At 50.2% G+C, this 144,179-nt stretch overlaps 5 protein-coding genes and 1 non-coding gene across 11 annotated transcripts in view; all 6 read right to left on the bottom strand.

Annotated features, from left to right (window-relative positions):
- wnt7a (Wnt family member 7A) overlaps positions 1-928 on the bottom strand; it is a 26,073-nt gene extending 25,145 nt beyond the window's left edge. Inside the window, exon 1 of the mRNA XM_031901296.1 lies at positions 1-928. This exon is cut by the window's left edge and continues 316 nt beyond it. The gene's annotated coding sequence lies outside the window, so the exon portion shown is untranslated.
- A 329-nt stretch (positions 929-1,257) lies between these two features.
- LOC116410519 (collagen alpha-1(III) chain-like) lies at positions 1,258-43,834 on the bottom strand. The gene is made up of 3 exons (XM_031901365.1): positions 43,758-43,834; positions 2,229-3,528; positions 1,258-2,115 (listed from the first exon to the last, which is right to left on the bottom strand). Exons 1-3 carry the CDS (start codon positions 43,832-43,834, stop codon positions 1,258-1,260), a joined length of 2,235 nt encoding a protein of 744 aa, XP_031757225.1.
- Positions 43,835-59,842: 16,008 nt separating this feature from the next.
- Positions 59,843-59,932, bottom strand: mirlet7e-1 (microRNA let-7e-1). The gene has a single exon (NR_049651.1). It is a non-coding gene; the product is annotated as a microRNA let-7e-1 (primary transcript).
- Positions 59,933-71,503: 11,571 nt separating this feature from the next.
- ptpdc1 (protein tyrosine phosphatase domain containing 1) lies at positions 71,504-107,015 on the bottom strand. Of its 2 annotated transcripts, none has more exons than XM_031901294.1 (10): positions 106,931-107,015; positions 85,810-85,905; positions 80,540-80,711; positions 79,367-79,447; positions 78,609-78,727; positions 78,120-78,257; positions 75,476-76,665; positions 73,393-73,572; positions 72,464-72,574; positions 71,504-72,361 (listed from the first exon to the last, which is right to left on the bottom strand). In XM_031901294.1, the coding sequence occupies exons 2-10, from the start codon at positions 85,892-85,894 to the stop codon at positions 72,275-72,277; spliced, it is 2,163 nt and encodes a 720-aa protein (XP_031757154.1). In that variant the 5' UTR covers positions 85,895-85,905; positions 106,931-107,015; the 3' UTR covers positions 71,504-72,274. The 2 variants fall into 2 exon arrangements, with proteins under 2 accessions (XP_031757154.1, XP_031757155.1); XM_031901295.1 differs by lacking the exon at positions 106,931-107,015 and adding an exon at positions 105,138-105,225.
- On the bottom strand, positions 90,080-110,642 carry bod1 (biorientation of chromosomes in cell division 1). 5 transcript variants are annotated; one of them, XM_031900018.1, is made up of 5 exons: positions 110,554-110,642; positions 106,931-107,113; positions 95,499-95,578; positions 93,606-93,678; positions 90,080-91,519 (listed from the first exon to the last, which is right to left on the bottom strand). In XM_031900018.1, the coding sequence occupies exon 5, from the start codon at positions 91,467-91,469 to the stop codon at positions 90,960-90,962; it is 510 nt and encodes a 169-aa protein (XP_031755878.1). In that variant the 5' UTR covers positions 91,470-91,519; positions 93,606-93,678; positions 95,499-95,578; positions 106,931-107,113; positions 110,554-110,642; the 3' UTR covers positions 90,080-90,959.
- Positions 110,643-114,993: 4,351 nt separating this feature from the next.
- On the bottom strand, positions 114,994-134,835 carry hdac11 (histone deacetylase 11). Its single transcript, XM_031901293.1, has 10 exons — positions 134,754-134,835; positions 132,723-132,871; positions 127,453-127,553; positions 122,543-122,659; positions 121,637-121,679; positions 121,422-121,498; positions 120,772-120,834; positions 120,528-120,624; positions 117,368-117,546; positions 114,994-117,012 (listed from the first exon to the last, which is right to left on the bottom strand). Coding segments are annotated over exons 1-10 (999 nt in total). The 5' UTR covers positions 134,756-134,835; the 3' UTR covers positions 114,994-116,841.
- Between the last annotated feature and the right edge of the window lie 9,344 nt (positions 134,836-144,179).

The raw sequence follows: 144,179 nt of genomic DNA, 5'->3' as shown, positions 1-144,179 counted from the left end.
CTCAGCTGCCCCCCTGCAGGGCAGTCAATCTACACTCAGTGGGTACAGGGAATGGCACTAATGGTACTAATACTGCCGGGTTCAGTTTGCCCTATTTGGTGCCCATTTGCCCTATTTGCCCCGTTCCAGTGCGGAGCGACCTGCCCCAGACACAACATGAGAGATCCGATCGTTTGTCCTGGAGCTCAGTCCGCTGGGGGCTGTAACCTTCATCCTAATCCCGCTGCCCTCCTGTACCCTGTGCCTCTGGGGCAATTAATCCAGCCCTGTGTCTCTGGGGCAATTAATGCAGCCCTGTGTCTCTGGGGCAGTTAATCCAGCCCTGTGTCTCTGGGGCAATTAATGCAGCCCTGTGTCTCTGGGGCAATTAATCCAGCCCTGTGTCTCTGGGGCAATTAATGCAGCCCTGTGTCTCTGGGGCAGTTAATCCAGCCCTGTGTCTCTGGGGCAATTAATGCAGCCCTGTGTCTCTGGGGCAGTTAATCCAGCCCTGTGTCTCTGGGGCAATTAATACAGCCCTGTGCCCCGGATAATGAATCAGTTCTGCTCCTCAAGGATCGCGTCGATCATGTGGTTCATGTAAGTCGCACGATTTATACATAGTTTTTTCAATACTCGTCGGTGCCTCAGGGATCCCGTATATCCATTGGCTCATCTGATCCCCTTTACCTGTGCCCCCGTTATCCGGCTGGTCCGGAGCCTCAGTGAGATGCCCACCTGTGCCCCCCGGGGTCCCTGTGCCCCAGTACCAACCCGGCTGGCAGTTTCGGGTCCGGTTCTTCCGAGTGGCCCAGAAAGGTTTCCCTGTTCCTCAGACCGCACCTGTGGGGCCCCTGGGGGGGTCACTGTCCCTGAGCGATCGGAAGTGTTGTGTTTGGAGACTTTGCCTCAATTGTTCTTTATGATGGGCAGGAGGGAGTGTGGGGCAGGATTTCTCTCTCATTTATTGCCCCTCCCTCTGTGCATCCCTGCTCCCCCCCCCCCCCCCCCCCCCCCCCATTATTTCCAACTGTACCCAGAGCAGGGGGAGAGGGGGCAGACAGGGTCCTGCTAGATACCCCTCCTGGGGAGCAGATGCTGCAGGCAGGAGCCACAGCCAGGGGGGCCCCATTCTCCCACCCACCTTACCACTATTTAGATGTTATCAGAATTTATTAATGGGAGGCGAGACTGGGAGACAGCAGCCAGAGAAACGGCCCATTGTTGTCTCACTTGCCTCTCCCACTCGCATTGATTTATTCCTGGAGCAAAGTGGGGTCATCTGAGCACCCAGCCCATGCCCAGCACCTCCCCAGGGGTTCCCTGCGCTGCCCAGCGCCTCCCCGGGGGCTCCCCAGCTCCTCCCCGGGGTCTCCCCGCGCTGCCCAGCGCCTCCCCGGGGGCTCCCCGCGCTGCCCAGCGCCTCCCCGGGGGTTCCCCGCGCTGCCCAGCGCCTCCCCGGGGGCTCCCCGCGCTGCCCAGCGCCTCCCCGGGGGGTCCCCGCGCTGCCCAGCTCCTCCTCTGGGGCTCCCCGCGCTGCCCAGCTCCTCCTCTGGGGCTCCCCGCGCTGCCCAGCTCCTCCCCGGGGGCTCCCCGCGCTGCCCAGCTCCTCCCCGGGGGCTCCCCGCGCTGCCCAGCTCCTCCCCGGGGGCTCCCCGCGCTGCCCAGCTCCTCCCCGGGGGCTCCCCGCGCTGCCCAGCGCCTCCCCGGGGGCTCCCCGCAATGCCCAGCGCCTCCCCGGGGGCTCCCCGCGCTGCCCAGCTCCTCCTCTGGGGCTCCCCGCGCTGCCCAGCTCCTCCCCGGGGGCTCCCCGCGCTGCCCAGCTCCTCCTCTGGGGCTCCCCGCGCTGCCCAGCTCCTCCCCGGGGGCTCCCCCCGCTGCCCAGCTCCTCCTCTGGGGCTCCCCGCGCTGCCCAGCTCCTCCCCGGGGGCTCCCCGCGCTGCCCAGCTCCTCCCCGGGGGCTCCCCCGCTTGCCCAGCTCCTCCCCGGGGGCTCCCCGCGCTGCCCAGCTCCTCCCCGGGGGCTCCCCGCGCTGCCCAGCTCCTCCCCGGGGGCTCCCCCCGCTGCCCAGCTCCTTCCCGGGGGCTCCCCACGCTGCCCAGCTCCTTCCCGGGGGCTCCCCCCGCTGCCCAGCTCCTTCCCGGGGGCCCCCCGCGCTTCCCAGCTCCTTCCCGGGGGCTCCCCCCCGCTGCCCAGCTCCTCCCCGGGGGCTCCCCGCGCTGCCCAGCTCCTCCTCTGGGGCTCCCCGCGCTGCCCAGCTCCTCCCCGGGGCTCCCCGCGCTGCCCAGCTCCTCCCCGGGGCTCCCCGCGCTGCCCAGCTCCTCCCCGGGGGCTCCCCCCGCTGCCCAGCTCCTCCCCGGGGGCTCCCCGCGCTGCCCAGCTCCTCCCCGGGGGCTCCCCCCGCTGCCCAGCTCCTTCCCGGGGGCTCCCCACGCTGCCCAGCTCCTTCCCGGGGGCTCCCCCCGCTGCCCAGCTCCTTCCCGGGGGTCCCCCGCGCTTCCCAGCTCCTTCCCGGGGGCTCCCCCCGCTGCCCAGCTTCTCCCCGGGGGCGCCCCCCGCTGCCCAGCTTCTCCCCGGGGGCTCCCCGCGCTGCCCAGTTTCTCCCCGGGGTCTCCCCGCGCTGCCCAGTTTCTCCCCGGGGTCTCCCCGCGCTGCCCAGTTTCTCCCCGGGGGCTCCCCCCGCTGCCCAGCTCCTCCCCGGGGGCTCCCCCCTGCTGCCCAGCTCCTCCCCGGGGGCTCCCCGCGCTGCCCAGCTCCTCCCCGGGGGCTCCCCGCGCTGCCCAGCTCCTCCCCGGGGGCTCCCCCCTGCTGCCCAGCTCCTCCCCGGGGGCTCCCCGCGCTGCCCAGCTCCTCCCCGGGGGCTCCCCGCGCTGCCCAGCTCCTCCCCGGGGGTTCCCCCCGCTGCCCAGCTCCTCCCCGGGGGCTCCCCGCGCTGCCCAGCTCCTTCCCGGGGGCTCCCCGCGCTGCCCAGCTCCTCCCCGGGGGCTCCCCCCGCTGCCCAGCTCCTCCCCGGGGGCTCCCCGCGCTGCCCAGCTCCTCCCCGGGGGTTCCCCCCGCTGCCCAGCTCCTCCCCGGGGGCTCCCCGCGCTGCCCAGCTCCTTCCCGGGGGCTCCCCACGCTGCCCAGCTCCTCCCCGGGGGCTCCCCGCGCTGCCCAGCTCCTCCCCGGGGGCTCCCCGTGCTGCCCAGCTCCTCCCCGGGGGTTCCCCCCGCTGCCCAGCTCCTTCCCGGGGGCTCCCCGCGCTGCCCAGCTCCTTCCCGGGGGTTCCCCCCGCTGCCCAGCTCCTCCCCGGGGGCTCCCCGCGCTTCCCAGCTCCTTCCCGGGGGCTCCCCGCGCTGCCCAGTTTCTCCCCGGGGGCTCCCCCCGCTGCCCAGTTTCTCCCCGGGGTTTCCCCGCGCTGCCCAGTTTCTCCCCGGGGGCTCCCCCCGCTGCCCAGTTTCTCCCCGGGGGCTCCCCCCGCTGCCCAGTTTCTCCCCGGGGGTTCCCCGCGCTGCCCAGTTTCTCCCCGGGGGTTCCCCGCGCTGCCCAGTTTCTCCCCGGGAGAAGTATCTGATACAGGGGAACCTGTATCAGCTTTTGATCTTGGGGTTACTAGGGTCCCACTGAGCATCACATGGAGAGAGGGAGCCCCATCAGTGTACAACAGACAGGGGTGCCATGCTGGGTGCCATGCTGGGTGCCACTGTGGGGAATGGGTAGAAAGTTCCTTGTTGTTTATGACCTGTTACTTCTTTCTGAATTAGGATCCCAAGTTATTCAAAGTTAAACTCAATGGCAGTAAAAGAGTTAATGCTTCTGTTAAATCCATGGAATTCCCCTGTCAGTTCCAAAGCCTCCACTGCCCCACCCACCCACCCACCTGCCCACCTACCCACCCACCTACCTGCCCACCCAAATATACACCAGTAGGGTCCCTAACATTATTGTCCCTAATTAATGCCACTTTAATACAATTAAAGGAATCATCTGCCTGAATATAAGCTGGGAGTGACCTGGCTACTAAAGTGTTAAAAGAAGAAATACTGCTTTGCTATAGCGCCCTCTGCTGGCCAGTGGCAGAGCCGCAGTGCAAGGGCCACAGTCTGGGGATATACAAGAAATTACATTTTACCAGAATTATATACACATAACTATAAACCCAGTGAGAATGAGGAATGAATGGATATTGGGGAGTTGTATCAGGAGTCAGAACCAGCAGTGCAGGGAAGGGAAAGGGACAGACACAGTGACAGTTACACATAACTATAAACCCAGTGAGAATGAGGGATGAATGGATATTGGGGAGTTGTATCAGGAGTCAGAACCAGCAGTGCAGGGAAGGGAAAGGGACAGACACAGTGACAGTTACACATAACTATAAACCCAGTGAGAATGAGGAATGAATGGGTATTGGGGAGTTGTATCAGGAGTCAGAACCAGCAGTGCAGGGAAGGGAAAGGGACAGACACAGTGACAGTTACACATAACTATAAACCCAGTGAGAATGAGGGATGAATGGATATTGGGGAGTTGTATCAGGAGTCAGAACCAGCAGTGCAGGGAAGGGAAAGGGACAGACACAGTGACAGTTACACATAACTATAAACCCAGTGAGAATGAGGAATGAATGGATATTGGGGAGTTGTATCAGGAGTCAGAACCAGCAGTGCAGGGAAGGGAAAGGGACAGACACAGTGACAGTTACACATAACTATAAACCCAGTGAGAATGAGGGATGAATGGATATTGGGGAGTTGTATCAGGAGTCAGAACCAGCAGTGCAGGGAAGGGAAAGGGACAGACACAGTGACAGTTACACATAACTATAAACCCAGTGAGAATGAGGGATGAATGGATATTGGGGAGTTGTATCAGGAGTCAGAACCAGCAGTGCAGGGAAGGGAAAGGGACAGACACAGTGACAGTTACACATAACTATAAACCCAGTGAGAATGAGGGATGAATGGATATTGGGGAGTTGTATCAGGAGTCAGAACCAGCAGTGCAGGGAAGGGACAGACACAGTGACAGTTACACATAACTATAAACCCAGTGAGAATGAGGAATGAATGGGTATTGGGGAGTTGTATCAGGAGTCAGAACCAGCAGTGCAGGGAAGGGAAAGGGACAGACACAGTGACAGTTACACATAACTATAAACCCAGTGAGAATGAGGGATGAATGGATATTGGGGAGTTGTATCAGGAGTCAGAACCAGCAGTGCAGGGAAGGGAAAGGGACAGGCACAGTGACAGTTACACATAACTATAAACCCAGTGAGAATGAGGAATGAATGGGTATTGGGGAGTTGTATCAGGAGTCAGAACCAGCAGTGCAGGGAAGGGAAAGGGACAGACACAGTGACAGTTACACATAACTATAAACCCAGTGAGAATGAGGGATGAATGGATATTGGGGAGTTGTATCAGGAGTCAGAACCAGCAGTGCAGGGAAGGGAAAGGGACAGACACAGTGACAGTTACACATAACTATAAACCCAGTGAGAATGAGGAATGAATGGGTATTGGGGAGTTGTATCAGGAGTCAGAACCAGCAGTGCAGGGAAGGGAAAGGGACAGACACAGTGACAGTTACACATAACTATAAACCCAGTGAGAATGAGGAATGAATGGGTATTGGGGAGTTGTATCAGGAGTCAGAACCAGCAGTGCAGGGAATGAGAAATACATTCAGTTGCTTAGAATGACATTTTCTTTCATTAGATGAAGTTCCCCTTTAACCTGTGTTTCACATAACCTGACTTTCAATGGCATTTAACCAGCCAATGAACACTGTTTGTGATTGGACGGTTGGCTGTGGTCGCACTTGGATAAATGTGGGTGGGGTGGGGGGGGTGGGTCACACAGAATCTGACTCCTTCAGGAGTCCAAAGGCGAGAGATACCAGTGGGCCAGTACCTCTTTGAAATGTATTGGCACCAATGGGTCTTTCCCACATCAGGCCCCAGAAGAGAGAGAGATGAGATGTTCCCCCCCGGCCCAGTGATGAGCTTTCATTGGCCCAGTGATGAGCAGTTTCCATTTTGACTGGGGATCCACTGCCCAGAGTTCTTCTTACATGTAAAGCTCCCATAGTTGCCAGTTTGGCCAATTTAGGGCAGATATTATGCCAAGGGCTGGTAGTTAGGCCTGGTCACTGTCACTCTCTTTCCTACCAGTTATCCAGCTGAATTAGTAGATTTTGGGCCGTATGACCATTCAACCAGATTGGCCAATATCATTGCTCAGTTTATTCAGTCAATGGATCAAACTAACTAGTCTGACTGGAAATACGGAGTAGAAGTGGCTCATATCAATCTCCCATTTGTTATTGGTGCAGACGTCCGATTCCTTATAGGCCCTAGGGGCAATCCCTGGGATAAAAGCCACACCCCCAGATTCCCAAACCTGATCCACATCTGACCAATCGGGAAACTGTTGTTTTGGCCCCATGCCCAAGCCAATAGCCAATGGCCGGCAGTGTTGGCCCGGGAATGGCCAGCTCCCCAGTGCTCCCTAATTCTATGGGGTTCATCCATACAGGAGCCCCACAATATGTGTTACGGGGGGTTACGGCGCCCCCTTGGGAGCAGGAATCACAAATCCCAGGGAGTCGGTTGGGGTGGAATCGCCTCCCTCCAGTCATTCAATACAAATCAATATACTTAGTTACTATTTGACTTTGTGTCTCCATTTAACCCCTGGGAGTCCGTCCCTCTCTCACACCCCCACTCCCGGGCCCAGACCCACAGAACCAATCAGCTCATTACATAATGAGAACAGGTATGTAATTGGTTGCTGCCCGGGGGGCCGTACTCTGGTTACAGGGGAAATGCGCCAATAGATCTGAGACCTGAGCAACATTCCAACTGTTTATTATTTATTTGCTCAAAGGGATTGTTCCCCTTTAACTTAACGTTTAGTAGGATGTAGAGAGTGACATTCTGAGACAGTTTGCAATTGGTCTTCATTTTTTATTATTTGTATTTTTTTACTTATTTCATTTCCACCTTGGAGTTTCAGCAGCTATTTAGTTGCTAGGGTCTAAATTACCTTAGCAACCAGGCAGGGGGTTGAATGAGAGACAGGTATATGAATAGGGGAGGGGCTGAATAGAAAGATAAGGAATAAAAAGTAACAATAACAATAAAACTGGAGCCTCACAGAGCAATAGGGTTTGGCTGCCGGGGTCAGTGACCCCCATTTGAAAGCTGCAAAGAGTCAGAAGAAGGAAAATAATTCACCTTAGCTCATAGAAGAGGGTTGGTATTAGTGATACATGGGTCAGAAACCGGGCAGATGGGTCAGAAACTGGGCTAGTGGGTCAGAAACTGGGCTAGTGGGTCAGAAACTGGGGAAATGGGTCAGGACCTGGGAAAAGGGTCAGAAACTGGGCAGATGGGTCAGAAACTGGGCAAATGGGTCAGGAACTGGGAAAAGGGTCAGAAACTGGGCAGATGGGTCAGAAACTGGGCAGATGGGTCAGGAACTGGGAAAAGGGTCAGAAACTGGGCAGATGGGTCAGAAACTGGGCAGATGGGTCAGGAACTGGGAAAAGGGTCAGAAACTGGGCAGATGGGTCAGAAACTGGGCAAATGGGTCAGGAACTGGGAAAAGGGTCAGAAACTGGGCAGATGGGTCAGAAACTGGGCAGATGGGTCAGGAACTGGGAAAAGGGTCAGAAACTGGGCAGATGGGTCAGAAACTGGGCAAATGGGTCAGAAACTGGGCAAATGGGTCAGGAACTGGGAAAAGGGTCAGAAACTGGGCAAATGGGTCAGAAACTGGGCAAATGTCTCATAAACTGGGCAGATGGGTCAGAAACTGGGCAGATAGGTCAGGAACTGGGCAGATAGGTCAGGAACTGGGCTGATAGGTCAGGAACTGGGCTAATGGGTCAGAAACTGGGCAGATGGGTCAGAAACTGGGCAGATGGGTCAGAAACTGGGAAAAAGGTTCAGAATTTGGGCAGATGGGTCAGGAACTGGGCAAATGGGTCAGAAACTGGGAAAAAGGTTCAGAATTAGGGCAGATGGGTCAGGAACTGGGAAAAAGGGTCAGAAACTGGGCAAATGTCACATAAACTGGGCAGATGGGTCAAAAACTGGGCAAATGTCTCAGAAAGCAGACAAATGGATCAGGACCTGGGAAAAAGGGTCAGAAACTGGGCAAATGTCTCATAAACTGGGCAGATGGGTAAGAAACTGGGCTAATTGGTCAGAAACTGGGAAAATGGGTCAGGAACTGGGCAGATGGGTCAGGAACTGGACAAATGGGTCAGGAACTGGGAAAATGGGTCAGGAACTGGACAAATGGGTCAGAAACTGGGCAGATGGGTCAGGAACTGGGCAGATGGGTCAGAAACTGGGCAGATGGGTCAGGAACTGGGCAGATGGGTCAGAAACTGGGCAGATGGGTCAGGAACTGGGAAAATGGGTCAGGAACTGGGCAGATGGGTCAGAAACTGGGCAGATGGGTCAGGAACTGGGAAAATGGGTCAGGAACTGGGCAGATGGGTCAGAAACTGGGCAGATGGGTCAGGAACTGGGAAAATGGGTCAGGAACTGGGCAGATGGGTCAGGAACTGGGAAAATGGGTCAGAAACTGGGCAGATGGGTCAGGAACTGGGAAAATGGGTCAGAAACTGGGCAGATGGGTCAGGAACTGGGAAAATGGGTCAGAAACTGGGCAGATGGGTCAGAAACTGGGAAAATGGGTCAGGAACTGGGCAGATGGGTCAGAAACTGGGCAGATGGGTCAGGAACTGGGAAAATGGGTCAGGAACTGGGCAGATGGGTCAGAAACTGGGCAGATGGGTCAGAAACTGGGAAAATGGGTCAGGAACTGGGCAGATGGGTCAGAAACTGGGCAGATGGGTCAGGAACTGGGCAGATGGGTCAGGAACTGGACAAATGGGTCAGGAACTGGGAAAATGGGTCAGGAACTGGGCAGATGGGTCAGAAACTGGGCAGATGGGTCAGAAACTGGGAAAAAGGGTCAGAAACTGGGCAAATGTCACATAAACTGGGCAGATGGGTCAGGAACTGGGCAGATGGGTCAGAAACTGGGCAGATGGGTCAGGAACTAGGAAAATGGGTCAAGAACTGGGCAGATGGGTCAGAAACTGGGCAGATGGGTCAGAAACTGGGAAAAAGGGTCAGAAACTGGGCAAATGTCACATAAACTGGGCAGATGGGTCAGGAACTGGGCAGATGGGTCAGAAACTGGGCAGATGGGTCAGGAACTGGGAAAATGGGTCAAGAACTGGGCAGATGGGTCAGAAACTGGGAAAATGGGGCAGGAACTGGGCAAATGGGTCAGGAACTGGGCTAATGGGTCAAAAACTGGGCAGATGGGTCAGAAACTGGGCAGATGGGTCAGAAACTGGGAAAAAGGGTCAGAAACTGGGCAAATGTCACATAAACTGGGCAGATGGGTCAGGAACTGGGATAATGGGTCAGAAACTGGGCAAATGTCTCAGAAAGCAGACAAATGGATCAGGACCTGGGAAAAAGGGTCAGAAATTGGGCAAATGTCTCATAAACTGGGCAGATGGGTAAGAAACTGGGCAGATGGGTAAGAAACTGGGCTAACTGGTCAGAAACTGGGCAAATGGGTCAGAAACTGGGCAGATGGGTCAGAAACTGGGCAAATGGGTCAGGAACTGGGCAGATGGGTCAGAAACTGGGAAAATGGGTCAGGAACTGGGCAAATGGGTCAGGAACTGGGCAGATGGGTCAGGAACTGGACAAATGGGTCAGAAACTGGGCAGATGGGTCAGGAACTGGGAAAATGGGTCAGGAACTGGGAAAATGGGTCAGGAACTGGGAAAATGGGTCAGAAACTGGACAAATGGGTCAGGAACTGGACAAATGGGTCAGAAACTGGACAAATGGGTCAGGAACTGGACAAATGGGTCAGGAACTGGACAAATAGGTCAGGAACTGGACAAATGGGTCAGGAACTGGGAAAATGGGTCAGAAACTGGACAAATAGGTCAGGAACTGGACAAATAGGTCAGGAACTGGACAAATGGTCAGGAACTGGACAAATGGGTCAGGAACTGGACAAATAGGTCAGGAACTGGACAAATGGGTCAGGAACTGGGAAAATGGGTCAGAAACTGGACAAATGGGTCAGGAACTGGACAAATAGGTCAGGAACTGGACAAATGGGTCAGGAACTGGGAAAATGGGTCAGAAACTGGACAAATGGGTCAGGAACTGGACAAATGGGTCAGGAACTGGACAAATGGGTCAGGAACTGGACAAATGGGTCAGGAACTGGACAAATAGGTCAGGAACTGGACAAATAGGTCAGGAACTGGACAAATGGGTCAGGAACTGGACAAATGGGTCAGGAACTGGACAAATGGGTCAGGAACTGGGCTAATGGGTCAAAAACTGTGCAGATGGGTCAGAAACTGGGCAGATGGGTCAGAAACTGGGAGAAAGGGTCAGAAACTGGGCAAATGTCACATAAACTGGGCAGATGGGTCAGGAACTGGGCAAATGTCTCAGAAAGCAGACAAATGGATCAGGACCTGGGAAAAAGGGTCAGAAATTGGGCAAATGTCTCATAAACTGGGCAGATGGGTAAGAAACTGGGCAGATGGGTAAGAAACTGGGCTAACTGGTCAGAAACTGGGCAAATGGGTCAGAAACTGGGCAGATGGGTCAGAAACTGGGCAAATGGGTCAGGAACTGGGCAGATGGGTCAGAAACTGGGAAAATGGGTCAGGAACTGGGCAAATGGGTCAGAAACTGGGCAGATGGGTCAGGAACTGGGCAAATGGGTCAGGAACTGGGCAAATGGGTCAGGAACAGGGCAGATGGGTCAGGAACTGGACAAATGGGTCAGAAACTGGGCAGATGGGTCAGGAACTGGGAAAATGGGTCAGGAACTGGGCAAATGGGTCAGAAACTGGGCAGATGGGTCAGGAACTGGGCAAATGGGTCAGGAACTGGGCAAATGGGTCAGGAACAGGGCAGATGGGTCAGGAACTGGACAAATGGGTCAGAAACTGGGCAGATGGGTCAGAAACTGGGCAGATGGGTCAGGAACTGGGCAAATGGGTCAGGAACTGGGAAAATGGGTCAGGAACTGGGAAAATGGGTCAGAAACTGGACAAATGGGTCAGGAACTGGACAAATGGGTCAGGAACTGGACAAATGGGTCAAGAACTGGACAAATAGGTCAGGAACTGGACAAATGGGTCAGGAACTGGACAAATGGGTCAGGAACTGGACAAATGGGTCAGGAACTGGACAAATGGGTCAAGAACTGGACAAATGGGTCAGGAACTGGACAAATGGGTCAGGAACTGGACAAATGGGTCAGGAACTGGACAAATGGGTCAAGAACTGGACAAATGGGTCAGGAACTGGACAAATGGGTCAGGAACTGGACAAATGGGTCAGGAACTGGACAAATGGGTCAAGAACTGGACAAATGGGTCAGGAACTGGACAAATGGGTCAGGAACTGGACAAATGGGTCAGGAACTGGACAAATGGGTCAGGAACTGGACAAATGGGTCAGGAACTGGGCAGATGGGTCAGAAACTGGGCAGATGGGTCAGGAACTGGGAAAATGGGTCAAGAACTGGGCAGATGGGTCAGAAACTGGGAAAATGGGGCAGGAACTGGGCAAATGGGTCAGGAACTGGGCTAATGGGTCAAAAACTGGGCAGATGGGTCAGAAACTGGGCAGATGGGTCAGAAACTGGGAAAAAGGGTCAGAAACTGGGCAAATGTCACATAAACTGGGCAGATGGGTCAGGAACTGGGATAATGGGTCAGAAACTGGGCAAATGTCTCAGAAAGCAGACAAATGGATCAGGACCTGGGAAAAAGGGTCAGAAATTGGGCAAATGTCTCATAAACTGGGCAGATGGGTAAGAAACTGGGCAGATGGGTAAGAAACTGGGCTAACTGGTCAGAAACTGGGCAAATGGGTCAGAAACTGGGCAGATGGGTCAGAAACTGGGCAAATGGGTCAGGAACTGGGCAGATGGGTCAGAAACTGGGAAAATGGGTCAGGAACTGGGCAAATGGGTCAGGAACTGGGCAGATGGGTCAGGAACTGGACAAATGGGTCAGAAACTGGGCAGATGGGTCAGGAACTGGGAAAATGGGTCAGGAACTGGGAAAATGGGTCAGGAACTGGGAAAATGGGTCAGAAACTGGACAAATGGGTCAGGAACTGGACAAATGGGTCAGGAACTGGACAAATGGGTCAGGAACTGGACAAATGGGTCAGGAACTGGACAAATAGGTCAGGAACTGGACAAATGGGTCAGGAACTGGGAAAATGGGTCAGAAACTGGACAAATAGGTCAGGAACTGGACAAATAGGTCAGGAACTGGACAAATGGTCAGGAACTGGACAAATGGGTCAGGAACTGGACAAATAGGTCAGGAACTGGACAAATGGGTCAGGAACTGGGAAAATGGGTCAGAAACTGGACAAATGGGTCAGGAACTGGACAAATAGGTCAGGAACTGGACAAATGGGTCAGGAACTGGGAAAATGGGTCAGAAACTGGACAAATGGGTCAGGAACTGGACAAATGGGTCAGGAACTGGACAAATGGGTCAGGAACTGGACAAATGGGTCAGGAACTGGACAAATGGGTCAGGAACTGGACAAATAGGTCAGGAACTGGACAAATAGGTCAGGAACTGGACAAATGGGTCAGGAACTGGACAAATGGGTCAGGAACTGGACAAATGGGTCAGGAACTGGGCTAATGGGTCAAAAACTGTGCAGATGGGTCAGAAACTGGGCAGATGGGTCAGAAACTGGGAGAAAGGGTCAGAAACTGGGCAAATGTCACATAAACTGGGCAGATGGGTCAGGAACTGGGCAAATGTCTCAGAAAGCAGACAAATGGATCAGGACCTGGGAAAAAGGGTCAGAAATTGGGCAAATGTCTCATAAACTGGGCAGATGGGTAAGAAACTGGGCAGATGGGTAAGAAACTGGGCTAACTGGTCAGAAACTGGGCAAATGGGTCAGAAACTGGGCAGATGGGTCAGAAACTGGGCAAATGGGTCAGGAACTGGGCAGATGGGTCAGAAACTGGGAAAATGGGTCAGGAACTGGGCAAATGGGTCAGAAACTGGGCAGATGGGTCAGGAACTGGGCAAATGGGTCAGGAACTGGGCAAATGGGTCAGGAACAGGGCAGATGGGTCAGGAACTGGACAAATGGGTCAGAAACTGGGCAGATGGGTCAGGAACTGGGAAAATGGGTCAGGAACTGGGCAAATGGGTCAGAAACTGGGCAGATGGGTCAGGAACTGGGCAAATGGGTCAGGAACTGGGCAAATGGGTCAGGAACAGGGCAGATGGGTCAGGAACTGGACAAATGGGTCAGAAACTGGGCAGATGGGTCAGAAACTGGGCAGATGGGTCAGGAACTGGGCAAATGGGTCAGGAACTGGGAAAATGGGTCAGGAACTGGGAAAATGGGTCAGAAACTGGACAAATGGGTCAGGAACTGGACAAATGGGTCAGGAACTGGACAAATGGGTCAAGAACTGGACAAATAGGTCAGGAACTGGACAAATGGGTCAGGAACTGGACAAATGGGTCAGGAACTGGACAAATGGGTCAGGAACTGGACAAATGGGTCAAGAACTGGACAAATGGGTCAGGAACTGGACAAATGGGTCAGGAACTGGACAAATGGGTCAGGAACTGGACAAATGGGTCAGGAACTGGACAAATGGGTCAGGAACTGGACAAATGGGTCAAGAACTGGACAAATGGGTCAGGAACTGGACAAATGGGTCAGGAACTGGACAAATGGGTCAGGAACTGGACAAATGGGTCAAGAACTGGACAAATGGGTCAGGAACTGGACAAATGGGTCAGGAACTGGACAAATGGGTCAGGAACTGGACAAATGGGTCAAGAACTGGACAAATGGGTCAGGAACTGGACAAATGGGTCAGGAACTGGACAAATGGGTCAGGAACTGGACAAATGGGTCAGGAACTGGACAAATGGGTCAGGAACAGGGCAGATGGGTCAGGAACTGGACAAATGGGTCAGAAACTGGACAAATGGGTCAGGAACTGGACAAATGGGTCAGGAACTGGACAAATGGGTCAGGGGCCGAACATCCTACAAAGACCTTTCCCAGTGTAACTCCCCCAGCGATGGGCGGGACAGGGGCAGAAATAAAGAATCCCAGTTGGGTTCGGGTTGGGGGAGATGAGAGATTTGAGGGAAGAGACGACCTGGGGTTGGAGGGAGGTCTCATTGGAGTCACAGAGAGAGGGACCCTGTGAATGAGGGAGAGCGCTTACTCTGTGTGAGAGAGACTGGGCCTGTATAGTATGGCTGGGGGGGGGTAGGGACCCCTAGAGACCCCCATAGCAACAGGTATATGTGTAGGATTCCTGGTCCCATCAATCAACTCTAGCCTAGCAACCGCCTAGCAACCGCGTGTTTGTTAGAATTTAGAAGAATTGTGACAAAATAAACAATAAAGAAGAAAATCAGTTGTACATTGGCCACAATGGCTTGTATTTGCCACAGATACTCTGGGGGGGTCACAGACACTCTGGGGGGGGCACAGACACTCTGGGGGGGTCACAGACACTCTGGGGGGGTCACAGATACTCTGGGGGGGTCACAGACACTCTGGGGGGGGCACAGACACTCTGGGGGGGTCACAGACACTCTGGGGGGTCACAGATACTCTGGGGGGGTCACAGACACTCTGGGGGGGGGCACAGACACTCTGGGGGGTCACAGACACTCTGGGGGGGTCAGACACTCTGGGGGGGTCACAGACACTCTGGGGGGGCCAGACACTCTGGGGGGTCACAGACACTCTGGGGGGGGTCACAGACACTCTGGGGGGGGCACAGACACTCTGGGGGGGTCACAGACACTCTGGGGGGGTCACAGACACTCTGGGGGGGTCAGACACTCTGGGGGGGTCACAGACACTCTGGGGGGGCCAGACACTCTGGGGGGGTCACAGACAATCTGGGGGGCACAGACACTCTGGGGGGTCACAGACACTCTGGGGGGGTCACAGACACTCTGGGGGGTCAGACACTCTGGGGGGGTCACAGACACTCTGGGGGGGTCACAGACACTCTGGGGGGGTCACAGACACTCTGGGGGGGGGTCACAGACACTCTGGGGGGTCACAGACACTCTGGGGGGGTCAGACACTCTGGGGGGGTCACAGACACTCTGGGGGGGCCAGACACTCTGGGGGGGTCACAGACACTCTGGGGGTGGTCACAGACACTCTGGGGGGGCACAGACACTCTGGGGGGTCACAGACACTCTGGGGGGTCACAGACCCCAGGTTTTATCTCTGAAGGAAGGGTCGGGGCTGTTAAGCAGCTTGTGGGGCAGAGGGCAAGTCCAGGTAAGGGAAGCAGCAATATTACCCCACCCAGGGTCAGTGGGAGTCTCTGGAGATTCTGGCATCACAGCTTCTTATATAAATATATATACCGGGGGGGGGGGGGGCTGCTTTATAAATACACCCTGATAATGGGAGCAAGGCCGGCGGGATGCCCCCTGCCTATCTGCCTGCAGGGACATTTGGGAGCTGTCAGGGGAGGAAGGATAGAGTTTCCTGCCATAATTAATTGCCCTTCAGGAGAACTCCTGGCCCCCCCCCCCCCGGCCTCAGGCTTAGTACATACCAAAAGGCTCATTTACTGGCGCCCCAACTGGAGGTAAGTCCCCAAGGCTGAAGGCAACTAAGGGAAGGGGGGACTCATATTATTATTGGGGGGCATATTAGGCAATGTGCCCCCCCTTATACCCTTGTGGCTCAGCTTGGGGACTTCATTGCAGGACACAGGGGGCCACTGGGAGATCAATGGGGCATTGGAGAAGGGGGGTAACTGTCGGGGTTAGGCCTGGTATAAGGAATGGGGGCACATTACTGTTTGGCACCAAGTGGGTTTAGGACTTGGCCCAGTTTAGCTCTTTGCTGGCACCAACAGGTTCCCTCGGGCTTCTCTCAACTCCGACCAACAAACCCTCAGAAGACATTCGGGTCAGGTTCTCTCTCTTGTACCTTCTGTCAATTCAACGTTTCCATTTGTTTCTGTAAGGTCCAAAAGGTACCAGAGACAATAAACCTTCATACTGACTCCGATGGGAACGGAAGGAACTGGATCACAAGGAGATGGGGAGAGAAACCCAAAAGGCTAACACTCTACTGAGAGGAAGCAGCTTGAGGTTCTATTTGATCTTATATGTGACTTATATATCAGATCCCACCAAATGGACCAGTACAGTAGAACTTACTGAATGAGTTTCAAGCTCAAACCCCCATTCTGCAACTTTGGTCTGAGAGTCCAAACTGGATCAGATGGATCCGGATGTGAATCCTTCAGGGAAATGTTCTGTCCCGAGGTTTGTGGAGCAGAAGGTGGGACCGGGGGGACTTTCTTGCCTGGTTCCTTTGGGTCAGAAAAGAAAATAAGCCCCTGCGTTGAGGCCACTGGGAGCGACACCCAAGGGGTTGGAGGGCACTGCCTGCTGGGATACAGTAGGATTCCAGGAGCCCCCCCCACCCCAGGGCACTAGGGCAATTCTACCCCAATGGTGGGGCAGCTGGGACACCCCCGGCTTAATCCCATGAGTCCCGAGGAGGCGCGAGGGGAACGGGAATCTGAGCGTGAAACGCCGTTCTGGGAACGATTCCGGAGAATTCTTACATTAAAGCCCAAATGTGTTGGAATTCCAGAAATGTGTCGTGGGGGGAGCAGTGGGGGGAGCAGTGGGGGGAGCAGAGCCGCAAACAGGGGAACGGCCAGACCTTCATATCATTATTGTTATATCCGTGCCCCCCACTCACTGCTGCCCCCCCAGTAACATAGAGACCCACTTCCATCCAATGGCATCACTAGAAATGACTGGGCCCTACAGCAAATTCATTATTGGGTTTCCAGAACTTGATTTGTTTTACCAATATAAATTCATATTGTTCATTAAAGCAATGTGGGGTCTCTGTAACCATAGCAACAGCCTCTTCAGCCCCATGTATCAGTGATGGCTTCCCATAGGGTAACCCTTATATTCCAACAATCTGCCCCCTCCCTATATAGAGATAAAGGGAATGGGCTCAGTTATGGGGAAAGGCTGGCCCAGTTGGGATTGGTTACACTGGGGAAGGGGCAGTTAAGGGGGGGTCACTATATATAAATATATAAGGGGGGGCAGTAATGAAATAGAGAAAGTACAGAGAAGAGCGACTAAGCTGATAAAGGGAATGGGCTCAGTTATGGGGAAAGGCTGGCCCAGTTGGGATTGGTTACACTGGGGGGGGGGGCAGTTAAGGGGGGGGTCACTATATATAAATATATAAGGGGGGGGGCAGTAATGAAATAGAGAAAGTACAGGGAAGAGCGACTAAGCTGATAAAGGGAATGGGCTCAGTTATGGGGAAAGGCTGGCCCAGTTGGGATTGGTTACACTGGGGGGGGGGCAGTTAAGGGGGGGGGGGGTCACTATATATAAATATATAAGGGGGGGCAGTAATGAAATAGAGAAAGTACAGGGAAGAGCGACTAAGCTGATAAAGGGAATGGGCTCAGTTATGGGGAAAGGCTGGCCCAGTTGGGATTGGTTACACTGGGGAAGGGGCAGTTAACGGGGAGTAGGATCACTATATAGACCCTCCCAGCAGACAGTAGGGAGCCAATCAGATTAGAGGAAAGGAGGTTCCATGTTAATGAGGGAAAGGGATGCTGGGAGTTGAGGCCGTTGCTAAATGTACAGCCCCCGGGGGATGGGCCCCAAGCTGCTTTGGGCACAATTTGCCCCGTTATTGTTAGAGTTGAAATCTCCATACAAATTCCCGTGGGGGTGTTGGTTCCGGAGCAGCACAAACCCAACAAAGCGTCGCTTCCCCTAGAAACAACAGCAGAACAGCAACGTCTTTTTGGGGATTAAAACCTAAGAATTGGGATTATCCCCCCCCCCATCCAACCGCCGTATAGAGAAACCGCCCAGAACCATTTCCAATTCATGAAATCATTTATATTTTAATTTTTTTTTTAATTTCTTTCTTTAAAAAGTTTCTTTCTTATTGTTTATGCTTTTTAACTAACAAAATCATTTCTGAATTAAGGCAGGTTACATGGCTACTGATAAAACTGACCCTAGTGATACGGCCATTAGTTTGGGGCAGGGGCTGATGGGAATGTAATAGGGACCTTAGAATGTAAGCTCACTGGGGCAGGGACTGATGGGAATGTAATAGGGACCTTAGAATGTAAGCTCACTGGGGCAGGGGCTGATGGGAATGTGATAGGGACCTTAGATTGTAAGCTCACTGGGGCAGGGGCTGATGGGAATGGGATAGGGACCTTAGATTGTAAGCTCACTGGGGCAGGGACTGATGGGAATGGGATAGGGACCTTAGATTGTAAGCTCACTGGGGCAGGGGCTGATGGGAATGTAATAGGGACCTTAGATTGTAAGCTCACTGGGGCAGGGGCTGATGGGAATGGGATAGGGGCCTTAGATTGTAAGCTCACTGGGGCAGGGACTGATGGGAATGTGACAGGGGCCTTAGAGTGTAAGCTCACTGGGGCAGGGACTGATGGGAATGTGATAGGGGCCTTAGAGTGTAAGCTCACTGGGGCAGGGACTGATGGGAATGGGATAGGGACCTTAGATTGTAAGCTCACTGGGGCAGGGACTGATGGGAATGGGATAGGGACCTTAGATTGTAAGCTCACTGGGGCAGGGGCTGATGGGAATGTAATAGGGACCTTAGATTGTAAGCTCACCGGGGCAGGGGCTGATGGGAATGTAATAGGGACCTTAGATTGTAAGCTCACTGGGGCAGGGGCTGATGGGAATGGGATAGGGGCCTTAGATTGTAAGCTCACTGGGGCAGGGACTGATGGGAATGTGATAGGGGCCTTAGAGTGTAAGCTCACTGGGGCAGGGACTGATGGGAATGTGATAGGGGCCTTAGAGTGTAAGCTCACTGGGGCAGGGACTGATGGGAATGGGATAGGGACCTTAGATTGTAAGCTCACTGGGGCAGGGACTGATGGGAATGGGATAGGGACCTTAGATTGTAAGCTCACTGGGGCAGGGACTGATGGGAATGGGATAGGGACCTTAGATTGTAAGCTCACTGGGGCAGGGGCTGATGGGAATGTGATAGGGACCTTAGATTGTAAGCTCACTGGGGCAGGGACTGATGGGAATGGGATAGGGGCCTTAGAGTGTAAGCTCACTGGGGCAGGGACTGATGGGAATGTGATAGGGACCTTAGATTGTAAGCTCACTGGGGCAGGGGCTGATGGGAATGGGATAGGGGCCTTAGATTGTAAGCTCACTGGGGCAGGGACTGATGGGAATGTGATAGGGACCTTAGATTGTAAGCTCACTGGGGCAGGGACTGATGGGAATGGGATAGGGACCTTAGATTGTAAGCTCACTGGGGCAGGGGCTGATGGGAAATATTGTATGATATCGCTGCAGCGCTGGGGTATAGGTAAGCGCTATATATTACCATAGAGAGCTATAGACTACACTGGTTTCTATGCGGCCATGTATAATAAATAGAGAGACATAACTGCCCATGTAGCACATGACTGTCTGGCCTTATAGTGCCAAGGTGCCAGCGCCAGTCCGGAACCGCTCAGCTTTGGATACTGGGCTCTGGGCCATGGCACAATACAAGCCCCATTCCTGCCCTGTGGCCCCTGCGCTGTCACTCGCTGAGGATCACTCACAGTTTACATTGTTACCTTGGAAGGGCAGTTATCAGCCTGAATCCGCCCTGCAAGGTTTTTCCTCAGGATAATGCTCCTTCCAATGATTCATCCCAGCGCCCCTCCCTTCCTTATTCCCCCTCACTTGCCCCCCGGCTCTGCCTCTAGGTCACCCAGCGCTCCCCATGTGACTTCCTCCTGGGACAGATGGATCTCTCTGTCAGGCGCCTTATTATGGCCGGGGGGCCGGGGAGTCACCAACATGGGGGAGAGGGGGCCCCCCAGCCTGCAAGGGCCCCAAGTTCTTCAGAAAAGAGCATTGTTATTGTTATTAGTAATTACCCAGAATTCCATTCCTGATACCAATGGCTTTCATGTGAAATAATAATAATACTGGAGCTGGAAGGGTTAAATTTAGTGTTTTTATCACAGACCAACTGAACAGCTGTCTCCCCCCCCCCCCCCCCCGATGTCTAATATCATAATATCACAGGCACAATAATCTCCCCATGTAAGAGAACAGCTGGCTGCCATAGTATTGGGAAGCTGCATTCTCATTGGTCAGCTCTTCTGCATGTGTAATGAAGTTTATGATCTTGGACCTTAGAGAATAAGGGGGGGCAGTGGGGCATTTCTATCGAGGGTTAATACCCCAATATCAGCAATTTGCAACTGGCCACTGTAACTCTCACTTTATTCTCTTTTTTAATGAGGTAAACTTCCCCTTTAAAGCTGTTTGAGCCTTTGAACGACTGGGTGTTAAAGCGCTATCATTACCACATCCTGTTCTGCTATCGGCCCATTAATTGCTGTCCCATCCTGAGCATTCGTGAATGTGCCGAGGGCTGCAAAGCTTGCGGAAACGCCACGCACAGATGCAGATGAAATCCTTGAGAATCCTGGCACGAATACTGTCGGCCGAACAGGGGAAAAATGTGGGGCGAGTGACTGAGGGCTGACGTACGGCTGAAAATGAACCCCCACCCCCTTCCCTTTGTGTCATGGAACAGAAAGTGTTATTTATAAATAGATCCCAAGATTCGTTCCGTCCAGAACCAGGGATTCCTTTTGGGATGAGAAAAGGCCGTTCCTGCTGGATAAAGTAATCATGTGATTTAATGAGAAAGTCTATAAGATCCTTATTGAGCGTTTGTGAGTGCACTGGGCTTTAACCCCAATCATTATCAGTAATTCATTTAGTGCCAGTGAGGCATGAGCAGCTACTGAATATGTCTGCCATACTAACCCAGCGTGTGGCCCTATAACCTGGATACCAGCAGGATAAATACAGTGCCAATTCCATGTATAATACCCCAGAACCCACAGCAGGATAAATACAGTGCCAATTCCATGTATAATACCCCAGAACCCACAGCAGGATAAATACAGTGCCAATTCCATGTATAATACCCCAGAACCCACAGCAGATAAATACAGTGCCAATTCCATGTATAATACCCCAGAACCCACAGCAGGATAAATACAGTGCCAATTCCATGTATAATACCCCAGAACCCACAGCAGGATAAATACAGTGCCAATTCCATGTATAATACCCCAGAACCCACAGCAGGATAAATACAGGGCCAATTCCATGTATAATACCCCAGAACCCACAGCAGGATAAATACAGTGCCAATTCCATGTATAATACCCCAGAACCCACAGCAGATAAATACAGTGCCAATTCCATGTATAATACCCCAGAACCCACAGCAGATAAATACAGTGCCAATTCCATGTATAATACCCCAGAACCCACAGCAGATAAATACAGTGCCAATTCCATGTATAATACCCCAGAACCCACAGCAGGATAAATACAGTGCCAATTCCATGTATAATACCCCAGAACCCACAGCAGGATAAATACAGTGCCAATTCCATGTATAATACCCCAGAACCCACAGCAGGATAAATACAGTGCCAATTCCATGTATAATACCCCAGAACCCACAGCAGGATAAATACAGTGCCAATTCCATGTATAATACCCCAGAACCCACAGCAGGATAAATACAGTGCCAATTCCATGTATAATACCAATACCCCAGAACCCACAGCAGGATAAATACAGGGCCAATTCCATGTATAATACCCCAGAACCCACAGCAGGATAAATACAGTGCCAATTCCATGTATAATACCCCAGAACCCACAGCAGGATAAATACAGTGCCAATTCCATGTATAATACCCCAGAACCCACAGCAGATAAATACAGTGCCAATTCCATGTATAATACCCCAGAACCCACAGCAGGATAAATACAGTGCCAATTCCATGTATAATACCCCAGAACCCACAGCAGGATAAATACAGTGCCAATTCCATGTATAATACCAATACCCCAGAACCCACAGCAGGATAAATACAGGGCCAATTCCATGTATAATACCCCAGAACCCACAGCAGGATAAATACAGTGCCAATTCCATGTATAATACCCCAGAACCCACAGCAGATAAATACAGTGCCAATTCCATGTATAATACCCCAGAACCCACAGCAGATAAATACAGTGCCAATTCCATGTATAATACCCCAGAACCCACAGCAGATAAATACAGTGCCAATTCCATGTATAATACCCCAGAACCCACAGCAGGATAAATACAGTGCCAATTCCATGTATAATACCCCAGAACCCACAGCAGGATAAATACAGTGCCAATTCCATGTATAATACCCCAGAACCCACAGCAGGATAAATACAGTGCCAATTCCATGTATAATACCCCAGAACCCACAGCAGGATAAATACAGTGCCAATTCCATGTATAATACCCCAGAACCCACAGCAGGATAAATACAGTGCCAATTCCATGTATAATACCCCAGAACCCACAGCAGGATAAATACAGTGCCAATTCCATGTATAATACCCCAGAACCCACAGCAGGATAAATACAGTGCCAATTCCATGTATAATACCCCAGAACCCACAGCAGGATAAATACAGTGCCAATTCCATGTATAATACCAATACCCCAGAACCCACAGCAGGATAAATACAGGGCCAATTCCATGTATAATACCCCAGAACCCACAGCAGGATAAATACAGTGCCAATTCCATGTATAATACCCCAGAACCCACAGCAGATAAATACAGTGCCAATTCCATGTATAATACCCCAGAACCCACAGCAGATAAATACAGTGCCAATTCCATGTATAATACCCCAGAACCCACAGCAGATAAATACAGTGCCAATTCCATGTATAATACCCCAGAACCCACAGCGGGATAAATACAGTGCCAATTCCATGTATAATACCCCAGAACCCACAGCGGGATAAATACAGTGCCAATTCCATGTATAATACCCCAGAACCCACAGCAGATAAATACAGTGCCAATTCCATGTATAATACCCCAGAACCCACAGCAGATAAATACAGTGCCAATTCCATGTATAATACCCCAGAACCCACAGCAGATAAATACAGTGCCAATTCCATGTATAATACCCCAGAACCCACAGCAGATAAATACAGTGCCAATTCCATGTATAATACCCCAGAACCCACAGCGGGATAAATACAGTGCCAATTCCATGTATAATACCCCAGAACCCACAGCGGGATAAATACAGTGCCAATTCCATGTATAATACCCCAGAACCCACAGCGGGATAAATACAGTGCCAATTCCATGTATAATACCCCAGAACCCACGGCAGATAAATACAGTGCCAATTCCATGTATAATACCCCAGAACCCACAGCAGATAAATACAGTGCCAATTCCATGTATAATACCCCAGAACCCACAGCAGGATAAATACAGTGCCAATTCCATGTATAATACCCCAGAACCCACGGCAGATAAATACAGTGCCAATTCCATGTATAATACCCCAGAACCCACAGCAGATAAATACAGTGCCAATTCCATGTATAATACCCCAGAACCCACAGCGGGATAAATACAGTGCCAATTCCATGTATAATACCCCAGAACCCACAGCAGGATAAATACAGTGCCAATTCCATGTATAATACCCCAGAACCCACAGTGGGATAAATACAGTGCCAATTCCATGTATAATACCCCAGAACACACAGCAGGATAAATACAGTGCCAATTCCATGTATAATACCCCAGAACACACAGCAGATAAATACAGTGCCAATTCCATGTATAATACCCCAGAACCCACAGCGGGATAAATATAGTGCCAATTCCATGTATAATACCCCAGAACCCACAGCGGGATAAATACAGTGCCAATTCAATGTATAATACCCCAGAACACACAGCAGATAAATACAGTGCCAATTCCATGTATAATACCCCAGAACCCACAGCAGATAAATACAGTGCCAATTCCATGTATAATACCCCAGAACCCACAGCGGGATAAATACAGTGCCAATTCCATGTATAATACCCCAGAACACACAGCAGATAAATACAGTGCCAATTCCATGTATAATACCCCAGAACCCACAGCAGATAAATACAGTGCCAATTCCATGTATAATACCCCAGAACACACAGCAGGATAAATACAGTGCCAATTCCATGTATAATACCCCAGAACCCACAGCAGGATAAATACAGTGCCAATTCCATGTATAATACCCCAGAACACACAGCAGATAATTACAGTGCCAATTCCATGTATAATACCCCAGAACACACAGCAGGATAAATACAGCGGCAATTCCATGTATAATACCCCAGAACACACAGCGGGATAAATACAGTGCCAATTCCATGTATAATACCCCAGAACCCACAGCGGGATAAATACAGTGCCAATTCCATGTATAATACCCCAGAACCCACAGCAGGATAAATACAGTGCCAATTCCATGTATAATACCCCAGAACCCACAGCAGATAAATACAGTGCCAATTCCATGTATAATACCCCAGAACCCACAGCAGGATAAATACAGCGCCAATTCCATGTATAAAACCCCAGAACACACAGCGGGATAAATACAGCGCCAATTCCATGTATAATACCCCAGAACCCACAGCAGGATAAATAAAGCGCCAATCCCATGTATAATACCCCAGAACCCACAGCAGGATAAATACAGCGCCAATTCCATGTATAATACACCAGAACCCACAGCAGGATAAATACAGCGCCATTTCCATGTATAATACCCCAGAACCCACAGCAGGATAAATACAGTGCCAATTCCATGTATAATACCCCAGAACCCACAGCGGGATAAATACAGTGCCAATTCCATGTATAACACCCCAGAACACACAGCGGGATAAATACAGCGCCAATTCCATGTATAATACCCCAGAACCCACAGCAGGATAAATACAGCACCAATTCCATGTATAATACACCAGAACCCACAGCAGGATAAATACAGCGCCAATTCCATGTATAATACCCCAGAACCCACAGCAGGATAAATACAGCGCCAATTCCATGTATAATACCCCAGAACACACAGCGGGATAAATACAGCGCCAATTCCATGTATAATACCCCAGAACCCACAGCAGGATAAATACAGCACCAATTCCATGTATAATACCCCAGAACCCACAGCAGGATAAATACAGTGCCAATTCCATGTATAATACCCCAGAACACACAGCGGGATAAATACAGCGCCAATTCCATGTATAATACCCCAGAACCCACAGCAGGATAAATACAGTGCCAATTCCATGTATAATACCCCAGAACACACAGCGGGATAAATACAGTGCCAATTCCATGTATAATACCCCAGAACACACAGCGGGATAAATACAGTGCCAATTCCATGTATAATACCCCAGAACCCACAGCGGGATAAATACAGTGCCAATTCCATGTATAATACCCCAGAACCCACAGCAGATAAATACAGTGCCAATTCCATGTATAATACCCCAGAACACACAGCGGGATAAATACAGTGCCAATTCCATGTATAATACCCCAGAACCCACAGCGGGATAAATACAGTGCCAATTCCATGTATAATACCCCAGAACCCACAGCAGGATAAATACTGTGCCAATTCCATGTATAATACCCCAGAACCCACAGCAGGATAATTACAGTGCCAATTCCATGTATAATACCCCAGAACCCACAGCAGATAAATACAGTGCCAATTCCATGTATAATACCCCAGAACACACAGCAGGATAAATACAGTGCCAATTCCATGTATAATACCCCAGAACCCACAGCAGGATAAATACAGCACCAATTCCATGTATAATACCCCAGAACACACAGCAGATAAATACAGTGCCAATTCCATGTATAATACCCCAGAACCCACAGCAGATAAATACAGTGCCAATTCCATGTATAATACCCCAGAACCCACAGCAGATAATTACAGTGCCAATTCCATGTATAATACCCCAGAACACACAGCAGATAATTACAGTGCCAATTCCATATATAATACCCCAGAACCCACAGCAGGATAAATACAGTGCCAATTCCATGTATAATACCCCAGAACCCACAGCAGGATAAATACAGCGCCAATTCCATGTATAATACCCCAGAACACACAGCGGGATAAATACAGCGCCAATTCCATGTATAATACCCCAGAACCCACAGCAGGATAAATAAAGCGCCAATCCCATGTATAATACCCCAGAACCCACAGCAGGATAAATACAGCGCCAATTCCATGTATAATACACCAGAACCCACAGCAGGATAAATACAGCGCCATTTCCATGTATAATACCCCAGAACCCACAGCAGGATAAATACAGTGCCAATTCCATGTATAATACCCCAGAACCCACAGCAGGATAAATACAGCGCCATTTCCATGTATAATACCCCAGAACCCACAGCAGGATAAATACAGTGCCAATTCCATGTATAATACCCCAGAACACACAGCGGGATAAATACAGCGCCAATTCCATGTATAATACCCCAGAACCCACAGCAGGATAAATACAGCACCAATTCCATGTATAATACACCAGAACCCACAGCAGGATAAATACAGCGCCAATTCCATGTATAATACCCCAGAACCCACAGCAGGATAAATACAGCGCCAATTCCATGTATAATACCCCAGAACACACAGCGGGATAAATACAGCGCCAATTCCATGTATAATACCCCAGAACCCACAGCAGGATAAATACAGCACCAATTCCATGTATAATACCCCAGAACACACAGCGGGATAAATACAGTGCCAATTCCATGTATAATACCCCAGAACACACAGCGGGATAAATAAAGCGCCAATTCCATGTAGAAGGTAAAATACCTGAAAAGCCATTATGTGCCCTACTGTGCCATATTGTGCCCTACTGTGCCATATCGTTCCCTACTGTGCCATATCGTACCCTACTGTGCCATATCGTGCCCTACTGTGCCATATCGTACCCTACTGTGCCATATCGTGCCCTACTGTGCCATATCGTTCCCTACTGTGCCATATCGTACCCTACTGTGCCATATCATTCCCTACTGTGCCATATCGTTCCCTACTGTGCCATATCGTTCCCTACTGTGCCATATCATTCCCTACTGTGCCATATCGTTCCCTACTGTGCCATATCGTGCCCTACTGTGCTATATCGTGCCCTACTGTACCATATTGTGCCATATCTTACCCTACTGTGCTATATCGTGCCCTACGGTGCCATATTGTGCCCTACTGTGCCATATTGTGCCCTACTGTGCCATATTGATCCCTACTGTGCCATATCATGCCCTACTGTGCCATATCGTGCCCTACTGTGCCATATCGTGCCCTACTGTGCCATATCGTGCCCTACTGTGCCATATCGTGCCCTACTGTGCCATATTGTGCCCTACTGTGCCGTATTGTGCCATATTGTGCCATATTGTGCCATATCATGCCCTACTGTGCCCTACTGTGCCATATTGTGCCCTACTGTTCCATATCGTGCCCTACTGTGCCATATCGTGCCCTACTGTGCCATATTGATCCCTACTATGCCATATCATGCCCTACTGTGCCATATTGTGCCATATCATGCCCTACTGTGCCATATCGTGCCCTACTGTGCCATATTGTGCCCTACTGTGCCATATTGTGCCATATTGTGCCATATCATGCCCTACTGTGCCCTACTGTGCCATATTGTGCCCTACTGTTCCATATCGTGCCCTACTGTGCCATATTGTGCCATATTGTGCCCTACTGTGCCATATTGTGCCATATTGTGCCATATCGTGCCCTACTGTGCCATATTGTGCCATATTGTGCCATATCGTGCCCTACTGTGCCATATTGTGCCATATCGTGCCATATTGTGCCCTACTGTGCCATATTGTGCCATATTGTGCCATATTGTGCCATATTGTGCCATATCGTGCCCTACTGTGCCATATTCCATGTCTAATACCCCAGAACCCACAGCAGATAAATACAGTGCCAATTCCATGTATAATACCCCAGAACCCACAGCAGGATAAATACAGTGCCAATTCCATGTATAATACCCCAGAACCCACAGCAGGATAAATACAGTGCCAATTCCATGTTTAATACCCCAGAACCCACAGCAGGATAAATACAGTGCCAATTCCATGTATAATACCCCAGAACCCACAGCAGATAAATACAGTGCCAATTCCATGTATAATACCCCAGAACCCACAGCAGATAAATACAGTGCCAATTCCATGTATAATACCCCAGAACCCACAGCGGGATAAATACAGTGCCAATTCCATGTATAATACCCCAGAACCCACAGCAGGATAAATACAGTGCCAATTCCATGTATAATACCCCAGAACCCACAGCAGGATAAATACAGTGCCAATTCCATGTATAATACCCCAGAACCCACAGCAGGATAAATACAGGGCCAATTCCATGTATAATACCCCAGAACCCACAGCAGATAAATACAGTGCCAATTCCATGTATAATACCCCAGAACCCACAGCAGATAAATACAGTGCAAATTCCATGTATAATACCCCAGAACCCACAGCAGATAAATACAGTGCCAATTCCATGTATAATACCCCAGAACCCACAGCAGATAAATACAGTGCCAATTCCATGTATAATACCCCAGAACCCACAGCAGGATAAATACAGTGCCAATTCCATGTATAATACCCCAGAACCCACAGCAGATAAATACAGTGCCAATTCCATGTATAATACCCCAGAACCCACAGCGGGATAAATACAGTGCCAATTCCATGTATAATACCCCAGAACCCACGGCAGATAAATACAGTGCCAATTCCATGTATAATACCCCAGAACCCACAGCGGGATAAATACAGTGCCAATTCCATGTATAATACCCCAGAACCCACAGCAGATAAATACAGTGCCAATTCCATGTATAATACCCCAGAACCCACAGCAGGATAAATACAGTGCCAATTCCATGTATAATACCCCAGAACCCACAGCAGGATAAATACAGTGCCAATTCCATGTATAATACCCCAGAACCCACAGCAGGATAAATACAGTGCCAATTCCATGTATAATACCCCAGAACCCACAGCGGGATAAATACAGTGCCAATTCCATGTATAATACCCCAGAACCCACAGCGGGATAAATACAGTGCCAATTCCATGTATAATACCCCAGAACACACAGCAGATAAATACAGTGCCAATTCCATGTATAATACCCCAGAACACACAGCAGATAAATACAGTGCCAATTCCATGTATAATACCCCAGAACCCACAGCAGATAAATACAGTGCCAATTCCATGTATAATACCCCAGAACCCACAGCAGATAAATACAGTGCCAATTCCATGTATAATACCCCAGAACCCACAGCAGATAAATACAGTGCCAATTCCATGTATAATACCCCAGAACCCACAGCAGATAAATACAGTGCCAATTCCATGTATAATACCCCAGAACCCACAGCAGATAAATACAGGGCCAATTCCATGTATAATACCCCAGAACCCACAGCGGGATAAATACAGTGCCAATTCCATGTATAATACCCCAGAACCCACAGCAGGATAAATACAGTGCCAATTCCATGTATAATACCCCAGAACCCACAGCAGGATAAATACAGTGCCAATTCCATGTATAATACCCCAGAACCCACAGCGGGATAAATACAGTGCCAATTCCATGTATAATACCCCAGAACCCACAGCGGGATAAATACAGTGCCAATTCCATGTATAATACCCCAGAACCCACAGCAGATAAATACAGTGCCAATTCCATGTATAATACCCCAGAACCCACAGCAGGATAAATACAGTGCCAATTCCATGTATAATACCCCAGAACCCACAGCGGGATAAATACAGTGCCAATTCCATGTAGAAGGTAAAATACCTGAAAAGCCATATTGTGCCCTATTGTGCCATATCGTTCCCTACTGTGCCTTATCGCACCCTACTGTGCCATATCGTTCCCTACTGTGCCATATCGTGCCCTACTGTGCCATATCGTTCCCTACTGTGCCATATCGTACCCTACTGTGCCATATCGTTCCCTACTGTGCCATATCGTGCCCTACTGTGCCATATCGTCCCTACTGTGCCATATCGTTCCCTACTGTGCCATATCGTGCCATATCGTACCCTACTGTGCCATATCGTTCCCTACTGTGCCATATCGTGCCATATCGTACCCTACTGTGCCATATCGTACCCTACTGTGCCATATCGTGCCATATCGTTCCCTATTGTGCCATATCATTCCCTACTGTGCCATATCGTTCCCTACTGTGCCATATCGTGCCATATCGTTCCCTTCTGTGCCATATCGTGCCATATCGTGCCCTACTGTGCCATATAGGGTATAGATTCACGGGAGGAGGGGGTTATTCTTCCCCTTTACAGAGCGCTGGTAAGGCCCCATCTAGAATATGCTGTTCAGTTTGGGTCTCCAGTGCTCAAACGGGACATTATTGAGCTAGAGAGGGTCCAGAGAAGGGCAACTAAGCTGGTAAAGGGTATGGGAAGTCTCAGTTATGAAGAAAGACTGGCCCAGTTGGGTCTGTTTACACTGGAGAAGAGGCGCTTAAGAGGTGACATGATAACTATGTATAAATATATAAGGGGATCATATAATAACCTCTCTAATGTTTTATTTACCAGTAGGTCCTTCCAACGGACACGAGGGCACCCACTCCGTTTAGAAGAAGGGAGGTTCCATTTAAATATTCGGAAAGGATTTTTTACAGTGAGAGCTGTGAAGTTGTGGAATTCCCTCCCCGAATCAGTCGTACTGGCTGATACATTATATAGCTTTATATAGGGGCTGGATGGATTCTTAGCAAGTGAGGGAATACACGGTTATGGGAGATAGCTCTTAGTACAAGTGAGGGAATACAGGGGTAGGGGAGATAGCTCTCAGTACAAGTGAGGGAATACAGGGGTAGGGGAGATAGCTCTCAGTACAAGTGAGGGAATACAGGGGTAGGGGGGATAGCTCTCAGTACAAGTGAGGGAATACAGGGGTAGGGGGATAGCTCTCAGTACAAGTGAGGGAATACAGGGGTAGGGGGATAGCTCTCAGTACAAGTGAGGGAATACAGGGGTAGGGGGGATAGCTCTCAGTACAAGTGAGGGAATACAGGGGTAGGGGAGATAGCTCTCAGTACAAGTGAGGGAATACAGGGGTAGGGGAGATAGCTCTCAGTACAAGTGAGGGAATACAGGGGTAGGGGGGATAGCTCTCAGTACAAGTGAGGGAATACAGGGGTAGGGGAGATAGCTCTCAGTACAAGTGAGGGAATACAGGGGTAGGGGGATAGCTCTCAGTACAAGTGAGGGAATACAGGGGTAGGGGGGATAGCTCTCAGTACAAGTGAGGGAATACAGGGGTAGGGGGAGATAGCTCTCAGTACAAGTGAGGGAATACAGGGGTAGGGGGGATAGCTCTCAGTACAAGTGAGGGAATACAGGGGTAGGGGAGATAGCTCTCAGTACAAGTGAGGGAATACAGGGGTAGGGGAGATAGCTCTCAGTACAAGTGAGGGAATACAGGGGTAGGGGGGATAGCTCTCAGTACAAGTGAGGGAATACAGGGGTAGGGGAGATAGCTCTCAGTACAAGTGAGGGAATACAGGGGTAGGGGGGATAGCTCTCAGTACAAGTGAGGGAATACAGGGGTAGGGGAGATAGCTCTCAGTACAAGTGAGGGAATACAGGGGTAGGGGAGATAGCTCTCAGTACAAGTGAGGGAATACAGGGGTAGGGGGGATAGCTCTCAGTACAAGTGAGGGAATACAGGGGTAGGGGAGATAGCTCTCAGTACAAGTGAGGGAATACAGGGGTAGGGGAGATAGCTCTCAGTACAAGTGAGGGAATACAGGGGTAGGGGGGATAGCTCTCAGTACAAGTGAGGGAATACAGGGGTAGGGGAGATAGCTCTCAGTACAAGTGAGGGAATACAGGGGTATGGGGGATAGCTCTCAGTACAAGTGAGGGAATACAGGGGTAGGGGGATAGCTCTCAGTACAAGTGAGGGAATACAGGGGTAGGGGGATAGCTCTCAGTACAAGTGAGGGAATACAGGGTAGGGGGATAGCTCTCAGTACAAGTGAGGGAATACAGGGGTAGGGGGGATAGCTCTCAGTACAAGTGAGGGAATACAGGGGTAGGGGGGATAGCTCTCAGTACAAGTTGATACAGGGACTGGTCCGATTGCCATCTTGGAGTCAGGAAGGAATTTTTTCCCCTCTGAGGCAAATTAGAGAGGCTTCAGATGGGGTTTTTTGCCTTCCTCTGGATCAACTTGTAGTTAGGCAGGTTAGGTATAGGCATTATGGTTGAACTTGATGGACGTATGTCTTTTTTCAACCCAACTTACTATGTTACTATGTTACTATGTATATCGTTCCCTACTGTGCCATATCATTCCCTACTGTGCCATATCGTTCCCTACTGTGCCATATCATTCCCTACTGTGCCATATCGTTCCCTACTGTGCCATATCATTCCCTACTGTGCTATATCGTGCCCTACTGTGCCATATTGTGCCCTACTGTGCCATATTGTGCCCTACTGTGCCATATCATGCCCTACTGTGCCATATTGTGCCATATCGTGCCCTACTGTGCCATATCGTGCCCTACTGTGCCATATTGTGCCATATTGTGCCATGTCATGCCCTACTGTGCCATATTGTGCCATATCGTGCCCTACTGTGCCATATCGTGCCCTACTGTGCCATATTGATCCCTACTGTGCCATATCGTGCCCTACTGTGCCATATTGATCCCTACTGTGCCATATCATGCCCTACTGTGCCATATCCTTCCCTACTGTGCCATATCGTTCCCTACTGTGCCATATTGTGCCCTACTGTGCCATATTGTGCCATATCATGCCCTACTGTGCCATATTGTGCCCTACTGTGCCATATTGTGCCATATCATGCCCTACTGTGCCATATCATGCCCTACTGTGCCATATTGTGCCATATCGTGCCCTACTGTGCCATATCGTGCCCTACTGTGCCATATTGTGCCCTACTGTGCCATATTGTGCCATATTGTGCCATATTGTGCCATATTGTGCCATATCGTGCCCTACTGTGCCATATTCCATGTCTAATACCCCAGAACCCACAGCAGATAAATACAGTGCCAATTCCATGTATAATACCCCAGAACCCACAGCAGGATAAATACAGTGCCAATTCCATGTATAATACCCCAGAACCCACAGCAGGATAAATACAGTGCCAATTCCATGTTTAATACCCCAGAACCCACAGCAGGATAAATACAGTGCCAATTCCATGTATAATACCCCAGAACCCACAGCAGATAAATACAGTGCCAATTCCATGTATAATACCCCAGAACCCACAGCAGATAAATACAGTGCCAATTCCATGTATAATACCCCAGAACCCACAGCAGATAAATACAGTGCAAATTCCATGTATAATACCCCAGAACCCACAGCAGATAAATACAGTGCCAATTCCATGTATAATACCCCAGAACCCACAGCAGATAAATACAGTGCCAATTCCATGTATAATACCCCAGAACCCACAGCAGGATAAATACAGTGCCAATTCCATGTATAATACCCCAGAACCCACAGCAGATAAATACAGTGCCAATTCCATGTATAATACCCCAGAACCCACAGCGGGATAAATACAGTGCCAATTCCATGTATAATACCCCAGAACCCACGGCAGATAAATACAGTGCCAATTCCATGTATAATACCCCAGAACCCACAGCGGGATAAATACAGTGCCAATTCCATGTATAATACCCCAGAACCCACAGCAGATAAATACAGTGCCAATTCCATGTATAATACCCCAGAACCCACAGCAGGATAAATACAGTGCCAATTCCATGTATAATACCCCAGAACCCACAGCAGGATAAATACAGTGCCAATTCCATGTATAATACCCCAGAACCCACAGCAGGATAAATACAGTGCCAATTCCATGTATAATACCCCAGAACCCACAGCGGGATAAATACAGTGCCAATTCCATGTATAATACCCCAGAACCCACAGCGGGATAAATACAGTGCCAATTCCATGTATAATACCCCAGAACACACAGCAGATAAATACAGTGCCAATTCCATGTATAATACCCCAGAACACACAGCAGATAAATACAGTGCCAATTCCATGTATAATACCCCAGAACCCACAGCAGATAAATACAGTGCCAATTCCATGTATAATACCCCAGAACCCACAGCAGATAAATACAGTGCCAATTCCATGTATAATACCCCAGAACCCACAGCAGATAAATACAGTGCCAATTCCATGTATAATACCCCAGAACCCACAGCAGATAAATACAGGGCCAATTCCATGTATAATACCCCAGAACCCACAGCGGGATAAATACAGTGCCAATTCCATGTATAATACCCCAGAACCCACAGCAGGATAAATACAGTGCCAATTCCATGTATAATACCCCAGAACCCACAGCAGGATAAATACAGTGCCAATTCCATGTATAATACCCCAGAACCCACAGCGGGATAAATACAGTGCCAATTCCATGTATAATACCCCAGAACCCACAGCGGGATAAATACAGTGCCAATTCCATGTATAATACCCCAGAACCCACAGCAGATAAATACAGTGCCAATTCCATGTATAATACCCCAGAACCCACAGCAGGATAAATACAGTGCCAATTCCATGTATAATACCCCAGAACCCACAGCGGGATAAATACAGTGCCAATTCCATGTAGAAGGTAAAATACCTGAAAAGCCATATTGTGCCCTATTGTGCCATATCGTTCCCTACTGTGCCTTATCGCACCCTACTGTGCCATATCGTTCCCTACTGTGCCATATCGTGCCCTACTGTGCCATATCGTTCCCTACTGTGCCATATCGTACCCTACTGTGCCATATCGTTCCCTACTGTGCCATATCGTGCCCTACTGTGCCATATCGTTCCCTACTGTGCCATATCGTTCCCTACTGTGCCATATCGTGCCATATCGTACCCTACTGTGCCATATCGTTCCCTACTGTGCCATATCGTGCCATATCGTACCCTACTGTGCCATATCGTACCCTACTGTGCCATATCGTGCCATATCGTTCCCTATTGTGCCATATCATTCCCTACTGTGCCATATCGTTCCCTACTGTGCCATATCGTGCCATATCGTTCCCTTCTGTGCCATATCGTGCCATATCGTGCCCTACTGTGCCATATAGGGTATAGATTCACGGGAGGAGGGGGTTATTCTTCCCCTTTACAGAGCGCTGGTAAGGCCCCATCTAGAATATGCTGTTCAGTTTGGGTCTCCAGTGCTCAAACGGGACATTATTGAGCTAGAGAGGGTCCAGAGAAGGGCAACTAAGCTGGTAAAGGGTATGGGAAGTCTCAGTTATGAAGAAAGACTGGCCCAGTTGGGTCTGTTTACACTGGAGAAGAGGCGCTTAAGAGGTGACATGATAACTATGTATAAATATATAAGGGGATCATATAATAACCTCTCTAATGTTTTATTTACCAGTAGGTCCTTCCAACGGACACGAGGGCACCCACTCCGTTTAGAAGAAGGGAGGTTCCATTTAAATATTCGGAAAGGATTTTTTACAGTGAGAGCTGTGAAGTTGTGGAATTCCCTCCCCGAATCAGTCGTACTGGCTGATACATTATATAGCTTTATATAGGGGCTGGATGGATTCTTAGCAAGTGAGGGAATACACGGTTATGGGAGATAGCTCTTAGTACAAGTGAGGGAATACAGGGGTAGGGGGGATAGCTCTTAGTACAAGTGAGGGAATACAGGGGTAGGGGAGATAGCTCTCAGTACAAGTGAGGGAATACAGGGGTAGGGGAGATAGCTCTCAGTACAAGTGAGGGAATACAGGGGTAGGGGGGATAGCTCTCAGTACAAGTGAGGGAATACAGGGGTAGGGGGATAGCTCTCAGTACAAGTGAGGGAATACAGGGGTAGGGGGATAGCTCTCAGTACAAGTGAGGGAATACAGGGGTAGGGGGGATAGCTCTCAGTACAAGTGAGGGAATACAGGGGTAGGGGAGATAGCTCTCAGTACAAGTGAGGGAATACAGGGGTAGGGGAGATAGCTCTCAGTACAAGTGAGGGAATACAGGGGTAGGGGGGATAGCTCTCAGTACAAGTGAGGGAATACAGGGGTAGGGGAGATAGCTCTCAGTACAAGTGAGGGAATACAGGGGTAGGGGGATAGCTCTCAGTACAAGTGAGGGAATACAGGGGTAGGGGGGATAGCTCTCAGTACAAGTGAGGGAATACAGGGGTAGGGGAGATAGCTCTCAGTACAAGTGAGGGAATACAGGGGTAGGGGGATAGCTCTCAGTACAAGTGAGGGAATACAGGGGTAGGGGAGATAGCTCTCAGTACAAGTGAGGGAATACAGGGGTAGGGGAGATAGCTCTCAGTACAAGTGAGGGAATACAGGGGTAGGGGGGATAGCTCTCAGTACAAGTGAGGGAATACAGGGGTAGGGGAGATAGCTCTCAGTACAAGTGAGGGAATACAGGGGTAGGGGGGATAGCTCTCAGTACAAGTGAGGGAATACAGGGGTAGGGGGATAGCTCTCAGTACAAGTGAGGGAATACAGGGGTAGGGGGATAGCTCTCAGTACAAGTGAGGGAATACAGGGGTAGGGGGGATAGCTCTCAGTACAAGTGAGGGAATACAGGGGTAGGGGGGATAGCTCTCAGTACAAGTTGATACAGGGACTGGTCCGATTGCCATCTTGGAGTCAGGAAGGAATTTTTTCCCCTCTGAGGCAAATTAGAGAGGCTTCAGATGGGGTTTTTTGCCTTCCTCTGGATCAACTTGTAGTTAGGCAGGTTAGGTATAGGCATTATGGTTGAACTTGATGGACGTATGTCTTTTTTCAACCCAACTTACTATGTTACTATGTTACTATGTATATCGTTCCCTACTGTGCCATATCATTCCCTACTGTGCCATATCGTTCCCTACTGTGCCATATCATTCCCTACTGTGCCATATCGTTCCCTACTGTGCCATATCATTCCCTACTGTGCTATATCGTGCCCTACTGTGCCATATTGTGCCCTACTGTGCCATATTGTGCCCTACTGTGCCATATCATGCCCTACTGTGCCATATTGTGCCATATCGTGCCCTACTGTGCCATATCGTGCCCTACTGTGCCATATTGTGCCATATTGTGCCATGTCATGCCCTACTGTGCCATATTGTGCCATATCGTGCCCTACTGTGCCATATCGTGCCCTACTGTGCCATATTGATCCCTACTGTGCCATATCGTGCCCTACTGTGCCATATTGATCCCTACTGTGCCATATCATGCCCTACTGTGCCATATCCTTCCCTACTGTGCCATATCGTTCCCTACTGTGCCATATTGTGCCCTACTGTGCCATATTGTGCCATATCATGCCCTACTGTGCCATATTGTGCCCTACTGTGCCATATTGTGCCATATCATGCCCTACTGTGCCATATCATGCCCTACTGTGCCATATTGTGCCATATCGTGCCCTACTGTGCCATATCGTGCCCTACTGTGCCATATTGTGCCCTACTGTGCCATATTGTGCCATATCATGCCCTACTGTGCCATATTGTGCCCTACTGTTCCATATTGTGCCCTACTGTGCCATATTGTGCCCATATCGTGCCCTACTGTGCCATATTGTGCCCTACTGTTCCATATCGTGCCCTACTGTGCCATATTGATCCCTACTGTGCTATATCATGCCTACTGTGCCATATTGTGCCATATCGTGCCCTACTGTGCCATATCGTGCCCTACTGTGCCATATTGTGCCATATTGTGCCATATCGTGCCCTACTGTGCCCTACTGTGCCATATCGTGCCCTACTGTGCCATATTGTGCCCTACTGTGCCATATTGTGCCATATTGTGCCATATCATGCCCTACTGTGCCCTACTGTGCCATATTGTGCCCTACTGTTCCATATCGTGCCCTACTGTGCCATATTGTGCCATATTGTGCCCTACTGTGCCATATTGTGCCATATTGTGCCATATCGTGCCCTACTGTGCCATATTGTGCCATATTGTGCCATATCGTGCCCTACTGTGCCATATTGTGCCATATCGTGCCATATTGTGCCCTACTGTGCCATATTGTGCCATATCGTGCCCTACTGTGGCATATTGTGCCATATTGTGCCATATTGTGCCATATTGTGCCATATCGTGCCCTACTGTGCCATATCGTGCCCTACTGTGCCATATTGTGCCCTACTGTGCCATATTGTGCCCTACTGTGCCATATTGTGCCCTACTGTGCCATATTGTGCCCTACTGTGCCATATTGTGCCATATTGTGCCCTACTGTGCCATATTGTGCCATATTGTGCCATATCGTGCCCTACTGTGCCATATTGTGCCATATTGTGCCATATTGTGCCATATCGTGCCCTACTGTGCCATATTGTGCCATATCGTGCCATATTGTGCCCTACTGTGCCATATTGTGCCATATTGTGCCATATCGTGCCCTACTGTGCCATATTGTGCCATATCGTGCCCTACTTTGCCATATTGTGCCATATTGTGCCATATTGTGCCATATCGTGCCCTACTGTGCCATATTGTGCCATATTGTGCCATATCGTGCCCTACTGTGCCATATTGTGCCATATCGTGCCATATTGTGCCCTACTGTGCCATATTGTGCCATATTGTGCCATATCGTGCCCTACTGTGCCATATTGTGCCATATTGTGCCATATCGTGCCCTACTTTGCCATATTGTGCCATATTGTGCCATATCGTGCCCTACTGTGCCATATTGTGCCATATCGTGCCCTACTGTGCCATATTGTGCCATATTGTGCCCTACTGTGCCATATCGTGCCCTACTGTGCCATATTGTGCCATATCGTGCCCTACTGTGCCATATTGTGCCATATTGTGCCATATCGTGCCCTACTTTGCCATATTGTGCCATATCGTGCCATATTGTGCCATATTGTGCCATATTGTGCCATATCGTGCCCTACTGTGCCATATTGTGCCCTACTGTGCCATATTGTGCCCTACTGTGCCATATCATGCCCTACTGTGCCATATTGTGCCATATCGTGCCCTACTGTGCCATATCGTGCCCTACTGTGCCATATTGTGCCATATTGTGCCATGTCATGCCCTACTGTGCCATATTGTGCCATATCGTGCCCTACTGTGCCATATCGTGCCCTACTGTGCCATATTGATCCCTACTGTGCCATATCGTGCCCTACTGTGCCATATTGATCCCTACTGTGCCATATCCTTCCCTACTGTGCCATATCGTTCCCTACTGTGCCATATTGTGCCCTACTGTGCCATATTGTGCCATATCATGCCCTACTGTGCCATATTGTGCCATATTGTGCCATATCATGCCCTACTGTGCCATATCATGCCCTACTGTGCCATATTGTGCCATATCGTGCCCTACTGTGCCATATCGTGCCCTACTGTGCCATATTGTGCCCTACTGTGCCATATTGTGCCATATCATGCCCTACTGTGCCATATTGTGCCCTACTGTTCCATATTGTGCCCTACTGTGCCATATTGTGCCATATCGTGCCCTACTGTGCCATATTGTGCCCTACTGTTCCATATCGTGCCCTACTGTGCCATATTGATCCCTACTGTGCTATATCATGCCCTACTGTGCCATATTGTGCCATATCGTGCCCTACTGTGCCATATCGTGCCCTACTGTGCCATATTGTGCCATATTGTGCCATATCATGCCCTACTGTGCCCTACTGTGCCATATCGTGCCCTACTGTGCCATATTGTGCCCTACTGTGCCATATTGTGCCATATTGTGCCATATCATGCCCTACTGTGCCCTACTGTGCCATATTGTGCCCTACTGTTCCATATCGTGCCCTACTGTGCCATATTGTGCCATATTGTGCCCTACTGTGCCATATTGTGCCATATTGTGCCATATCGTGCCCTACTGTGCCATATTGTGCCATATTGTGCCATATCGTGCCCTACTGTGCCATATTGTGCCATATCATGCCATATTGTGCCCTACTGTGCCATATTGTGCCATATCGTGCCCTACTGTGGCATATTGTGCCATATTGTGCCATATCGTGCCCTACTGTGCCATATCGTGCCCTACTGTGCCATATTGTGCCCTACTGTGCCATATTGTGCCCTACTGTGCCATATTGTGCCCTACTGTGCCATATTGTGCCCTACTGTGCCATATTGTGCCCTACTGTGCCATATTGTGCCATATTGTGCCCTACTGTGCCATATTGTGCCATATTGTGCCATATCGTGCCCTACTGTGCCATATTGTGCCATATTGTGCCATATTGTGCCATATCGTGCCCTACTGTGCCATATTGTGCCATATCGTGCCATATTGTGCCCTACTGTGCCATATTGTGCCATATTGTGCCATATCGTGCCCTACTGTGCCATATTGTGCCATATTGTGCCATATCGTGCCCTACTTTGCCATATTGTGCCATATTGTGCCATATTGTGCCATATCGTGCCCTACTGTGCCATATTGTGCCATATCGTGCCCTACTGTGCCATATTGTGCCATATTGTGCCATATTGTGCCATATCATGCCCTACTGTGCCATATTGTGCCCTACTGTGCCATATTGTGCCATATCGTGCCCTACTGTGCCATATTGTGCCCTACTGTGCCATATTGTGCCATATCGTACCCTACTGTGCCATATCGTGCCCTACTGTGCCATATCGTGCCCTACTGTGCCATATCGTGCCCTACTGTGCCATATCGTGCCCTACTGTGCCATATTGTGCCCTACTGTGCCATTGCGGGACATTCATGGAACTATCCGGCACAGCGGGATGCGCTTGCTGTAGCCGGATGTTCTTGCTTCGTCTGTGGCTTCGTTATGCCTCTCCTTGCGCTGCGCGACAGGCCCTTTTATAAGGTTGCGCCTGTGGGTGTGACGTCATTACGCAGGGGGCGCAACCTTATAAAAGGGCCTGTCGCGCTGCACAAGGAGAGGCATAACGAAGCCGCAGACGAAGGCGGAGCTCCTATGGGAGGTACTGTGATAGGGGGACACTGTGTATTGGGGGCTACTGTGATAGGGGGCTACTGTGTATGGGGGGCTACTGTGTATTGGGGGGCACTGTGTATTGGGGGGCTACTGTGTATAGGGGCACTGTGTATGGGGGGCTACTGTGTATGGGGCAGGCTGCTGTGTATGGGGGGCTACTGTGTATGGGGGGCTACTGTGTATTGGGGGCTACTGTGATAGGGGGCTACTGTGTATGGGGGGCTACTGTGTATGGGGGGCTACTGTGTATGGGGGGCTACTGTGTATAGGGGCACTGTGTATGGGGGGCTACTGTGTATGGGGCGGGCTGCTGTGTATGGGGGGGCTACTGTGTATGGGGGGCTACTGTGTATTGGGGGCTACTGTGATAGGGGGCTACTGTGTATGGGGGGCTACTGTGTATTGGGGGCTACTGTGATAGGGGGCTACTGTGTATGGGGGGCTACTGTGTATTGGGGGCTACTGTGATAGGGGGCTACTGTGTATGGGGGGCTACTGTGTATTGGGGGGCACTGTGTATTGGGGGCTACTGTGTATAGGGGCACTGTGTATGGGGGGGCTACTGTGTATGGGGCAGGCTGCTGTGTATGGGGGGCTACTGTGTATGGGGGGCCTACTGTGTATAGGGGCACTGTGTATGGGGGGCTACTGTGTATGGGGCGGGCTGCTGTGAATGGGGGGCTACTGTGTATGGGGGGCTACTGTGTATAGGGGCACTGTGTATGGGGGGCTACTGTGTATGGGGCGGGCTGCTGTGTATTGGGGGCTACTGTGATAGGGGGCTACTGTGTATGGGGGGGCTACTGTGTATTGGGGGCTACTGTGATAGGGGGCTACTGTGTATGGGGGGCTACTGTGTATTGGGGGGCACTGTGTATTGGGGGGCTACTGTGTATAGGGGCACTGTGTATGGGGGGCTACTGTGTATGGGGCAGGCTGCTGTGTATGGGGGGGCTACTGTGTATGGGGGGCCTACTGTGTATAGGGGCACTGTGTATGGGGGGCTACTGTGTATGGGGCGGGCTGCTGTGTATGGGGGGGCTACTGTGTATGGGGGGCTACTGTGTATAGGGGCACTGTGTATGGGGGGCTACTGTGTATGGGGCGGGCTGCTGTGTATGGGGGGCTACTGTGTATGGGGGGCTACTGTGTATGGGGGGGCTACTGTGTATGGGGGGGCTACTGTGTATGGGCGGGCTACTGTGTATGGGGGGGCTGCTGTGTATGGGGGGGCTGCTGTGTATGGGGGCTGCTGTGTATATGGGGCTACTGTGTATGGGGGGGCTGCTGTGTATGGGGGGGCTGCTGTGTATGGGGGGCTGCTGTGTATATGGGGCTACTGTGTATGGGGGGGCTGCTGTGTATGGGGGGGCTGCTGTGTATGGGGGGCTGCTGTGTATATGGGGCTACTGTGTATGGGGGTTACTGTGTATGGGCGGGCTGCTGTGTATGGGGGGGCTGCTGTGTATGGGGGGGCTGCTGTGTATGGGGGGGCTGCTGTGTATGGGGGCTGCTGTGTATATGGGGCTACTGTGTATGGGGGTTACTGTGTATGGGCGGGCTGCTGTGTATGGGGGGGCTGCTGTGTATGGGGGGCTACTGTGTATGGGGGGGCTGCTGTGTATGGGGGGCTACTGTGTATGGGGCGGGCTACTGTGTATGGGAGGGCAAAACTGGTACTTATTTATAACTCACTTATAACTGACTGCCTTCTCTCTATACTTGTATTTTAATGTAGGAGTTGCTATATTGTTTTTCTTAGGTCGTTCAGTATGAGGGTATAGCACATTTTCGTCTGCTCCCGCCATTTCATCTATATAAAAGGGGTATTTTTTTAAAAATGGGGTGTGGTAATTGGGGCGTGACCACAAAAGGGGGCGTAGTCAAAAAATTTGCCGCGCTGCTCGCGCCAAATCTTTTTGTCCCTCTTTTCATTTTTCAAATGTTGGGAGGTATGCATATTGTGCCATATTGTGCCATATCGTGCCCTAGTGTGCCATATTGTGCCATATTGTGCCCTACTGTGCAGCACAGACTGAATGAGTTTAAGAAGTCTGAGAAGCGATTAAGCTTTATATAATATAATCCATCTTATTAGCATGTCAGTTAAGCAAATTGCCGGTGATTAAACAGAAAAGAAATGGAATTTTCCAGTCAATAAAGAGCGAGGGCTCCAGGCAGATAACAGAGAAAAAAGAAGGTAAAATACCTGAAAAGTAGCATCTTCTTCAGCCAAAAAGGTTCTTGTGACGCCCCCCCCAAAGCCCCTCTGTCAGCCATTGGCTGCGTCCGATCTGCATTTATCCATATAAATAATGGGCCCTTTCACTGGGAGCACTGAGCCCCCTCGTTCGTACCCCGGTCGCGTACAACTCACAGGCTTGTTTATATGATGGAGAGTCACTTGCTCCAAATAAATCCCTTTCTTACCCTTCCAGGGTCCCATTGAAATGCCCTGTTCAGCCGGCTACAAAGGAACCTATCAGTGGGCAGCGAGGGATAAAGGCTGGTGGCACCGGCTACTGCCCCCCGAGTAGGTATTCCGTGTGAATGGCACTTACAGTGGCTCCTTCTCTTTCACTGGGGAATTTCTCTTGTCCGGATCTCTAGTCAGTGCTTTATATGCACATCCCTCCATCCCAAGTTAAAGGGACCAGGAACCCCGACTTACACTTTCATTGCCTTCTGTTTAGTGAAACTTTACTGTTCAGGGGGCTTGAGATTCTTGGGTTCAGCCCCCTTAGCCCATAACAAGGTTACAGATATATAGAAACATTGGGGTAACAGTCACCCCGCTATAGTTCCAGGGGTACCCAGGGCACAAATAAGCACTCACCCCAAATCCCCCCCTAACTGGCCTTCAGGCTGGGCCCCCTTAGCCCATAACAAGGTTACAGATATATAGAAACATTGGGGTAACAGTCACCCCGCTATAGTTCCAGGGGTACCCAGGGCACAAATAAGCACTCACCCCAAATCCCCCCCTAACTGGCCTTCAGGCTGGGCCCCCTTAGCCCATAACAAGGTTACAGATATATAGAAACATTGGGGTAACAGTCACCCCGCTATAGTTCCAGGGGTACCCAGGGCACAAATAAGCACTCACCCCAAATCCCCCCCTAACTGGCCTTCAGGCTGGGCCCCCTTAGCCCATAACAAGGTTACAGATATATAGAAACATTGGGGTAACAGTCACCCCGCTATAGTTCCAGGGGTACCCAGGGCACAAATAAGCACTCACCCCAAATCCTCCCCTAACTGGCCTTCAGGCTGGGCCCCCTTAGCCCATAACAAGGTTACAGATATATAGAAACATTGGGGTAACAGTCACCCCGCTATAGTTCCAGGGGTTCCCTTTAAAGGGGTTGTTTACCTTCAAATTAACTTTTAGTATGACATATTTTCAGACAATTTGCAATTGATCTTAATTTTTTTATTATTTGTGGCTTTTTAATTATTTAGCTTTTAAATTTGCAACTCACCAGTTTTGAATTTCAGCAACTATCTGGTTGCTAGGGTCAAAATTATCCTAGAAACCAGGCATTCATTTGAATGAGAGACTGGTATATGAATAGGGGAGGGGCTGAATAGAAAGATAAGGAATAAAAAGTAACAATAACAATAAAACTGGAGCCTCACAGAGCAATAGGGTTTGGCTGCCGGGGTCAGTGTCCCCCATTTCAAAGCTGCAAAGAGTCAGAAGAAGAAGGGAAATAATTTTAAAAAACTATAAACTATAAAAAAAAAAATAAATGAAGACCAATTGGATAGTTGGTTAGAACTGGCCCCAGGGATCCCCTTTATGTATTAGATAAAAGCACAGATAGAAACCCCTATACAGCCGGCCTGTTACACCGTATTAGCAATACATACATTGTTATTTACCTTATATACTGTATATACCTTATTATTATTTACCCTGATTTAGGGGGCGAGTTGAACAAAATATTCATTATTGGAGTCAGAGCCCCCAGTGTAACCCAAAGACTCCAGGGGCAAATGATGAAGTCGGTGGGGTAAAACAATACAGCAGGGAGACTGCGGGGGCCCAAGTATAAATGTGATTATTCTGTTTAATTTGCCTGCACTGTAACTATTAGATTTGTTCTGCAACCTGTGTGGGACCAACAGCTCCTTATACACAGGGAAAACAAGACACATAGGAAAGGTATTTGGGTCAGAACCAAACAGCCATCATGAGCGATCTGTGCCAGGGCCCAAATCTCCCCAGTCCATGGTGTAATCGGGGGCAAATGATTGGCTGCGCAGAGACCCTAGAGAAACAAACGTGTGGGCAAAACGCAGAGGGGATTTTATGCTTCTGCTTCTGCCAAATACCTCACTCATAGAATAATACTGCCCCCCCCCATTCTGTAACCTGCTGCGGGGGCTACTGCCTGCCCTGCTCTCATTTCCCTACAGAAATAGGGGTTGGTAGCACTAGGTAGGTACCTAATATATAGGGGCAGAGACAGGGGAAAGTGTTGGAAGGGTTACTGCCTGCCCTGTTCTCATTTCCCTACAGAAATAGGGGTTAGTAGCACTAGGTAGGTACCTAATATATAGGGGCAGAGACAGGGGAAAGTGTTGGAAGGGTTACTGCCTGCCCTGCTCTCATTTCCCTACAGAAATAGGGGTTGGTAGCACTAGGTAGGTACCTAATATATAGGGGCAGAGACAGGGGAAAGTGTTGGAAGGGCTACTGCCTGCCCTGCTCTCATTTCCCTACAGAAATAGGGGTTGGTAGCACTAGGTAGGTACCTAATATATAGGGGCAGAGACAGGGGAAAGTGTTGGAAGGGTTACTGCCTGCCCTGCTCTCATTTCCCTACAGAAATAGGGGTTGGTAGCACTAGGTAGGTACCTAATATATAGGGGCAGAGACAGGGGAAAGTGTTGGAAGGGTTACTGCCTGCCCTGCTCTCATTTCCCTACAGAAATAGGGGTTGGTAGCACTAGGTAGGTACCTAATATATAGGGGCAGAGACAGGGGAAAGTGTTGGAAGGGTTACTGCCTGCCCTGCTCTCATTTCCCTACAGAAATAGGGGTTGGTAGCACTAGGTAGGTACCTAATATATAGGGGCAGAGACAGGGGAAAGTGTTGGAAGGGTTACTGCCTGCCCTGCTCTCATTTCCCTACAGAAATAGGGGTTGGTAGCACTAGGTAGGTACCTAATATATAGGAATTTTTTTTATTTATAATATCACTTTACAATGAATAATCAACATATCATACACATTTCACAGATCATGAAACAAACATAACAAAACAAACCCCACAAACCCACCATATCCCGCCAGCCCACAGAGTCCATCCGTCTGTCCATTGGCAACTCCCCACCAAACACACCAAATCAAAGGCTGGTTTGCAGAGTCCTGTGTTTGTCCATACGGCTTCCTTCCACCACCCCCAACCAACCCACCATCCCCAGAAAAGTCTTTCCTGGTCCAACCCACCAACCTCCATTTTCCATCCCCCAACAAAAAAAAAAACCACAAACAATAGCATATAAGCAACACAATAACAGAATGATGCACATAACATATATATATCCATGCCGAGCAGATTGCCCCAGGCCACACAAAACCGCCCTCCAGCCTATAGAGAGAGGGAAGAGCAGTGTCAGTGCTGGGGGGCCATATACACACAGTAGGTACATACCTAGAGAAGAGGACATGTTTATGAAGAGGACAGAGTAAGGTGCACCCCTCGCCATAGTTTCTGATTGGAGGGTGACCTCTTTATCTCATTTCCCTTCAGGAAACTCAGCTGACCCAGAGCTGCCTTCACAATGTTGCCTGCGTTAGCCTCCAAATGGCCAAAGGATCTCCTGCACCTATGCTGCCAGATCTGGTACCGTGTGCATGCAATGATCATATAGAGTGTCTCACGGTCCAGTGGGTGGTACTAGCGGGAACCCCATAGGCTGAGCCTGCATAGTTCAGGTGGTTCAATACTGGGACCCTAAGGGCGGCCGCCATCTGACCATACACATCCTTGGTCACTGGGCAACTGACAAGAAAGTGCTCCTGGGTCTCCTCCTCCCCACACTCCCAGGGGCAATCCCTGCTGTCAATGTTAAGGTATGTCAGGTTGCCACGGACATAAAGTTTCCCCTGAAGTGAAAGCCAACTGATATCAAAGAACTTAGGGGGGCACCTCCTGCCATTAAGATAGTGAAGGCTTTCCTCAAGGGTGTTCCCCACACAGTCTCTCAGAGCGAGAGGAACAGCAAAGTAGGCCCTGATCACCCTGTGGTACAACTGCCTTCGGGAACATGTGGCCAACTCACCCACCCCGACATTCCACCTCTTCAGAATCTTCAGAGCGAGAAGAAGGTATGATGGGAGGGGACCCTGTCCTGCCCGAACTCTCTTCATGCTACCGCCTTGTAGCCATGTCCCTACAAAAGGCGATACCCAGTTCCTGATACAAACTTCCCACAGGGAATCATTTCCTTGGGCCAAACCCCCAAAGTTAAACTTCAGGAAAAGTGACCCAAAGAAAGCCACAGGACACAGCATGTCCAGCCCTCCCTCCTTCCGCTGCAGGTACGTTATCCCCCTTTTGACTGGATTCAGCTTGTGTCCCCAGAGCAACTGGAAAAACAGGCTGTGGACCCTGGCGTAGAGAGATTCTGGCAATGGGTACACGTACGCTACAAACAAAAACAGAGGGACCAGGTAGGCCTTGATAAGCTTCACCCTTTCCCTGTAGGCCAGCCTCCATCCCTTCCATCGCTGGACCTTTGCTGTTCCGGCATTCAGTTTCTCATCCCAATTTAGCCTGCAATTGTCTTCCCTCCCAAACTTTATCCCCAGGATCTTTATGTGGGATGGGGCAGTTGAAAATTCAGGGAGCTGGAAGTCAGGCTCACCATTCAACGTCCAAAAAGCCTCCAACTTGTCATAGTTAATCATTGACCCAGAGGCCTCAGAGTAGCTTCCGATGGCTTCGTTAAGCAGCCTCCTGTCCCCTGGACTGGACACTACCACTGTGACATCGTCCGCGTAGGCGAGGGATGCCAATGTCTGGCATCTGGGGATTGACATACCCCTCAAGCCACAACTCTCCAGACTCCGCAGAAAGGGGTCTATGGCAAATACATACAAGAGTGGGCTTAAGGGGCAACCCTGTCGCACACCAGACTCTACATTGAAATCATCTCCCCTCCAACCATTGACAAGTGGGAAGCTTACGGCCCCTTCATACAAAACTGCCAGCCATTGGATAAATTTGCCCGGGATGCCGTACTTACCCAAAGTAGACCACAGGTACTCGTGATTCACCCGGTCAAAAGCCTTGGCCTGGTCCAAAGAGACAATGTAGCAGCCCTTGCTCTGAGCTTTGCATACCTCTAATGTCTCCCTGATAGTAAGGAGAGCACCAAAGATGCTCCGCCCTTTCACCGTGCCGAATTGAAAGCCTGACAATAATGTGCCTGAGAACTGAATAAGTCTATCAAAAAATACCCTTGCGAGGATCTTTCTATCGTTATTGAGAAGGGCAATAGGCCTCCAGTTCTCAATACGCTCTGAGTCCTTACCCTTTGAAAGCAGGATCAAAGAAGAAACCCTCATGGAGGGGGGCAAGATGCCCTCCGCCAGGCAGTCTCTAAAGACATCCACGAGGACCGGGGCCAACTCATCTTTGAAAGTCTTATAAAACTCGGCCGTTAAGCCGTCTGGGCCTGGCGCCTTCTTTTTATGAAGGGTGTCAATGGCTGCTCTTACCTCGGCCTCCGTGATCTCTGCTTCCAGAGGGGAAAAGTCCACATTGGAAGTATCAGGCCCTGGGGTCACCTCCAAGTAGTCAGTCAGCCAGTCCCTATCCAAAGCCTTGTTCTGGAAAAGGTTGGCATAGTATGACCTCACAACACCCAGAATACCCTCCCTGTTAGTCTGCAACTTACCCTGGGTGTCCATGAGGCCGGTCACTAACTTCCTGGCCACAGAATCTCGGTAATTCTGAAAAGGGTCCGGTGAGTGAAAACTCCCATAGTCCCTTTCCAGAACCAGAGATCTGTACCGGCTGTACTGATGCCGCCTGATCTCAGCCTTCAGCTGGTTCAACTTTGCCCCATCCACCCCGTCCACTGGCCTCTAACTTCTTTCGTAGGGACAGGTACCTTTTGTATTTCTCCCCCTCCCTGCGTACAGATAGCCTCCTGAAGTGAGTTCGGAAGGTCTCCTTGGCCTCCTCCCACCACAATGACACAGAGTCATAAAAGTCAACCCTATCAATCTCGCACTCAAGAAGCATCTTGAAGGACCGCTGAGCTGACTGCCCCACTAGGGAATTGGCATTAAGCCGCCAAAGGCCCCTCCCTCTGACTGGAACAGAAGAAGCCCCCCACAAAAAAGAGACTGCCAAGTGATTGGAGTATTCCACAGCCTGCTCCCGTACATCTGTGAAAGTCTCCCCTGCCCCAACAAAGGCCATATCCAGACGACTGGATCGCCCCGCACAGTGGTAAGTATGCCGCCCAGTACGGCCATTCTTGGTAGCAACATCAACCAGGCCTGCCTGCTGGATGATATTATTAAGGAAATACCCTTCTGTTCTGTAGCCTTTAGTCCCTGTTCTATCTTGTGGCCTTAAAACCTGGTTGAAATCACCAGCAAGAACCACTGGGAGGGAAGTGTGGAGGTACTGTCTCATGTCCGACAGCAGTGCGTTCCTTTCCTGCGCAGACTGGGGCCCATAGATATTAATAAGGCGCATCCTCCTACCCCCCACTGTGACATCAAGGAGCAGACACCTGCCTACCTGGATCTCAATGAGACGGTGAAGGACAACATTTAAGGCAGCTCTGAACAGCACCCCTACACCCCCGCATGGCTCGGCCGCTATTGACCAGACAGAGGGCCCATCGTGCCATTCAGAGGTTGCCCTCCGAATGTCAGCTCTGCTAGTTAAACGAGTCTCCTGAAGGAAAAAGATGTCTCCATCTGACGATGAGAGACTAGAGAAGGCTAGAAATCTAGCCTTGGGCGAGCGGATGCTACAGACATTGGATGTATAAATCCTAATTGGAGACGTAGCCATGTTGGTTTTAAATTTGGCTTTTTTCCCTTCTCTTTCCTCTTCACATACCTCTTCTCCAAACCTCTTAATTTGAACCCCTGCTGGTATAGGGTCCTCATCCCCAAGAGGGATCACCTCAACATCTGTAACCAGATCCACCTCAGGCTGAGATATAGTGGGCCCAACCACTTCTGAAGAGGCGTCACTACACCCCACATCAGCTGATATGGTCCCACCACCCCTAGGGGTTGACTGACTAAATGCAGCTGATTGCTGCGCTGACTGCTCCAGAGAAACTTCTTTCTCCATTCTCTGGTACTCCTCCTCCATTATGGATCCCCAAGAATCATCCTCATTGGAATCATCCTCCCCGGAGTCATCCCCTTCGATCTGCAACTGGGCATAACGATTGGATGTCTCCGGGAAGGTCATGACTCCGGGGGACCTCTTACCTGAGGACTTAACAAACTGCCAGCCCCCTACCTCAGGAGAATCAGCATCTACCTGCTCACTGCTTCGTTTATTCTTTTTATTCTTCTTCTTTCTCTTTTTGGGGTGTTCCTGCAAGGGGGGTGCAGGGCTCAGGCTGATTTCCTGAGATTGTTGGGGGGATGCTGCCCTTGAAATACTCAGTTGTTGCTTGGGATCAGGGGCATTTGGGGGGGTTGTTGGAGCCTCTGAAAGGCCTTTTTTAGCCTGTGATGGGCCCGCTTGTGGTGATGACCTCTGATCATCAACCCTCTGACCATTGGAGCTCCCTTCCTGACTTTGTGCCTTCCTGCCCTTACTGCTCTGATCTCCCACTGGGACTTCCCGCTGGGCCTGATTGGCCTTTGCAGCCTCTGGTTTCTGCCTAAGCTCCTCCCTGCACTGCTGCTCCACCTCCTGAACTGCCTCAAACATGAGCTGATCCTCCTCCTGCTCCGCCATGTTTCCCTTCTGGCCGTTGTTATTATGCCAGGCTTTAGGGCACAGGCGGTGGGGGTGACCCTCTTTACCACAGAGGTTGCACTTTATGATTTTGCACACCTTTTTTGTGTGACCTATCTTCCCACAGTAAGCGCACCTTTCCACCAGACAGGAGCTAGCAAGATGGTTAAGGGAACCGCACTTAAAGCACCTCCTCGATTGGCCGGCATAGAAACAGATGCATTTCTCTTTGCCAATGAAGAAGGTGTTGGGCAGATGTTGGGGGACGTTATCTACAACCTTCAGTTCTACCTCTGTTTTCCACCCACCTGTCCACACATCATCTTCACATACACGGGTCAGTGGGGCAAGGAGGGTGCACTGGCGCTTTAACCACAGCACCACATCATTTACTGGCACGCCTTCATTTTTGACGATGACAATTTTGCCTACGGAAAGCCTGACCCCCAAAGGAAGGCCCTTCCCCTGCTGGGAAAAACCGTCTGCGCTCCCAGAAATGACCCGATGTGCCCCCATCTGCCCCAGAAGTTGAGGCCTGTTCCCCAGGTTGCTGACCCCTAGGATTCTGTCCCTGCTGCCTTTCCCCTCCTGCCTGGGCCCTGCCATCTCTCCCTTCAGCTGTAACCGACTGCTTTGGGGTTTTATTCCCATCACTACCCGACACCCCTTGTGCACCCATCACCACTGACTCTCTGTGAGCACTCACTCCCGCAAGCACAGGCGCACCCTCACTCATACCAACAGCACCTCCATGCACCACCCCAGACATGCCACTCGCAGCTGAACTGTTGGACGGTATTGGTGCAACTGGATCTCCCTGCGCCACCTTGGGATGAGCTGGTTGGGCGCCGGGTGACAAAGGAGGGAAATCTTCCTGGGTGACGTTAAACTCTTCCCTCTGTTGCTGCTACTTTTTCTCCTGCTCCACCTCCTCCTGCACATTAAATGCCAGCTGCTGCCAGTGGATGGCATCCTTCCTCTTGCCCTTTGGCGGTGCTTTCTTGGCTGGGGCTTGTGGCCGCTTGAATTCCCCCTCTGTATCAGAAGAGGCCGAGTGGCTGGTGGAGCTGGGCTTGCGGCTACGGTACGGCACCTCCTGCCTCAGAGATTTCTGCATCTTTTCAAACCGCTCTCTGTTCTCAAAAGTCTCTCTCCAGGGCCCGGCTTTGCTCAGCAGTCTCTCTATGGAGACCTCGATTTCAAAGAGCTCCCCTTTAAGAGTGATGAGGTCCAGTTCCAGTCTGCCTCTGGTTTTGTTATTAGCAGCTTTGATCAACTTGCGCTGCGCAACTATTGCTGCCTCTTTCTTTCCTTTCACCTTATAAATATCATTCAGCTCTTGCAGAAGAGGGACAATATCCTTATGACTGGGTGCCTGGGGGTTTCCATCAGTGGGTGCATCTGGGCTCTTTTGTGCAGTTGGCTGGCACTTTGCATGTAAATGAGAGTCAGTGGATCCCTGAGATTCCTGCTCCCCATCTGAATCCCCAGCCCCACTGCTTGTATCAGACCCCACACTCACAGCCGGGCTGCCCACGTTCCCTCTAGTGGCTGCACTCAGTTTGGCAGCGGAAGGGTTAAGCTGGGAATTGGGTTCAGGTGTCTCGTTACCTGCAGGATCCTGAGAGTTGGATTCCCCGGCCTGGGAAACCTCAGCAGCAATTCTGCCAGATTGGGACAAATAATCTGCTTTTTCCCTTTCAACTGGACTTTCCCCTGCAGCACAGGCCTCAAGGGGTGTTTCTGGCACCACATATTCCTCCCCCCCAGTGGAACACATTTGGCTCCCAGAAGTGATGTTTACAGGGGATGATGGGAGTTGTAGTTCACCTACAGGTAATTGTGACACAGCTTTGCCACCATCTTGTTTTTTCCTGTTAGATGCACCTTTAGCATTCAGTGTTGCTTCTCCCCCCACTGTAGCGCCAGAAGGTGAAGCCCCCACAGATACAGAGCCCTGGGATTTCTTGGCTTTAGGAACAGGGGGTTTGGTACTTACCCCACCAGTTCCCTCCTCAGCTGCCCCCGGGGTAAGTTCTGCTGCATTTTGTTGCTTCTGTTTGTTTCTCTCACTCCTTCTTACTTCTGGAGCTTCAGCTCCCAGCTCTGACTTTCTGCCTCCAACGGTCTTTCCCTCTGCAGTTTGCTTGGCCGGGCCCGGGGCCCGGGGCTCCATCTCTCCTGCCTGCACTTCCACTGTCCCACAATGGCTGCCGCTCAGCTCCTCCTGTGCAGGTCTCCCCACACCTCCTCCAACCGACCCAAACTCCAATGTCTGAGAGTCAGAATCTCTCTCCAAACCTTCCTCCAGGCTGGGCCCTAAAGCCTGAGCCTCCAGTGCTGAAATTGGCTGTCCAGAGCCTCCTGGTCCTGGGCTAACACTGGCCATGCAGAGAGATCAGATTACACGTCTGCCCTGCTCTCATTTCCCTACAGAAATAGGGGTTGGTAGCACTAGGTAGGTACCTAATATATAGGGGCAGAGACAGGGGAAAGTGTTGGAAGGGTTACTGCCTGCCCTGCTCTCATTTCCCTACAGAAATAGGGGTTGGTAGCACTAGGTAGGTACCTAATATATAGGGGCAGAGACAGGGGAAAGTGTTGGAAGGTTACTGCCTGCCCTGCTCTCATTTCCCTACAGAAATAGGGGTTGGTAACACTAGGTAGGTACCTAATATATAGGGGCAGAGACAGGGGAAAGTGTTGGAAGGGTTACTGCTTGCCCTGCTCTCATTTCCCTACAGAAATAGGGGTTGGTAGCACTAGGTAGGTACCTAATATATAGGGGCAGAGACAGGGGAAAGTGTTGGAAGGTTACTGCCTGCCCTGCTCTCATTTCCCTACAGAAATAGGGGTTGGTAACACTAGGTAGGTACCTAATATATAGGGGCAGAGACAGGGGAAAGTGTTGGAAGGGTTACTGCTTGCCCTGCTCTCATTTCCCTACAGAAATAGGGGTTGGTAGCACTAGGTAGGTACCTAATATATAGGGGCAGAGACAGGGGAAAGTGTTGGAAGGTTACTGCCTGCCCTGCTCTCATTTCCCTACAGAAATAGGGGTTGGTAGCACTAGGTAGGTACCTAATATATAGGGGCAGAGACAGGGGAAAGTGTTGGAAGGGTTACTGCCTGCCCTGCTCTCATTTCCCTACAGAAATAGGGGTTGGTAGCACTAGGTAGGTACCTAATATATAGGGGCAGAGACAGGGGAAAGTGTTGGAAGGGTTACTGCCTGCCCTGCTCTCATTTCCCTACAGAAATAGGGGTTGGTAGCACTAGGTAGGTACCTAATATATAGGGGCAGAGACAGGGGAAAGTGTTGGGAGGGTTACTGCCTGCCCTGCTCTCATTTCCCTACAGAAATAGGGGTTGGTAGCACTAGGTAGGTACCTAATATATAGGGGCAGAGACAGGGGAAAGTGTTGGAAGGGTTACTGCCTGCCCTGCTCTCATTTCCCTACAGAAATAGGGGTTGGTAGCACTAGGTAGGTACCTAATATATAGGGGCAGAGACAGGGGAAAGTGTTGGAAGGGTTACTGCTTGCTCTGCTCTCATTTCCCTACAGAAATAGGGGTTGGTAGCACTAGGTAGGTACCTAATATATAGGGTTTTTATGTGGTTTTATTAAAAAACTTCACAAAAGAGAATTGACAGAACTCAGACCAACATGCCGGCCGAGACAGGGGAAAGTGTTGGAAGGGTTAAAAAATTGTCGGAAGCTTAAGAAACAAATTCCACTTTAGCTCAAACCCCCCCAGCTTCAGCCGGTACTTACTCTGAGAAATACAGTGTTTGTATCTGCAACAACAACTTATTGTACAGCGCTGACGAGTATGTTGGTGCTTTATCAATAAATGTTAATAATAATAATAACTGCACAGGGTTTTGGTATTGGACAAATGACAAAGGTTGTGGTAGGGGATGTCACCATCAGCATAGGAAGGGGTTCCTTACTGTAAGGGCAGTCAGGTTATGGGGTTCCCTACCCAGAGAGGGGGAATGAGTGATACATTGGGGGTGGGGAGGAAAGGGGATGTCACCATCAGCATAGGAAAGGGTTCCTTACTGTAAGGGCAGTCAGGTTATGGGATTCCCTACCCAGAGAGGGGGAATGAGTGATTCATTGGGGGTGGGGAGGAAAGGGGATCTCACCATCAGCATAGGAAGGGGTTCCTTACTGTAAGGGCAGTCAGGTTATGGGGTTCCCTACCCAGAGAGGGGGAATGAGTGATTCATTGGGGGTGGGGAGGAAAGGGGATCTCACCATCAGCATAGGAAGGGGTTCCTTACTGTAAGGGCAGTCAGGTTATGGGGTTCCCTACCCAGAGAGGGGGAATGAGTGATTCATTGGGGGTGGGGAGGAAAGGGGATCTCACCATCAGCATAGGAAGGGGTTCCTTACTGTAAGGGCAGTCAGGTTATGGGATTCCCTACCCAGAGAGGGGGAATGAGTGATTCATTGGGGGTGGGGAGGAAAGGGGATCTCACCATCAGCATAGGAAGGGGTTCCTTACTGTAAGGGCAGTCAGGTTATGGGGTTCCCTACCCAGAGAGGGGGAATGAGTGATACATTGGGGGTGGGGAGGAAAGGGGATGTCACCATCAGCATAGGAAAGGGTTCCTTACTGTAAGGGCAGTCAGGTTATGGGGTTCCCTACCCAGAGAGGGGGAATGAGTGATACATTGGGGGTGGGGAGGAAAGGGGATGTCACCATCAGCATAGGAAAGGGTTCCTTACTGTAAGGGCAGTCAGGTTATGGGGTTCCCTACCCAGAGAGGGGGAATGAGTGATACATTGGGGGTGGGGAGGAAAGGGGATCTCACCATCAGCATAGGAAGGGGTTCCTTACTGTAAGGGCAGTCAGGTTATGGGGTTCCCTACCCAGAGAGGGGGAATGAGTGATACATTGGGGGTGGGGAGGAAAGGGGATGTCACCATCAGCATAGGAAAGGGTTCCTTACTGTAAGGGCAGTCAGGTTATGGGGTTCCCTACCCAGAGAGGGGGAATGAGTGATTCATTGGGGGTGGGGAGGAAAGGGGATCTCACCATCAGCATAGGGAGGGGTTCCTTACTGTAAGGGCAGTCAGGTTATGGGGTTCCCTACCCAGAGAGGGGGAATGAGTGATTCATTGGGGGTGGGGAGGAAAGGGGATGTCACCATCAGCATAGGAAGGGGTTCCTTACTGTAAGGGCAGTCAGGTTATGGGGTTCCCTACCCAGAGAGGGGGAATGAGTGATTCATTGGGGGTGGGGAGGAAAGGGGATCTCACCATCAGCATAGGAAGGGGTTCCTTACTGTAAGGGCAGTCAGGTTATGGGGTTCCCTACCCAGAGAGGGGGAATGAGTGATTCATTGGGGGTGGGGAGGAAAGGGGATCTCACCATCAGCATAGGAAGGGGTTCCTTACTGTAAGGGCAGTCAGGTTATGGGATTCCCTACCAAGAGAGGGGGAATGAGTGATTCATTGGGGGTGGGGCGGAAAGGAGATCTCACCATCAGCATAGGAAGGGGTTCCTTACTGTAAGGGCAGTCAGGTTATGGGATTCCCTACCCAGAGAGGGGGAGGAGACTGACCTTTGCTACATTGTTTAAAACGTAACAAGCAGGAGTTCAGTAAATGCCGCTTTTAATAGCAATTAGATTTACAAATAACTTTCAAAACACTAACATTTTTTTAATACATTTATAAAGATAATCTTTTTATCTTTGCACCTTGTTATTCTATAACCGCTATTGTGCAGCAGAGGGCGCTAGACATGCAACTTTCTAAAAAAAAAAACAGCTGCTGGGGGGGGGGGGGACAGGTCTCATGTATAACAATTACTGCTTAGCAACTAAAGACTTTCTATAGGGTCATGGAGAAACCCATTGTATATTATTTCCTTATTGTATACTGAGTTATACAGGGATAATGTACCCCCTACTGTAAATGATAAGGATATTAGCAGTCACTGAGGGGTTCTGTGCCCCCCATATAAAGGCACAAGGCTGCAGGCTGAGTTATACAGGGAACTCTGAGTATCACTCATGTATTATAAGGGATAATGTACCCCCTACTGTAAATGATAAGGATATTAGCAGTCACTGAGGGGTTCTGTGCCCCCCATATAAAGGCACAAGGCTGCAGGCTGAGTTATACAGGGAACTCTGAGTATCACTCATGTATTATAAGGGATAATGTACCCCCTACTGTAAATGATAAGGATATTAGCAGTCACTGAGGGGTTCTGTGCCCCCCATATAAAGGCACAAGGCTGCAGGCTGAGTTATACAGGGAACTCTGAGTATCACTCATGTATTATAAGGGATAATGTACCCCCTACTGTAAATGATAAGGATATTAGCAGTCACTGAGGGGTTCTGTGCCCCCCATATAAAGGCACAAGGCTGCAGGCTGAGTTATACAGGGAACTCTGAGTATCACTCATGTATTATAAGGGATAATGTACCCCCTACTGTAAATGATAAGGATATTAGCAGTCACTGAGGGGTTCTGTGCCCCCCATATAAAGGCACAAGGCTGCAGGCTGAGTTATACAGGGAACTCTGAGTATCACTCATGTATTATAAGGGATAATGTACCCCCTACTGTAAATGATAAGGATATTAGCAGTCACTGAGGGGTTCTGTGCCCCCCATATAAAGGCACAAGGCTGCAGGCTGAGTTATACAGGGAACTTTTTCCTGGACCCCCAAGGACCCCCTGAGCCCTTACATGGAGCCAATTAAAATGAGGCAGATTTAAAGTCACAAGGTGCTTTGCCCCATATGAACACACGGGGGCGCCAGAGATGATACAGTTTGAAGCTCAGTATTTCGGTCCCATAGTGTCACTGTATTTGGCACAATAATCAGTTCTTCCTCTGCCCCATAGCCCAGTCTCTATACCCAGATCATTAACCCACTAACTCCAGGTGATACTGTCACATGGGGGTATCACAAGCCATTCCATACAGGACATACACTCATACTTACCCCTCGGTGCAGGTAGGTTAACTCCCCCCCCCAATGAGAATCACTTCCATTTCCAATCTATAAACTCTGCTGATCATTCCTTAACAAGGTGTGATGAAAGCATGCTGGGAGTTGTAGTCTTAAAACAATATTGCTCAGTAAAACTTTTCCACAGCTTTCCAGGGCGACCCCATAACATGCAAAAGAATCCTCCAATGAGAGTTCCAGTTGAACTATGTAAATCTGGCCCCAAGATGGAGACAGTAGGGCAAGATGGAGACAGTAAAGCAAGATGGAGACAGTAGGGCAAGATGGAGACAGTAGGGCAAGATGGGGACAGTAGGGCAAGATGGAGACAGTAGGGCAAGATGGAGACAGTAGGGCAAGATGGAGACAGTAGGGCAAGATGGGGACAGTAGGGCAAGATGGAGACAGTAGGGCAAGATGGAGACAGTAGGGCAAGATGGGGACAGTAGGGCAAGATGGGGACAGTAAGGCAAGATGGGGACAGTAAGGCAAGATGGGGACAGTAAGGCAAGATGGAGACACTAGGGCAAGATGGGGACAGTAGGGCAAGATGGGGACAGTAGGGCAAGATGGAGACAGTAGGGCAAGATGGGGACAGTAGGGCAAGATGGGGACAGTAGGGCAAGATGGGGACAGTAGGGCAAGATGGGGACAGTAAGGCAAGATGGGGACAGTAAGGCAAGATGGAGACACTAGGGCAAGATGGGGACAGTAGGGCAAGATGGGGACAGTAGGGCAAGATGGAGACAGTAGGGCAAGATGGGGACAGTAGGGCAAGATGGGGACAGTAGGGCAAGATGGAGACAGTAGGGCAAGATGGAGACAGTAGGGCAAGATGGAGACAGTAGGGCAAGATGGGGACAGTAAGGCAAGATGGGGACAGTAGGGCAAGATGGGAACAGTAGGGCAAGATGGAGACACTAGGGCAAGATGGAGACAGTAGGGCAAGATGGAGACAGTAGGGCAAGATGGGGACAGTAAGGCAAGATGGAGACAGTAGGGCTAGATGGAGACAGCAGGGCAAGATGGAGACAGCAGGGCAAGATGGAGACAGTAGGACAAGATGGAGACAGTAGGGCAAGATGGAGACAGTAGGGCAAGATGGAGACAGTAGGGACAAGATGGAGACAGTAGGGCAAGATGGGGACAGTAGGACAAGATGGGGACAGTAGGGCAAGATGGAGACAGTAGGGCAAGATGGGGACAGTAGGACGAGATGGGGACAGTAGGGCAAGATGGAGACAGTAGGGCAAGATGGGGACAGTAGGACGAGATGGAGACTGTAGGGCGAGATGGAGACAGTAGGGCAAGATGGAGACAGTAGGGCAAGATGGAGACAGTAGGGCAAGATGGGGACAGTAGGGCAAGATGGAGACAGTAGGGCAAGATGGCGACAGTAGGACGAGATGGAGACTGTAGGGCGAGATGGAGACAGTAGGGCAAGATGGAGACAGTAGGGCAAGATGGAGACAGTAGGGCAAGATGGGGACAGTAGGGCAAGATGGAGACAGTAGGGCAAGATGGGGACAGTAGGGCAAGATGGCGACAGTAGGGCAAGATGGCGACAGTAGGACAAAACAGAGAGTATATTGAGTGTACATATTTATATCAGGTTAGTGACTACAGGAATATGAGATATTTTGGGAGAATCCCCCTCACTGGGGGTGGAACTAAAGACATGTGGTCGTGAGGAGATTCCGGCCACTTTAGGAGAGACAGTAGGTTGTGTAGTTCTCTCCCATTGGTGGGTGCGGCCCAATAACTAAACAACCTACTACCTCATCCCACAGGGCGGTGGCGCCAGAGAGCAGCTGCTGAAATCTGATGGGGCGACATCTTCTTATATTCCAAGTTGTGGCTGATCTGTTCAATAAAGAAAGAATTCAGATTATTATTAATAACACAATAATAGTCGGGGGGGGGACAGACCCGAAATAATATAATATAATATATAATACAGGAGCCTATTAATTTGGGCCCTTTATTTCCCTGTGGCCAACTGTGCGCCCAGAACTGCCTTCAGATTCAGAACCACAAATCCAAATGTTTTACCCTTGTTGGATCTCATGAGTGGAAGTTATTGGATTGTGGCCCCTTGGGTGCCGGACTCGGGGAGTCACCAGAATGCAGAATAAATCTTCCACTAGGTGGCGCTGTGCAGCTAAACTCACTGCTTGTCTATGCACAGGATGGAGACAGTAGGGCAAGATGGAGACAGTAGGGCAAGATGGAGACAGTAAAGCAAGATAGAGACAGTAGGACAAGATGGAGACAGTAGGGCAAGATGGAGACAGTAGGGCAAGATGGAGACAGTAGGACAAGATGGAGACAGTAGGACAAGATGGAGACAGTAGGGCAAGATGGAGACAGTAGGGCAAGATGGGGACAGTAGGGCAAGATGGGGACAGTAGGACAAGATGGAGACAGTAGGGCAAGATGGAGACAGTAAAGCATGATAGAGACAGTAGGACAAGATGGAGACAGTAAAGCAAGATGGAGACAGTAGGGCAAGATGGAGACAGTAGGGCAAGATAGAGACAGTAGGACAAGATGGAGACAGTAAAGCAAGATGGAGACAGTAGGGCAAGATGGAGACAGTAGGGCAAGATGGAGACAGTAGGACAAGATGGAGACAGTAGGGCAAGATGGGGACAGTAGGGCAAGATGGAGACAGTAAAGCAAGATGGAGACAGTAGGACAAGATGGAGACAGTAGGGCAAGATGGGGACAGTAGGGCAAGATGGAGACAGTAAAGCAAGATAGAGACAGTAGGACAAGATGGAGACAGTAGGGCAAGATGGAGACAGTAGGGCAAGATGGAGACAGTAGGACAAGATGGAGACAGTAGGGCAAGATGGGGACAGTAGGGCAAGATGGAGACAGTAGGGCAAGATGGAGACAGTAGGGCAAGATGGGGACAGTAGGGCAAGATGGAGACAGTAAAGCAAGATAGAGACAGTAGGACAAGATGGAGACAGTAGGGCAAGATGGAGACAGTAGGGCAAGATGGAGACAGTAGGACAAGATGGAGACAGTAGGGCAAGATGGGGACAGTAGGGCAAGATGGAGACAGTAGGGCAAGATGGAGACAGTAGGGCAAGATGGGGACAGTAGGGCAAGATGGGGACAGTAGGGCAAGATGGAGACAGTAAAGCAAGATGGAGACAGTAGGGCAAGATGGAGACAGTAGGGCAAGATGGAGACAGTAGGGCAAGATGGAGACAGTAGGGCAAGATGGAGACAGTAAAGCAAGATAGAGACAGTAGGGCAAGATGGAGACAGTAGGGCAAGATGGAGACAGTAAAGCAAGATGGAGACAGTAGGGCAAGATGGAGACAGTAAAGCAAGATGGAGACAGTAGGGCAAGATGGAGACAGTAGGGCAAGATGGAGACAGTAAAGCAAGATGGAGACAGTAGGGCAAGATGGAGACAGTAGGGCAAGATGGAGACAGTAGGGCAAGATGGAGACAGTAGGGCAAGATGGAGACAGTAAAGCAAGATAGAGACAGTAGGGCAAGATGGAGACAGTAAAGCAAGATGGAGACAGTAGGGCAAGATGGAGACAGTAGGGCAAGATGGAGACAGTAGGGCAAGATGGACACAGTAAAGCAAGATGGAGAAAGTAGGGCAAGATGGAGACAGTAGGGCAAGATGGAGACAGTAAAGCAAGATGGAGACAGTAGGGCAAGATGGAGACAGTAGGGCAAGATGGACACAGTAAAGCAAGATGGAGACAGTAGGACAAGATGGAGACAGTAAAGCAAGATGGAGACAGTAGGGCAAGATGGGGACAGTAGGGCAAGATGGAGACAGTAGGGCAAGATGGGGACAGTAGGGCAAGATGGAGACAGTAGGGCAAGATGGAGACAGTAGGGCAAGATGGAGACAGTAGGGCAAGATGGAGACAGTAGGGCAAGATGGAGACAGTAGGGCAAGATGGAGACAGTTGGGCAAGATGCCAAGATCCCATTACCAGGCCCTGCACCCTTCAGCCATTGTGCCTCTCTATGGGTAGATTTTTGGGGCAAATTTTCTTAGGGATCTGATAGACAAATGCATTTTCCCCTATCTCTGTACCACAAGTCTGGGCAGGATCAGAACAGCCAACTAAGGTATCAGGAACTCACTGTGTGAGGGGCGGGGTTCAGTAGCAGATAAAGTGGGCGGGGCCTGCACGGCTACACTGTCTGGTACCTACATTAGGGTTGCCACCTGTCCGGTTTTTACCTGGCCCAGTTTTCGGAAGGGCTGCCCAGGTCAAAATGGCCTGTTTGGTTTCCCCAATTTGGAAAACTGGGCAGGATTCTTTCAGACTGATGTGGTAATCGACCAATCGCTGATCTGCGCAATATCAATGCCCCGCCCAGTGACGCCACACCCCCTGCCTGGGGTTATCCACTGCAAAAGGTATCAACCCAAAGCTACACACCTTTCCATGGTCAGTGCCGTATATTTAATGTGCTATCCAATCGCACCCCCACCCCAACATTAAAGGGTAAGAATCCTAAAATAAAGATCTGCCCCAGAAGTAAAGAAAAATTCTAAAATCTGATCGTTCTAATTAGGGATTAAGTCTTTTATAATTCCATCTGGAATCAGTTACATTAAAGGGAAACTACCCCCCCAGCTCCGGCTCTCAGCCCCAGACAAAGACTTGACAGAATGGGGAGGACCCTGTATTCTATGCCCCCCCCCCCCCCATTCCATAAAGGACAGTATTTTGTGAGGAAATGGGAATAAGAAGAAATAGTAAAATAAAGAGCAAATCCCTGAGCGGAATTACCTGCTATTCCGTCGCCCGTAGCCAGACGGTGCCCATTGACTTGCTGCCGGTGAGCGGCTCATTGTGCCAGAGATTGGCATACCTCCCAGACTTGCTTTCAGGCGCTGCTGTGCCTATCATCAGAACCTCATCTAATGCTGGGGGGGGGGGTTATTGAAGATTCTCCCGCACAGATGGGTACAGGCAGTTGGTCCAAAATGCCCCCGACGCAGATAGCGGCGCAACAAGATGGCACCGGGACAAGATTCTGTAGCCACACAAAGGCGTTGGCACGAGGCCTGAGCAGATCACAGACTCCCGGGCAGAGAGAAATATTCCTCAGGGAGATAAAATGAATCCGATCCAAAGGGTGCCATAGACTGAGCGGCAGCTGAAGCCCAGAAATATCTCTATATAAAGCCAGAGAGCAGCCTGGGGGGGTGCAGAACGCCAGCCAAATGCTTGATTACTCCACATACGTCACCGGCTGGGCACGGCACATACAGGACTCGGCACGTCAGATGCCCACCCGCTCCCACTGAGCCTTTCATTTAATAATGAGAATATTTGTTTACTAAATGGCACGCAGACAGGGGGACCCCAAAATCCATTCTTCATAACCTTGAGGGGAAGGTGAAACTGGTGGAAGAACTGGATCCAATAATAATTCCCATTGTGCTTTATACTAAGTGTCCAAAATACCTGATACAGGGAGTTTCTTGAGTGAAAGACTGAAGGCGCCATATTGAAAGCAGCATCTACTGATTGGACTTCATCAGGTTGTACAACCTAAATACGGAAGGGCTTGAATGAGGGACACAAAGTATCTAGAAAGTAGGTGATTCCCCAGTTAATGAAGCAATGGAAGGCACAGTTACCCTTTATTACATGGGCTTGCTGGCTGCGAGAGAGAGAGAGGGCATTATATTGGCACATTTGGCAAGAGACAGGGAGGAAGGCCCAGCTGAACAACATCATGGCCGCCATGGCTAGAGGTAGAGCCCTCACTGACTGCAGATGAAGAGGATGCCCTATTGGCCAGTATTTTCATTTCCATGACTTACAAGAAGAGAACTAAGAGGTCATAAGCGAGATCCAGTAAAGAAGATCCAGTTGAACTGTATCAACGCTACAATGATTAGAGGTAGAGCCCCCATTGGCTGTGAGAGTGGGAAACTGCTAGTGGAGGTTAGGGAAGGCCTCATTGCCCAATATTTTCTCTTCTATGGTTACAAGATGAGATGGTGATGATGGGAAGATACGTCCAACCAGAGGCAACTCTACTCCTTTGTGATGTCTGTGTATCATAAACTGCCTCTATTACAGCATTCACTTAACAAGGTTACATATACCGTATAGAAACATTGGGGTAACAGTCACCCCGCTATAGTTCCAGGGGTACCCAGGGCACAAATAAGCACTCACCCCAAATCCCCCCCTAACTGGCCTTCAGGCTGGGCCCCCTTAGCCCATAACAAGGTTACAGATATATAGAAACATTGGGGTAACAGTCACCCCGCTATAGTTCCAGGGGTACCCAGGGCACAAATAAGCACTCACCCCAAATCCCCCCCTAACTGGCCTTCAGGCTGGGCCCCCTTAGCCCATAACAAGGTTACAGATATATAGAAACATTGGGGTAACAGTCACCCCGCTATAGTTTCAGGGGTACCCAGGGCACAAATAAGCACTCACCCCAAATCCCCCCCTAACTGGCCTTCAGGCTGGGCCCCCTTAGCCCATAACAAGGTTACAGATATATAGAAACATTGGGGTAACAGTCACCCCGCTATAGTTTCAGGGGTACCCAGGGCACAAATAAGCACTCACCCCAAATCCCCCCCTAACTGGCCTTCAGGCTGGGCCCCCTTAGCCCATAACAAGGTTACAGATATATAGAAACATTGGGGTAACAGTCACCCCGCTATAGTTCCAGGGGTACCCAGGGCACAAATAAGCACCCCAAATCCCCCCCTAACTGGCCTTCAGGCTGGGCTGGATGGGTGAGGCCATTGTACAGTGGAGGTGCCACAGCCATTGTGCAGCTGGTGGTTATATGGGTCCAGATAAGGGCACCATTAAAATGGATTTGCCCATTTCTATATACCTGGATACCTGGGCAGGATGTGTTCCCTATTGGCCTGAGTGAGTGGTGACTACTTCCTGTTATAGTTCATTATACTGAGTGGGGGCCCAGCTCTACTCCTCTTTGGTTTCCACCTGCTGGGGAGCCTGGGATACAAGGCCCAAGTAAAGGAAAGGCCCAAAGGGAGGTTGAACCCTAGTAAAGTTGGGGAACAAAGACCCCATGAATGAGGTAGGTAGGTAAGTAGTGGTAGGTGAGCCCCTGTTATAGTTCCACCCTAGGAGTGTAACTATAGTGTAAGGAGCTCCAACATAGGAGGATAGATTGGGGGTGTCTCCCCCACAGGATCCTGGGAAGGGATTTGGGTTGGAGGATTCCCTGAGGTTCCACTGGAGGTGATCCAGGTCCAATTAAAGATGAAGTGGGATCCTATCAAGTCTGTTTCCAAGGGGGTGTCAGTGAGTTATACTCTCAAAGGGAATATTGCTGTAACCACTTTACCTCAGTTCATGCACTGGTTCTACCTGGGTACTGGTTCTGTGGGCACAGTTGGTATTGGTTCTGCTGGTGTCCAGAAATCCTGTTTCTGCAGCTGAGAGACATAGTTCTGCAACACCCAGAACTGAGGGTGCTCTACACTGTTGAAGTGGGAGTTGATCCTGGGAGGAAGAATAAGGGGTTACACTGACATCACTGCGCAGGGGAGTGGCAATAGGGGCAGCAGACCCAGTGGCCCCTGGGGGCCAACAGATGATCTTCCTTAACTGAATAGGTTTTGCTGAGCAGTCCAGACATGTTGTTCATAGCCAGGGCAGTTATATGGTAGAGATGGGCTGAGGGCAAATTCCCATTGGTTACTGGCAGGACAGACTAACAGACTATGGCAGTGGTTCTAGGGTTCCGTTAATGGGAGCCGCAGGAAAGGACTGGGCAGCGCTGAGCGCCACTACACGGAAGTGCAAGAACCTTTACTGAATGTGATTTTAGGTGCAACTAAGGCTTCACTCCCTGTGTCTGTTGTGTCTCATTTTGCAGCTTATGGCAAATGAATCTTCTCTCTCCACATCTCGGCCCAAGAGCTCAAACTCACTCAGAGAATAATCTCTGTGGCTAAAACATACGAGTCCTGCACAGAACCAATTTTTGAGACCCGACCCTCAAACCCACCTAAGGTGGGCAATATCGGGCTAATTCGATTGTTTGGGCCTAGGGTATAGGTGCGGTCGGATTGGGGGCCACATCAACTATAGGTTCCCTGATCCAACAGAAAAGCAAACCAGCCCAATTGAGATTCACCCAATTTCAGGCCAGATATCGGTCGGGTAGGCCCGTCGGGGTGCCCATACTCTGCTCCGTTAGTGAGATCGGGGGGGGGCTTATCTATATCCCTCTCTATATCTTTCCACTTTAATTGTAGAAAATCTTGTGCTCTCCGGGTGTCACTTCTTTGTTATTTGCAGCCTGTTATAAAGTATTTACTTCTGTATGTCTCTCTATATCTGTGTGTCTCTCTATATCTCTTTGTCTCTCTATATCCCTGTGTCTCCCTATACAGTATGTCTCTCTATCTCCCTGTGTCTCTGTATATCCCTTTGTCTTTCTATATCCCTGTGTCTCTCTGTATGTCTCTCTATATCCCTTTGTCTCTCTGTATGTCTCTCTATATCCCTTTGTCTCTCTGTATGTCTCTCTATATCCCTTTGTCTCTCTGTATGTCTCTCTATATCCCTTTGTCTCTATATCCCTGTGTCTCTCTGTATGTGTCTCTACATCCCTTTGTCTCTCTATATCCCTGTGTCTCTCTGTATGTCTCTCTACATCCCTTTGTCTCTCTATATCCCTGTGTCTCTCTGTATGTCTCTCTATATCCCTTTGTCTCTCTGTATGTGTCTCTACATCCCTTTGTCTCTTTATATCCCTGTGTCTCTCTGTATGTCTCTCTACATCCCTTTGTCTCTCTGTATCCCTTTGTCTCTCTGTATGTGTCTCTCTGTATCCCTTTGTCTCTCTGTATGTGTCTCTCTACATCCCTTTGTCTCTCTGTATGTGTCTCTCTACATCCCTTTGTCTCTCTGTATGTGTCTCTCTACATCCCTTTGTCTCTCTACATCCCTTTGTCTCTCTGTATGTGTCTCTCTACATCCCTTTGTCTCTCTGTATGTGTCTCTCTACATCCCTTTGTCTCTCTGTATGTGTCTCTCTACATCCCTTTGTCTCTCTGTATGTGTCTCTCTACATCCCTTTGTCTCTCTGTATGTGTCTCTCTACATCCCTTTGTCTCTCTATATCCCTGTGTCTTTCTATATTATATCCCTGTGTCTCGCTGTATTATGGCAGATCTGGTTATTGCAGTCAATATAGTTTATTATAGACCCCGTGGATCAGTCAGGGCCATTGGCAGAATGATTGTGGGGGGGGGGGGGACTGGGTTGTGACAGTCTCATGGGTTCTGGCGGATTTTCTAACACTGGGCCGGACCCCTTCATTAATGGAATGGTGAGTTCTGAATTGGACCAGCAAATTCTGCCATAAAAACTACGGAGATCTGTCCATGAAGTTCAGGGAAAATGGGTCACACAGCACTGACCCAAAAACTCCGGTCCATCTACCAAAAGATGTTTGGGATTGGCCAATGAGTCACCTGACCTTGTTGTGGGAGGAGCTAAAGCCATGGGATTGGCCAATGAGTCACCTGACTTTATTGTTGTGGGAGGAGCTAAAGCCATGGGCAAGAGCCGACGTGCCCAACTGACCAACACATAGCAGAAATATTTAGTGGCAGTTACAGGACACAAAGGGGCAGATACGTTTGCCCCACACACAAATGTGTCACTTTGGGCCAATTCTCTCAGTAAATAAGGAAACATTATATTTTTGACTCAGTTGTTGGGTCTCATTGTCCCTTTTGGGCTTTGTGTGAAAAACGGATCTCGTTTTGTCTCCGATTTCTGTAGAAATATTGGAAATTCCCAAACTTCCAAGAGACTGAAGGGCAACTCCCAGAATCCTCAGCCAGACATTCGCAAGATGTAGTCCATGAAGCGCAAGCTCTGTGGGCGAGACCTGCACAAGCGAAACAATGTGGCAGAGAGAGTACAAAGAGCTAAAGATAAAATAATCTTTCCTTTATTAAACTGTAAATATGGAAAATATCAAAGATAAACAGATTTAGCCCCGCCTCCTACCCCCCAGGGGGCAGTTCACAGCCTGTAGAATTCGAGGTCTCATTAACAACATGAAAATTAAAATAAATAAACCCAGGATACAATTGCCCCGGCCCCCCCGCTACCCCCACCAGTTCTGTAAACGTTTCTCACCCCCAAATGCCCCGTTCCATAAATAAAGTTGCCCCTTATGATCCGCTTGTTTGGCGCGGTCGCCCAATGGGCAGCTCTTTCTCCCGATGCACCAACCTAAGGCGGCCAATACTGGGCCATCAGAGTGAGGGCATCAATGAGACAGTCGGGGGGGGGGGCCTGGGAGTCATTTCCTGATGGAAAACAGAGACCCCCTTCAGTGAGAGTGCAAGAGACCCCCCAGCAGCAACAGATTAGAAATCAGCGAGACCCCCAAATACCACGAGACAGATTGTTGCCCCTTGGGTCTGTCCATAACCTGTAGCCCCCCGGGCTGTAGAAAATGGGAGCCCCTCTCACAACCTGAGCGATCATAAGGGTCACATGACCATGAAACAATTAAAGGGCAAATAATCAGAGCCCATAGCAACCAGAATGAGTAGAGAGAACCTGCGGCTTTGTGACGTCAATTCAAACGGGAGCACGGGGGCTGCTGTATGTACAGCGACAAACACAAGCCTACACATTACATGCCCCCTGCTGGGCCCCCCGGGAAGGGCATCTCTCTGATAGGGGGCACTACTGCCCACGTGCCCTAGGAACACTGGGAGAAAATCCAGCGGGTTCTGTTACCCCGGGGCTTGGGCAGGCCAAAAGGAGGCACAAAGTGGAGCGGGGGGCCTTTAGGTGGTGAATTCTTGACACCCCCGTGACACCCCAAGTCTGGCAGTAGGGAATTAGCACCCAGTTGGCGTGTGTGGGCATCATGGTGGCACAGGAATCTCTCCAGGCCCAGACGGTCTGGTTTTGGAAGGGCTGTCTGGGTCCAAACCTCCTGCCCGGTTTTCCAAATCAGGAAATATCACTGCCCTGCCTCTTCCCTGCCCCCGTGACATCACAACCCCACCCTATGACGTCACCGCCCGCCCCTTGCCCGGCACAAAAAGCCAGCGGATTGGCAACCCTACTTGTATTTCAGCAGCCAAAGCCTCTGTGCCAAGTTACTTGCCCAACCCTAAAACACCGACCGGTTACAGCACTCCCAGCATGCAACTGTAACCACTTCCTGCGGCCTAATGGCTATGACCCCTCGCTCCTCTCCCCCAGTCTCCTGGGGACGCACTGAATCCGGGATTTGGTTCGGGATTTGGCCTTTTTCAGCCGAATCCTTGAAATCATGTGACTTTTTGCCACAAACACGGAAATTAGAATTTTCTCTTTAGCGCTTCATTATCCCAATCTGCATATGCAAATTAGGGTTTTGATTTGGTTCCGTATTGGGTCGAATCGTTTACAAAGGATTTGGGGTTCAGCCGAGCGGATTCAGTGCACCCCTATTATTTACTGAGCTGACTCCTAACACTTTTAGCTCTTTTTGGTACCAATAAATGGCGCCCCTGGCAAAGCTGCCCCAGTGCATCATGGGAAATAGCCCCAACATCATCCACACGAGCCCAAAAAGCCCAGAGTTCCAGTATTTGCCCCGAGATGCAGGAGGCCACTAATACTAATACACTTATCTGCCCCCAGACTGGGAAATGTGCCCCCTCCCCACACTCCCGGCCCCTCCCAATACAACGTCATGTGATGATTTTATATGTAACACGGAACTTTCTGTTGCAAATGTAACTTATTGGCCATAGAAAAATGCACCAATGGGAGATTCTCTTTATATAGAAAATAGCTCCTAAGTGCCCCCGGCGCCTTGTATATTGCCCCCCCCCCCCCCGCCCGGGGTGCTGGGGATTGTATTGTAATAAGGGGCAACGTCCCAACATACAGTGTTTTACACATAGTTTATAAATATCTGGGGGTCCTAAGAGGTAGTAGGGGGTAAATAACCCACTAATCTGCCCAGTCACCGCAGGCTCATTATTATAAGGAAAATTGGGACTTTTGGGTATAAAAATATAATTTCCCTGTTTTTCCTGACTAATTGCACCATTGTATCAGCTCTGCTCCAGCCTGGACTCCAACTCCCATAATGCCTTGTAGGTTCTCTGAGTAACCGACTGGGGAAGGAGGAGAATAACAACTGCAAGGCATTGTGGGAGCTGCAGTTCTGCCTGGTACAGAGAGACTTCTGATTGGATATTGGGGAGTTGTATCAGGAGTCAGAACCAGCAGTGCAGGGAAGGGAAAGGGACAGACACAGTGACAGTTACACATAACTATAAACCCAGTGAGAATGAGGAATGAATGGATATTGGGGAGTTGTATCAGGAGTCAGAACCAGCAGTGCAGGGAAGGGAAAGGGACAGACACAGTGACAGTTACACATAACTATAAACCCAGTGAGAATGAGGGATGAATGGATATTGGGGAGTTGTATCAGGAGTCAGAACCAGCAGTGCAGAGAAGGGAAAGGGACAGACACAGTGACAGTTACACATAACTATAAACCCAGTGAGAATGAGGAATGAATGGATATTGGGGAGTTGTATCAGGAGTCAGAACCAGCAGTGCAGGGAAGGGAAAGGGACAGGCACAGTGACAGTTACACATAACTATAAACCCAGTGAGAATGAGGAATGAATGGATATTGGGGAGTTGTATCAGGAGTCAGAACCAGCAGTGCAGGGAAGGGAAAGGGACAGACACAGTGACAGTTACACATAACTATAAACCCAGTGAGAATGAGGGATGAATGGGTATTGGGGAGTTGTATCAGGAGTCAGAACCAGCAGTGCAGGGAAGGGAAAGGGACAGACACAGTGACAGTTACACATAACTATAAACCCAGTGAGAATGAGGGATGAATGGATATTGGGGAGTTGTATCAGGAGTCAGAACCAGCAGTGCAGGGAAGGGAAAGGGACAGACACAGTGACAGTTACACATAACTATAAACCCAGTGAGAATGAGGAATGAATGGGTATTGGGGAGTTGTATCAGGAGTCAGAACCAGCAGTGCAGGGAAGGGAAAGGGACAGACACAGTGACAGTTACACATAACTATAAACCCAGTGAGAATGAGGAATGAATGGGTATTGGGGAGTTGTATCAGGAGTCAGAACCAGCAGTGCAGAGAAGGGAATGAGGAATGAATGGATATTGGGGAGTTGCTTAGAATTATTATTTGGGGAAATATTCCCTGTAAGGGGCTAATTGTTATTTCTGCCTTTTCCAGACTGTAATACCCACTATTCTCCTGTAGGAGGCGACAGTATATAATGAATGGGGGGGGGGGGGTGCTTAATCTGTTTTTCTGCAAGAGAAAGGTTCCGACTCTGTACAAACGGACTGATATTCAGCCAATACAAATAGAATAAAATGTCACAGTGCAATATTTGGGACATTAAGCAGCGGGTCAGCGCCACATTGTCCCCTCTGTCATAAAATAAATAAAGACGGTATTTCCGGTATCGTTAAATACAAATAATAACCAGTCACCGGATACACAGGGAGGGGGGACATGTGGGACAATATCTCACAATTATACACAACACGACATGTAACGGAACCGAACACAGTAGATTGAGCCCTTTGTACCACGGAGCCGACCCACGGGAACTGCCAATGAGCAGAGATAGGAACTGGCAAAAAGGGGGGAAATGGGGAATTCTGCGTTGGGTTTGCCCCCTATTTGCGCAGGTCGGACAGTGCGCCCCTATTTGCGCAGGTCGGACAGTGCGCCCCTATTTGCCCCCTATTTGCGCAGGTCGGACAGTGCGCCCCTATTTGCCCCCTATTTGCGCAGGTCGGACAGTGCGCCCCTATTTGCGCAGGTCGGACAGTGCGCCCCTATTTGCCCCCTATTTGCGCAGGTCGGACAGTGCGCCCCTATTTGCCCCCTATTTGCGCAGGTCGGACAGTGCGCCCCTATTTGCCCCCTATTTGCGCAGGTCGGACAGTGCGCCCCTATTTGCCCCCTATTTGCGCAGGTCGGACAGTGCGCCCCTATTTGCCCCCTATTTGCGCAGGTCGGACAGTGCGCCCCTATTTGCCCCCTATTTGCGCAGGTCGGACAGTGCGCCCCTATTTGCCCCCTATTTGCGCAGGTCGGACAGTGCGCCCCTGAAGATGGGAATGAGGGTGCCATATACAACTGGGGCGTCCTCGGAATCCGCCGTCACCTGGGGGGAAATAAGCAGAATTATCATCAATATACTTTGGAAAGGAAGGCAGTCCCTGTCCCGCAGAGCTTACAGTCTAAGGGCTGATAGAGGGGCAATTACCTTGGTGAAAGCTCGGGCGGCCCTGGCCAGTAGGTCCCCCAGTAACTGGTTAGGGATTGGCTGCAGGCGACTCACACAGTGCAGGACACACAGGAGGGTTTGGTGTTGGCTCTGGGGAAGCAATAAACAAAGGGCAAGTCAGTGGGGGATGATGGAAAAATCTGCCCCCTCCTTCTACTTTACTGCACCTAAACCCCACCTACTTTCTACTAAGCTCCACCCTTTTCAGCATAAGGAGCCAGAACCCCATTCTACTTTACTGCACCTAAACCCCACCTACTTTCTACTAAGCTCCACCCTTTTCAGCATAAGGAGCCAGAACCCCATTCTACTTTACTGCACCTAAACCCCACCTACTTTCTACTAAGCTCCACCCTTTTCTGAGCTTAAGCTTCAGGGGTGTCTGGGCCAAACAGGAACAGATGGAAAGTATTGGGTATAAAGCTTCTCACAGGGTAAAGGAGTTTGGTGCCCTGGGGCATTTGGGGTTGTTCAGCCCTTACTACCCCCTCATGTCCTGCCCTTATACTATTCTGGGGGGTCATTCTCAAGACTGTGAGAAACCCAAATGCTTATGACCTTGGGCTCCAGGACAATGTGGCACAACAACAGCCCTCAGGGCCTTCAGAACCCCAGGTAACTGCCCCTTGTGGGGCTTATTATATAAACAACCCCCCACAAGTAGGGCTGCCACCTTGTTGGTATGAAATAACTTGCCCTCTGCCCTGTCCCACCCCCTCGCTCCCTTTCTAACCCACCTTGCTCTCTATTTCCTGCCCCCCTTACATCACAACCGCACCCCAACATGACAGGCAGCCCCCCCACCCTGGGCAGTAAAGGTGCCAACCCTACCCACAAGGTGCCACAACTGCCCCATAAAATGCAGCAGAGGGTAAAACCCAGAATATTTGGGGAAGTGGTGGCAATACCTTCTCCAGCAGGCAGAGGGCAGTGTTTGGGTCACAGCCCGTTAGCAGGTCAATATCCTCCTTTGTGATGACCGGTTCTTTGAGCTGATCCAGCCAGGCCCACATCAGGCCGCACAGCACCAAGGGGTCTCTCTCCGAGCAGATTCTATCCCAGGCCGATTCCCGGGAGTTTAACTCTTTCTAATAAACATAAAGATGCACAAATGTAACGGAACCCACGGGCGGGTCGGTACCGGAACCATTTAGTGCAACTGCCCCCCACCCAAATGTCCCCTAAGCCACTATTGGTCTCCATTACAATAAATAGGGGATCTCCCTTCCTTATATCCTGCCAAATCTGCCCCAACCACCCCCTCTGTCCCAGTCATGGGGGCACAAAAATATAGAGGAGCAGGGGGAGGAGCCAGAGGGCACAGAGATACAGAGGAGCAGGGGGAGGAGCCAGAGGGCACAGAGATACAGAGGAGCAGGGGGAGGAGCCAGAGGGCACAGAGATACAGAGGAGCAGGGGGTGGAGCCACATAGAGCACAGAGATACAGAGTAGTAGAGGGAGGAGACAGAGAAGCACAGAGATACAGAGGAGCAGGGGGAGGAGCCAGAGGGCACAGAGATACAGAGGAGCAGGGGGAGAAGCCAGAGAGGCACAGAGATACAGAGGAGCAGGGGGTGGAGCCACATAGAGCACAGAGATACAGAGGAGCAGGGGGAGAAGCCAGAGAGGCACAGAAATACAGAGGAGCAGGGGGTGGAGCCACATAGAGCACAGAGATACAGAGGAGCAGGGGGAGAAGCCAGAGAGGCACAGAGATACAGAGGAGCAGGGGGAGGAGCCACATAGAGCACAGAGATACAGAGGAGCAGGGGGAGAAGCCAGAGAGGCACAGAGATACAGAGGAGCAGGGGAGGAGCCAGAGGGCACAGAGATACAGAGGAGCAGGGGGAGGAGCCAGAGAGGCACAGAGATACAGAGGAGCAGGGGGAGGAGCCAGAGGGCACAGAGATACAGAGGAGCAGGGGGAGGAGCCAGAGGGCACAGAGATACAGAGGAGCAGGGGGTGGAGCCACATAGAGCACAGAGATACAGAGTAGTAGAGGGAGGAGACAGAGAAGCACAGAGATACAGAGGAGCAGGGGGAGGAGCCAGAGGGCACAGAGATACAGAGGAGCAGGGGGAGAAGCCAGAGAGGCACAGAGATACAGAGGAGCAGGGGGTGGAGCCACATAGAGCACAGAGATACAGAGGAGCAGGGGGAGAAGCCAGAGAGCCACAGAGATACAGAGGAGCAGGGGGAGGAGCTAGAGAGGCACAGAGATAAAGAGGAGCAGGGGGAGGAGCTAGAGAGGCACAGAGATACAGAGGAGCAGGGGGAGGAGCCAGAGGGCACAGAGATACAGAGGAGCAGGGGAGGAGCTAGAGAGGCACAGAGATACAGAGGAGCAGGGGGAGGAGCCAGAGGGCACAGAGATACAGAGGAGCAGGGGGAGGAGCTAGAGAGGCACAGAGATACAGAGGAGCAGGGGGAGGAGCCAGAGGGCACAGAGATACAGAGGAGCAGGGGGAGGAGCCAGAGGGCACAGAGATACAGAGGAGCAGGGGGAGGAGCCAGAGGGCACAGAGATACAGAGGAGCAGGGGGAGGAGCTAGAGAGGCACAGAGATACAGAGGAGCAGGGGGAGGAGCCACAAAGAGCACAGAGATACAGAGGAGCAGGGGGAGGAGCCAGAGGGCACAGAGATACAGAGGAGCAGGGGGAGGAGCTAGAGAGGCACAGAGATACAGAGGAGCAGGGGGAGGAGCCAGAGGGCACAGAGATACAGAGGAGCAGGGGGAGGAGCCAGAGGGCACAGAGATACAGAGGAGCAGGGGGAGGAGCTAGAGAGGCACAAAGATACAGAGGAGCAGGGGGAGGAGACATAGAAGTAAAGTGATAAGGTTTTTGGGAAGCTGTTGGCCCCACCTCTTATGAGGGGCACTATTAAAATCAGGGTGTAGCCCTATAGCTGTTTGGCACAACGTGGGTGGAGCCAATCTCCTGGCATTGGTATGTTGGTGTCCCTGAATGAATCAGATGGAAACGTTACCTGCCAAACTGCCACTTTCTTCGCTATCTCATCCTCACTTTCCGGCGGTTGTTGCGCAAGGGCTTTTGCCGCCTGCAGCCGCCGGGATTCGAGGTTCGTCTCCGACTGCAGCACAATATGGGGGACGCACGGAGACGCCTCTCTCTCCTCTTGGGTTCCATTCCCCAGATAAAACGTGGCTTTGGGGGCAGCGTCGTGGGCAGTTTCGGGGCCCGTGGCACAGGGGCAGTCATTGCCAGCGGGCAGGGTGGGCTCTGCGTTTGCCAGTAGCGGTGTCTGGTTGCTGTTTAACAAGCAGGAATACCCCAATGAGAAGGTGCGACTCCTCTGCATCTCCCTGGGGGGCTTCCTTTTGAGGAAAAGTGGGGACCCTTCCCTTTGGGGTTCAGGGGTGCCCAGTTTGCTTTGAGTCCAAAAAGAAAACGTATTGTGCGCCGGGGGCTGTTTTTTAGGCAAAGGCGAAGGGTGATCCGAGTCGTCACCGCCGGGCACAAAGCAATGCTTTACCAAAACGTGCGCAACAAAGGGCATCTGGGCCGGCTCGGTCCACGGGGTCTCCCCCTGCTCCAGGAGCAGCTCCGCCTTCTTTAGGTCCGAGTCGCTGTAGCTCAGCCGCTTCTTCAGGTGGGACAGGGGCTGGAGGAACTCGACATTCCGACGCTTCCACAGCGGATCGAATTCCTGCTCACTGGATAACACTGAGTCGTGAAGGGTTAAACCGGCCGTGGGGCTTACGGAAAGGGTTAATGGATCAGCCCCCGACATGGCGCCCCCTAACACTGTATCCAGCGGCACCGCCGGGAGCTGGGACACTGCTTTCTCTATCTCTGCCGTCAGGTCCGGTCCGTCCAAAATCTCCTCCTCCAACACTTGCCTGTTCTCTGCCAGGTCCAGCAGCAACTTACAGACCAGATGGACCATTTTTGGCACGTATTTCAGATGGCGGGCTTCGTAGCCATGGAGCAAGTGCTGCTGTCGGATTAAGTACTGGTTCAGAGTGACGGCGTGAGCCTTGGGGTCCGAGCAGGCGAATACGTTGTGTAATGGAGCCAGGAACTGGGAGAATTCTCTGATGCACAGCAACTGCACCCGGGTCTGGATGGCATTGTGCCGCCTGGCACGCACCAACAGGATGGCCTGGTCTGCCGTCATACGGGTGGCAAATATCAAATAGCAAGCGATCAGCACACCTGAAAGGGATGGGGGGGTCTTATTAATGGTGATGCACCACTATGGCACCTCCTACCCATATGTATAAATACAAATATACAGAGAAGGAATGTTCTGGGCACACAATAAGCTGTACCCCCATACTGTACTGTCTAAGGGAAACACTATGGCACCTCCTACCCATATGTATAAATACAAATATACAGAGAAGGAATGTTCTGGGCACACAATAAGCTGTACCCCCATACTGTACTGTCTAAGGGAAACACTATGGCACCTCCTACCCATATGTATAAATACAAATATACAGAGAGGGAATGTTCTGGGCACACAATAATCCTAATTTACTTTCCAAGTACACAGTTGTCCTTTATCTGCGTTTCTATAGTTTCCATGGTACTGGGGTTCTGCATTAAGCGCATGGATGCAGGGGCAGCAGTGCATTGTGGGGCACAGAATGGACGCCAGGATGTATGTGAGTTGGGGACAAGCTGCAGGACACAGGGCTGCAATAATTACTCAGACATTTGTTAATTCGTGAGTCACAACTTACTCATCTCCCATGAATCCTGCAAATTCCATAGGAGCTGGAAGTAAGGGGACTAAACACCTACGCACCCCCGGTTCCTACTACTGCGGCTTTATATTCAGTAACATTATACTACTGATAACAGGTCAGCCTCTGGGAGCCAAACAGCCATTGGTCCCTGGGAGTCGGTGGAACAGCACCGGGGATCCTTAGTTGGGATCAAGTACAGGTACTGTTTTATTATTACAGAGAAAAGGGAATCATTTAACCATGAAATAAACCCAATAGGGCTGTTCTGCCCCCAATAAGGGGTAATTATATCTTAGTTGGGATCAAGTACAGGTACTGTTTTATTATTACAGAGAAAAGGGAATCATTTAACCATTAAATAAACCCAATAGGGCTGTTCTGCCCCAATAAGGGGTAATTATATCTTAGTTGGGATCAAGTACAGGTACTGTTTTATTATTACAGAGAAAAGGGAATCATTTAACCATGAAATAAACCCAATAGGGCTGTTCTGCCCCAATAAGGGGTAATTATATCTTAGTTGGGATCAAGTACAGGTACTGTTTTATTATTACAGAGAAAAGGGAATCATTTAACCATGAAATAAACCCAATAGGGCTGTTCTGCCCCAATAAGGGGTAATTATATCTTAGTTGGGATCAAGTACAGGTACTGTTTTATTATTACAGAGAAAAGGGAATCATTTAACCATTAAATAAACCCAATAGGGCTGTTCTGCCCCCAATAAGGGGTAATTATATCTTAGTTGGGATCAAGTACAGGTACTGTTTTATTATTACAGAGAAAAAGGAAATTATTTTAAAAAATTAGAATTATTAGCTTATAACAGAGTCTATGGCAAATGGCTTTCTGGATAAGGGGTTTCTGGATAAGGGACCCTGTATTACTAAGGCATAATAAAGCCAAACACGTTACCTGTACGGCCAAGCCCCGCGTGGCAATGGATGGCTACTTTCCCCTCCTGTAAGGCAAACGCCATGACTTTAACCATGTCCAGAATTGTGGTAAGCGAAGCGACGCCGTAATCTTTCCACCCAAAATTATAGAAATAAACTAGAGAGAGAAACAGAGGATTCATATAAATGAGTGCAAAGTTGCCCTTTAAATGCCCAGCTGGCCAGTTAATTGGTCCTTGAGTTATTGGGCTCAGCTGATGGTACATGTATGGGCTCTAGGGGGGGGCAAGTCAATTCTGGAAATAGGTTAATAAATCCCCCCTACTGTACAGTGTTAGTTACCCTTTAATCAAGGAAACCCTGTACCCCAGGGAGCAGCGAGTCCCTTATTATTTGCAATAACTGAGAAAGAACTGGGGCAAAGAGCTGACTGGGGGCCCTTACACTCCGGCTCTGAGCTTGGGGCCGTTCCATAATTAATAAGGAAAACGCCACGGGGGGCACTTACTCTCCGCCTCCATGAAAGCTTCGGGCAGATAAGTGAATCCGCTCTCGGGCTCCAGGGGGTTCCCACAGCTGGCGTGCTCCCCGGGGCGCTGCAGGTTAATGACGGTTTTGATGCTGCAGCTTCGCATTCAGAAGAGAAAAAATAAATAAATTATGATTTAATTTTATTTCTCTTTAAAAATCAAGCAAATCAGTTCAAAGTCAAGGGTACCAGGACTTGCAGTTTGCATCTAGGCCTTGGGTTTAAATCAAACCCCATTTGTGAAGCTTCATTGGATCATTCCTGCAGCTGATCCCTTGTCACATGTAGTACCGCTTCTCACCACTAGTGGCCGCTAGACAAGCTTTTCAATAGGAGACAGAGAAACTCTGAATTCCCAGGGGGAGCTGAACCCCTGAAAAAAAGGTAGGAAAGGGGCGGGGGGAGGAGGGACTGCTATACAGCAGACCCCGTGGTCTGGGCCCCCCTGTCACCCAGACCCCCCCACAACTGAGGGGTCGGCTGTGTAGCTAGTTTCACCACTCAATGAAATAAATGCATATTTACTAATGTTTGGAAATAAAAGCACTGTTGAAAACTGTTGTGTCTCTCCCTAAACTCTCCAGGGTAATTTGTTCAAATGGATCTCTGTATAAACAAACCCCACCCTTAGCTTAGCCACATCTTTTGTTAGGCTTAAACACCAGACAGCACGCTATTGGCTGCAGAAATCCCTTACTATTGACTAGATTTACTAATGCAGCTCCGACCTGAGTTACCTTTTAAATTGCCTGATGATATCATATTTATCAATGATTTCTGATGATGGGCGTGCCATGGCGAGGATGTTGTCTGTGATCCTAAAAAGGGGGGGAAATAAATATATTTAGTTATCTAACATGGAATAAACACATGTAAGGGACCCTTCCTTGTACCTATCTAATGTATCTGCCAGTACCACTGATTCAGGGGGGGGATCCCACAACTTCCCAGCCCCCCCTGTAACTCCCCTTCCTTGTACCTATCTAATGTATCTGCCAGTACCACTGATTCAGGGGGGGGTCCCACAACTTCCCAGCCCCCCTGTAACTCCCCTTCCTTGTACCTATCTAATGTATCTGCCAGTACCACTGATTCAGGGGGGGGGGGGATCCCACAACTTCCCAGCCCCCCCTGTAACTCCCCTTCCTTGTACCTATCTAATGTATCTGCCAGTACCACTGATTCAGGGGGGGGGTCCCACAACTTCCCAGCCCCCCCTGTAACTCCCCTTCCTTGTACCTATCTAATGTATCTGCCAGTACCACTGATTCAGGGGGGGGGATCCCACAACTTCCCAGCCCCCCTGTAACTCCCCTTCCTTGTACCTATCTAATGTATCTGCCAGTACCACTGATTCAGGGGGGGGGGGATCCCACAACTTCCCAGCCCCCCTGTAACTCCCCTTCCTTGTACCTATCTAATGTATCTGCCAGTACCACTGATTCGGGGGGGGATCCCACAACTTCCCAGCCCCCCCTGTAACTCCCCTTCCTTGTACCTATCTAATGTATCTGCCAGTACCACTGATTCAGGGGGGGGATCCCACAACTTCCCAGCCCCCCCTGTAACTCCCCTTCCTTGTACCTATCTAATGTATCTGCCAGTACCACTGATTCAGGGGGGGGGGATCCCACAACTTCCCAGCCCCCCCTGTAACTCCCCTTCCTTGTACCTATCTAATGTATCTGCCAGTACCACTGATTCAGGGGGGGGGGGATCCCACAACTTCCCATCCCCCCCTGTAACCCCCCTTCCTTGTACCTATCTAATGTATCTGCCAGTACCACTGATTCAGGGGGGGGGATCCCACAACTTCCCAGCCCCCCTGTAACTGCCCTTCCTGATCTGATGCCAGTGGCTGCCCCAATGGAAACAACAATTCATGCCCCCCCCCCCCCCCACTAACTTACCAGGAGGAGTAAAGGCCTTTAATGGCTTGTTCCTCATCGCTCCATCGAGTTGGGTTCTCATATTTGCAGGCGCGGCCCCCACATGTCATAGAGCACTGCATGTGGCCGGGGATCACATGGCGCAGCCGCTCCCCCACTTTGGTGTATTTGGATGTTGGGCGTCGGCAGCTCCCTGAGAAACAAATATGTATTAGAGTTTTGGCTGACACTGGGCACAGCGAGAAAGGGGCTCTGACTGAGAAGCTCTGGGCAAGTCCCTCTTCCAGCTTAGAATGCAAGCTCTTTGGTCTAGGATAACCCTGAAAAGGTAAACTCTCCTAACTAAGGAAAGTCTAAATCACTGGGTGGTGCCAAATGTTATATCAGGAGTCAGAACCAGCAGTGCAGGGAAGGGAAAGGGACAGACACAGTGACAGTTACACATAACTATAAACCCAGTGAGAATGAGGGATGAATGGGTATTGGGGAGTTGTATCAGGAGTCAGAACCAGCAGTGCGGGGAAGGGAAAGGGACAGACACAGTGACAGTTACACATAACTATAAACCCAGTGAGAATGAGGAATGAATGGATATTGGGGAGTTGTATCAGGAGTCAGAACCAGCAGTGCAGGGAAGGGAAAGGGACAGACACAGTGACAGTTACACATAACTATAAACCCAGTGAGAATGAGGAATGAATGGATATTGGGGAGTTGTATCAGGAGTCAGAACCAGCAGTGCAGGGAAGGGAAAGGGACAGACACAGTGACAGTTACACATAACTATAAACCCAGTGAGAATGAGGAATGAATGGGTATTGGGGAGTTGTATCAGGAGTCAGAACCAGCAGTGCAGAGAAGGGAAAGGGACAGACACAGTGACAGTTACACATAACTATAAACCCAGTGAGAATGAGGGATGAATGGGTATTGGGGAGTTGTATCAGGAGTCAGAACCAGCAGTGCAGGGAAGGGAAAGGGACAGACACAGTGACAGTTACACATAACTATAAACCCAGTGAGAATGAGGAATGAATGGATATTGGGGAGTTGTATCAGGAGTCAGAACCAGCAGTGCAGGGAAGGGAAAGGGACAGACACAGTGACAGTTACACATAACTATAAACCCAGTGAGAATGAGGGATGAATGGATATTGGGGAGTTGTATCAGGAGTCAGAACCAGCAGTGCAAATACAAAACCCACTTTTTATCTCCAGGGCTTTGGGGTTGGACCTCTCAGTACCGACGGAGGACAGGGCCACCATGACCCGCTGAGAGGAGCAGGACAGGAGTTCTATGGCGGAGCTGCGGCGGTGCTGCTGGACACAATGGAGGGCACCCAAGGCTGAGTGAGTGCGGGCACAGAGGACATGGGCAGCCGAGACCCTCCGGGGCTGCATGGTTCGAGCTGCCGGTGCCGGTCCAGCATGTGCCGAGTAGAATCCAACTTTGCTTTAGAGCCGCCAGCGGAGCTTCCCTATTGGCTGGCCGGTTGCCATGGGGACGTGCCCCACGCAGGTTACACCAGTGAAGTACCCATTATTGTAACTCGGTGCGATGCCTCCCACTGAGTAACGAGAGGCTGAATGTAACTCCTCTCCCGCTGGCAGCCCCCAGGGAACAAAGGCACTAACTGCCAGCTCTTTCCCCTCTGTAAAGGGGAACTTCACCTTTAACTGGCACTTGCAGATGGAAGTCAGTTAACTACAGAGCATTTGACTGTAACAGGCTGGGGGGTTGCTAGCTGGAGGGATGCTGGGAGTTACACCGCACAACAGCTGGAGGGATGCTGGGAGTTACACTGCACAACAGCTGGAGGGATGCTGGGGGTTACACCGCACAACAGCTGGAGGGATGCTGGGGGTTACACCGCACAACAGCTGGAGGGATGCTGGGGGTTACACCGCACAACAGCTGGAGGGATGCTGGGAGTTACACCGCACAACAGCTGGAGGGATGCTGGGGGTTACACCGCACAACAGCTGGAGGGATGCTGGGGGTTACACCGCACAACAGCTGGAGGGATGCTGGGGGTTACACCGCACAACAGCTGGAGGGATGCTGGGGGTTACACCGCACAACAGCTGGAGGGATGCTGGGAGTTGCACCGCACAACAGCTGGAGGGATGCTGGGAGTTGCACCGCACAACAGCTGGAGGGATGCTGGGGGGTTGCACCGCACAACAGCTGGAGGGATGCTGGGGTTGCACCGCACAAACAGCTGAGGGATGCTGGGGGTTGCACCGCACAACAGCTGAGGGATGCTGGGGGGTTGCACCGCACAACAGCTGGAGGGATGCTGGGGGTTGCACCGCACAACAGCTGGAGGGGATGCTGGGGGTTGCACCGCACAACAGCTGGAGGGATGCTGGGGCGGTTTACACCGCACAACAGCTGGAGGGATGTTGGGGGGGTTGCACCGCACAACAGCTGGGAGGGATGCTGGGGGGGTTGCACCGCACAACAGCTGGAGGGATGCTGGGAGTTACACCGCCACAACAGCGGAGGGATGTTGGGGGGGGTTGCACCGCACAACAGCTGGAGGGATGTTGGGGGGTTGCACTGCACAACAGGCTGGAGGGATGTGGGGGGGGTTGCACTGCACAACAGCTGGAGGGATGTGGGGGGGTTGCACTGCACAACAGCTGGAGGGATGTTGGGGGGTTGCACTGCACAACAGCTGGAGGGATGTTGGGGGGTTGCACTGCACAACAGCTGGAGGGATGTTGGGGGTTGCACTGCCAACAGCTGGGGGTTGGGGGGTGCACTGCACAACAGCTGGAGGGATGTTGGGGGGTTGCACTGCACAACAGCTGGAGGGATGTTGGGGGGTTGCACTGCACAACAGCTGGAGGATGTTGGGGGGTTGCACTGCACAACAGCTGGAGGGATGTTGGGGGGTTGCACTGCACAACAGCTGGAGGGATGTTGGGGGGTTGCACTGCACAACAGCTGGAGGGATGTTGGGGGGTTGCACTGCACAACAGCTGGAGGGATGTTGGGGGGTTGCACTGCACAACAGCTGGAGGGATGTTGGGGGGTTGCACTGCACAACAGCTGGAGGGATGTTGGGGGGTTGCACTGCACAACAGCTGGAGGGATGTTGGGGGTTGCACTGCACAACAGTGGGGGGGGTTGCACTGCACAACAGCTGGAGGGATGTTGGGGGGTTGCACTGCACAACAGCTGGAGGGATGTTGGGGGGTTGCACTACACAACAGCTGGAGGGATGTAGAATGAGGGGAAGCCATGATAGTCTGACTCGTAGGAACCATTTCCCCACCCCAGTAGATGGATTGCAAGTCACAGAATATTATTACTATTAGGAGTAGCATTAACATGTTTTTATAAATAGAAAATGTATAAACCTAGTCTGCCGGGTTGTAATAGAAGGGCGATTATATCATAGAGTTGAGGTCTAGTGGGATGGAGGTATGGTATGATAGAGTTCGTCTAGTGGGATGGATGTATTGTATCATAGAGTTGGTCTAGTGGGATGGAGGTATTGTATCATAGAGTTGGTCTAGTGGGATGGAGGTATGGTATGATAGAGTTCGTCTAGTGCAGTGCTGTCCAACTTCTGTGGTACCGAGGGCCGGAATTTTTCCGACGTACGTGGTAGAGGGCCGATAATGGAAGCCAGTTTTGACCACTCCCCTTTTTGAAACTGCACCCACTTGAAACCATACCCATGTTATCACATGACCATACCCATATTAATGGTTGTAGTACAGCAAATACCCGCCATACTCTGCCTGCCCTACCCTGCCTGCGTGTGCCATACTCTGCCTGCCCTACCCTGCCTGCGTGTGCCATACTCTGCCTTCCCTACCCTGCCTGTGTGTGCCATACTCTGCCTGCCCTACCCTGCCTGTGTGTGCCATACTCTGCCTGCCCTACCCTGCCTGCGTGTGCCATACTCTGCCTTCCCTACCCTGCCTGTGTGTGCCATACTCTGCCTGCCCTACCCTGCCTGCGTGTGCCATACTCTGCCTTCCCTACCCTGCCTGTGTGTGCCATACTCTGCCTTCCCTACCCTGCCTGTGTGTGCCATACTCTGCCTTCCCTACCCTGCCTGTGTGTGCCATACTCTGCCTTCCCTACCCTGCCTGTGTGTGCCATACTCTGCCTTCCCTACCCTGCCTGTGTGTGCCATACTCTGCCTTCCCTACCCTGCCTGTGTGTGTGTGCCATACTCTACCTTCTCTACCCTGCCTGTGTGTGCCATACTCTGCCTTCCCTACCCTGCCTGCGTGTGCCATACTCTGCCTTCCCTACCCTGCCTGTGTGTGCCATACTCTGCCTTCCCTACCCTGCCTGTGTGTGCCATACTCTGCCTTCCCTACCCTGCCTGTGTGTGTGTGCCATACTCTGCCTTCCCTACCCTGCCTGTGTGTGCCATACTCTGCCTTCCCTACCCTGCCTGTGTGTGCCATACTCTGCCTTCCCTACCCTGCCTGTGTGTGCCATACTCTGCCTGCCCTACCCTGCCTGTGTGTGCCATACTCTGCCTTCCCTACCCTGCCTGTGTGTGTGTGCCATACTCTGCCTTCCCTACCCTGCCTGTGTGTGCCATACTCTGCCTTCCCTACCCTGCCTGTGTGTGTGTGCCATACTCTACCTTCTCTACCCTGCCTGTGTGTGCCATACTCTGCCTTCCCTACCCTGCCTGCGTGTGCCATACTCTGCCTTCCCTACCCTGCCTGTGTGTGCCATACTCTGCCTTCCCTACCCTGCCTGTGTGTGCCATACTCTGCCTTCCCTACCCTGCCTGTGTGTGTGTGCCATACTCTGCCTTCCCTACCCTGCCTGTGTGTGCCATACTCTGCCTTCCCTACCCTGCCTGTGTGTGTCATATTCTCTCTGCCCTGTATGGCACACACAGGCAGCATACAGTGACACAATGCTGGCACTGCTCCTACAGTCTGCACAATAACTATATATTAAAAAAAAAAAAAACTTTTTAATTGCAGACCAGGGCCGCCAGTTGGACAGCACTGGTCTAGTGGGATGGAGGTATTGTATCATAGAGTTGGTCTAGTGGGATGGAGGTATTGTATCATAGAGTTGGTCTGGTGGGATGGAGGTATTGTATCATAGAGTTGGTCTAGTGGGATGGAGGTATTGTATCATAGAGTTGGTCTAGTGGGATGGGGGTACTGTATCATAGGTGTCGATTTCATGGTAAAAATCCAGCCTGCCAGGGGAACTTTACATGGGTGATGTAGCCGTGACACAGGGGGGGCTGGAGAAAGAGGCTGACCCCCAAACATATTTTCTTAGCAGTTACCTGAAGTTATTGCCATGGTGCCGGTGCCAGTGTTGCCCAGCGGGTAGCATTGCACATTGTTCTCCATCAATATCCCGGCTGCCATCGCATTGGCTCCTGAGAGAAAACACAAAATAAGAACCAAATGATTAACGGATCAATGGTTTCTTCCCAAAAGTTCTGTTCAGTCTCCTGGGAACTGATTGCATTCTATTGTCTCATATAGCCTGCTGGGAGCTGTAGTTCTGTTCAGTCTCCTGGGAATTGATTGCATTCTATCAACTCATATAGCCTGCTGGGAGCTGTAGTTCTGTTCAGTCTCCTGGGAATTGATTGCATTCTATTGTCTCATTTAGCCTGCTGGGAGCTGTAGTTCTGCAGTGGCCCCAGTGCTAAGGGTTATGTACCTATCTCTCGCCTAGGGCACTGTAGGCTGCCAGCTGGGCATTGAGACACCATTAATGTAAGTCATTGGACTGGTTTGTTTATTGCTCTTATAGCCCTGAAAGGGTAATGCTAACGAGCAGAACCAACAGAATCAGTCATTTGAGTACATATGTACAGACACCCAAACACTGTGCCCCACTCACGCCCTGCCTGTGCCATGTATAATGTAAGGCTGGAACTCTGACATGAATGACTACATCTCCCAGCATCCTCTGTCAGCCAAGAACAAGTTGGACTTATAAATCAGTTACGTAAAATGCGAGTTATGTGGTTGCTAGGGTTCCTCTAACTCTAGCAACCATGTACTGAACAACCGGACAGTGAAAAGGAGAGTGCCTAATAGGGACCATGTGATTGTGATTGGCAGAATAACTGACAGTAGGAACCAATCAGGTTTACAGTCAAATTATTGTTGCTATTTAATTCTTCCATCGCAACCAAGTTATCCTGCCAGTTGTTTGGATTGTGGGGGGGGACCCGGACCCCAGAGGAAACCACAGACAATCCATTCATAAAACCCAGCCACGTAGGGTTAAAGGGGTAGTAAGGCAAATGATATTTGCTACATTCAGCTGTGCCAGAGAGGCAGTTACTGCTATTCCCAATTATACGCGGAGCTGGCCAATAACAATGCAGCTTCTGCCGCTCGTTATCAAATCAGAGCAGCGATACACCCCCCCCAACATATTCCAAGGCCATCGGAGCCCAAAGGAACTCGCGCTCTTTATTCTGCAGAATTCAGTATGAGATTGAACTCAAGGTGTTATGGAGCAAGGCTGCTGGGAGTTATAGTTCAATAACAGGTAGAAGGTTGAACAGCTTCGGTATAAACACTGAGACTAGGACTTTGCTGGTTCCCATGAGATTAACGCTATGGAGGGTCACACGTGTGGTCCTTTAGCTGCTCGTCTGGGGCCCCTGGTTCTGGGGAAACCTTAAGGCTACAGGGTACAATGACATTCCCAGAATCCCTACTGTGTGGAACAGTTTGGGGGGCCCTTCCCTGTTTCAGCACAATAATGCCCCCCCCGATACACAGAGCCGGGTCCTACAGAAGGGGTTTGCTGAGATGGGAAGAACCTGACTGAACCCTGACCCCCAACCCAACTGACCCCCTGTGGGATGGAACCCCGACTGTGAGCCTGATCCCCAACATCACTGCCCAACCTCACTAATGCTCTTGTGGCTGAATGGGAGCAACTCCCAGCAACACTGTTCCACCATCTAGTGGGAACCTTCCCAGAAGGGCAGGGGCAGTTATAGCAGCAAGGGGAGGGGCAACCCAACTGCCCCCTGTGGGATGGAACCCCGACTGTGAGCCTGACCCCCAACATCACTGCCCAACCTCACTAATGCCCTTGTGGCTGAATGGGAGCAACTCCCAGCAACACTGTTCCACCATCTAGTGGGAACCTTCCCAGAAGGGCAGGGGCATAGGGGCAACTCTATACTAATCCCCTGGGTTAGAGACAGACAGACAGAGACAGACAGAGAGAGAGAGAGATATAAAGTTTTTCGCAGAGCGCGGCGCCTCACCCCCTTCCCTCCTGTACATGGAAGCAGCGCACAATAGGAGTCGTTCGGCCATTGTTCCGCTCCGTGTGAGCGCTGTGGGGACGCAACTGCGAGGGCTGAACGGAGCTATTAATTGGCCGGGAACAATTGTCCCTTTGTCTTCAGCCATTGTAGCCAAGGGAATCGGGACGGTTCCCCGAGATTCTGCTCGCAATAAAAGCCATGAAGTGACGTGTCCCCGAGAGCGTCCCTCCCACGTGCCACAGAGAGAGCGCAGGGATCAGACAGTCACTAAAAGCCAAGGGGAGCGCTTTTATGGCAAAGTAGTAAAACTGCTGGAATTCCTCTACAAAGTTTGTCAATGTTAAAGGGGAAGTTGACTTGCAAAAAGACTTCCGGGGGGGGGGTTCACATTTAATATTCACATTCCAGTCAGTCAGTTACTTAACCCCCTGTCCCACTCCCCCGTGCAAAGGAAGCAGAGACAGTCACACGGGTACCAGGAAATACACTCCCCCGTGCAAAGGAAGCAGAGACAGTCACACGAGTACCAGGAAATACACTCCCCCGTGCAAAGGAAGCAGAGACAGTCACATGGGTACCGGGAAATACACTCCCCCGTGCAAAGGAAGCAGAGACAGTCACACGAGTACCAGGAAATACACTCCCCCGTGCAAAGGAAGCAGAGACAGTCACATGGGTACCAGGAAATACACTCCCCCGTGCAAAGGAAGCAGAGACAGTCACACGAGTACCAGGAAATACACTCCCCCGTGCAAAGGAAGCAGAGACAGTCACATGGGTACCGGGAAATACACTCCCCCGTGCAAAGGAAGCAGAGACAGTCACACGAGTACCAGGAAATACACTCCCCCGTGCAAAGGAAGCAGAGACAGTCACATGGGTACCAGGAAATACACTCCCCCGTGCAAAGGAAGCAGAGACAGTCACACGAGTACCAGGAAATACACTCCCCCGTGCAAAGGAAGCAGAGACAGTCACATGGGTACCGGGAAATACACTCCCCCGTGCAAAGGAAGCAGAGACAGTCACACGAGTACCAGGAAATACACTCCCCCGTGCAAAGGAAGCAGAGACAGTCACATGGGTACCGGGAAATACACTCCCCCGTGCAAAGGAAGCAGAGACAGTCACACGAGTACCAGGAAATACACTCCCCCGTGCAAAGGAAGCAGAGACAGTCACACGAGTACCAGGAAATACACTCCCCCGTGCAAAGGAAGCAGAGACAGTCACATGAGTACCAGGAAATACACTCCCCCGTGCAAAGGAAGCAGAGACAGTCACACGAGTACCAGGAAATACACTCCCCCGTGCAAAGGAAGCAGAGACAGTCACACGGGTACCAGGAAATACACTCCCCCGTGCAAAGGAAGCAGAGACAGTCACACGGGTACCGGGAAATACACTCCCCCGTGCAAAGGAAGCAGAGACAGTCATACGGGTAACAGGAAATGCACTCCCCCGTGCAAAGGAAGCAGAGACAGTCACGTGTGTACCAGGAAATACACTCCCCCGTGCAAAGGAAGCAGAGACAGTCACATGGGTACCAGGAAATACACTCCCCGTGCAAAGGAAGCAGAGACAGTCACATGGGTACCGGGAAATGCACTCCCCGTGCAAAGGAAGCAGAGACAGTCACACGAGTACCAGGAAATACACTCCCCCGTGCAAAGGAAGCAGAGACAGTCACACGGGTACCAGGAAATACACTCCCCCGTGCAAAGGAAGCAGAGACAGTCACACGGGTACCGGGAAATACACTCCCCCGTGCAAAGGAAGCAGAGACAGTCACATGTGTACCAGGAAATACACTCCCCCGTGCAAAGGAAGCAGAGACAGTCACATGGGTACCAGGAAATACACTCCCCGTGCAAAGGAAGCAGAGACAGTCACATGGGTACCGGGAAATGCACTCCCCGTGCAAAGGAAGCAGAGACAGTCACATGGGTACCAGGAAATACACTCCCCCGTGCAAAGGAAGCAGAGACAGTCACATGGGTACCGGGAAATGCACTCCCCCGTGCAAAGGAAGCAGAGACAGTCACATGGGTACCAGGAAATACACTCCCCCGTGCAAAGGAAGCAGAGACAGTCACATGGGTACCAGGAAATACACTCCCCCGTGCAAAGGAAGCAGTTTATAAGTAATTTTTTCCCAAAATTACACTTTTACAGTGTTTGTTTGATGAGGTTAACCCTTTATTATTCCTGCCTTCCTGGAGGCAGCAGCTCAATATTCTCCAATCAAAACGCCTCTCTCTCCAGATCAATAGAAGTTAAGAGAATCAAATAACAGAATCTTGTGCTCATTCACAAAAACCAAAATATATTTATTTAGACAATTAATTGCAAATTCATACATTACATATAAAATTAATAGAAAAAAAAGAGAACATTAACAATCAGGAAAAAACAAAAACCAAGCTCCTCCCTTAGGCAGTAGGTCATCGTGCGTTTGGCGGTAGGTAGTCTGTTAGCGTGCTGGCACGAGAACAAAATTAACAAAGGCAAATTTATCTCTTACAAAGTCAGATTACTCATTCTGCCAGATTTACCCCCACAATTAAGGACCCATTGGGTAATGAAGTAACGAGAGGGAACCTTTCCCAAGTCCTTAGTAACCAATCAGATGCAAGCTTTGACCAGACTACTACCGATTGTTGCTATAGTTACAAGGCATGGGCAGTTAGCATAAAGGAAACATCTGATTGGTCACACCCAGTAACCATAGCAGCCAGTGAGAATGATAAAAGCAACATCCAATCGGCAGCAGGGACACAGTTTGCCCACGTTACTACAGAACCCCAGAAGAACCCCAACACTAATCGTGGCGCCACCTTTTCAAACCAAAGTTTTGCCTCAGAACTGATGCAGAAATGTAATAAGCGTCTATAATTAACCCCCTCCCCTATTTAGCGCTCAGCCATGGAGAATTCACGATTCCCCCCCCCAAACTGAGTTCTGTTTCCAGTTTCGCTGCTGCCCCTACCACTATGGCGGCAGCCATACATCTAGCTTATCGGCATTGCGGTGTGCGTTTGTTTACGCGGGAAGGTTTTCTGCCTGGGCCTTTCCCAGCAACCTCTGCACTCCATCGGCTGCCCAACTACAAGCTCCTTGCTAGGAGGATGTTGCAAGCTGCAGTCTGGCAGTGGTTACAGTGCAGATGTTACAGGGAAACCCCTTTAGGAGACACTTTGAGAGGGCCCCGGAGGCTCTTGCTCTTGGGGCTCTGGGGGGCCCGGTGGCAGTGGCGGAGCCGGCTCCTCCTTAGTCTGAGCAGCAAGATACTCTTGTATGGCCTTTTCTATTTGGGGCCGGAATATATGGTTGAGTTTTGGGTCCACCACCTGCGAGATGATCCTATCCACCCCAGCCTCCAGCATCCCTGATTGGATGACGCTTTGGCGCAGTCCGTTTCTCAGCTGGTTCTTGTTCATGTCCGCGTTCCACTCTTGTTTGTCCAGGTGAGTCGACACAAAGTTGTCCACTTTCTGACGCAGGTTCTGATAGGCCGGCTTTGTGTCCACATCGGCCAAGCAATCTCTTCGGAACCCGTCGAACTGCCCCCGGCTCTTTAGCTGCTCGACGATCAGAGCAATCAGCTGAGAGTCGCCAGGAGCAAGAGAGGTTGGATTGCTAACTCCTCCCACGGAGGAGGAGCCACTGCCAGCACCACTCCCACTCTCCGCCATAATCTTCTCTTGTTAAAGGAGATCTATTTGTGTGGCCCCCCACGTCAGCCCTGTAAAGAACAAAGAAACATTGGTTTAGATTAACAGATTAATTGGTTGTAGAAAATACATAACTTGTAAAAAAAAAAAAAAAAAAAAAAAAAAAGAATGCTGGGAAATGTAGTTTAACAACTGGAAGACTGTAGATTAGACAAATACCATATACAGGCTGTCTTAAAGGAACAGTAAAAACAAAAAAAAAAGTGTATCCAAGTAATTAATATATTATGTACTGCTGCCTGCACTGGTAAAAGTTGTGTTTGCTACAGAAACCCTACTATAGTTTATATAAATACCCCGCTGTGTAGCCCCAGGGGCAGCTATTCCTGCACCGGTACAGCTGGGGTGTTTGCTACAGTAACACTACTATAGTTTATATAAATACCCCGCTGTGTAGCCCCGGGGGCAGCCATTCCTGCACTGGTACAGCTGGGGTGTTTGCTACAGAAACCCTACTATAGTTTATATAAATACCCCGCTGTGTAGCCCCAGGGGCAGCCATTCCTGCACCGGTACAGCTGGGGTGTTTGCTACAGTAACACTACTATAGTTTATATAAATACCCCGCTGTGTAGCCCCGGGGGCAGCCATTCCTGCACTGGTACAGCTGGGGTGTTTGCTACAGAAACCCTACTATAGTTTATATAAATACCCCGCTGTGTAGCCCCGGGGGCAGCCGTTCCTGCACTGGTACAGCTGGGGTGTTTGCTACAGAAACCCTACTATAGTTTATATAAATACCCCGCTGTGTAGCCCCGGGGGCAGCCATTCCTGCACTGGTACAGCTGGGGTGTTTGCTACAGAAACCCTACTATAGTTTATATAAATACCCCGCTGTGTAGCCCCGGGGGCAGCAATTCCTGCACTGGTACAGCTGGGGTGTTTGCTACAGAAACCCTACTATAGTTTATATAAATACCCCGCTGTGTAGCCCCGGGGGCAGCCATTCCTGCACCGGTACAGCTGGGGTGTTTGCTACAGAAACCCTACTATAGTTTATATAAATACCCCGCTGTGTAGCCCCGGGGGCAGCCATTCCTGCACTGGTACAGCTGGGGTGTTTGCTACAGAAACCCTACTATAGTTTATATAAATACCCCGCTGTGTAGCCCCGGGGGCAGCCATTCCTGCACCGGTACAGCTGGGGTGTTTGCTACAGAAACCCTACTATAGTTTATATAAATACCCCGCTGTGTAGCCCCGGGGGCAGCCATTCCTGCACTGGTACAGCTGGGGTGTTTGCTACAGAAACCCTACTATAGTTTATATAAATACCCCGCTGTGTAGCCCCGGGGGCAGCCATTCCTGCACCGGTACAGCTGGGGTGTTTGCTACAGAAACCCTACTATAGTTTATATAAATACCCCGCTGTGTAGCCCCGGGGGCAGCCATTCCTGCACTGGTACAGCTGGGGTGTTTGCTACAGAAACCCTACTATAGTTTATATAAATACCCCGCTGTGTAGCCCCGGGGGCAGCCATTCCTGCACTGGTACAGCTGGGGTGTTTGCTACAGAAACCCTACTATAGTTTATATAAATACCCCGCTGTGTAGCCCCGGGGGCAGCCGTTCCTGCACCGGTACAGCTGGGGTGTTTGCTACAGAAACCCTACTATAGTTTATATAAATACGGCTGGGGCAGAACCATTAATGGTATATAAGTAGGGGGCACTTTCATGCTGACAGTATCCCTTTACCCCAAACTATAGGCAGGATGTAGGCAATGGGAGTCTGAGGCAGTTTGCACTTATTTTAATGCTAGCAACTTTCCAGTATGGGATTGGGAATGCTATCTGGTTAATAGGGGCACTTACCCCAGCAACCAGCCAACCTGGAAGATGAATGAAATAGGGGCTGAATGGAAACAACCATTAATGTGCTTGCTGGTTGCCAGGTGTCCCTTGCCTTAGCAACCACTTTTAAAATGCATAATGCAGATAGGAAAATTAGAGGAAAAAGCGTTTAAAGCCACCAAAATCTTTAAAAAGCAAGATCAACTGCAAACTGCCCAATACATTGCATTCTACTTCCGACTAAATGTTTATGGTATAAAAACTTCCCCTTTAATCACCGCACCTTGTAAGGAAAATCACAAACCTGTTCCCAGATGTAACAATGTAGGTTTGATCCGCTGAGCAGCACCGACTGCCGATCCTCACTCCCTCGATTCCTTGAATAGAAGGAATAAACGTAAGTGCGACCCAAGCTGAGAGTAACAATATGAGAGTACATATATATATGGGGGCGCAGCACATGGGGGTATAAGAGATTAATACAGACTAATGGGTTTATATAAGGCCTAATCCCTAGATAGAGAAATTATGTACAAAATATAATAATGTCTAATTGTTACAAACTCAAATGTTAATATACAGAATCATACTGCCATTTAACGGGGAACTATACATAGTTAATAAAAATATAATGGAAAAAATTAAAAGCACTGCTGGTTCTGACTCCTGATACAACTCCCCAATATCCATTCATTCCTCATTCTCACTGGGTTTATAGTTATGTGTAACTGTCACTGTGTCTGTCCCTTTCCCTTCCCTGCACTGCTGGTTCTGACTCCTGATACAACTCCCCAATATCCATTCATTCCTCATTCTCACTGGGTTTATAGTTATGTGTAACTGTCACTGTGTCTGTCCCGTTCCCTTCCCTGCACTGCTGGTTCTGACTCCTGATACAACTCCCCAATATCCATTCATCCCTCATTCTCACTGGGTTTATAGTTATGTGTAACTGTCACTGTGTCTGTCCCTTTCCCTTCCCTGCACTGCTGGTTCTGAATCCTGATACAACTCCCCAATATCCATTCATCCCTCATTCTCACTGGGTTTATAGTTATGTGTAACTGTCACTGTGTCTGTCCCTTTCCCTTCCCTGCACTGCTGGTTCTGACTCCTGATACAACTCCCCAATACCCATTCATTCCTCATTCTCACTGGGTTTATAGTTATGTGTAACTGTCACTGTGTCTGTCCCTTTCCCTTCCCTGCACTGCTGGTTCTGACTCCTGATACAACTCCCCAATACCCATTCATTCCTCATTCTCACTGGGTTTATAGTTATGTGTAACCGTCATTGCTGGCAAAAGACTACTGAACCAGCAGTGCAGAGAAGAGAAAGTGATCTGGTCACCCTAAACTGTAAAAGGTATGGGACCTGGGGTCTTCTAGATAAGGGATTTTTCTGTAATTTCAATCTCCATAAAACTTAAATCTACTAAAGTCACTTAACCATTAAATAAACCCAATAGGGCTGTTCTGCCCCAATAAGGGGTAATTATATCTTAGTTGGGATCAAGTACAGGTACTGTTTTATTATTACAGAGAAAAGGGAATCATTTAACCATGAAATAAACCCAATAGGGCTGTTCTGCCCCAATAAGGGGTAATTATATCTTAGTTGGGATCAAGTACAGGTACTGTTTTATTATTACAGAGAAAAGGGAATCATTTAACCATGAAATAAACCCAATAGGGCTGTTCTGCCCCAATAAGGGGTAATGATATCTTAGTTGGGATCAAGTACAGGTAATGCTTTATTATTACAGAGAAAATTTTGAATTATTTGCTTATAATGGTGTCTATGGGAGATGGCTTTTCCATATTTCATATTTCTGGATAATGGTTCTCCTTATAACAGATCCCATACCTGCATCAATATTCGAACTGCACTAGACTGTGCACTTAGTGTGTGGTGAAAAGGTTTTAAATTCCCTGTTTATGTGATAAAGTCACATGATTTTAAGGATTGGGATTTGGTTCGGCCAGAGGTATGGATTTGGGCAAATCCTGCTGAAAAGACCGAATCCCGAAGTGAATTCTACTTTGAACTTTAGGCAGCTGCAGAAGAGACTGGGGGGCCGGGGGAATTAGGGTCACTGCAGAGCTGTGGGGTCTCCCGTGCATTCAAAAGCATTCCTAGATGAACGTCTAAACCTGTGTGCCCTGCCGGATCAGAACCAGAAATCTCTTTGCTCACCTGGAAATCGGCGCTTTGGCATCAATAGCAGGTTCCTTGGCTTTTCCCAGGCTCAGAGCCGTTGGAGCGCTTGCTGCGATCTGGAAGAGAGTGGGGGGGTAAAATGACTTCACGGAAGAAGCACCCACGTTATGGGGGCAACGTGGGCAATTTACCATCTGAAATGTCCACTGTGGGGGGGAAAAATGGCTTTATAGAGAGGAGAGGAGGGTCTTCGTAGGCTCAAAGCACTTTCTTCATTAGATGAAATAATAGTCGTAAAACTGCCGCAACGCAAAGCCGCCGATTTTATACCTCGTGCGAAATACTGGCGTTTAAGGGGGAAAAAATGTATATTTATTTATGGCTTTCAGCTTTTTATTTACCCCTCCACCCCCAGCACCTTCGTATCGGTCAGAGCTGCACGAGGTGATGGATCCGAGTCTATGGGGCGCAACAGAACTAGGGCTGTAAGGTCCAGTTACACAGTCACTGGCGGTTACACTGCCATTAAAGCTATACTGACATAGGAAAACATGTTTATTTCAAAACCCATCAGTTAATGGAGCTTCTCCAGCAGAATTCTGCATTGTAATCTGTTTTTCCCATGGGGCTAGCCATATTCTTCATTTCCCAGGGTGCCACAGCCATGTGACCTGTGCTCTGATAAACTTCACTCACACTTTACTGCTGCGCTGCAAGTTGGAGTGATATCCCCCCCCTCACCCCCAGCAGCCAATCAGCAGAACATTGGGAAGGGAACAAGATAGCAGCTCCCAGTAGGTATCAGAATAGCACTCAATAGTAAGAAATCCAAGTCCGGCTTGGGACTCCTCCAGTTACATGGGAGTAGGAGAAACAATAGGTTAGCTGAAAGCAGTTCTAATGGGTAGCGCTGGCTGAAAGCTCAGGCACAAGGCACTGAGATGGCGCCTACACACCAATATTACAGCTACAAATACATTTGTTGGTTGAAGAATAAAAGGTTAAATGGCAGAGGGAATTATTTGTGTCATTTAGAGATAAACCGCGCCCCATAAATATCATGGCAGGGTCCCTTTAACTGGTCATTGGGCAGTCACCTGAAGGACTGATGTACAGGTCTGTTTAATGCAATTAATCTATAATTTAGCAGCAGTGATTACGCTAAAGCTGGCCATACACTTTCAGATTTTAATAGTCTTATATGAAATGTTCCGATTACATTTAAATGCAACTATTTAAAACAAACAGTCAGACTGACATATACAAATCTGTCAGTGTTCTGAAAAACAATTGTACAAATGTTATGTCCCGGAAATACATAGTAGCTCACCCATGGATATCATCAGATAGGCAAAACATGCTCTGTTATACAGATAGCTAGAATCTCAGCCATAAAGCAGGGCAGGACTGCTGCTTACAATGGGGGGGGGGATCAGATAGGATCTGTGCCACTGTGACAGAATGCTCTGTTATACAGATAGCTAGAATCTCAGCCATAAAGCAGGGCAGGACTGCTACTTACAATGGGGGGATCAGATAGGATCTGTGCCACTGTGACAGAATGCTCTGTTATACAGATAGCTAGAATCTCAGCCATAAAGCAGGGCAGGACTGCTGCTTACAATGGGGGGATCAGATAGGATCTGTGCCACTGTGACAGAATGCTCTGTTATACAGATAGCTAGAATCTCAGCCATAAAGCAGGGCAGGACTGCTGCTTACAATGGGGGGGGGGATCAGATAGGATCTGTGCCACTGTGACAGAATGCTCTGTTATACAGATAGCTAGAATCTCAGCCATAAAGCAGGGCAGGACTGCTGCTTACAATGGGGGGATCAGATAGGATCTGTGCCACTGTGACAGAATGCTCTGTTATACAGATAGCTAGAATCTCAGCCATAAAGCAGGGCAGGACTGCTGCTTACAATGGGGGGATCAGATAGGATCTGTGCCACTGTGACAGAATGCTCTGTTATACAGATAGCTAGAATCTCAGCCATAAAGCAGGGCAGGACTGCTGCTTACAATGGGGGGATCAGATAGGATCTGTGCCACTGTGACAGAATGCTCTGTTATACAGATAGCTAGAATCTCAGCCATAAAGCAGGGCAGGACTGCTGCTTACAATGGGGGGGATAGGATCTGTGCCACTGTGACAGAATGCTCTGTTATACAGATAGCCAGAATCTCAGCCATAAAGCAGGGCAGGACTGCTGCTTACAATGGGGGGATCAGATAGGATCTGTGCCACTGTGACAGAATGTTCTGTTATACAGATAGCTAGAATCTCAGCCATAAAGCAGGGCAGGACTGCTGCTTACAATGGGGGGGATCAGATAGGATCTGTGCCACTGTGACAGAATGCTCTGTTATACAGATAGCTAGAATCTCAGCCATAAAGCAGGGCAGGACTGCTACTTACAATGGGGGGATCAGATAGGATCTGTGCCACTGTGACAGAATGCTCTGTTATACAGATAGCTAGAATCTCAGCCATAAAGCAGGGCAGGACTGCTACTTACAATGGGGGGATCAGATAGGATCTGTGCCACTGTGACAGAATGCTCTGTTATACAGATAGCTAGAATCTCAGCCATAAAGCAGGGCAGGACTGCTGCTTACAATGGGGGGGGATCAGATAGGATCTGTGCCACTGTGACAGAATGCTCTGTTATACAGATAGCTAGAATCTCAGCCATAAAGCAGGGCAGGACTGAGTCACTGGATATCACATTGCTATTATATTATTAACATATGTTATAAAGCACAAACATACTCTATGACAGTACAGTAAAAGGATGAATACAATGAACACAGATTACAATAAAATTACTGATAGCCAGTACAAGAGGTTCCTGCCTAAAGGCTAGCAATGTATACCAATCCCACATAAGGACCTTTACACATACATTATCAATGAAAACATAGGCTGAACTAAAACTCTCTCTGGTGCCAGTTCATAACAGAGCAAATGTACCCGTCTGAGAGGGAAGGTACAAAAGCCTTAGGCCCCTCCCCCCACACTAACACTTGTAAAGCTCCTCACATAAAGATTCTAATGGAACGCTGGGCTTCAGCAGCCTTGGAATATTCTCATAGTGTTTCATGTTTTATCACCACCAAACGGTAAACAAAAAAAATGGAAATTGGAGAAACAGAGCATGAAACACCCCCCTCAGAGCGGCGGCAGCCATGTTGTTTCAGAGTAAACAGGAAACGCTCCTACCCAATCAACAGCAAGATATGTTGTTCATGTGACCTCCCAGCGCGGGAAAATACACGTTGTCCAATCAGCATAAGGCATTGTCGCTCAGGTGACTTAGAAAGGCATAGTCTATACCAGCCAATCCGCAGCGGGCTTTACCGGTCACCTGACCTACCGGCACTGAGGCGCCTGATTCTTGTGCTGCTTGAGAAAAGCGTCGGTGGGAAAGTAATTGTGCCCGGGTCACATGAGCAGCCGCACAGCCCCCGCACAGCCCCCGCACAGCCCCCGCACAGCCCCCGCACAGCCAGAGCGGGAAGAATAATAAATGCCTTTGGGGGTTTGTGTGAGAGAGTCACTAACCTGGCTGCGCCTGTACTGTAACCCATAGCAACCAATCAAATGCTGGCTTTTATACCATAATAGACCAATCAAATGTGCTGTTAACATTTGTATGTGAAAATTGTGAGACTGTGCATTGGCTTTAATAAGGGCCCTGCAGACCCCCACAATGTGGGGGGGACCCCTGAACACTTAGGGGCCCCACTGCCGCCGGGATCTGAGGGGACCTACAGGCGGCTGCGCTACTATGAATTGTGGGGGCTTTGAATGTTCCTCATGGGGGGGCTCCACCAATTCTAGTTACACCGCCTGAGCCCCCATAGCAACGCTTTCCCTCTGTACCCCAATATTATACCGCTTGCACCCACAGCCCTGGGCACTCCCAGTACCTTTATTTCCCACACATTGTGCAACACAAGCAACTACAGAGGTCCCCCCCCCCCCCCAAATAAGCGCCAGGGTAACTCACACAAACACAGTAAGGGCCTCGCCCATAGGTTCTAATTAGTATGGAATTCATTGAGTACAAGGAAGGGAACATTCCCCTGGCCGGGAGTTGTACCCCTAGAGCAATGTTACTGTTGGCCAAGGGTTAAAGCCAATGTTACTGCGGCCGCCGTGGCTAAGGGTTAAAGCCAATGTTACTGCGGCCGCCGTAGCTAAGGGTTAAAGCCAATGTTACTGCGGCCGCCGTGGCTAAGGGTTAAAGCCAATGTTACTGCGGCCGCCGTAGCTAAGGGTTAAAGCCAATGTTACTGCGGCCGCCGTGGCTAAGGGTTGAAGCCAATGTTACTGCGGCCACCGTGGCTAAGGGTTAAAGCCAATGTTACTGCGGCCGCCGTGGCTAAGGGTTAAAGCCAATGTTACTGCTTTGCCTACTGCTGTGGCCAACAGTTAAAGCCAATGTTACTGCGGCCGCCGTGGCCTAATGTTAAAGCCAATGTTACTGCGGCCGCCGTGGCCTACTGTTAAAGCCAATGTTACTGCGGCCGCCGTGGCCAAAGGTTAAAGCCAATGTTACTGCGGCCGCCGTGGCCAAAGGTTAAAGCCAATGTTACTGCGGCTACCGTGGCTAAGGGTTAAAGCCAATGTTACTGCAGCCGCTGTGGCCAAAGGTTTCAGCCAGTGTTACTGCGGCCGCCGTGGTCAAGGATTAGAGCCAGTGTTACTGCTTTGCCTACTGCTGTGGCCAAGGGTTTAAGCCAATGTTACTGCGGCCGCCGTGGCCAAGGGTTAAAGCCAACGTTACTGCGGCCGCCATGGCTAAGGGTTAAAGCCAATGTTACTGCAGCCGCTGTGGCCAAAGGTTTCAGCCAGTGTTACTGCGGCCGCCGTGGCCAAGGATTAGAGCCAGTGTTACTGCTTTGCCTACTGCTGTGGCCAAGGGTTTAAGCCAATGTTACTGCGGCCGCCGTGGCCAAGGGTTAAAGCCAACGTTACTGCGGCCGCCATGGCTAAGGGTTAAAGCCAATGTTACTGCGGCCACCGTGGCTAAGGGTTAAAGCCAATGTTACTGCAGCCGCTGTGGCCAAAGGTTTCAGCCAGTGTTACTGCGGCCGCCGTGGCCAAGGGTTAAAGCCAATGTTACTGCGGCCGCCGTGGCTAAGGGTTAAAGCCAATGTTACTGCGGCCGCCATGGCCAAGGATTAGAGCCAGTGTTACTGCTTTGCCTACTGCTGTGGCCAAGGATTAGAGCCAATGTTATCTGCCTCGGCTTTAATCTCCACATCCAGGCAAAGCAGTAACCGACAACCTGAGAGTTTCAGATCTACACATCCCTCCCTTTGGCTCTCAGGGGCTGCTGGGAGTTGTATTTCAGTAGCTGAAAGTGCCACAAGCATGAAACCAATGTAAATCCTAGGAATCATTACATAGAGAACTAATCTGCCCCACTGAGGGCAAGGATAGCAGCTACAGTTGCACAAATACTCAAACCTCTATATCCACACACCAAATCCTTACCCACATGGGACTCTGAATACTCCCTGCCACCCCCGCCGCGCTGCTGCCGCTACTCCCGGCCAGTCCTTTCCGTATGGAGCACCTGCGGCCGTACATCTGTCGCTATCAGGGCCACTTAATCCCAAGCACCGCTCACAGGAGTAAACAATGGGATCACGTGAGCAGCTTATCAGGCAGAAACAAAAGGGCACTTATTGGCTGTTCCGCACTGATCTCTGCTCCTGACTCAGCTCTGCGATGGGACCCGTAAATAAACATAGGCAGCAATGCTACAGCCTTAAAGGGGTGGGTTCACCTTTAAGTTAGTATGTTATAGAACGGCCAATTCTAAGCAACTTTCCAACTGGTCTTCATTAACCAGATAGCTGCGGAAATGCCAGACTCAAGAGCTTCTGAAATAATTGAAAAGCGAAAATAAAAAATGAAGACCAATTGCAAATATCACTCTACATCCTACTAAAAGTTAACTCAAAGGTGAAAAAGCCCTCTATGGGGAAGTTAATGTTGTAATTAATGATCATCATCTCAAGGTTAACAGCTTTGCAATTGATTTGCTGCAGCTCTGCATGCTGGAGCTTTTTCAGATTGCTTTAATTCCTCCTTATTTAGACATATTGGATAAATAGGAAAACCCTAACCCTGTAGGCAATTATGAATAATATCCGGTGCTGGTTTCCCTTTGGGCTAAACATTAACCCTATCTGTAACAATGGCCCCTTTATTGGGGCTCCCTATAGATCCTCTCAGGTCCCTGTCTGGGTTTCACATGAGGGGTGGGCGTGTCCTAACAGTCCCTGCCAGAAGCACAGTAGGAGGGGGAGAGCCAATCACAGCCCTGCAGTCACACAAGCAGTTAAGTTTTTTGATATTGCTCCGATTAGTTTTATTGGATTCCTCCTGCTTTTATTGCTTTCTGCATAGTTCTTTATTACATGTTTTCGCCCCCCCCAAAAAAAAACGGGGCAGTATTTTCATGTTATTGTCTCTGCCCTGATGCTTTATAACCCCGTTCCTGCCGGGCATCAAATTTACATTCATATGTACTATAGTTTATATAAACAAAGCTGCTGGGTAGCCACGGGGGCAGCTATTCAACTGAAAAAAGGCACAAGTTACATAGCAGATAACAAATAAAACACCATTGTATTCTACAGAGCTTATGTTATTTGCTATGTAACCTGTGCCTTTTCTCTTTTTTTCCAGCATGAATGGCTGCCCCCGGGGCTACACAGCAGGGTATTTATATAAACTATAGTAGGGTTTCTGTAGCAAACACCCCAGCTGTACCAGTGCAGGAATGGCTGCCCCCGGGGCTACACAGCAGGGTATTTATATAAACTATAGTAGGGTTTCTGTAGCAAACACCCCAGCTGTACCAGTGCAGGAATGGCTGCCCCCGGGGCTACACAGCGGGGTATTTATATAAACTATAGTAGGGTTTCTGTAGCAAACACCCCAGCTGTACCAGTGCAGGAATGGCTGCCCCCGGGGCTACACAGCGGGGTATTTATATAAACTATAGTAGGGTTTCTGTAGCAAACACCCCAGCTGTACCGGTGCAGGAACGGCTGCCCCCGGGGCTACACAGCGGGGTATTTATATAAACTATAGTAGGGTTTCTGTAGCAAACACCCCAGCTGTACCAGTGCAGGAATGGCTGCCCCCGGGGCTACACAGCGGGGTATTTATATAAACTATAGTAGGGTTTCTGTAGCAAACACCCCAGCTGTACCGGTGCAGGAATGGCTGCCCCCGGGGCTACACAGCGGGGTATTTATATAAACTATAGTAGGGTTTCTGTAGCAAACACCCCAGCTGTACCGGTGCAGGAACGGCTGCCCCCGGGGCTACACAGCGGGGTGTTTATATAAACTATAGTAGGGTTTCTGTAGCAAACACCCCAGCTGTACCAGTGCAGGAATGGCTGCCCCCGGGGCTACACAGCGGGGTATTTATATAAACTATAGTAGGGTTTCTGTAGCAAACACCCCAGCTGTACCAGTGCAGGAATGGCTGCCCCCGGGGCTACACAGCGGGGTATTTATTTAAACTATAGACGCATCCATGTAATAGTATTGCACAACACACATGAATAATAGAAATGAATATCTGTATAAGTATAATATTTATATACAATATATCTTTTACAGTATATAGATGCAGTATGTCCTGCAGGACGCTGGTGAAACTATAACTCCCAGAGTTTTTGCTTATCTGTCTCAGCTGGTCTCCTCCTAACCATTTTTCATCTTGTCATTCGCACACACAGGTTTGGTTGCTAAGGGCAAACCCAACAGAGATGTAAAGAACAGAAGCACTGATGGAGGATTAATGGCCCCTTCGTGACTCGTGTCAGAACAGGACCAGATGGACTTGGATACGGCAGTGAGGCTACCGGAACATGTACCTACTGTATCCAGCACCACTCACTAAGCACAAACAAAGCAGGTTATTGATGACAGCTTCCCCTTAGTGAGACTCAGCAGCCATTGATTTAGAAACAATACTTATCTCTATTGACTTATAAGTACAAGTAAGAGATGGCAGCAGGGCACGTGGGTATCTGCTAATAACTGATCTGCATGTAAGGCGGGGCTTCTGCGCACATGGAGATACAAACCAGCACTAACCTAAAAATAACAGGCAACACCGGGGAAATCTCCGTAACATGAACTTGGATATTACTATGGCTTCATTATGTGTCCAGCAACCCCAGGTTCTACAGTAACAAGAAAAACTGAAACAGACTCTGCACTGCTGGTTCTGGCTCTTTAAAGAACATCACAGAAGCCAGCTAGTGAGCAGACTGGGAGGAGAATTGTCTTCTGCTACATGGTGTCAAGAGTCAGAACCAGAGAAGAGACAGACACAGTGACAGTTACACATAACTATAAACCCAGTGAGAATGAGGGATGAATGGATATTGGGGAGTTGTATCAGGAGTCAGAACCAGCAGTGCAGGGAAGGGAAAGGGACAGACACAGTGACAGTTACACATAACTATAAACCCAGTGAGAATGAGGGATGAATGGATATTGGGGAGTTGTATCAGGAGTCAGAACCAGCAGTGCAGGGAAGGGAAAGGGACAGACACAGTGACAGTTACACATAACTATAAACCCAGTGAGAATGAGGGATGAATGGATATTGGGAAGTTGTATCAGGAGTCAGAACCAGCAGTGCAGGGAAGGGAAAGGGACAGACACAGTGACAGTTACACATAACTATAAACCCAGTGAGAATGAGGAATGAATGGATATTGGGGAGTTGTATCAGGAGTCAGAACCAGCAGTGCAGGGAAGGGAAAGGGACAGACACAGTGACAGTTACACATAACTATAAACCCAGTGAGAATGAGGAATGAATGGATATTGGGGAGTTGTATCAGGAGTCAGAACCAGCAGTGCAGGGAAGGGAAAGGGACAGACACAGTGACAGTTACACATAACTATAAACCCAGTGAGAATGAGGGATGAATGGATATTGGGAAGTTGTATCAGGAGTCAGAACCAGCAGTGCAGGGAAGGGAAAGGGACAGACACAGTGACAGTTACACATAACTATAAACCCAGTGAGAATGAGGAATGAATGGATATTGGGGAGTTGTATCAGGAGTCAGAACCAGCAGTGCAGGGAAGGGAAAGGGACAGACACAGTGACAGTTACACATAACTATAAACCCAGTGAGAATGAGGAATGAATGGATATTGGGGAGTTGTATCAGGAGTCAGAACCAGCAGTGCAGGGAAGGGAAAGGGACAGTGACAGTTACACATAACTATTAACCCAGTGAGAATGAGGAATGAATGGATATTGGGGAGTTGTATCAGGAGTCAGAACCAGCAGTGCAGGGAAGGGAAAGGGACAGACACAGTGACAGTTACACATAACTATAAACCCAGTGAGAATGAGGAATGAATGGGTATTGGGGAGTTGTATCAGGAGTCAGAACCAGCAGTGCAGGGAAGGGAAAGGGACAGACACAGTGACAGTTACACATAACTATAAATCCTGTATCAGGAGTCAGAACCAGCAGTGCAGAGAAAAAAAAATAACCATTACAGACACTAGGCAAAACAGTTAATGGTTGTCTTTCCCCTTTAAGCTGGCCTCTGTCCAATAGGGTTGAACATATCAATTTTTTTACCCTAACTCTTAGTCTTACCTGGCACTGCAATGTCCTATGGGTATCTGGGAACTTCCAATTATTCAGTCCTTGGGCCAATCATTAGATCATACTGGGGGGCCTATTTACTGCCCCAAATCTCATTATACCAGGTGCCCATAGAAGCCCATGAAGAGAGGGGTACATCAGGGGGTCTGTGGTCTCCCACCATCCATCTCTTAACACACTGTCTCACATGGTCTCTGCATTCTGTTATTTACAGCACTGCAGCACGGTGAGACCATCAGTGACTCCATAGGAACAGCTCCATACAAACAAATGACACAAGCGACACATTGTGGGTTAGTCCTGCAATTATGGACAAAGTCATGGGGTGGAATTGCTCATTAGTATAACTGCCCCTTTGTCTTCTGCCTCAGCAACCAACATTTGTGTGACAAACACAGCTGGGGCCAAACAAACAAATTCCCAAATCCAAAGCTGCCATGTTGCTTACTCTCTCTTTTTATTTATTATTTCTTATTATAATTACTACTAACTCACATCTATAAGCATCAAAATACGTATTATAGACTAGTTTATATAGTAAAACCCATAAGATTAGCAGAACAATTGTACCATCAGGTTGTGGATCATGCAGTATCAAGTCAACTTTATCAGCTTAGTCGCTCTTCCCTGTACTTTCTCTATTTCATTACTGCCCCCCCTTATATATTTATATATAGTGACCTCCCCCCCTTAACTGCCCCTTCCCCAGTGTAACCAATCCCAACTGGGCCAGCCTTTCCCCATAACTGAGCCCATTCCCTTTATCAGCTTAGTCGCTCTTCCCTGTACTTTCTCTATTTCATTACTGCCCCCCCTTATATATTTATATATAGTGACCCCCCCCCCTTAACTGCCCCTTCCCCAGTGTAACCAATCCCAACTGGGCCAGCCTTTCCCCATAACTGAGCCCATTCCCTTTATCAGCTTAGTCACTCTTCCCTGTACTTTCTCTATTTCATTACTGCCCCCCCCTTATATATTTATATATAGTGACCCCCCCCCCTTAACTGCCCCTTCCCCAGTGTAACCAATCCCAACTGGGCCAGCCTTTCCCCATAACTGAGCCCATTCCCTTTATCAGCTTAGTCACTCTTCCCTGTACTTTCTCTATTTCATTACTGCCCCCCCCTTATATATTTATATATAGTGACCCCCCCCCCTTAACTGCCCCTTCCCCAGTGTAACCAATCCCAACTGGGCCAGCCTTTCCCCATAACTGAGCCCATTCCCTTTATCAGCTTAGTCGCTCTTCCCTGTACTTTCTCTATTTCATTACTGCCCCCCCTTATATATTTATATATAGTGACCCCCCCCCCTAACTGCCCCTTCCCCAGTGTAACCAATCCCAACTGGGCCAGCCTTTCCCCATAACTGAGCCCATTCCCTTTATCAGCTTAGTCGCTCTTCCCTGTACTTTCTCTATTTCATTACTGCCCCCCCCTTATATATTTATATATAGTGACCCCCCCTTAACTGCCCCTTCCCCAGTGTAACCAATCCCAGCTGGGCCAGCCTTTCCCCATAACTGAGCCCATTCCCTTTATCAGCTTAGTCGCTCTTCCCTGTACTCTCTATATCATTAACATCCCATTGGAACTCTGGAGCCCAGATCACACAACATTCAATATGGGCCATTACCAGTGCTGTAACTAGAAGCATTCAGCATATAGAGATTATTTTACCTGCCTCTAGCACCATAAAGAGTTACAGTTCGGTCAGATCCCATTGCCGTATCCCAGCATTCCCCAGTGAATCACCCTGTAGGTAGCAGAGAAGCAGCTCACCTGTCAGCACCAGCAGTAGCCGGAGGGCACACAACCATGGACACTGTCACCATCGAGGAGAAGCGGCAGGTTCAGTGACATTCCTCTTCATGCAGCCGCTGCCATTAGGCTAGTAGCCCCGGTAACAGCCCTTATTGTTATAAGGCCTGGGAGACGGTCCGACTTCGGAGGCTAAAGGGAAACCTGTGGGGAAGGCAGATGGGTCAGGAATTGGCTAGAGGGTTCAGCTGGGAAGTTTGTTATCTTTTAGCATGATATAAACATTATTTTGAGACAATTGCCTATATTTCAATATATACATATTATAGTATATTTACTATATAAATTGTGAAATATATAAATAATATCTTTTCATTCCAGACCTTTTCTTATTCATCTACCAGTCTGTCATTCACACAACTGCCTGGTTGCTAGGGCTAGTATGCCTAACAGATAATCAGCAGGTATGATTGGCCGATCACATGTTTAAAAGCAAAAGTCTGGTTGGTTGCTCAGGGTTAGTAGATCTGGTTTAACATTTGGGAATATAATTACATGACCCCCTGCACAACAAATAGTTCTAATTAATGCCCCAAAACCTTAATTTCCCCTGTGCCCTACAGAAAGGGATTATGCTGCTCTGCATGCAGGAAAGGTGTAGTTAGACTAAACTTCCCAGCATCCTCTCAAGATCAATCTAAGCGCTACAGTTAGTGTTAGAGAAGCACGAGCCACCAGCTGCTGAACTACAGCTCCCAGCGCTCTGCAGTGTATTATACGAAACATGGTTTTGGGCCAGAAGTAAAAGTTGTAACTTAAGAATCTTATACCTCCAACCTGTGCCCCAACTACAACTCCCATCATCCCTTGTTTAAACTCTGCAACTTGGAAAGAGATTCATGACCAGAGGCACCGCTAAAAAGAAGATACATTATACTGTACCCCCACTCTACTGTACCCCCACTCTACTGTACCCCCACTCTACTGTACCCCCACTCTACTGTACCCCCACTCTACTGTACCCCCACTCTACAGACAGAGGGGTCAGAAAAGAGATTAAGTGCAATCCCAACCCGATTCCCTTTCCCAGGAAAAGCCCATTGCACTAAGCCTATTTGTGGGGATTACCCCACAAACACCTTTAAATACTCAGGGAAATCAGATTTTAGGGGCAGAGGGGAACAGTAATGACAGGCAGCTCTAAAGATAGAATCCGGCCACTGGATACTGGGGAGCAGAATCCTGGGAAAGGGGGTGAGTTAGTGGCAAAGCAATGCAGGGAAATACAGGGTTAAACAGGGAATGGCATTAACACTGTTAGAGATACAGTATTGCCTTATGCTGCCCGTGGTGCTGCCATGTTGCACAGGCTAGTGTAAAGCTGTAATGCCAGGCCGGACTCCATCCCTGCCTCAGGTTTAACTCTCCCATTTCCATTTCATTCTGTGTCTCCCTGAGAGGCCTATACTGTGCCACAGAGCTAGCAATCATACAGACTGCAGCTCTACACTACAACTCCCAGCATCCCCAAACAGTCTTTAAAACCACTTGGAGTCCATTTGTTTAATGGCACAGAAATAAAGTTCTGTAACACCACTTTGTCTTACTATATTCACAGTTACTGTCTGTCTGCCCTTACTATACACATTATACATAGTTACTGCCCCTTCCCAGACATTCTCTGCCCTTACTATACACATTATACATAGTTACTGCCCCTTCCCAGACATTCTCTGCCCCTACTATACACATTATACATAGTTACTGCCCCTTCCCGGACATTCTCTGCCCCTACTATACACATTATACATAGTTACTGCCCCTTCCCGGACATTCTCTGCCCCTACTATACACATTATACATAGTTACTGCCCCTTCCCAGACATCCTCTGCCCTTACTATACACATTATACATAGTTACTGCCCCTTCCCAGACATCCTCTGCCCTTACTATACACATTATACATAGTTACTGCCCCTTCCCAGACATCCTCTGCCCTTACTATACACATTATACATAGTTACTGCCCCTTCCCAGACATTCTCTGCCCTTACTATACACATTATACATAGTTACTGCCCCTTCCCTGACATTCTCTGCCCTTACTATACACATTATACATAGTTACTGCCCCTTCCCAGACATTCCCTGCCCTTACTATACACATTATACATAGTTACTGCCCCTTCCCTGACATTCTCTGCCCTTACTATACACATTATACATAGTTACTGCCCCTTCCCTGACATTCTCTGCCCCTACCATATACATTATACATAGTTACTGCCCCTTCCCAGACATTCCCTGCCCTTACTATACACATTATACATAGTTACTGCCCCTTCCCAGACATTCTCTGCCCTTACTATACACATTATACATAGTTACTGCCCCTTCCCGGACATTCCCTGCCCTTACTATACACATTATACATAGTTACTGCCCCTTCCCTGACATTCTCTGCCCTTACTATACACATTATACATAGTTACTGCCCCTTCCCTGACATTCTCTGCCCCTACCATATACATTATACATAGTTACTGCCCCTTCCCAGACATTCCCTGCCCTTACTATACACATTATACATAGTTACTGCCCCTTCCCAGACATTCCCTGCCCTTACTATACACATTATACATAGTTACTGCCCCTTCCCAGACATTCTCTGCCCTTACTATACACATTATACATAGTTACTGCCCCTTCCCAGACATTCCCTGCCCTTACTATACACATTATACATAGTTACTGCCCCTTCCCAGACATTCTCTGCCCTTACTATACACATTATACATAGTTACTGCCCCTTCCCAGACATTCTCTGCCCTTACTATACACATTATACATAGTTACTGCCCCTTCCCAGACATTCTCTGCCCTTACTATACACATTATACATAGTTACTGCCCCTTCCCAGACATTCCCTGCCCTTACTATACACATTATACATAGTTACTGCCCCTTCCCTGACATTCTCTGCCCTTACTATACACATTATACATAGTTACTGCCCATACACATTAGCCATATTGTACCACATCAGATGCAATTTGCCCAATTAAGCCAAATTTGAATGGACTTCATCCCAACAGAACCAGTTGCTAGGGGCCAGCAGTCCGTGGCCAATATCAGTACCTGAGGAGCCCGGTTTCACATGTATATGTGGCCGTTCTCCCTAAGGGTCAATCCAACAGATCTTCTATTTAAGACTGTAAGCTCTGTGGATCAGGGCCCTATTTATTGGCTGTATTTCCATGTAGTTTGTATACTTACATATACAGCGCTGTGGAATATGCCGGCACTTTATACATTGATGTTAATAATAGTAATAATGGTGCAATTAGGTCACATGTGGTGCCAGATGCACCCGTGGGATGGGCAAACAGACTGCAGTATGAGAATAGAGAAGGTTCCGCACCCCAGGGCTGCCACCTCTGCCTATTGGCACCGGGCACGATTACTGGCAGCCATGGCAATGAGATAGCAGCTAGTGGCCACACAGTGCACTGCAGAGTCAGTCCTTTGTCTGGCACCCTGGGATAGAGAGAGCAGCACCCTCTCTGAGAGCAGCACCCAGGCCCGGCTATAGCCACACTCCAACCCCAGGGGGGGGCCAGTAGGAATGGGCTTTGTCATTACCTGATCCCAAGCTAACCAGCTGCCTCTTCCTTCTTCCTTGTCTGATTCTTAGTGCCTGCCATGTGCAGGGAGGTGGAGCTTCCCCTAGGCCACACCCCTCAGTGGGACCTGGGAAATACAGCAGCCAGCTGGCCGAGTGCAAATAACCCTGATTCCTGTCTCTGCTCCAACCCACTAACCCCCCTCCCTGTACTGAGCCCCCACCAGGGAAAGCCCAAGCTTGTCCCCCAGTTAGATAATGGTTCCATTAACCCACTGCTGCCCGCCCTTCCTGCTGTTACTAACAGGGCTGCAGGGGATACAAAGTAACATTCTACTTAGGAAATGGAGTAACAAACCCACACTGATACACTGTTACACAAACACACAAACACACAGCAGCGCAACAACTGCCTCTAAGCAATCACTTGTTTCTCTCCAGCAACCTTATGTGTTAGCTGTTTCCTAAGGCTGGTAAACTACAACTCCCAGAATCCACTGATGGAGACTATGCTTAAAAGTTCCCTTATTATAAGGGATAATGTACCCCCAACTGTAAATGATAAGGATATTAGCAGTCACTGAGGTGTGTAAATAGATATATAGAAACACTGGGGTAACAGTCACCCCGCTATAGTTCCAGGGGTACCCAGGGCACAAATAAGCACTCACCCCAAATCCCCCCCTAACTGGCCTTCAGGCTGGGCCCCCTTAGCCCATAACAAGGTTACAGATATATAGAAACATTGGGGTAACAGTCACCCCGCTATAGTTCCAGGGGTACCCAGGGCACAAATAAGCACTCACCCCAAATCCCCCCCCTAACTGGCCTTCAGGCTGGGCCCCCTTAGCCCATAACAAGGTTACAGATATATAGAAACATTGGGGTAACAGTCACCCCGCTATAGTTCCAGGGGTACCCAGGGCACAAATAAGCACTCACCCCAAATCCCCCCCTAACTGGCCTTCAGGCTGGGCCCCCTTAGCCCATAACAAGGTTACAGATATATAGAAACATTGGGGTAACAGTCACCCCGCTATAGTTCCAGGGGTACCCAGGGTACAAATAAGCACTCACCCCAAATCCCCCCCTAACTGGCCTTCAGGCTGGGCCCCCTTAGCCCATAACAAGGTTACAGATATATAGAAACATTGGGGTAACAGTCACCCCGCTATAGTTCCAGGGGTACCCAGGGCACAAATAAGCACTCAACCCAAATCCCCCCCTAACTGGCCTTCAGGCTGGGCCCCCTTAGCCCATAACAAGGTTACAGCTATATAGAAACATTGGGGTAACAGTCACCCCGCTATAGTTCCAGGGGTACCCAGGGCACAAATAAGCACTCACCCCAAATCCCCCCCTAACTGGCCTTCAGGCTGGGCCCCCTTAGCCCATAACAAGGTTACAGATATATAGAAACATTGGGGTAACAGTCACCCCGCTATAGTTCCAGGGGTACCCAGGGTACAAATAAGCACTCACCCCAAATCCCCCCCTAACTGGCCTTCAGGCTGGGCCCCCTTAGCCCATAACAAGGTTACAGATATATAGAAACATTGGGGTAACAGTCACCCTGCTATAGTTCCAGGGGTACCCAGGGCACAAATAAGCACTCACCCCAAATCCCCCCCTAACTGGCCTTCAGGCTGGGCCCCTTAGCCCATAACAAGGTTACAGATATATAGAAACATTGGGGTAACAGTCACCCCGCTATAGTTCCAGGGGTACCCAGGGCACAAATAAGCACTCACCCCAAATCCCCCCCTAACTGGCCTTCAGGCTGGGCCCCCTTAGCCCATAACAAGGTTACAGATATATAGAAACATTGGGGTAACAGTCACCCCGCTATAGTTCCAGGGGTACCCAGGGTACAAATAAGCACTCACCCCAAATCCCCCCTAACTGGCCTTATATTATACATAGTTACTGCCCCTTCCCAGACATTTGTTTCTTTTGATAGAGGACTCAGTGCAGCGTTTCTGTGAGTGCTTATGGCTGTATTTACATAGACCTGATAAAGCTACTGAGTTTGTACCTTTCCTTCTCCTTTGAGGGAGGAGGGACTGGACCTGAAAGAGTGAGCTAAGGCTGGGAGGTCTATGTCATGTGTATTTGGAATTAGTGCAGTGGGGGGGGGGGGGGGACAGGTTGGGAAGGGGAGTGACACAAAATGTAACCAGGTGATGGTCAGAAACGGGGACACTGCTAAACTCAGAGAGGGAGACCCCCATGAGCGACTGCAGCCTCGATGGCAGCTTCTGTTAATGCAAAGAGATTCAGTGAATTTGAGTAAAACAGATCATGGATGAATATCCATTTGTAAGATAAAGGGGAAGTTCACCTTTGAGTTAACTCTTAGTAGGATGCAGAGAGGGATATTCTGAGACAATTTGCAATTGGTCTTCATTTTTTATTATTTGTAGTTTTTTTAGTCATTTCACTTTTTGTTCAGCTCTGCAGTTTGATGTTTCAGCAGCAGTTTGGTTGCTGGGGTCCAAGTTACCTTAGCAACCAGGCAGTGGTTTGAATGAGAGACAGGAATATGAATAGGGGAGGGGCTGAATAGAAAGATAAGGAATAAAAAGTAACAATAACAATAAAACTGGAGCCTCACAGAGCAATAGGGTTTGGCTGCCGGGGTCAGTGACCCCCATTTGAAAGCTGCAAATAGAAGACAAATAGATCAGAAACTATAAGAAGACTTTCTATGCAGTTCATTAATAATTTCCGTGTCACACAGATATCCGGCCAGTCCTTGTTATGCTCCTTCAGATCACTTGAAAAAGAGCCACGTTGGAACCAATCACCCTTGCTCCCCCAATGCTTTCTCCTAAGGATATGTTAATAAATAGGGAGAGGAGAGGCTGCTGCACACAGGTCTGGGGATCCCAACCGATTCTATTGCAGCAAAAAGGATCCGGGAGATGCCGCTAATTATTGGCCTTATGCCTCTCTGCATCATACAGTGCAGCTGGCCTGTCTCTCCTCTGCCACCTACTGGTGGGTGTGGGAATTGCCCTGTTATAGTGTAAAGAGAGAAGCAAACCCTGTAGAACCATATTAGCCTGTGGCAAAAATAACAAAAAACAAATACAAAAGTATTTTAGAAATGATACCTATATTGGCTAATAAAAATACACTGCAAGCTTCCTAAATATCAACTAAATATCAATTATGGCTGCACAGGTACCTTCATGTTGTATAGAGAAGTGTTACTTTCAATAGAGATATTGGAATGCGGATCAATAAGAGACAGTACAAATAGACTCAACACGGAAGGGACAGCCTTATAATACATGAGTGATACTCAGAGTTCCCTGTATAACTCAGCCTGCAGCCTTGTGCCTTTATATGGGGGGCACAGAACCCCTCAGTGACTGCTAATATCCTTATCATTTACAGTAGGGGGTACATTATCCCTTATAATACATGAGTGATACTCAGAGTTCCCTGTATAACTCAGCCTGCAGCCTTGTGCCTTTATATGGGGGGCACAGAACCCCTCAGTGACTGCTAATATCCTTATCATTTACAGTAGGGGGTACATTATCCCTTATAATACATGAGTGATACTCAGAGTTCCCTGTATAACTCAGCCTGCAGCCTTGTGCCTTTATATGGGGGGCACAGAACCCCTCAGTGACTGCTAATATCCTTATCATTTACAGTAGGGGGTACATTATCCCTTATAATACATGAGTGATACTCAGAGTTCCCTGTATAACTCAGCCTGCAGCCTTGTGCCTTTATATGGGGGGCACAGAACCCCTCAGTGACTGCTAATATCCTTATCATTTACAGTAGGGGGTACATTATCCCTTATAATACATGAGTGATACTCAGAGTTCCCTGTATAACTCAGCCTGCAGCCTTGTGCCTTTATATGGGGGGCACAGAACCCCTCAGTGACTGCTAATATCCTTATCATTTACAGTAGGGGGTACATTATCCCTATAATACATGAGTGATACTCAGAGTTCCCTGTATAACTCAGCCTGCAGCCTTGTGCCTTTATATGGGGGTCACAGAACCCCTCAGTGACTGCTAATATCCTTATCATTTACAGTAGGGGGTACATTATCCCTTATAATACATGAGTGATACTCAGAGTTCCCTGTATAACTCAGCCTGCAGCCTTGTGCCTTTATATGGGGGGCACAGAACCCCTCAGTGACTGCTAATATCCTTATCATTTACAGTAGGGGGTACAGTATCCCTTATAATACATGAGTGATACTCAGAGTTCCCTGTATAACTCAGCCTGCAGCCTTGTGCCTTTATATGGGGGGCACAGAACCCCTCAGTGACTGCTAATATCCTTATCATTTACAGTAGGGGGTACATTACCCCTTATAATACATGAGTGATACTCAGAGTTCCCTGAGCTGTATATTGTGGCGCAGTTCCCCCCAGGTACTAATGTACAGTCCAAAGTGAACTTTGTGTATAAAACCACAGAATTAAAGAGCAGTTGGTACATTTATTATGTCCATTAAATACATATTTCTATATTTCAGACACCAATTTTAATCAGATTTTGATTAGAGCCCAACATATATATTAAGTGCAAATGTGAGTGCCAAACAGTGAGTAAATAGGCACAGAAATAAATATTACACACAAGGATAAAGATAAGACACAATTAGGATTTTAACAGACAAAATGTGGATGGTTATAACCCCACCCCCTGCGTCTTTGTATCAAAACCAATCAGCCAATGGCAGAACTATAGAATCCATACAGGGTCCGGCAACCAACTGATCCCGAGCCAAATATGGCCACCAACTGGGCAACAAGGGTTTTGTGAAGGTCTCTTTATCAGAAAGAAATCTCTGTTCCCACGAGAAGCCGGAGAATTCCATGGGGGGCAGTTGTGTGAGTGGGGGCATTAGCCAGAGAGAATTGGGTTCCCGCAGAGAGTTTCTGCTCATAGCGATACCTTGATACCTCCCAGTGGGCAGATGAACCCTGGGGGTAAGTCCAAAACATGGGGGGGTAACTTCCGCTAAGCAAACGAGGGGTCGGAGAGGTCTCCTCCATTAATTTGGCACTTGTTGTCCTTGATAATTCAGTAAAACTTTAACTGATAGCAGATGTGACTCCCATTGGGCAAGTGTTGTTTCTGCTCTACCCTAGTCACAGGCAGATTCCCATCTAAGGTGGTGGCCCTGGCGTTCCTTGGGGGCATCACTGTACAGTGAATAGGTAATTACCCCCAACTGAACTGCCCCACACCCTTCTGTTCCACAGCCAAGAAACATTTCATCTCACTGCTTGGAATTCCATTCATTCATACTCATTGCTGTGCGTAGGATCGGGTTGTTTATCTTGGCTCCTCATTGTTTCATTGTGTCCTTTATCCATTTCCTTTAGAACAGAGCATTGACTTGGGGTGTTGCACCCTAAAACTCCAGTTCTTCACATTCTGATGCACAAATCTGGCAAGTTTGTCCTTCTGGGCATCTGTGTTTCATGAATCCTTGAGCAGAGGAGAAATTGTTTATCCTTATTCTCTGGGTGAAGGTGCAAAAGGGGTTTTGCTGGTGCTTTAAAGACACAGGGGGGTCATTTATAAACACTGGGCAAATTTGCACCTAGGCAGTAACCCACGGCAACCAATCAGAAGTTTGCTTTCATTGTTCTACCTGCAGCTGCCTGGGACAATCTAATCACTGATTGGTTGCTATGGGTGCACATTTGCCCGGTGAGCCCCACAAGGATGCTGTAGTTGCTCTACTATCTTTGCTTTGTACTAAAGTGTTAAAATATAAATAATATTTGCCCTTTTGCCTCCCTCTGGGCTGTTATGGACTCCGAGGCCCAAATATGGCAGCAGCCAATGAACAAGAAGCACGGGCGGCCTAACGAGAACTCTATAAGAGTCAATAAGTGGTTCCGCTGGAGATGTGATCAAGTTGTAGTTGAACTACAATAAACACATCCCCCAGCCTTGGCACTGGTCTCAAAGTATTCCCATATAATCAGTATAAGAAGCAGCCGTTTTCCTCCAGATGAAGGCGCAGGGGGGTTAAAACTCAATAAATTAATCATGAAAGCATTTTCCATCATTAGCTGGGGGCTGGGATCCCCCCATCTGTCACTGCATGCACCCCACTGAACCCCCAGCTGATTGCACCGCACCCCTATAAGTACAGTAATACATACAGTATTGCCCTTAAGACATTAAAATATGATACAGTAGTAAAATTATTGCCACAATGATCCTGGGGTAGATTAACCCCCCCCCCTATATATAATATCTTGCCCCTTGGGTTAAAGACTTTAGTGCTTCGGCGCCACCCTGGCGCTTAGGTCTCCGCTGCCGATTGGCCAATCAGGCCCAGGCTGTGCAGGTTCAGAATGGAATCGGCAATGATCCGCGCCGTGCGCTTCTGGTACCCGCCCGACGTCACCATTAGAATAGGAATGCGCTGACTCCTAGCGACGGCGAATACGATCTCGTCCCGTTTAACGATGCCCTGAATGGTTATGAAAGGATATTAATGGGTTAATAACCGGCAGGAAGTGTCAAATTTTTTGGGGTTATGTAATAAAAGGCATTACGTTTGCCCAGGAGCAGTAACCCATAGCAACCAATCAGCAGGAAGCATTTAATGGTCACCTGTTTAAAAGCAAGCATCTTATTGGTTGCTGTTGGTTAGTGCTCCCGCCCCTTAGTGCCTTTTATTACATAGGGGGGTTTATCTTACTGAAGGCCCTTTAGAATAAACCATTAAAGTAACAATGTCCCTTATATATATATGTGGGGGGGGGGGGGGGGTTATAAATGTATTGGGGATTCCATGGCCTTAATCTTCCCTGCTCCTTACTTACTTGGGGGGATATAGAGAGGCCCCCAAGAGGGTCCCCATCCAGGATATCAGTCCCCGCGTTGTATACAATGATGTCCGGCCGCTCCTCATTCAGGGCCCCCCTCACGTGCGTCTCCACTTTATTCAGATATTCCTTGTCTTCTGTCCCCCAGTCCAACTCCACCTTCCGCCTGATTGCCCCTGGGCACAAGCACTGCTGTCACAAACTGCTCCCATGGGTGCACATTCACAGTCATAGGTGCCCTCCTCTCAGCTACATCCACTCACACTCACGATATTCCCTTTATTTCCATACAGGAAAAGCCGGTGGGTGGGGGGGAGACAGGGGCCGGTGGGTAACACAGTGGGGGGGACAGGGGCCGGTGGGTAACACAGTGGGGGAGACAGTGGGGGGGACTGGGGCCAGTGTGTAACACAGTGGGGGAGACAGGGGCCGGTGTGTAACACAGTGGGGGAGACAGGGGCCGGTGGGTAACACAGTGGGGGAGACAGGGGCCGGCGGGTAACACAGTGGGGGAGACAGGGGCCGGTGGGTAACACAGTAGGGGGGACAGGGGCTGGCGGGTAACACAGTGGGGGAGACAGGGGCCGGTGGGTAACACAGTGGGGGAGACAGGGGCCGGTGGGTAACACAGTAGGGGGGACAGGGGCCGGCGGGTAACACAGTGGGGGAGACAGGGGCGGTGGGTAACACAGTGGGGGAGACAGGGGCCGGTGGGTAACACAGTGGGGGAGACAGGGGCCGGTGGGTAACACAGTGGGGGAGACAGGGGCCGGTGGGTAACACAGTGGGGGAGACAGGGGCCGGTGGGTAACACAGTGGGGGAGACAGGGGCCGGTGGGTAACACAGTGGGGGAGACAGGGGCCGGTGGGTAACACAGTAGGGGGGCCAGGGGCCAGTGTGTAACACAGTGGGGGAGACAGGGGCCGGTAGGTAACACAGTGGGGGAGACAGGGGCCGGTGGGTAACACAGTGGGGGAGACAGGGGCCGGTGGGTAACACAGTGGGGGAGACAGGGGCCGGTGGGTAACACAGTGGGGGAGACAGGGGCCGGTGGGTAACACAGTGGGGGAGACAGGGGCCGGTGGGTAACACAGTGGGGGAGACAGGGGCCGGTGGGTAACACAGTAGGGGGGCCAGGGGCCAGTGTGTAACACAGTGGGGGAGACAGGGGCGGTGGGTAACACAGTGGGGGAGACAGGGGCCGGTGGGTAACACAGTGGGGGAGACAGGGGCCGGTGGGTAACACAGTGGGGGAGACAGGGGCCGGCGGGTAACACAGTGGGGGAGACAGGGGCCGGCGGGTAACACAGTGGGGGAGACAGGGGGCCGGTGGGTAACACAGTGGGGGAGACAGGGGCCGGCGGGTAACACAGTAGGGGGGCCAGTGGGTAACACAGTGGGGGAGACAGGGGCCGGTGGGTAACACAGTGGGGGAGACAGGGGCCGGTGGGTAACACAGTGGGGGAGACAGGGGCCTGTGGGTAACACAGTGGGGGAGACAGGGGCCTGTGGGTAACACAGTGGGGGAGACAGGGGCCGGCGGGTAACACAGTGGGGGAGACAGGGGCCGGCGGGTAACACAGTGGGGGAGACAGGGGCCGGCGGGTAACACAGTGGGGGAGACAGGGGCCGGTGGGGTAACACAGTGGGGGAGACAGGGGCCGGTGGGTAACACAGTGGGGGGGACAGGGGCCGGTGGGTAACACAGTAGGGGGAGACAGGGGCCGGTGGGTAACAGACTGGGGGAGACAGGGGCCGGCGGGTAACACAGTGGGGGAGACAGGGGCCGGTGGGTAACACAGTGGGGGGGACAGGGGCCGGTGGGTAACACAGTAGGGGGAGACAGGGGCTGGTGGGTAACAGACTGGGGGAGACAGGGGCCGGTGGGTAACACAGTGGGGGAGACAGGGGCCGGTGGGTAACACAGTGGGGGAGACAGCAGCCGGTGGGTAACACAGTGGGGGAGACAGGGGCCGGTGGGTAACACAGTGGGGGAGACAGCAGCCGGTGGGTAACACAGTGGGGGAGACAGGGGCCGGTGGGTAACACAGTGGGGGAGACAGCAGCCGGTGGGTAACACAGTAGGGGAGACAGGGGCCAGTGGGTAACACAGTAGGGGGGCCAGGGGCCAGTGGGTAACACAGTAGGGGAGACAGGGGCCAGTGGGTAACAAAGTGGGGGAGACAGGGACCATTGTGTAAGACAGTGGGGGAGACAGGGGCCGGCGGGTAACACAGTAGGGGGGACAGGGGCCGGTGGGTAACAAAGTGGGGGAGACAGGGACCATTGTGTAAGACAGTGGGGGAGACAGGGGCCGGCGGGTAACACAGTAGGGGGGACAGGGGCCGGTGGGTAACACAGTAGGGGGGACAGGGGCCGGCGGGTAACACAGTAGGGGGGACAGGGGCCGGCGGGTAACACAGTAGGGGGGACAGGGGCCAGTGGGTAACACAGTAGGGGGGACAGGGGCCGGCGGGTAACACAGTAGGGGGGACAGGGGCCGGCGGGTAACACAGTAGGGGGGACAGGGGCCGGCGGGTAACACAGTGGGGGAGACAGGGGCCGGTGGGTAACACAGTAGGGGGGACAGGGGCCGGCGGGTAACACAGTGGGGAGACAGGGGCCGGTGGGTAACACAGTAGGGGAGACAGGGGCCGGCGGGTAACACAGTAGGGGGGACAGGGGCCGGCGGGTAACACAGTAGGGGGGACAGGGGCCGGCGGGTAACACAGTAGGGGGGGACAGGGGCCGGCGGGTAACACAGTGGGGGAGACAGGGGCCGGCGGGTAACACAGTGGGGGAGACAGGGGTCGGCGGGTAACACAGTAGGGGGGACAGGGGCCGGTGGGTAACACAGTAGGGGGGACAGGGGCCGGCGGGTAACACAATAGGGGGGACAGGGGCCGGCGGGTAACACAGTGGGGGAGACAGGGGCCGGCGGGTAACACAGTGGGGGAGACAGGGGTCGGCGGGTAACACAGTAGGGGGGACAGGGGCCGGCGGGTAACACAGTAGGGGGGACAGGGGCCGGCGGGTAACACAATAGGGGGGACAGGGGCCGGTGGGTAACACAGTGGGGGAGACAGGAGTGGGGGGGGCACATAACACAGAATATTTATCCGACAGAGAAGAAATAAAAGGAAACTCGGTGCTTACGTTTGGCGCTGTGATCCCCGGGGTAAATGTGCCGGTTATACACATCCATGATATACACTCGCTTGTCCTCCATGAAGTCCCTTTCGTGCCCATTTCCCTACAAGCAGAACGGGGCGATTACGGAACCGCAGCACAAATAACCCGCCCTTTCCCTGACTCGCCGGATTGTTGGATGACCCCCCCATACGTGATACATATCTTATGGCCAGACAGACAGACGGACATGCCAACACGCAGCCGGTACCTGATGGGCATCCAGGTCTATAATGGTGGCCTTTGATACCCCTTCCACTCGCTCAAACAGAAACTGAAAATGGGGACAAAAAGAAAGAAGAAACATAAGGGACAAATCTGTCAGCCATGCAATACCCTTCCCATTCCCTAGGGGGCTCTCTTCCTAACATTCCTGTTCAGTACTGGGGGACACAGTAATAGAGGGTTCAATAGCTGGAGCTGTGGGACTAACAAGGAACATAAATAATACAAAAACATAGATCTAGCATCAATCGGTTACCCTGGCAACCAATAGCCAATACATTCCCTGAATTGCTCCTAATCACCGGAGAGGCAGAATATTTATGAGGGGAACTGGGAACTAGAATTTTTCAGACCCCGCCCCCTTACGAGAGGTACGGTACCTATTGATTGGAGGAAAACTGGTGAAATTCCAGTACTTAGAAGGGAATAACATTCTCAACCAGGGAGTTACAGGCCTGTAAGTCTGACAGTTGTATAGGGAGGATTGGTAACATTTAAGATTATGTTCCTTGTGCAATTATCTGATTTTCTGCCCCTAACACCAACTCTGCGCCCCAGACTCGGAGACTTGCCAGCCTTCTTGCCCCATTGGGAATGGACAGGGGATACCCTCTGCCTGGCACGGCACCCTGGTACCTTAATGGCCAACGTGATATCGGCGTACGCACAGAATCCTCCGCCTCTGTCGCCGGAACAGTGATGGAAGCCGCCACCTGGGGCCAAACAGGAAGTACAGACATTATTACATTATGATGTCATGAGAGCACCCACATATTCCGCAGCGCTGTACAATACATGGGCATCTAGAGAAATCGGCCAAATGAGTTGGGCCAATGAAAGGCGCCACTTACCCACATTGATTGCCCACCCCCTCTCCATCGCCAGCTTTCCGGCCTGAGAAAAGGAACAAACCTGTTATTTCTGTTTTAATAAGGAAACATTTTGCTGAGGGAATTGGAGATATTCTGCCAATGGGGGGACAGAGCACCCCGATAAATACCCATAGTGACGCCCCATCTCATTCAGGATAAATACACTGGTTTGGGGGCGGAACGGGTGGGACTGTGGGCTCTGGGAGTCCTGTTGGTGGGCAGCAGTGTAATGTTGTACTAACGAGGGGCTGCAAGTGTGGGGGTTCAGTTTAGCACCCCATTTATTCAAGTCGTTAGGGTTAGGGACACAGCGAATCCAGGATTCAGTTTGGGATTTATATATATAATATACAGTTGGGTCATTTCCCTATGGGACCGAACTGTAAATTATATCCTTATAAACGGTGCTCAGTGATGTCATCAGTTAGAATCGGAGTTTAGTGATGTCATTTCTGTCACATGACTCACTCAAAACTTGTATAGTATAATTAGTAAAGTGCCCCCTGTTGTAAAATATAAGGATATTGTATGTCACCTCGGAGTTCCATGACCTGTATAAAAGCACGAGGCCGAAGGCATTTATACAGGTCATGGAACTCTGAGGTGACTTACAATATCCTTATATTTTACAATAGGGGGCACTTTATTCATTATATCATATATATATAGATATTCGGCCGAACCAAAAATAATGGATTTGTTGCATCCCTAATATATATATATAAACACATAAAAAGACATATACAAACAGACAGGAACAGCTTCCGTGGGTATTCATCCTGTAGGGGGCGCTAGAGGCTGACACGAGTTTATTGGCACATAGAAGTGCCTAGTGAGTCTATATGAGGAGCTGATCCTATCAAATCCTGTCTGAGTCCCACTCACCATGATGGTGCCTCCCGTCTGGAACCTCAGCGGTTTGAGGACTTTGCGTTGGACAAGAAAATTGGGGAGCAGGAAGAGTGGGGGGATCTCGGTGATTGTGGCCACCACGTAAGACCACTAAAATGCAAAATAAGAAATCTTAGTGGCACATAGTACAATAAATGACACTTACATTGTATTGTATATATACTGTATGTGTTGTGTGCACAACTCCCAGCACCCTAAATGCCAATATTACACAATGCTCTGTTATACAGATAGCTAGAGTCTCAGCCATAAAGCAGGGCAGGACTGCTGCTTACAATGGGGGGGGGGGATCAGATAGGATCTGTGCCACTGTGACAGAATGCTCTGTTATACAGATAGCTAGAATCTCAGCCATAAAGCAGGGCAGGACTGCTGCTTACAATGGGGGGATCAGATAGGATCTGTGCCACTGTGACAGAATGCTCTGTTATACAGATAGCTAGAATCTCAGCCATAAAGCAGGGCAGGACTGCTGCTTACAATGGGGGGGATAGGATCTGTGCCACTGTGACAGAATGCTCTGTTATACAGATAGCTAGAATCTCAGCCATAAAGCAGGGCAGGACTGCTGCTTACAATGGGGGATCAGATAGGATCTGTGCCACTGTGACAGAATGCTCTGTTATACAGATAGCTAGAATCTCAGCCATAAAGCAGGGCAGGACTGCTGCTTACAATGGGGGGGGGGATCAGATAGGATCTGTGCCACTGTGACAGAATGCTCTGTTATACAGATAGCTAGAATCTCAGCCATAAAGCAGGGCAGGACTGCTGCTTACAATGGGGGGATCAGATAGGATCTGTGCCACTGTGACAGAATGCTCTGTTATACAGATAGCTAGAATCTCAGCCATAAAGCAGGGCAGGACTGCTGCTTACAATGGGGGGGATCAGATAGGATCTGTGCCACTGTGACAGAATGCTCTGTTATACAGATAGCTAGAATCTCAGCCATAAAGCAGGGCAGGACTGCTGCTTACAATGGGGGGGATCAGATAGGATCTGTGCCACTGTGACAGAATGCTCTGTTATACAGATAGCTAGAATCTCAGCCATAAAGCAGGGCAGGACTGCTGCTTACAATGGGGGGGATCAGATAGGATCTGTGCCACTGTGACAGAATGCTCTGTTATACAGATAGCTAGAATCTCAGCCATAAAGCAGGGCAGGACTGCTGCTTACAATGGGGGGATCAGATAGGATCTGTGCCACTGTGACAGAATGCTCTGTTATACAGATAGCTAGAATCTCAGCCATAAAGCAGGGCAGGACTGCTGCTTACAATGGGGGGGATCAGATAGGATCTGTGCCACTGTGACAGAATGCTCTGTTATACAGATAGCTAGAATCTCAGCCATAAAGCAGGGCAGGACTGCTGCTTACAATGGGGGGGATCAGATAGGATCTGTGCCACTGTGACAGAATGCTCTGTTATACAGATAGCTAGAATCTCAGCCATAAAGCAGGGCAGGACTGCTGCTTACAATGGGGGGATCAGATAGTATCTGTGCCACTGTGACAGAATGCTCTGTTATACAGATAGCTAGAATCTCAGCCATAAAGCAGGGCAGGACTGCTGCTTACAATGGGGGGGATCAGATAGGATCTGTGCCACTGTGACAGAATGCTCTGTTATACAGATAGCTAGAATCTCAGCCATAAAGCAGGGCAGGACTGCTGCTTACAATGGGGGGATCAGATAGGATCTGTGCCACTGTGACAGAATGCTCTGTTATACAGATAGCTAGAATCTCAGCCATAAAGCAGGGCAGGACTGCTGCTTACAATGGGGGGGATCAGATAGGATCTGTGCCACTGTGACAGAATGCTCTGTTATACAGATAGCTAGAATCTCAGCCATAAAGCAGGGCAGGACTGCTGCTTACAATGGGGGGATCAGATAGGATCTGTGCCACTGTGACAGAATGCTCTGTTATACAGATAGCTAGAATCTCAGCCATAAAGCAGGGCAGGACTGCTGCTTACAATGGGGGGGATAGGATCTGTGCCACTGTGACAGAATGCTCTGTTATACAGATAGCTAGAATCTCAGCCATAAAGCAGGGCAGGACTGCTGCTTACAATGGGGGGATCAGATAGGATCTGTGCCACTGTGACAGAATGCTCTGTTATACAGATAGCTAGAATCTCAGCCATAAAGCAGGGCAGGACTGCTGCTTACAATGGGGGGATCAGATAGGATCTGTGCCACTGTGACAGAATGCTCTGTTATACAGATAGCTAGAATCTCAGCCATAAAGCAGGGCAGGACTGCTGCTTACAATGGGGGGATCAGATAGGATCTGTGTCACTGTGACAGAATGCTCTGTTATACAGATAGCTAGAATCTCAGCCATAAAGCAGGGCAGGACTGCTGCTTACAATGGGGGGATCAGATAGGATCTGTGCCACTGTGACAGAATGCTCTGTTATACAGATAGCTAGAATCTCAGCCATAAAGCAGGGCAGGACTGCTGCTTACAATGGGGGGGATCAGACAAACCCTTACAAGCAGCAGAATGATGGGGAAGTTTGAGTCCAAATCTGACCCATTTGCCCCGTATGCAGAATGATTGTTCTGTTTATTTCCTTAATTCTCAGCAGGACAGACAGGCCCCGGCACCGATACTCTCTGCCCACAGTCTCTATGGCTCAGAGTTAAACATGTTATGTAATTGCCCTTTATTCATTTGCAGACAGAACTGTCAGTGTCCTTTTATGGCATCATTCCCGGGTCCCCCCCCCCCAGGCCCTCCTGCCCCTCCTGCCCCAGACTGAGGATATGAATTTGGTGATGTTCCAAAGGCACTGAATTTGCCCCAGGGGCAGTAACCCATAGCAACCAATCAGCAAGAAGCATTTACTGCTCACCTGTTTAAAAGCAAACATCTTATTGGTTGCTATGGGTTACTGCTACTGGGCAAATTCAGTGCCTTTTATTATATATGGGGGTAACTATCTGCCCCTTAACGGATTACTCAGTTATGTCACTATTTGTGCTTCCTTCAGTCCCATCACCACCATCTTTCTTACTGGCAGTCACTGTATAGATTTGTCATTTTGGAAATTTCCTTGGATTTGTTTGGTTTTCTTACGCTATCAGTGCTCCAATAGAGATCATAGTTACTGGGCCAAGATGGAGACAGTAGGGCAAGATGGAGACAGTAGGGCAAGATGGAGACAGTAGGGCAAGATGGGGACAGTAGGACAAGATGGAGACAGTAGGGCAAGATGGGGACAGTAGAACAAGATGGGGACAGTAGGGCAAGATGGAGACTGTAGGGCAAGATGGAGACAGTAGGGCAAGATGGAGACAGCAGGACAAGATGGAGACAGCAGGGCAAGATGGAGACAGTAGGGCAAGATGGAGACAGTAGGGCAAGATGGAGACAGTAGAACAAGATGGAGACAGTAGGGCAAGATGGAGACAGTAGGGCAAGATGAAGACAGTAGAACAAGATGGGGACAGTAGGGCAAGATGGAGACAGTAGGGCAAGATGAAGACAGTAGAACAAGATGGGGACAGTAGGACAAGATGGGGACAGTAGGACAAGATGGGGACAGTAGGACAAGATGGGGACAGTAGGACAAGATGGGGACAGTAGGGCAAGATGGAGACAGTAGGACAAGATGGAGACAGTAGGGCAAGATGGAGACAGTAGGACAAGATGAAGACAGTAGAACAAGATGGAGACAGTAGGGCAAGATGGAGACAGTAGGGCAAGATGAAGACAGTAGAACAAGATGGGGACAGTAGGACAAGATGGGGACAGTAGGACAAGATGGGGACAGTAGGACAAGATGGGGACAGTAGGGCAAGATGGAGACAGTAGGACAAGATGGAGACAGTAGGGCAAGATGGAGACAGTAGGACAAGATGGAGACAGTAGGACAAGATGGAGACAGTAGGGCAAGATGGGGACAGTAGGGCAAGATGGAGACAGTAGGGCAAGATGGGGACAGTAGGGCAAGATGGAGACAGTAGGACAAGATGGAGACAGTGGGGCAAGATGGAGACAGTAGGGCAAGATGGGGACAGTAGGACAAGATGGAGACAGTGGGGCAAGATGGAGACAGTAGGGCAAGATGGAGACAGTAGGGCAAGATGGGGACAGTAGGGCAAGATGGAGACAGTAGGGCAAGATGGGGACAGTAGGGCAAGATGGGGACAGTAGGGCAAGATGGAGACAGTAGGACAAGATGGGGACAGTGGGGCAAGATGGAGACAGTAGGACAAGATGGAGACAGTAAGACAAGATGGAGACAGTAGGACAAGATGGAGACAGTAGGGCAAGATGGGGACAGTAGGGCAAGATGGAGACAGTAGGACAAGATGGAGACAGTAGGACAAGATGGAGACAGTAGGGCAAGATGGAGACAGTAGGACAAGATGGAGACAGTGGGGCAAGATGGAGACAGTAGGGCAAGATGGGGACAGTAGGGCAAGATGGAGACAGTAGGGCAAGATGGGGACAGTGGGGCAAGATGGAGACAGTAGGGCAAGATGGAGACAGTAGGACAAGATGGGGACAGTAGGACAAGATGGAGACAGTAGGGCAAGATGGGGACAGTAGGACAAGATGGGGACAGTAGGACAAGATGGGGACAGTAGGACAAGATGGGGACAGTAGGGCAAGATGGGGACAGTGGGGCAAGATGGAGACAGTAGGACAAGATGGGGACAGTAGGACAAGATGGGGACAGTAGGACAAGATGGGGACAGTAGGGCAAGATGGGGACAGTAGGACAAGATGGGGACAGTAGGACAAGATGGGGACAGTAGGGCAAGATGGGGACAGTGGGGCAAGATGGAGACAGTAGGACAAGATGGGGACAGTAGGGAAGCAGTGCAGTTAATGACAGGGTGAGTGGGTCGGTGGCACCTTCAGTTTATTGAGGTACCGGCGTGTATGCGCCACCAGCAGATCCTCCTCTTTAGCCTCTATGGCGGGTACCAGGGTCTCCTCTGTGACCAACTTCTCCTCTGTAAGGGCAAAGAGAGGGCAAAGTGAGATGATACTGAGAGGGGGAGGGGTCACTAATATCATTTGCATAACGAGCGCAAAAGCTCCACTGATCCTGGCGCCTAATAGGACTGTCACCATCACCTCGAGACTGTGAGACTGCCTGGGTCTGTCACTATGGGAGACTAGGGACTGTCACTTGTGCCTTAACTCTCACTTGTGCCTTAACTCTCACTTGTGCCTTAACTCTCACTTGTGCCTTAACTGACACTTGTACCTTAACTGACACTTGTGCCTCAACTCTCACTTGTGCCTTAACTGACACTTGTACCTTAACTGACACTTGTACCTTAACTGACACTTGTGCCTTAACTGACACTTGTGCCTTAACTCTCACTTGTGCCTTAACTGACACTTGTACCTTAACTGACACTTGTACCTTAACTGACACTTGTGCCTTAACTCTCACTTGTGCCTTAACTCTCACTTGTGCCTTAACTGACACTTGTACCTTAACTGACACTTGTGCCTTAACTCTCACTTGTGCCTTAACTGACACTTGTACCTTAACTGACACTTGTGCCTTAACTGACACTTGTGCCTTAACTGACACTTGTGCCTTAACTGACACTTGTGCCTTAACTGACACTTGTACCTTAACTGACACTTGTGCCTTAACTGACACTTGTGCCTTAACTGACACTTGTGCCTTAACTGACACTTGTGCCTTAACTCTCACTTGTGCCTTAACTGACACTTGTACCTTAACTGACACTTGTGCCTTAACTGACACTTGTGCCTTAACTCTCACTTGTGCCTTAACTGACACTTGTGCCTTAACTGACACTTGTGCCTTAACTGACACTTGTGCCTTAACTCTCACTTGTACCTTAACTGACACTTGTACCTTAACTGACACTTGTACCTTAACTCTCACTTGTGCCTTAACTCTCACTTGTGCCTTAACTCTCACTTGTGCCTTAACTGACACTTGTACCTTAACTGACACTTGTGCCTCAACTCTCACTTGTACCTTAACTGACACTTGTACCTTAACTGACACTTGTGCCTTAACTGACACTTGTGCCTTAACTGACACTTGTACCTTAACTCTCACTTGTGCCTTAACTCTCACTTGTACCTTAACTCTCACTTGTGCCTTAACTCTCACTTGTACCTTAACTGACACTTGTACCTTAACTGACACTTGTACCTTAACTCTCACTTGTACCTTAACTCTCACTTGTGCCTTAACTCTCACTTGTACCTTAACTCTCACTTGTGCCTTAACTCTCACTTGTGCCTTAACTGACACTTGTACCTTAACTGACACTTGTACCTTAACTGACACTTGTGCCTTAACTGACACTTGTACCTTAACTCTCACTTGTGCCTTAACTGACACTTGTACCTTAACTGACACTTGTACCTTAACTCTCACTTGTACCTTAACTGACACTTGTACCTTAACTCTCACTTGTGCCTTAACTCTCACTTGTGCCTTAACTGACACTTGTACCTTAACTGACACTTGTGCCTTAACTGACACTTGTACCTTAACTCTCACTTGTGCCTTAACTGACACTTGTACCTTAACTGACACTTGTACCTTAACTGACACTTGTACCTTAACTCTCACTTGTGCCTTAACTCTCACTTGTGCCTTAACTGACACTTGTGCCTTAACTGACACTTGTACCTTAACTGACACTTGTACCTTAACTCTCACTTGTGCCTTAACTCTCACTTGTGCCTTAACTGACACTTGTGCCTTAACTGACACTTGTACCTTAACTCTCACTTGTGCCTTAACTCTCACTTGTGCCTTAACTCTCACTTGTACCTTAACTGACACTTGTACCTTAACTGACACTTGTACCTTAACTCTCACTTGTGCCTTAACTGACACTTGTGCCTTAACTCTCACTTGTGCCTTAACTGACACTTGTACCTTAACTCTCACTTGTGCCTTAACTCTCACTTGTGCCTTAACTCTCACTTGTACCTTAACTGACACTTGTGCCTTAACTGACACTTGTGCCTTAACTCTCACTTATACCTTAACTCTCACTTGTACCTTAACTGACACTTGTACCTTAACTGACACTTGTACCTTAACTGACACTTGTACCTTAACTGACACTTGTGCCTTAACTCTCACTTGTACCTTAACTGACACTTGTACCTTAACTCTCACTTGTGCCTTAACTCTCACTTGTGCCTTAACTGACACTTGTACCTTAACTCTCACTTGTGCCTTAACTCTCACTTGTACCTTAACTGACACTTGTACCTTAACTGACACTTGTGCCTTAACTGACACTTGTACCTTAACTCTCACTTGTGCCTTAACTCTCACTTGTGCCTTAACTGACACTTGTACCTTAACTCTCACTTGTGCCTTAACTCTCACTTGTACCTTAACTGACACTTGTACCTTAACTGACACTTGTGCCTTAACTGACACTTGTACCTTAACTCTCACTTGTACCTTAACTCTCACTTGTACCTTAACTGACACTTGTGCCTTAACTCTCACTTGTACCTTAACTCTCACTTGTACCTTAACTGACACTTGTGCCTTAACTCTCACTTGTACCTTAACTGACACTTGTACCTTAACTGACACTTGTGCCTTAACTCTCACTTGTACCTTAACTCTCACTTGTACCTTAACTGACACTTGTGCCTTAACTCTCACTTGTACCTTAACTGACACTTGTGCCTTAACTCTCACTTGTACCTTAACTGACACTTGTACCTTAACTGACACTTGTACCTTAACTGACACTTGTGCCTTAACTCTCACTTGTACCTTAACTCTCACTTGTACCTTAACTGACACTTGTGCCTTAACTGACACTTGTGCCTTAACTCTCACTTGTACCTTAACTCTCACTTGTACCTTAACTGACACTTGTACCTTAACTGACACTTGTGCCTTAACTCTCACTTGTACCTTAACTCTCACTTGTACCTTAACTGACACTTGTGCCTTAACTGACACTTGTGCCTTAACTCTCACTTGTACCTTAACTCTCACTTGTACCTTAACTGACACTTGTGCCTTAACTGACACTTGTACCTTAACTGACACTTGTACCTTAACTGACACTTGTGCCTTAACTCTCACTTGTACCTTAACTCTCACTTGTACCTTAACTCTCACTTGTACCTTAACTGACACTTGTGCCTTAACTCTCACTTGTACCTTAACTCTCACTTGTACCTTAACTGACACTTGTGCCTTAACTCTCACTTGTACCTTAACTGACACTTGTGCCTTAACTCTCACTTGTACCTTAACTCTCACTTGTACCTTAACTGTCACTTGTGCCTTAACTGACACTTGTGCCTTAACTCTCACTTGTGCCTTAACTCTCACTTGTACCTTAACTGACACTTGTGCCTTAACTCTCACTTGTACCTTAACTCTCACTTGTACCTTAACTGACACTTGTGCCTTAACTGACACTTGTGCCTTAACTCTCACTTGTACCTTAACTCTCACTTGTACCTTAACTCTCACTTGTACCTGGCTGCAATTCAGCTCAAACCAATAAAGTGAAAGCTGTGAGCCCCCCACTCTCAGGGTGGGACCCCACCGTTGGTTTATAGATGGGTTGGACTTGCTGTACAAGCGCCGGGGGGCCCCTCCTGGTATCGAGATTCCATTCTCTATTGTTCCACTAATTACTTCCTTATTACGTGTTTCACTTGATCCCCTAACAGATCACATAAGACCCAGACATTTGCCCCACCTGGGATTAGATGTCTCACCGCCGGGTGTCTCTTGTGCCTTCCTCCCTCCTTCCTGGTTACCGGGGTCACTGACCCAAGAAATGACTTCAGTTTCGCTCTATTCTGTATCTTTCTTCCCTGTTAGTCGCTCTGATATCAAACATTGGGGCCACAATCACTGGGGTGCAGGTCGGACTCGGGGCCCGGGCAGATCTCATGGCACCAAATTACAGATTGCAAAACTGGTGCTGCTTCATCAAGAATGGGCGGGGCTGTGGTGGGCCATGGGCGGGGCTGTGGTGGGCCATGGGCGGGGCTGTGGTGGGCCATGGGCGGGGCTGTGGTGGGCCATGGGCGGGGCTATGGTGGGCCATGGGAAGGGCTTTGGCGGGCCATGGGCAGGGCTGTGGTGGGCCATGGGCAGGAATTTGGCGGGCCATGGGCAGGACTTTGGCGGGCCATGGGCAGGACTTTGGCGGGCCATGGGCAGGACTTTGGCGGGCCATGGGCGGGGCTGTTGCGGGCCATGGGCAGGGCTATGGCGGGCCATGGGCAGGGCTATGGCGGGCCATGGGCAGGGCTTTGGTGGGCAATGGGCAGGGCTTTAGTGGGCAATGGGCAGGGCTATGATGGGCCATGGGCAGGGCTTTAGTGGGCAATGGGCAGGGCTATGATGGGCCATGGGCAGGGCTTTGGTGGGCAATGTGCAGGGCTTTGGTGGGCAATGGGCAGGGCTATGATGGGCCATGGGCAGGGCTTTGGTGGGCAATGGGCAGGGCTATGGTGGGCCATGGGTAGGGCTTTGGTGGGCAATGGGCAGGGCTATGGTGGGCCATGGGCAGGGCTTTAGTGGGCAATGGGCAGGGCTATGATGGGCCATGGGCAGGGCTTTAGTGGGCAATGGGCAGGGCTTTAGTGGGCAATGGGCAGGGCTATGATGGGCCATGGGCAGGGCTATGATGGGCCATGGGCAGGGCTTTAGTGGGCAATGGGCAGGGCTTTGGTGGGCAATGGGCAGGGCTATGGTGGGCAATGGGCAGGGCTTTGGTGGGCAATGGACAGGGCTATGGTGGGCAATGGGCAGGGCTTTGGTGGGCAATGGGCAGGGCTATGATGGGCCATGGGCAGGGCTATGGTGGGCCATGGGCAGGGCTATGGTGGGCCATGGGCAGGGCTTTGGTGGGCAATGGGCAGGGCTATGGTGGGCCATGGGCAGGACTTTGGTGGGCAATGGGCAGGGCTTTTGGCCACTGGGCATGACCTGGGAAGACTGGGCTATGATCAGAAGGGCCAGGCAAGGAAGAGGGCTAAAAGCTTGATTTGGGGACCCTGCTAACAAGATTTTTGATGGCGTTCAGGTTGGGCGCCCGTAGTACCTACAGCTGTTCCATGGATCCATGCATCTGATCCCCCCAACCCTTCCAGGAGACCCCAGAACCTCATCTCACCCTGAAGAAATCCAATAACCTTCCCCCATTTCCCAGAATCGAAGGGGTGGAGCTTCTCGAGGCCAATGAACGTGATGTTGTATTCGGCTGAATAGATAATGGGCCAACGTGTGGCAGGAACGGCCGAGTAGAGCTGCGTGTTGTGCGGCCTGTAACGGAACAACATCACGTCACTGGCAAGTACAGGGGGTCCCTATGTGCCTTAGTGTTATGGTATCTCTCTGTACAGGCTATGGGCAAACTTAGGGGGCTGTTCCTGCTGAATTGTGCTTAGTACAGGGGAATCCCTATGTGCCATAGTTTTATGGTATCTCTCTGTACAGGCTATGGGCAAACTTAGGGGGCTGTTCCTGCTGAATTGTGCTTAGTACAGGGGAATCCCTATGTGCCATAGTTTTATGGTATCTCTCTGTACAGGCTATGGGCAAACTTAGGGGGCTGTTCCTGCTGAATTGTGCTTAGTACAGGGGAATCCCTATGTGCCATAGTGTTATGGTATCTCTCTGTACAGGCTATGGGCAAACTTAGGGGGCTGTTCCTGCTGAATTGTGCTTAGTACAGGGGAATCCCTATGTGCCATAGTTTTATGGTATCTCTCTGTACAGGCTATGGGCAAACTTAGGGGGCTGTTCCTGCTGAATTGTGCTTAGTACAGGGGAATCCCTATGTGCCATAGTTTTATGGTATCTCTCTGTACAGGCTATGGGCAAACTTAGGGGGCTGTTCCCTGCTGAATTGTGCTTAGTACAGGGGAATCCCTATGTGCCATAGTTTTATGGTATCTCTCTGTACAGGCTATGAGCAAACTTAGGGGGCTGTTTCTGCTGAATTGTGCTTAGTACAGGGGAATCCCTATGTGCCATAGTTTTATGGTATCTCTCTGTACAGGCTATGGGCAAACTTAGGGGGCTGTTCCTGCTGAATTGTGCTTAGTACAGGGGAATCCCTATGTGCCATAGTTTTATGGTATCTCTCTGTACAGGCTATGGGCAAACTTAGGGGGCTGTTCCTGCTGAATTGTGCTTAGTACAGGGGAATCCCTATGTGCCATAGTTTTATGGTATCTCTCTGTACAGGCTATGAGCCAAACTTAGGGGGCTGTTCCTGCTGAATTGTGCTTAGTACAGGGGAATCCCTATGTGCCATAGTTTTATGGAATCTCTCTGTACAGGCTATGGGCAAACTTTAGGGGGGCTGTTCCTGCTGAATTGTGCTTAGTACAGGGGAATCCCTATGTGCCATAGTTTTATGGTATCTCTCTGTACAGGCTATGGGCAAACTTAGGGGGCTGTTCCTGCTGAATTGTGCTTAGTACAGGGGAATCCCTATGTGCCATAGTTTTATGGTATCTCTCTGTACAGGCTATGGGCAAACTTAGGGGGCTGTTCCTGCTGAATTGTGCTTAGTTACAGGGGAATCCCTATGTGCCATAGTTTTATGGTATCTCTCTGTACAGGCTATGGGCAAACTTAGGGGGCTGTTCCTGCTGAATTGTGCTTAGTACAGGGGAATCCCTATGTGCCATAGTTTTATGGTATCTCTCTGTACAGGCTATGGGCAAACTTAGGGGGGCTGTTCCTGCTGAATTGTGCTTAGTACAGGGGAATCCCTATGTGCCATAGTTTTATGGTATCTCTCTTACAGGCTATGGGCAAACTTAGGGGGCTGTTCCTGCTGAATTGTGCTTAGTACGGGGAATTCCCTATGTGCCATAGTTTTATGGTATCTCTCTGTACAGGCTATGGGCAAACTTAGGGGGCTGTTCCTGCTGAATTGTGCTTAGTACAGGGGAATCCCTATGTGCCATAGTTTTATGGTATCTCACTGTACAGGCTATGGGCAAACTTAGGGGGCTGTTCCTGCTGAATTGTAATTTATAGAAAGGAATACATGTTACACAAACAACCTGCCCCCCCCCCCCATACATACACATACACATACACACACTCACACTCACACTCACACTCAGCAGCTGTAACCCTGACACACACTAAGCCGGATATACGTGCAGCCCCCCCCCCCAATACTCACATTCTTCCTTCCGGTCCCCCGGTTGCCAAGTTACTGATGAAGTGATCACATGAGCGGTAATGGCTGATACACAGGGATGGGCGGGGCCAGGCAGGAGTGGGCGGGGCGGTAGAGCAGTACAATGAGGGGAGGGGCAGAGCCTGAGGGGCGTGTCCTTATCATTAACTGTTACAGGGAATCGGGGTTGTTGCACAGACCGGGAAAGGGAAAGCTGCGGTGCTTTATGGGGAACAGCCAAACAATTCATCTTTTATTCAATGTCCCTCACACTAAACTGCGCCCCACAGGCTCCTCCCCGATCTGCCAGCAGGTTTGGGGCAACGGAACCCAGGAACTGCCCCTAGTGGGGCATTAAAGCCAATCTAGTTACCAGATATGGGGGAGGGGTGCGCCCCCAGGGCAGGAATGGGGGGGGGGGGGGAATCCTGAAATAAATTCTCTGCTTTTTGACAAAATTGTGTCTCTTTGCTTCATAATTTCTTATTGGCTATTCCCACTGGGGGGATCCTCAGGGTGTGTGTGTGGTGTGTGCCCATGGGGGGTGTGGTGTGGTGCCCCCATGGGTGGGGTGGGTGGTGTGGTGCCTGTGTGCCCCCCGTGGGGGTGTCCCCCCCCTCCCCATGGCCGTGGGTGGTGGGCTGTGTGCCGCCCGCCCATTGTCTGTCGTGGTGTTCCCAGTCCCGCCCCCACTACTGCCCCGGTGCCGTTGGTGGCCCCCCACCTTGATTCCCTTTCCTCCTTCTGTCTCTGACCCGCCTCCCTTCTCCTCCCTCTCCCCCCCTGCCCACTCTTCTCCCCGCCACCCCCGCCCCCCCCGCCCCCCCCCCCCCCCCCCCCCCCCCCCTCGCCCCAGGGGTGCCCCCCCCCCCCATCCCGCATTGACGAATGCCACCCCCCCATCCCAGCCAGTGCCCCACCCCGGGAAATACCCCCCCCCAGGCGAGCGACACACTCCACCCCCGCCCCCGCCCCCCCCCCCGCCCCCCCACCCCCCTCCGCCGCGACCCCCCCCCCCCCACCCCCCCTCCAGCGTAGAGGGCAAGCTGACCCTGTAGGGTGATGACAGCACCCAAACCCCTCAAGGTGGCGTTGTGGGAGGCATTGGGGGACACCCCACACTCGCACTCGACCCAGGGGTGAACACACCTACCCACCCCCTCCGTCTAGTGGGTAAAACCCCCCCAGCAGAGGGCTGGGGGGAACATCTTGGACCCCACCCCACGACTCCGAGCGGCATTGCAGTAACGACACCCTGTCCAGGTGGTGGCGAGTACGGAACACCGCCGAGCAATGCAGATAAATCAGCGAGACTTTGCATTGGCGCGGAGGAGAGAGATGCTGTAGTGTATTAATCGCAGGGCCTATTCAACAGTGCAGATACCAGCTCAGAACCCCAGATTCAGGGCAGCTGGGGCAGTGAGCGGAGCTGAGCGGGACACTCTGTAAGGGGTAATAACCCCCGATTCCAGCAGAGGGCAGGTGAGGAATGCGACACCTGTAAGGGGATAACCCGCTCCCAGGCATGGATGCTCAAGGGAATCCCGATCCAGCAGAGGCAGTGAGGGAATAGCGACACTCTGTAAGGGGTAATAACCCCGATTCCAGCAGAGGGCAGTGAGGGAATAGCGACACTCTGTAAGGGGTAATAACCCCCGATTCCAGCAGAGGGCAGTGAGGGAATAGCGACACTCTGTAAGGGGTAATAACCCCCGATTCCAGCAGAGGGCAGTGAGGGAATAGCGACACTCTGTAAGGGGTAATAACCCCGATTCCAGCAGAGGGCAGTGAGGGAATAGCGACACTCTGTAAGGGGTAATAACCCCCCGATTCCAGCAGAGGGCAGTGAGGGAATAGCGACACTCTGTAAGGGGTAATAACCCCCGATTCCAGCAGAGGGCAGTGAGGGAATAGCGACACTCTTGTAAGGGGTAATAACCCCCCGATTCCAGCAGAGGGCAGTGAGGGAATAGCGACACTCTGTAAGGGGTAATAACCCCCCGATTCCAGCAGAGGGCAGTGAAGGGAATAGCCGGACCTCTGTAAGGGGGGTAGATAACCTCCCGATTCCAGCAGAGGCAGTGAGGGGAATAGCGACACTCTGTAAGGGGTAATAACCCCCCGATTCCAGCAGAGGGCCATGTTGAGGGAATAGCGACACCGTCTGTAAGGGGTAATAACCCCCCGATTCCAGAGAGGGCAGTGAGGGATATAGCAGACACTCTGTAAGGGTAATAACCCCCCGATTCCGAGCAGAGGGCCAGTGAGGGAATAGCGACACTCTGAAGGGGGGTAATAACCCCCGATCCAGCAGAGGGGCAGTGAGCGGAATAGCGGGACACTCGTAAGGGGGTAATAACCCCCGATTCCAGCAGAGGGCAGTGAGGGAATAGCGACACTCTGTAAGGGGTAATAACCCCGATTCCAGCAGAGGGCAGTGAGGGAATAGCGACACTCTGTAAGGGGTAATAACCCCCCGATTCCAGCAGAGGGCAGTGAGGGGAATAGCGACACGTCTGTAAGGGGGTAAGTAACCCCCCGATTCCAGCAGAGGGCAGTGAGCGGAATTTTAAAAAAGCGGGGGAACCCCACCTCTTTAAAGGGGGTAATAACCCCCCGATTCCAGCAGAGGGCAGTGAGGGAATAGCGACACTCTGTAAGGGTAATAACCCCCCGATTCCAGCAGAGGCAGTGAGGGAATAGCGACACTCTGTAAGGGGTAATAACCCCCCGATTCCAAGCAGAGGGCAGTGAGGGAATAGCGACACTCTGTAAGGGGTAATTAACCCCCGATTCCAGCAGAGGGCAGTGAGGGAATAGCCGACACTCTGTAAGGGGTAATAACCCCCCGATTCCAGCAGAGGGCCAGTGAGGGAATAGCGACACTCTGTAAGGGGTAATAACCCCCCGATTCCAGCAGAGGGCAGTGAGGGAATAGCGACACTCTGTAAGGGGTAATAACCCCCCGATTCCAGCAGAGGGCAGTGAGGGAATAGCGACACTCTGTAAGGGGGTAATAACCCCCGATTCCAGCAGAGGGCAGTGAGGGAATAGCGACACTCTGTAAGGGGTAATAACCCCCGATTCCAGCAGAGGGCAGTGAGGGAATAGCGACACTCTGTAGGGGTATAACCCCCGATTCCAGCAGAGGGCAGTGAGGGAATAGCGACACTCTGTAAGGGGTAATAACCCCCCCGATTCCAGCAGAGGGCAGTGAGGGAATAGCGACACTCTGTAAGGGGTAATAACCCCCCGATTCCAGCAGAGGGCAGTGAGGAATAGCGACACTCTGTAAGGGGTAATAACCCCCCGATTCCAGCAGAGGGCAGTGAGGGAATAGCGACACTCTGTAAGGGGTAATAACCCCCCGATTCCAGCAGAGGGCAGTGAGGGAATAGCGACACTCTGTAAGGGGGTAAATAACCCCCCGATTCCAGCAGAGGGCAGTGAGGGAATAGCGACACTCTGTAAGGGGTAATAACCCCCGATTCCAGCAGAGGGCAGTGAGGGAATAGCGACACTCTGTAAGGGGTAATAACCCCCCGATTCCAGCAGAGGGCAGTGAGGGAATAGCGACACTCTGTAAGGGGTAATAACCCCCCGATTCCAGCAGAGGGCAGTGAGGGAATAGCGACACTCTGTAAGGGGGTAATAACCCCCCGATTCCAGCAGAGGGCAGTGAGGGAATAGCGACACTCTGTAAGGGGTAATAACCCCCGATTCCAGCAGAGGGCAGTGAGGGAATAGCGACACTCTGTAAGGGGGTAATAACCCCCCGATTCCAGCAGAGGGCAGTGAGGGAATAGCGACACTCTGTAAGGGGGTAATAACCCCCGATTCCAGCAGAGGGCAGTGAGGGAATAGCGACACTCTGTAAGGGGGTAATAACCCCCCGATTCCAGCAGAGGGCAGTGAGGGAATAGCGACACTCTGTAAGGGGTAATAACCCCCCGATTCCAGCAGAGGGCAGTGAGGGAATAGCGACACTCTGTAAGGGGTAATAACCCCCCGATTCCAGCAGAGGGCAGTGAGGGAATAGCGACACTCTGTAAGGGGTAATAACCCCCCGATTCCAGCAGAGGGCAGTGAGGGAATAGCGACACTCTGTAAGGGGTAATAACCCCCGATTCCAGCAGAGGGCAGTGAGGGAATAGCGACACTCTGTAAGGGGTAATAACCCCCCGATTCCAGCAGAGGGCAGTGAGGGAATAGCGACACTCTGTAAGGGGTAATAACCCCCCGATTCCAGCAGAGGGCAGTGAGGGAATAGCGACACTCTGTAAGGGGGTAATAACCCCCCGATTCCAGCAGAGGGCAGTGAGGGAATAGCGACACTCTGTAAGGGGGTAATAACCCCCGATTCCAGCAGAGGGCAGTGAGGGAATAGCGACACTCTGTAAGGGGGTAATAACCCCCCGATTCCAGCAGAGGGCAGTGAGGGAATAGCGACACTCTGTAAGGGGTAATAACCCCCCGATTCCAGCAGAGGGCAGTGAGGGAATAGCGACACTCTGTAAGGGGTAATAACCCCCCGATTCCAGCAGAGGGCAGTGAGGGAATAGCGACACTCTGTAAGGGGTAATAACCCCCCGATTCCAGCAGAGGGCAGTGAGGGAATAGCGACACTCTGTAAGGGGTAATAACCCCCCGATTCCAGCAGAGGGCAGTGAGGGAATAGCGACACTCTGTAAGGGGGTAATAACCCCCGATTCCAGCAGAGGGCAGTGAGGGAATAGCGACACTCTGTAAGGGGGTAATAACCCCCGATTCCAGCAGAGGGCAGTGAGGGAATAGCGACACTCTGTAAGGGGGTAATAACCCCCCGATTCCAGCAGAGGGCAGTGAGGGAATAGCGACACTCTGTAAGGGGTAATAACCCCCCGATTCCAGCAGAGGGCAGTGAGGGAATAGCGACACTCTGTAAGGGGTAATAACCCCCCGATTCCAGCAGAGGGCAGTGAGGAATAGGACACCTGTAAGGGGTAATAACCCCCGATTCCAGCAGAGGGCAGTGAGGGAATAGCGACACTCTGTAAGGGGTAATAACCCCCCGATTCCAGCAGAGGGCAGTGAGGGAATAGCGACACTCTGTAAGGGGTAATAACCCCCGATTCCAGCAGAGGGCAGTGAGGGAATAGCGACACTCTGTAAGGGGTAATAACCCCCCGATTCCAGCAGAGGGCAGTGAGGAATAGCGACACTCTGTAAGGGGGTAATAACCCCCCGATTCCAGCAGAGGGCAGTGAGGGAATAGCGACACTCTGTAAGGGGGTAATAACCCCCCGATTCCAGCAGAGGGCAGTGAGGGAATAGCGACACTCTGTAAGGGGTAATAACCCCCCGATTCCAGCAGAGGGCAGTGAGGGAATAGCGACACTCTGTAAGGGGGTAATAACCCCCCGATTCCAGCAGAGGGCAGTGAGGGAATAGCGACACTCTGTAAGGGGTAATAACCCCCGATTCCAGCAGAGGGCAGTGAGGGAATAGCGACACTCTGTAAGGGGTAATAACCCCCCGATTCCAGCAGAGGGCAGTGAGGGAATAGCGACACTCTGTAAGGGGTAATAACCCCCGATTCCAGCAGAGGGCAGTGAGGGAATAGCGACACTCTGTAAGGGGTAATAACCCCCCGATTCCAGCAGAGGGCAGTGAGGGAATAGCGACACTCTGTAAGGGGGTAATAACCCCCCGATTCCAGCAGAGGGCAGTGAGGGAATAGCGACACTCTGTAAGGGGTAATAACCCCCCGATTCCAGCAGAGGGCAGTGAGGGAATAGCGACACTCTGTAAGGGGTAATAACCCCCCGATTCCAGCAGAGGGCAGTGAGGGAATAGCGACACTCTGTAAGGGGTAATAACCCCCCGATTCCAGCAGAGGGCAGTGAGGGAATAGCGACACTCTGTAAGGGGTAATAACCCCCCGATTCCAGCAGAGGGCAGTGAGGGAATAGCGACACTCTGTAAGGGGTAATAACCCCCCGATTCCAGCAGAGGGCAGTGAGGGAATAGCGACACTCTGTAAGGGGGTAATAACCCCCCGATTCCAGCAGAGGGCAGTGAGGGAATAGCGACACTCTGTAAGGGGTAATAACCCCCGATTCCAGCAGAGGGCAGTGAGGGAATAGCGACACTCTGTAAGGGGGTAATAACCCCCCGATTCCAGCAGAGGGCAGTGAGGGAATAGCGACACTCTGTAAGGGGTAATAACCCCCCGATTCCAGCAGAGGGCAGTGAGGGAATAGCGACACTCTGTAAGGGGTAATAACCCCCCGATTCCAGCAGAGGGCAGTGAGGGAATAGCGACACTCTGTAAGGGGTAATAACCCCCCGATTCCAGCAGAGGGCAGTGAGGGAATAGCGACACTCTGTAAGGGGTAATAACCCCCCGATTCCAGCAGAGGGCAGTGAGGGAATAGCGACACTCTGTAAGGGTAATAACCCCCCGATTCCAGCAGAGGGCAGTGAGGGAATAGCGACACTCTGTAAGGGGTAATAACCCCCCGATTCCAGCAGAGGGCAGTGAGGGAATAGCGACACTCTGTAAGGGGGTAATAACCCCCGATTCCAGCAGAGGGCAGTGAGGGAATAGCGACACTCTGTAAGGGGTAATAACCCCCCGATTCCAGCAGAGGGCAGTGAGGGAATAGCGACACTCTGTAAGGGGTAATAACCCCCGATTCCAGCAGAGGGCAGTGAGGGAATAGCGACACTCTGTAAGGGGTAATAACCCCCCGATTCCAGCAGAGGGCAGTGAGGGAATAGCGACACTCTGTAAGGGGTAATAACCCCCCGATTCCAGCAGAGGGCAGTGAGGGAATAGCGACACTCTGTAAGGGGTAATAACCCCCCGATTCCAGCAGAGGGCAGTGAGGGAATAGCGACACTCTGTAAGGGGTAATAACCCCCCGATTCCAGCAGAGGGCAGTGAGGGAATAGCGACACTCTGTAAGGGGTAATAACCCCCGATTCCAGCAGAGGGCAGTGAGGGAATAGCGACACTCTGTAAGGGGTAATAACCCCCCGATTCCAGCAGAGGGCAGTGAGGGAATAGCGACACTCTGTAAGGGGTAATAACCCCCCGATTCCAGCAGAGGGCAGTGAGGGAATAGCGACACTCTGTAAGGGGTAATAACCCCCCGATTCCAGCAGAGGGCAGTGAGGGAATAGCGACACTCTGTAAGGGGTAATAACCCCCCGATTCCAGCAGAGGGCAGTGAGGGAATAGCGACACTCTGTAAGGGGTAATAACCCCCCGATTCCAGCAGAGGGCAGTGAGGGAATAGCGACACTCTGTAAGGGGTAATAACCCCCGATTCCAGCAGAGGGCAGTGAGGGAATAGCGACACTCTGTAAGGGGTAATAACCCCCGATTCCAGCAGAGGGCAGTGAGGGAATAGCGACACTCTGTAAGGGGTAAACCCCGATTCAGCAGAGGGCAGTGAGGAATAGCGACACTCTGTAAGGGGTAATAACCCCCCGATTCCAGCAGAGGGCAGTGAGGGAATAGCGACACTCTGTAAGGGTAATAACCCCCCGATTCCAGCAGAGGGCAGTGAGGGAATAGCGACACTCTGTAAGGGGTAATAACCCCCCGATTCCAGCAGAGGGCAGTGAGGGAATAGCGACACTCTGTAAGGGGTAATAACCCCCCGATTCCAGCAGAGGGCAGTGAGGGAATAGCGACACTCTGTAAGGGGTAATAACCCCCGATTCCAGCAGAGGGCAGTGAGGGAATAGCGACACTCTGTAAGGGGTAATAACCCCCCGATTCCAGCAGAGGGCAGTGAGGGAATAGCGACACTCTGTAAGGGGTAATAACCCCCCGATTCCAGCAGAGGGCAGTGAGGGAATAGCGACACTCTGTAAGGGGTAATAACCCCCCGATTCCAGCAGAGGGCAGTGAGGGAATAGCGACACTCTGTAAGGGGTAATAACCCCCCGATTCCAGCAGAGGCAGTGAGGGAATAGCGACACTCTGTAAGGGGTAATAACCCCCCGATTCCAGCAGAGGGCAGTGAGGGAATAGCGACACTCTGTAAGGGGTAATAACCCCCCGATTCCAGCAGAGGGCAGTGAGGGAATAGCGACACTCTGTAAGGGGTAATAACCCCCGATTCCAGCAGAGGGCAGTGAGGGAATAGCGACACTCTGTAAGGGGTAATAACCCCCCGATTCCAGCAGAGGGCAGTGAGGGAATAGCGACACTCTGTAAGGGGTAATAACCCCCCGATTCCAGCAGAGGGCAGTGAGGGAATAGCGACACTCTGTAAGGGGGTAATAACCCCCCGATTCCAGCAGAGGGCAGTGAGGGAATAGCGACACTCTGTAAGGGGTAATAACCCCCCGATTCCAGCAGAGGGCAGTGAGGGAATAGCGACACTCTGTAAGGGGTAATAACCCCCCGATTCCAGCAGAGGGCAGTGAGGGAATAGCGACACTCTGTAAGGGGTAATAACCCCCCGATTCCAGCAGAGGGCAGTGAGGGAATAGCGACACTCTGTAAGGGGTAATAACCCCCGATTCCAGCAGAGGGCAGTGAGGGAATAGCGACACTCTGTAAGGGGTAATAACCCCCCGATTCCAGCAGAGGGCAGTGAGGGAATAGCGACACTCTGTAAGGGGTAATAACCCCCCGATTCCAGCAGAGGGCAGTGAGGGAATAGCGACACTCTGTAAGGGGGTAATAACCCCCCGATTCCAGCAGAGGGCAGTGAGGGAATAGCGACACTCTGTAAGGGGTAATAACCCCCCGATTCCAGCAGAGGGCAGTGAGGGAATAGCGACACTCTGTAAGGGGGTAATAACCCCCCGATTCCAGCAGAGGGCAGTGAGGGAATAGCGACACTCTGTAAGGGGTAATAACCCCCGATTCCAGCAGAGGCAGTGAGGAATAGCGACACTCTGTAAGGGTAATAACCCCCGATTCCAGCAGAGGGCAGTGAGGGAATAGCGACACTCTGTAAGGGGGTAATAACCCCCCGATTCCAGCAGAGGGCAGTGAGGGAATAGCGACACTCTGTAAGGGGGGTAATAACCCCCGATTCCAGCAGAGGGCAGTGAGGGAATAGCGACACTCTGTAAGGGGTAATAACCCCCCGATTCCAGCAGAGGGCAGTGAGGGAATAGCGACACTCTGTAAGGGGTAATAACCCCCCGATTCCAGCAGAGGGCAGTGAGGGAATAGCGACACTCTGTAAGGGGGTAATAACCCCCGATTCCAGCAGAGGGCAGTGAGGGAATAGCGACACTCTGTAAGGGGGTAATAACCCCCCGATTCCAGCAGAGGGCAGTGAGGGAATAGCGACACTCTGTAAGGGGGTAATAACCCCCCGATTCCAGCAGAGGGCAGTGAGGGAATAGCGACACTCTGTAAGGGGTAATAACCCCCCGATTCCAGCAGAGGCAGGAGGGCCAGTGAGGGTAACCATC

This window comes from Xenopus tropicalis, chromosome 4 (assembly GCF_000004195.4).
Source record: "Xenopus tropicalis strain Nigerian chromosome 4, UCB_Xtro_10.0, whole genome shotgun sequence".
In the NCBI taxonomy this organism is placed as follows: Eukaryota; Metazoa; Chordata; class Amphibia; order Anura; family Pipidae; genus Xenopus; species Xenopus tropicalis.
Note: the sequence above shows the minus strand (reverse complement) of the source record. Positions and strands in the feature narration are given on the sequence as shown.

Bases quoted from the DNA above. Each gene is read 5' to 3' on its own strand.
- hdac11 (XM_031901293.1), bottom strand. The intron at 127,554-132,722 runs GTGAGATGAGGT...TTGCCCTTACAG, and splicing joins GGTTATTGGATTTCTTCAGG to AGGAGAAGTTGGTCACAGAG. The intron at 120,625-120,771 runs GTACCGGCTGCG...TTCTGCTTGTAG, and splicing joins TAGACCTGGATGCCCATCAG to GGAAATGGGCACGAAAGGGA.
- ptpdc1 (XM_031901294.1), bottom strand. From the start codon at position 85,894: ATGGCAGCCGGGATATTGATGGAGAACAATGTGCAATGCTACCCGCTG. The intron at 80,712-85,809 runs GTAACTGCTAAG...TTTGTTTCTCAG, and splicing joins CACCATGGCAATAACTTCAG to GGAGCTGCCGACGCCCAACA. The intron at 72,362-72,463 runs GTAATTGCCCCT...ATTTCCCCCCAG, and splicing joins CCGCCCGAGCTTTCACCAAG to GTGACGGCGGATTCCGAGGA.
- bod1 (XM_031900018.1), bottom strand. From the start codon at position 91,469: ATGGCGGAGAGTGGGAGTGGTGCTGGCAGTGGCTCCTCCTCCGTGGGA.
- LOC116410519 (XM_031901365.1), bottom strand. From the start codon at position 43,834: ATGGAGGGATGTGCATATAAAGCACTGACTAGAGATCCGGACAAGAGA. The intron at 3,529-43,757 runs GTAAGTGCCATT...CCCCTGTATCAG, and splicing joins GTGAAAGAGAAGGAGCCACT to ATACTTCTCCCGGGGAGAAA. The intron at 2,116-2,228 runs GCGGGGAGCCCC...GCCCCCGGGAAG, and splicing joins CCGGGGAGGAGCTGGGCAGC to GAGCTGGGCAGCGGGGGGAG.